This window comes from Dermacentor albipictus, chromosome 1 (assembly GCF_038994185.2).
Source record: "Dermacentor albipictus isolate Rhodes 1998 colony chromosome 1, USDA_Dalb.pri_finalv2, whole genome shotgun sequence".
Lineage (NCBI taxonomy): Eukaryota > Metazoa > Arthropoda > Arachnida > Ixodida > Ixodidae > Dermacentor > Dermacentor albipictus.
The window spans coordinates 248,469,528-248,603,040 of NC_091821.1; the positions used below are offsets into that span (position 1 = coordinate 248,469,528).

At 43.6% G+C, this 133,513-nt stretch overlaps 5 protein-coding genes across 9 annotated transcripts in view; 2 read left to right on the forward strand and 3 right to left on the reverse strand.

Moving 5' to 3' along the window:
• Nucleotides 1-9,236: 9,236 nt before the first annotated feature.
• Nucleotides 9,237-70,060, reverse strand: LOC135900522 (U3 small nucleolar RNA-associated protein 4 homolog). Its single transcript, XM_065430008.2, has 17 exons — nucleotides 69,690-70,060; nucleotides 65,179-65,233; nucleotides 64,947-65,066; nucleotides 60,137-60,205; nucleotides 59,009-59,093; nucleotides 57,289-57,457; nucleotides 56,517-56,592; nucleotides 52,583-52,630; nucleotides 43,668-43,824; nucleotides 42,211-42,272; nucleotides 37,683-37,940; nucleotides 35,288-35,465; nucleotides 30,622-30,719; nucleotides 21,345-21,440; nucleotides 11,659-11,838; nucleotides 10,724-10,774; nucleotides 9,237-9,454 (listed from the first exon to the last, which is right to left on the reverse strand). Exons 1-17 carry the CDS (start codon nucleotides 69,839-69,841, stop codon nucleotides 9,344-9,346), a joined length of 1,965 nt encoding a protein of 654 aa, XP_065286080.1. The 5' UTR covers nucleotides 69,842-70,060; the 3' UTR covers nucleotides 9,237-9,343.
• A 9,475-nt stretch (nucleotides 70,061-79,535) lies between these two features.
• Nucleotides 79,536-102,289, reverse strand: Slu7 (Pre-mRNA-splicing factor Slu7). 2 transcript variants are annotated; one of them, XM_065430021.1, is made up of 15 exons: nucleotides 102,156-102,289; nucleotides 101,284-101,486; nucleotides 101,033-101,180; nucleotides 100,847-100,927; nucleotides 98,932-99,096; nucleotides 98,777-98,848; nucleotides 97,915-98,049; nucleotides 97,078-97,175; nucleotides 96,346-96,413; nucleotides 94,978-95,174; nucleotides 94,466-94,570; nucleotides 91,084-91,194; nucleotides 83,823-84,020; nucleotides 83,135-83,290; nucleotides 79,536-80,549 (listed from the first exon to the last, which is right to left on the reverse strand). In XM_065430021.1, the coding sequence occupies exons 2-15, from the start codon at nucleotides 101,436-101,438 to the stop codon at nucleotides 80,388-80,390; spliced, it is 1,851 nt and encodes a 616-aa protein (XP_065286093.1). In that variant the 5' UTR covers nucleotides 101,439-101,486; nucleotides 102,156-102,289; the 3' UTR covers nucleotides 79,536-80,387. The 2 variants fall into 2 exon arrangements, with proteins under 2 accessions (XP_065286093.1, XP_065286087.1); XM_065430015.1 differs by lacking the exon at nucleotides 102,156-102,289 and adding an exon at nucleotides 101,790-101,929.
• LOC135900552 (NADPH-dependent diflavin oxidoreductase 1-like) lies at nucleotides 102,193-111,603 on the forward strand. Of its 2 annotated transcripts, XM_065430024.1 has the most exons (6): nucleotides 102,193-102,329; nucleotides 102,441-102,926; nucleotides 104,431-104,653; nucleotides 107,226-107,537; nucleotides 110,499-110,813; nucleotides 111,291-111,603. In XM_065430024.1, exons 1-6 carry the CDS (start codon nucleotides 102,257-102,259, stop codon nucleotides 111,511-111,513), a joined length of 1,632 nt encoding a protein of 543 aa, XP_065286096.1. In that variant the 5' UTR covers nucleotides 102,193-102,256; the 3' UTR covers nucleotides 111,514-111,603. The 2 variants fall into 2 exon arrangements, with proteins under 2 accessions (XP_065286096.1, XP_065286095.1); XM_065430023.1 differs by having other exon boundaries at nucleotides 102,257-102,926.
• An 8,048-nt stretch (nucleotides 111,604-119,651) lies between these two features.
• Nucleotides 119,652-133,513, forward strand: part of LOC135900578 (leucine zipper putative tumor suppressor 3-like) — a 218,167-nt gene continuing 204,305 nt past the window's right edge. Inside the window, exons 1-2 of one of the 3 annotated variants that reach the window (XM_065430074.1) lie at nucleotides 119,652-120,046; nucleotides 120,241-120,301. The gene's annotated coding sequence lies outside the window, so the exon portion shown is untranslated. Of the gene's footprint in view, nucleotides 120,047-120,240; nucleotides 120,302-124,704; nucleotides 124,724-133,513 lie in introns of those variants that run through there. The other 2 variants (XM_065430055.1, XM_065430045.1) reach the window with 2 other exon arrangements.
• On the reverse strand, nucleotides 124,018-124,479 carry LOC135900276 (sorcin-like). Its single transcript, XM_065429722.1, has one exon. It carries the CDS (start codon nucleotides 124,477-124,479, stop codon nucleotides 124,018-124,020), a length of 462 nt encoding a protein of 153 aa, XP_065285794.1.

Below are 133,513 nucleotides of genomic sequence, written 5' to 3' on the forward strand. Positions count from 1 at the left end.
AAACTGGTTGCCAGAAACTCCGGTACACACAACAATAATCGTCATCTGCCTTGCTTGCGTTTCCTTTCCTGAAAACTCGGCGCCCGCTACTTTCCTGTCGAGAACGCTGCGTCACACTGATAACGCGCATGCCGTTCGTGACTGGGAAGTACCGGGCTCGCAGCGTTAAAGAAAGGAAAAGCGGGCAAGGCAGACGACGATTATTGTTGTGGGACAAGATACGCCCCAAAGGGTGTAAAGTTTTCTAAGCGTGTAGATGTTGCTGTTACTGGAGCTAGAGCGTACTTTACTGGGGCGAAGTGCTGCAAAGCGCAGAGCTGTGTTTGCATGTGCGTGTTGTATCCCTTACACTCTTAGAAAAATTTTCACCCTTTGGGGCGTATCTTGTCCCACAACGATAATCGTCATCCGTGCTGCCCGCGTTTCCTGTCTTTAACGCTGCGAGCCCGGTACTTTCCAGTCACGAACGGCATGCGCCTTATCAGTGTGACGCAGCATTCTCGACAGGAAAGTAGCGAGCGCCGAGTTTTCAGGAAAGGAAACACAAGCAAGGCAGATGACAATTATTGTTGTGGGACAAATATACACCCCAAAGGGTACAACCGTTTTAAGAGTGTAACATGTCGAAATTTCGACACATTGACACACTGCGAATTATACTACAAGCGTTGTGAATTATACTGAATTTGTACGAGGTTTCCGTATGGAAGCCGAAACCTCTGGAACTCAACACCTTTTTGGTCGTGTCCATGTTTACGACAGTAATTATACTTGATCGACTTCTGTAAAATGTGCTAAAACTTAATCCTGGGCATGCCCTTGTTCAAATATCTCACTCGACCCATAAATGAAGGAGCTAATTGAGTTCCACAAAAAGCTTTATGGCAGGATACTTTCCACAGGAAAAAAAAGGTTTAAAAAGTGCACCAGTAAGCAAGGAGAACACGTGCCAGTAAAATTCTCGGTCATGAGAGCTAGCAAAACGGTCAATTTAGACAATGCAAACATCATGAAGATCATTGAGTTACATTTCTACATACTATTTCTTTCCAAACACCATTAATGACTGGAATGACTTGCCTTTGTAAATGTATCAGCATTGTTTACTTTTTGTACCAGCATGCATTACCGTATTGTTGCATCATTTTGTTGTATTAGCATCGTTTTACTTCTTGTGACCTAATATTGTATTTTATTCACCATGCACGGACTTCGTGTCCACAGTATGCATTGATTAAATAAAAATATCATGCAAGCCGCTCGTAACAGGAACCCATGCAGCTATGCTTCACTAATTTAGTGCCACTGACTTCTGCATTAGGTCTCTCAGCCTCTCACCTTTGCACACCATTTAATTTTGTCTGTTTAAAATGAATTCTGAACACATTACTTGTTTATTCAGCACTGTGAAATAAACCAAACCAAAAATTTCGGATTATTCATGGGTGTTTAAGGCATAAAGAAATGTGCACAACATGCCTAGGAGGAGGAGGAGGAGTCGATTTTAATGAAGAGAAAGGAGGAGAGGTCGGCCTGGAGAGCGTGTCTCTAGCCTGCTACTCCTCACTGGGGAATGGGGAAGTGGGAAATACAGGGAAAGGTAGGTGGCGGATGATTATGATATGGTACAATGAGATACTATATACACGTTGTCCAATATGCGGATGCGCACTGGAGACCCACTACACTAAGAGTAATCTTGTCCTTACAAAAAGTAATCTTGCCACAAAAAGTTTTTGCGCAAACACATTTCGCACTGACTACACGTCTCACAGCTTCTAGAGGCGATCGTCTAAACCAGTCTCACTTAAAAAGTTCAAAAGTGCTTTTATGGCACGTTGGGCACAGTCAACACTGCTCCACGCGCCCAAAAGCTTTTCTTCTGAAAAGGGGCGGGAGTCCAAGCTGTCAACAGTAGATTTGAGTTTTCTTCGTTCAGTCGCATATTGAGGGCACACGCAAAGTACGTGAGCTATTGTCTCGAGAGTGTGACAGACGCTACATTCAGGGTCCCGTGCTTGTCCAATCTTGTGAAGGTATCGGTGGGTGTATGCCACACCCAGCCGTAATCGATGAATGAGTGTTTCCTGGCTTCTCCGCAATCGAAGTGGAAGCCGGAATTGTAATCCAGCATCAAGTCTATATATAAGCGCTCTTGTCGATGTTCGGGGTTGTCCCAATGTCGTGCCGTAGAAGTTTTAATGGTGTTATGGAGCAAGGTGTTAATGTCATACCGGGAAAAATGAATTTTTACAATGGTTCCGTCAGTGTGCGCCTTTTTTGCTTCCGCGTCAGCCTGTTCATTTCCAGCTATTCCACAATGGCCAGGAATCCACTGCAGCACGATGGTGTGCCCAGAATGAGACGCCTCGGCAAGCAGAGACATGATGTCATAAACGAGAGGACTGTATGCGGTTCTGTCATTCATATAGTTGCTGATGAGTTGCAGTGCTGGTTTTGAATCACAGAACACTGTCCACTTCTCGAGACTCTGTTGCAGTATGCAGCGAACTGCTTCTCGAATTCCGGTCAACTCAGCTGCTGTAGACGACGTCCTGTGTCCTGTCTTGAACCGTTGTGCGATCCCCATTCCTGGCACCGTGTAGGCAGCCGCGGAAGAGGTCTGTGTCACGGAACCATCTGTAAAAACATGTTCATAATGTCCATACATGTAAGCAATGTATGATAGCGCGAAATGCTTGAGACCAGCAAGCGGCATTTTCGACTTCTTCGTTATTCCAGGGATTGAGAGTCTCACCGTTGGCTTTGCCATCGTCCAGGGTGGAACTTTGGGTATGTCATATGGTTCGAAGTCCGACGGCAATAAGTCTTGCTGCGACAACACGGCTTCTGAGTAAGCGGACACAGGCCGTACCCTTGTGATGTTCGCGAGTGGATGATTCCTGTGTCTAGTCAGTAGCTTTAGATGCACTCGCAATGGCTCATGTTGCAGATAAACTCGAGCTGGGCACGCACGTGCCTCTGCAATAGTGCCCCAAGTAGACGCACATCGTGGTAGACCTAGGCAAATTCGCAGTGCGCGAGCCTGAGCACTTTCAAGCGTGCGTATAGCAGTTGTACTAAGCCGAGAAAGTACAGGCGCACTGTAGCGGAAGTAGCCAACAAAAAGTGCCTGGTAGAGCTGCAGAAGAGATGACTTGGATGGCCCCCATGAATTTCCAGACATATGTCGAATGATCTCAGTAAAGCTGTCCAGCTTTCTTCTTAATCCAGAGAGGTGCTTCGACCAAGATAAGTCACGGTCGATAGTGACTCCGAGAAACTTGAAGTGGGTTACTGAAGGTAGAATCTTCCCATTAATCATGACGGGGTAGCAGGCCATTGACTTCCGTGTAAATGCCATGGTTACACTTTTTCCGGTGAGAGCTGCAGTCCGCGACTGTTTAAGTATGTCGACGTTATTGACACCGCGCGCTGCAGCTTCGTTTGCACTTGCAAGCGCGTTAAGCTCGTGGTCCATATACAGATGTCGTCTGCGTACACAGAGACCGAGACTGTGCATGCGTGTTCTTTGACCAGTCCAATGAGAACGATATTAAAGTTGGGCTCAATACACCTCCTTGAGGCACTCCACGATAGACGGGGTGGTTCATTGTTTCACCGTCTGGAGTTGTCATGAATATTGGTCTCCCTTGAAGATAGCTGGCTATCCACTGATGAATACGTCCCCCGACGCCACATTCTTCTAGGGCATTTAACATGCCTAAACCTCTATATATGTGTAAGCACTGTAAAAAAACAATGTATCGTACCCGTAGCACACATAGCCATTTTGGGAAACTTGCACATGCAATGTGCGTGTGCCCCCCCCCCAAAAAAAACAATACCAGCAAACTACCATACAAGTTTCAACAAGCACCCAGACACTTCTTTCTTGCTTGCTAGAAGTATAATAACTAGAGGTGGGTGAATGTCAACTTTCTAAAATATGAATAAAATATGAATAGTAAGTATCAAATATCTAATAAAAATACGGAATAGCGAAACGCAGATGCAGAAATTTACAGCACAAATATTTACTTCCATATAATTAGATGTCATGCTGTATCGACTAGTGAAAAAAGACGGTAACTATCAAGGACAATTAGAATCACTTTGAAACAAGGTTACCAAGTGTCATTAAAAAAGAAACTGCAAGAATAGCCTCTCGACATTCTCAACGCCTGGTTTCAAACGTTTCCCAGAATAATGGCTGGTGTATAACTAGAATTTTAACCCTTTACAGCAACTTGTTGCATTTACGCAACATTCCGATGAACGGCGTTAAAAAGAGAAGTCCATTTGGAGCTGCCTGTACACACTGTTGCATTTCCGCAACATTCGTCTAAGAAATGCCGCTTTTGCTGCCATCTGTGCTCATCCTTCACATCTTCTAGCAAAACAAACATGGCAGAGGCTGCACACGCCCGCAAGCAGTGATACAGGTAAGTTTTGCCAATTGTAGATGTATTCCGCCATAAGACAAAGCGCAAAAAAAAAATATTCTTACGCTAAGCTCCACATCCTCCCGACTCAGTAGATTAAAAAAAACTTTGTTATCTCGGAATAGTTCATTCCTGGCGACTGAATGTTGCTATGTTGCGCAAATGCAACAATGTGTACATGGTTTACTTTCTTCGGAAAAGTGAAATGGCTCCCAAAGACTTTTACGGCCGAGCAACTCCTCCCAACAGAGAAGGCAGCAACCTTTCCCGGAGTGATGCCAGCCAAGAGTGTAAGTCCATTTCGATTCAATATGTACGCAAGATGTTTTTTGGTCGAATTTCCTTTTTTTTTCTTTCAAAAGGATGCGGTGCATCCGCACACTGCCGTGTCCTGCCGTCACGGGCACAATCTTATGTCTGTGCTTCTATGTTCTAAATTTTGACAACGTGAAAACACTGCATTGTTTCCTGACTGCACGGGCATCTGCATGACGTACTGCACGAAGTGTGGGAACCACCTGTGCTGCAGAAACAAAAGCAATTGCTTCTTATTGTTCCACACTAAAACATGAGTGCACCAATGATGGTCACGTGCAAATAAACATCTGAGTATGAATCGCACTAAGTCCTACCTTTCCTCTTCAACTTCTTTATTTGCATGTTGTTGCAAATATGCAACATACCCTTTTTCTGCAAATTAAAACTACAGAAATTCGCTAAAGTTAGTTTCCATGGGAGTGCAGCTACTTTTATGCTTCCCTACAACTCCATGAATAATATTTTGAGGCAACAAAAAATTGTGCAGTAAAGGGTTAAAAACACTTAACAAAAAGTTAAAAAAAAGGAAAAGTAAAAGCTGCTGAAGGACTTGCGTGCTGTAGATGCATGAATTACAGCTTGTTGCAAGGAAAACACAACTGGTTGTAGTGTAAAAAAACTGCCATACGAACATAAACACTAATGACAGAATACAAGCAAGATTCACATCATGTATACACTTCAGACTCAAAACAAAAAGAAAGTTTGCATTATAGCCATTTTCTTTCTGCATAGCTTCAAAAGCTTTTGTAGTTATCTTACTTATAGTAATTAGCATACTTTTTTAGCAGACAGAGAACAGTAACCAGACAAACTGTTGGCTTTTGCAAGATATTTAGTTAGTCTCGAGATTCGAAAAAACCAAATCGTTTATTTTCAAATATAAATGCAACACATTTAGTGCAACCTTAAATTCATATTCAAATCTTTGAATATTGACCCACCCCTAATAATAACCAAATTTGCAGCAAATGTCTAATAGAGACCTGCCAGTCTTAAAACTCAAAATAAACTTAGATACTACTGTTGGAGCCAAGAAATACTAAAATTCAATAAAATTTCTAAAAATTCTTGTATCACTCAAGATGTTGGCTTTACTAAAAATTTTGCAGACTCTGTTCTGTAGGCTGTGGGTGTCTGGTATTTCACAGGGTGCACCTGAACTCCACGAGGCGCACTCTGAATGGGCACTCATCTCTGCAATCACAGCAGAAATGTTCCATGCCATCGAACGATTGCTGCATTTCGCCGGGTATTCTCGTGTGACACTCAGCTAATCGAATTCACCCATGATATCGCATCATCAATAAATAACGGACACCAGGTTGGCTGCGTATTTCTGGATTTTCAGGAAGCTTTTAAATGTTGCACATAACCTTCTACTCACAAAACTGTCTGCCATCAAAATTCCAGCATCACTGATGAAATGGCTTGAGGCGTATCTTACTGGTAGAAAGCAGCGGGTTGTCCTTGAAGGACTGACCTCATCAGAGACTGAAGTCTTATCGGGCGTTCCACAGGGGTCCGTCTTGGGCCCGCTGTTATTTCTGATATTCATAAATGACATAAGAACGCATCTTTCCAGTCACATACGCCTGTATGCTGATGATTGCTGCATATATCGTGCCATTACGTCCCCTGCCGATTCAAGTATTTTACAAAATGACCTTCTAACAGTGTCCACGTGGTGCGACAGCTGGAGCATGAAATTAAACTCTGCCAAGTGCAATGTCATTCGCTTCACTAACAAGAAGGTACCGCTTGTTAAAAATTACTTTCTAAACACTGAACCATTAATCGAGGTAAGTAGTTACAAGTACTAAGGCGTTGTCTTTAAAAATAATCTTTCTTGGAATGACCATATACAGAGTGTGGCGTCTAAGGCTAGTCGTATGTTAAATTTTCTAAAACGTAATTTCTGGAGAGCGCCCCATAAGGTAAAGGAAACGCTTTATTTAACAAACGTTCGTTTGATGTTAGAGTATGGCAGCTCTGCCTGGGACCCAGAGACAAACACAGCCATTAATCAACTGGAACGAATACAAAAACGCGCCGCCCGGTTCGTTACCGCCAACTACGATTTCACTCGGAGCTCATCACAAATACGTGTTAACTCGGGATGACGACTTCTCGAGAACCGACGGAAATATTTGCGACTTAAACTTTTCTTCAATATTTACACAGGCAAGACTGGTTTGTACAGGGACACATGCATAAAGAACCCAAGCTACACATCACCTAGAACAGATCATCCGCTAAAGGTACAAGAGTACAAATGCCGTGTCAATCTATATAAGCATTCCTTCTTTCCAAAAACCGTACGATTGGAATAAACTGCCGCTCAAAATTGTCACAGCAACGCCATCTGTGTTCGAAACTTTGTTGTCGAAACATTTATATCTTTAGTTCTAAAATGTGTCTTGCTTCCGACAGAATGGGAGATTAACCTTTCCTGTCCGCAGTTTTTTGCCTTACTCGCTGTTTTTTTTCATTACTTTATTATAATTATTATAATAATTAGTATTAATAATATAATTGCGTTGTACTATGTACTAAAGTGTACTTATATTGTATTTCATAATATCCTTAGGTGTAATGCTGTGTTAAGTATTGTGTTTTCAATATCAATATTTTGTTGTATTGTGTATTAGATGTATCCTTTTGTAATATCAATCATCTGTATTTCCATCATTTGTATATTCCTTCCCTCTACTCTAATGCCCAACATTGGGCGCTGTAGGTATGCAAGTAAATAAATAAAATAAATAAAAACAGAAATGTTAATGAAGTTTTGTCTAGTACCAGTAACATCAGCGAAACGTTTTGTTGCCATTAAACATTAGCCATAGTGCTTCCTACAATACAGAATTATTGCACGAAACTCTATAACACGAGCTCTATAAGCAAGTGGTGCTGCTTTGTGTAGGTCGTCCAAATAATCAAGCACATCAGAACTATAAAGCTCTGAAAATAATCCTGCAACTGCATTTGTATTCTTTAGAAATGAGCTTTGCCGTAAGCTGGACACAAATGAAAATTGAAATGATTGTTATAATTGTAAAGAAGCTCTAAAAAATACATTAAATTCTGTGGTTTCTTGTGTGAAAACCAGGATATGATTATGAGCTATATCATAGTAGAATATCCTGCATTAATTTCGACCACCTGGTTTACCATAACATACACCCAATGCATGGTTTAGGGTTGTTTTGTCATTCGCCCCCATCGAAATACGCCCGCAGCGGCTGTATTTCGATCCCACACCTTCGGGCTTAGCAGTGCAACACCAAAGCCACTACAGTGGGTATGGCATTTTATGGTAAAAACAAAATCTAGAAGGTACGTTAATTAGAAGTGTGTTAAGAAGCACACTTTATTAAGCACAGATTCTTTCTTTACTGTTTGAGGTTTCCTGGTGTAATGTTTGCATGTACACTTGCGAGCGAAAATATAATCAATTTATTTGAAACTCGGGCACACAAGCAAACTGATGAGTGCATTGGAAAGTTCTCATGCAAAGTTTGGAGTGCAGTTCTCAGTTTCAAGTTACAATCATAAAAATTGGCCTCGTCGCAGAATCCCTGGCATATATATATACTTTCACTCAAGGGAGTACATTAGTATCCATCAAAGAGGATACAGAAATTGACTTACCTAGTAATCACAATGTAAAAAAGCACTAACGGCAACACACAAGCATAATGCCACAAATCTAATTTTTCATTGGTTTCAATGACTGCTGGCTCCTTCGGTAGTTACTCCACTCATTTCCTCTTTCTTTGTGAGCTTTTAGAGAGAATCTCGACTCTCTTCAAGAATTAATGCGTAATTAAACCAACAGTAAGTTAGTAACAATTCATATCAGCAAACTGTGCTAAGTGATAACTAAAATCAGCGATTTGGTCATCTCACACAACCTTAATGTCTTCCTATATATTTGTTTCCCATAGTTTGAGCCTAACTTTAAAAATAGGTGGTACATATTAGAAAAATGCGGCGAACAGCATACCATACGGTTTGTAGTCATCTCGAGTTAGTTTTTCTAAGTGCCATTGTTTTGTTAATTAGTTCACTTATATTATATATTCGTTTTAGAGCATAAGCTGTAAACATTAGGTTCTAGAGCATGCTAAAAAACAACCAATGAAGTTGCTCAATGACAATATCTCTTGCATGGTTCTTTCAGCCTTTAAAGAAGCCCATTAAAAAGTATTTAAAAAATAAAAAGCATTCACTGCACGTCTGTGTATCTCTTATCATGTAGGGGACCAAGGCAGATTTTCATCTTCATCACAAGTTCACAACTATGATGCTGACATGGCTGTCTGCTTTACGCTAGACACTGTGGCCAATGGCTTTTTTGGAAACCATACTGCAATCCAAATGTGTGCGTGTATGCACACACATGCACACATTATGTTGCTGGCTTGCAATGCACACATTTACTAATCAAGAGCAATCACACAACACATCTTTCAATGAAGGTCCATTTGCAAGCTGAAGCTGCAAGCCACAAATTATCTTGCCATGCTTCTTTATTTACATAAACAATGTTCCAACAAATAATCTTCACATGCTGCTCAAGTGCCGTATTTCTTCTTCCAGAGCGGTGGTGGCAAGCCTTCAAGCTGTTCTGGAGGCACTTCTACAACCAGCATCTCATCTTGTACTTGATCAAACAGTGTCAGCCACTGAAAAAAATATTTTAATCATAAACAATGCAAGTAATAGACAATTATCAAAGCACAGACCACAAATCTTGGAGGTAAAAGACTTTTTAACCAGAGGTTAATGACACTACAGTCAACGAGCAATTTTTCAGACATGCCCAATAATTCGGACGCCTTCGCAGCACCACCACGCACTTCATAGAGCCAATGCATTAGGACGTCTGAAACTTTGAACAAACTCTTTGCCGTCTGATTTTCGGGGCCTTTCGCTGTGTCCACAAGCCTGAAATGGCAATAATCGCAGCCACCATTGCTGCCATTTTGATTATCTCACAGCATCACAGCATCACGCATCTCATGCTGCACGCCGATCGGCTAGCATCCATAGCTGCCACGGCAACACTATGCCTAGCTGCTCCAACGTTCCTGCTGTTCTGCTGTTCAGTGCTTTTTTTTTTCATTGAAAGAATTTGCCATTGTCAGCAAAGGCAGCGAATTCGCCTTTGTCGTCCTCACCAATGGCTTCGAAGTGCGGAATGTATGGCAAGGGTCAAGCATTGCAAAATGCCGGTTCCCAAAAGTCAGCTTTGCCGCAATACAGCGGTGTTAAGCGGTCAAGCATACACACTGTATTGCGGTGAAACATACCAAGAGCAGACAAATTTCATCATGGGGTTTTACGTGCCAAAACCACTTTCTGATTATGAGGCACGCCCTAGTGGAGGACTCCGGAAATTTCGACCACCTGGAGTTCTTTAACGTGCACCTAAATCTAAGCACACCGGTGTTTTCGCGTTTCGCCCCCATCGAAATGTGGCCGCCGTGGCCGGGATTCGTTCCCACGACCTCATGCTCAGCAGCCCAACACCATAGCCACTGAGCAACCAGGGCGGGTATACACCAAGAGCAGAAAGGGGTCGCTGTCGTGGGACACAGTATAAATTAGACATGCGTGCACCTGCCATCTTCTGTCACAGTACGAGCACTGATAGGCCTAATGAATGTGCAGGAGGGCTTCAGAGCTATGTCGGAGGTACCTACGGCAATTTCAGTCCTTGGGGGCAGTAAAAGGCATGCATTAATTCTTTCGGACGTTGATTGTATATGTGAAAGTGACACATAAATAGTGCTGTTACACCAGTAAATTAAGAGAAGGGTGGCTAATGTTTCCTTTCACTGGGCCTTTAAGTTTATTTTGCTATAATGAACTACATACTCATAAAATAGAGAAACAGGCAATATTAGTTTTTCAAGGTTCAAGAAAGCAAATTTTTTGCAAGCTTCACATACCTGGAACTTTTTCTTTCGCACAGCATTACTTCTGATGCCTTTTCTGAGAGCCTGTGGTTTATAAAAATAAAAATAAAGCTTTAATACATAACAGGACAGACCAGCCAATCTAGTATGTACCTTAACGCAACTGCTTAGAAACACGAGTCAGAAGAACAAAGAACTGTTACTTCTAGTCTACAGACTACTCATACTAATTTGGCAGTGTTAATTGCAACTCATAATTTTACAATCAATTATGCAAATTTCATTTTAATAAAATGATAAAAGTTCATCATTTTATCTTTAGATTTCAAATGTCACGTTGAACAAGAGAAGATTGGTGTCAGGTGAACATTAGCTATGCCAAATAAGGAAACAAAATTGCTACTGAAGTTTATGAAGCAAGAGAGCAAGGCATCTTCTGCACCAAGTATTGCCACTGTTGCATAAATCTGTGCACAGAATTACCAATCCATCTCTTAAAATAAAATGAGTTTTCACCCTGTGGTGCAATTCCCTGGCTGTTAATGCTAAAAAACAGTGGTGTTGAAAATTGGTAGCAGTGTCCATCCCCACTTTGCACAAGAGTAACTGTTACACTCCCTATCTCCCAGACTTCCAAAGCCCTGCTAAGGCAACATTTGGTCTATGGAATTTTCTAGGTGTTTCGTGCAGAACCTATTTATACCAGTGAAAGTTAATGCAACAATGACAAACTAGCTTGATGAAATTTCAAAGGCACCTTTTAATTTGATCTTGAAGTTAAACTAGTTCTGCATAACCCAAGCCCGGACCATCTGAGGTCCTGCCAAGGTTAAGCGAGATAAACTACACTTTCTTCCGTCACACGCACAAAGGCAGGTATAATGGTTATACAGACTTCAGAAATGAAGGCTCCTCAGTTTCGGCACACAGAATGAAAAGTTGTAATCTCAATGCTGGTGGTACCTTACCTTTGCCTTATCAACAATAAGCAGCTCCTGGTCACTGTAGGCAAAGAAAATGTCTGCATTCCTGGAGTCGAATGCAATGCCTGTCAATGGTTTTGTTGTTTCCAATGTAAGCCCACCGTGTTGATACGCAGCTTGACACCACTGGTTTGATGATTCGCTGTTAACATCATATTCTACAACCTAAAATATAATAAAATGAAGTGGAAAAGTTTCAGCCCAGTGCTAAAAGTATAATGAAAACATTTTGAGAGCAGAAGAATCGGACATAAACCCCAACGAACACAAACAGCATAATTCACCTTATACTCAGTTATCAGGCATTTCTCAAACACTGAACAGGCAATTATTACAATGAGCAGGCAATACAATGGCTCTTAAAGACTGGGATACATAGCGCAAAAAATGACACAGGGACAAGCAGAACACAGGACAAGCGCTCGTCCTGTGTTCTGCTTGTCTCTGTGTCATTTTTTGCGCTATGTATCCCAGTCTGAATGTATCCCACCAACACGCCCAAACTTCTTCCCTGCTAAAGGCTCTTAAAGGACATAAAAAGCAGACATTCAAGTGTAGGCATACTAATACAAAAACATGAAAAGTATGAAATCCCTAATTCCACAATAACATGGCAGGCAAATATATTGTGATCTGCTTGTGTAATGTTATCACGAATAATAATGCACAGCTTATACAGTTGAACCCACTTATAATGATACCGGTTTTCACAATATATCGGAAATAACAATGAGCAGCCAATGCACTGTAGACTTTTGTAAGTGTCCTTTGGTAAAATAGAACTGCTTACTTCAATGCTCTCATGCTGCGTTACTGGTTATAGCAATGAGATCTGGACACTGCGCATGTGTGCTTAAAGGAAAAGAAATCTGAAATCATTAGGAAAAAAAGAAGGAAAAGAAAAATGCGAGCCACTTCAGCACATCTCCCTTTATGCCACACACCCCGCACGGCACACCTGTTTGTCCCCTATGCTTTCTTTGTGCAACTCAGTTATAACAACCATCGTTTATAACAATGGGATTTTCTAAGCACTTAAATATTGTTATAAGTTGGTTTGACTATAGTACTTATAGCGTACAGCATTATGTCAACATTCAAGATCACCCCATTATGGAGTTTAACATCCCAAAACTACACAGTGGTTCATATGGGACACCATAGTGGGGGTGCTTAAGTTTAACCTCTTAACTGTTTTGGATCAGCCCTGCTTGTCCAAGCCCTCACATCCCAAGCGTTTAGGATAAGTGTGGCTCGTCCTTGTGGTATTTGTTCTCCCCTTGAACGTTCTGGATGAGAGGCACTCATCGATGGTATAACTGATGTTTCGGTCGGCAGATGACAGCAAATTCCCGCTGATTTCTTTCTTCTTCTACAGCTTGTCAGGATTGGGGGCTCAATCCTATCGCTCGTGATCCGTTGTCAAGATTGGATTCGGGCATGAATTAGAAGGTAGCTGGCCCATGCTGTCGTCCAACTTATCCGCGCTGAGGACGTTGATGAAGGGAAGGACAGCTTCTCATCGAGAACGAGGAATATGGGTTTATTTACAGTATTTATATCAGTCTAACATGACTGTTTGAGAATATACATCAGTCTAACATGACTGCTTGAGAGAGAGTGTCCTGAGCAGCCGCACAACAGCAGTTTTTAAACACTCGGTCCTCTCCCGATACAAGGTGATGCGAACGTTCGTTTTGTCATCGCAAACTAGCCGCCTCCCCGCAGGATGGTCTACACTCACAAATGCACACACGTGTGAAGGTCCGGAGCCGACGTCAGAGGGGCCCCGTAGAACTCGGAGCCGTTCCGGGTAGCGCGTTGGGGAGTTTGGGAACAATAGTTGGCCCGCTGAACTCATTCCGTCACAACGGCGATGAGGCTAGAGGTTGGTGGCGGTTTCAGCACAAAGCCTGCTTCATCGAACGCATCCTAGCTGAAGCGACGGAGAGTGGGGGATGCCCGTATTGTTCCCCGACACAAAGTCGATTTAGTCACGCTGTGGCTAGAAGTTGGCGGCGACGTTCCCGGAATGTTGTCGCCATAGTTGCAACTGGGTGGCAAACTTGCACTGCAGCTGGCCGTTCTTAGCAGCACCGGAATGTTGCCGCCATAGTTGTAACTGGGTGGCAAACTTGCACTGCAGCTGGCCATTCTTAACAAGCTGAAGCATGTATTTCGCGTGGCAATCGACATTTTCACAAGGGCGTTTGACGGAGGCTATGTGTGTATCACTAGCTCGAAGCAAAGACAAATGTGATTATGACTGATGTCAGCAGTTCTTCGGACTAAGAAGACAAGAAGGAAATCTCACAGGACGACATTGCAAGTGCCCGTCTTGAGGACTAAAATTTCCGCCGAAGCCTCCAGTGTTTTTTTTTTTTTGTACCCTGTAACAATTTTACTATAAGCTCGCTAACTGAATTGTTTGAATATATTGAGTGTTTTCTACAGCATGAGCTGGTTTTGAAGATAGTCGATGAAGCAAATCAGAAAGTGACTCAGCATAACCTCATTTTCAAGTGTACAAACCGCTGCCAAAGCTCCCTTAGCCAAATGCTAATGCACTGTTAGCATGTACAGCTAACACAACAAATAAAGATTTATACATATATTTCATCCATAATTATTGTTGATGACTAGCAGGTGGCTGGTGCATATACAAGGTGTTTCAGCAAACACTTTCAAAAATCTTTAAAGGTTGCCCTGGGGCAGATGGCTCAATTCTAGTTCATGAGGTGGTCTACTCGAAGCGGAGGACACTACTTGCACAAAAAACTGAAATGCAAAATTGACTAATTAACTTTTTAACTAATTACGTTATGGACAATATTGCAGTTTACAAATTGAGTTCGCAAGGCGGATCCACTTGGAACAAATTCTCAGGATGACAGCAGTTTTGAGATATTAATTCCCTAACCTTGTGAAGAAATGCATTGGCATCCCAGTTAATTTGTTAACAAAATGTCGTTTTAAGAACTGAAGCACACAAGTAACTGGAATGCCAATGCATTTCTCCGCAAAGCTTGGGAATTCATATGTTAATACAGGTGTCGTACTGAGAATTCATTCCAAGTGGATCAGCCTTGTGAACTCCACGGCTATAATTTCTAAATTGCAATACGTATAGGCTATAAGGTAATAAGTTTTAAACTTAAGTAGTCAATTTTTGTTAATTAGTCGATTTTGCATTTCAATATTTTGTGCAAGTAGTGTCCGCCACTTCAAGTAGACCACATCATGAACTAGAATTGAGCTATGTGCCACAGGCAACCTATAAAAAATTTTGAAAGTGCTTGCTGAAACACCCTGTATACTATGGCATGCAATAAATTTCAGTAACCTACGTTTATTCGCTTTGGGTCAGTCAGGCACGTACCCAAGGGGACCGCCCCCCCCCCCCTCCCCTCCTTGCCCACGCCGCCGCTTCTCACACGTTCCTAAAGTGTGCTCTTTCTCTCCCCCTACTTTCATTCCCTACCCCCTGTGCAGCGCGGTTGAGGTGTCCTCTGCTGAGAGACAGTTACTGCGCTGCACTTTACCCCAACCTTTCCTTCCCATCTTCAAGAATCTCATTCTCTCTCTAAAGCGCCGCCAAATCAATGTTGAGACTTGACAGCTATTTAGCTGTCAACATTTTGCTGCATTTTTCACTCCTTTTGGATGGTGGTGGTTATTGGCCTCTCTTGGGGTGTGAATGCAAGTTATCTCATGGATTCGGTGCCCGCGCGATTAAATCAAAATGCATTTAGTTGTTACCATCTATTCAACGGTCACACGCATCGCTGTTGCATCCTCAGTTCAACCTTCTCTGTTTAGACTGATTCAGGGACCAGGAAAGGAATTCAGTTCTTAGTAAGCGGGTCTGTATGCTCGTGGAACGAGTTGCAGCGGGAGAAAACACCAATTGGGTTTAACTTTTCCTTTTGCTCCATTATTTCCTCGAGTGACGGCTCGCCGCGACACTGGCAGATCTCCGGAACCATATACCCGCGATATGGGTTAGATGAGGTGGAAAATAAAATAATATGGAACAGTGTCCATCATCAAACCCTGCAATAACCCTTAAACCCATAAGCAATATGACTGTCACCCGTTACGTCGTCTGGTTTTTCCCTAATTGTACAGCACTCCTCATGCAAAATTGGCAACTGGAAACAAGAGTCGCAAGGAGTTGAGAAATTAAGTGATCTACTAAGGGAGAGGCGTTGAGCCAAAAAAGAGCCAAGGCAACCAACCAAACAACCAAACAATCAAACAGAAAGGAACAACCAAACCAAACCAAACAACCAAACAACCAAACAGAAAGGAAAAGCAAAAATTAACCAATTTACCCATTGTTTATGAGAAAATTTAGGGATCAACATCTTTTTATTTAAAAAGGAAGTAGAGAAAACGCCCCCAGAAGTAAGAACAATTTCATGTGTTTTGAATGACGCTTCTACAGTTATCAGTGGAACCGCCTGATGTAGCCACTTCTCTGCTGTGCGTATGTGGGTGTTTTTCTAACCTCTTGGCGGTGGGCGGAGTACGTCTAGAACCGCAACGTCCTGAACTCTGCGCAGTCGTATGGGACTGGCGGCCATGCATCGTTGCGCAACTTCTCAAATAACAATACGAGTCGGTTCTGGCACTTGGTAGAGCAGTAAATGAGGGATCCAGAACTGTGATTGTTCCGCAAATTTATATTTCTCTATAATTATTCCAGAGCTAATTTAAAAAATGCTACTATAGTCGGATATAACTTAAGTCTGCAGTGAAGCCTCGCCCACACCCTGATAATGCCAGCCACTGTTCTGCCGCGAGGCTGCAAACGATTCGTAATTCAAACTTTTCCTGTTTCCCAAGTAAGGTGGTAACCACAAAAATAAAATTATTAGCGCGTAATTTTATACGTTTTCCCATGCCTATTATAGTGGAATGGAGAAAGCCTAATTCTTTATTGAACTGAACTAAAATGCTTGTTTTGCTGCAACTATTTATTGTCAAGCTTCACTTCAGTTGGCACTGAAGTTTCATGAGTAAAACGGGCTCAGCAGTGAAATGAACTGTACTGCAGAATTTTGAAGAGTGAAATGCACAGACTCGATACACTTTGTCCATGTCTGTTGCACACATTGCTTCTGCCGATAAAAAGACTCTTCAAGAACAGCAGACGCTCCGGAGCAATCAAGTATGACGCCATTTTGAAAAGGCCACATGACAATGATTTTGTTTGCTTCTGTGATTGGCTGGCGGAGTAACACAACCCCGCGCGGTCCGTGTGCTTTGGTTGCTAACTGCTGTTCTTTTTTTTTTAATTCTACTATAGAAATCTTTATTTTACACTTTCGCTTGTTTATTTATTCTTGGCAAAGTTCTTCCTGTGCTTCTTTCCTGCGCGAGTCCATTTGATGTGGTTATTTGTTCACCAAGTAAAGGCGAGGTGTATCTCTCAGGCCTACTCGTGAGATATACCTTATTACATTTCTCTTTTGTGGGTTTACGTGTCTTTATGGCGAATGGTGGGCGTTACTCATATTTGTATTAGTAAAGGTACCCCACCCCTCATTTGCATAGAAAAGTTACCTTGGGTCATCCCCCCCCCCATCCCCCCTGAAAAAAATCTTGAGTACGTACCTGGAGTCAGTTATTGTTTTCTGCCTCAAGAACTTGCTTTTTATAACAAGGATATTTATAATCAGCAATCAATAATAAAAGATAATAAGCACTCTGGGTACCAAATTTCTTCGAGAAAACAAAATGGCTAAGGGGTTCATTTTGACTACCTCGGCTACTATCTATATTGTAGTGATGCCTTTCTCAATGCTAATGTCTTTTCATTCTTTTGATGTAGAGACACCCTTGGCCGGTATAACATAAAACTATTCCCCTGTTTTTATTCCAAATCTGCCATTAGCCCTCTGTGACAGGTCAGAATGGTTCAGGGTCCAGCCCATATGGGAGGAAGCCACGGCCATATGGGCAGAGCCAGAATCCTTTGACCTATCACGGAGGGCTAATGGCAGATTTGGAATAAAAATAGATTAACATAGCTTTACATTATACTGGCCTAGGTGTACTATCGTGGTCAAATGAAATGCGAACAGCGGAGAGTTTAACTGAAGGCATAGTGCGTGCCGTACAATCATCGCTGTTGACAGGCGCATGTCCGGTTTGACCGCATGCGTGATTATGCTTCCCCTTTTCGTTTCTGTTCTGGTTCTCTTTTATTTAAAAGCAAGAAAAGGAAAACCAAAAAAAATAACACAGCATAGGGCGAGTATTATCGCCCAGTGCGGCGAAACTGTATGTGCTATTGGCATGAAATCAAACACAAATAGCAGTGTGCGTGGTACAGTTTGCGCCATAATCTTGCTTGCAAATAAGCGAGAACCAGAACAGAAATGAAAATACAGTCAAATCTCATTAATTCGAACTTGCGCCGTGGTCCCGTCAAAGTTATGGGTATTCCAATGGGCGAAAACACCCAGTAATTCAAAAAAGCAAGCATTTGCGATGGTTAGTTCGAACATACTGCACTCCGACAATTTCTGCAGCGCACCACATCACCTGGTAGCGCCTCTGAGCAGCATTACACTGACCCCGCCATAGAGGAAAGGCTTAGGAGAAAGCCCTCAATGCCGCGCGTGAAAAAAAGAAGCAATGGTGGAAACTTCACCTTCTCCCAAATGGCAAGGTCATCGTTTCTGCGTCGTGCCATAATGCCTCAGCCACACTAGCAGCAAAATGAACACTGCAGGAGGCATCAGTCCTGGGACAATTTTAATGCTATAGCGTTAAGAGCTCCATGTCGCAGAAAATCCAGGATCGGTGTCCGACATTGTCATTTCGGCAAAAAAATTCTTTAACCACCCATACCCAGGCGCTCCATGTGGCGGAAGGAAGTTACTGGACTAACTGAATTTCTCAAGCTAAAATACGTAGAAAAATTGTTAAGTACGGCTTACACACAACCTACAGACATGATAGCTTTGGATTGTAATTTGAATACAGTATATGAGAAAACATAATTCTTTTACGCGAAAACTCAAACAAACCCCTTTTCCAGTGTTTCTACAATGAATAAACTGGCCACGGTGTCCGCCATTTATGCACACCGGCGCGTGAATATCTCAGAGGCCACGGAGCGGCGCACCCATTTTCTTGAAACACTTCTAGATGGCACATGCCTCGGCTGCATCGCGGCCCACGCACGAGGCTGTGTTTCTACCAGAAAGCCCACCTTCGGGCATAACTTTCACCGTGAGCATTTCACAGTAAACATTACGGTTACATCAGCTGCAGTTGCTGGGAAGCGTGAGAAGCAGTCAGGGATCTTTGAATGCTATTGCGTTCCACTCTTATAGGTGAAGCTTAGGCCCACTCAAAATTTCTTCGTGGCTCGTCACGGTGGCAAGAAAGCTGCGAGCAGAGGAGACCAATAACAGTGGCCCCTACAGTGACCTACGCACAGGAAACTGGTATCATGCGGACCTGCCCGACCGCTCTATTTGTACTCATGTCTGGTTCAGCCAGACCACTTCTTTTACACTATCGCGTGCTCGCATCAGCTCTCATTTGCACTTGTTTTGGTTGGCTTGGTCGGTCTCGTTTGCGCCTGTTTTTTTACAATGACGTGTCTAAACCGAAACATCTCGATAAAAAGGTTGTCGGAGACAGTGCGCCATATCCAATTCTGTACAAGACAGACTGAATACAAGGATGCGAAGGCGACACCCGGTCCCGCATTCTCCTTGTCTTTTGAAAGCAGCAACGCCGCAACAGAAGGCAGCACACCAACATGATTATGATCAGTGCAACGACTTCGCCAAGATGAGGAAGGTAAACACAGCACCGATCTCTCAGCAGAAGAAGGAAAAAAACACACGAGTGTGCAGAGGGAAGTAGCAGCGGAGGCCCAGTCCGGTTTCGGCAACTCCACAGCTTCAGTGGCAGTAGGTGGCAGAGGTAAGTAGCGCTATCCAGCAAGCTGGTGGGAAAGCAAATTCGCTTCCCTCCCACCCTTCCTCCCAATTACGCTCCCCTCATCCTCCCTCTCAACTGCCTTGTAACTCCCTCATCTTCGACAGTCTCCACGCGCCCACCTTTGAACTGGAGCCGTTGGCCCTGCCAGCCCGGCAGGGATAGATCTGAAATTTTAAACCGAACGCTATTTGCCCTTCTCTTCGTGGACACCGTGCTCCAAGCCGGAGGGCGACATACACGTGCTAGTGTGTCATTTTTTTTTTTACTGTGACGTCACTTGTGGTGACACGCGACGTCGAGAATTATTCAAGGCAACATCTGTCAGTGGTGTAATATGTTGCTTGAACAGACAAATTAAAGCTTAGAGAACTAATAAAACACACAAACTGAATGTCTGCGTGTATTTGTTTTACTTTGCACCGCAACGAAGATGTACTTTTGTTTCGTCTGCTTGTTTCCACGCCGTGCAGACACCAAAACTATGTCATTTTCTAGAGTGCTTCAGCACCCAATCATGCTCTGCGATTCACTTGAGTCTGCCTCAGTATTCGTGTAGCACTCACTTATGCCACTAGTCAGGTGTCCTCATCCACAGCACACAAAACTGTGCGCTGGACGAAACGAGACGATCACAACAGCTCACGTGCGACACCGTCAGCAGAAGTGCACCGTGCGCACCACAAAAAAGTGAGGAGAAAAAAGAATGAAGGCAAGGCCTGTGACGTATGCGTCACACAATCCTCGAGGTCTGGTATGGGAGAACACAGGGAAGGAATTTCACTTGCGGAGGCCAGACGAGGCAAGTGGAGAGAGTGTCTATGCTTGCAGTAAAGCTTGCCTCCTGAAATCATTGGTTCATGGCACTGAAATATTTCAATTGTGACTATTAATGAGCCAATCTGAAAAATTTTTGCGGCAGAACGCTCACTAGAGGACACGTAACAGCTTCCAGCACATAACTGAAGTTTGCTGTGTGGCCTGGAGAGGGGCCCTTTAAGTAAATCAGCGCTTTTGCATTCCATGCCTCGGAATGCAGCCGCTGCAGTTGGAAATGCAGCCTCAAGATTTGTTCCTAGTGGATATGCCTTGCCAACTAACCGGCTACAATTAGTAAATTGCAATATGTACTGAAAAGTAATTAAGAAGTTAATAAGTGAAGTTACGTCAATTTGTTGACTATGTGTTTCAATTTTTCATACAAGTAATGTCTGCCTCTTTGAATATTCTAGCTCAAAGAATGAAATTATGCTATCTGGCACAAGCAATTTTTTAAAATTCTATATAACTTTAAAATGATCACCCCATATGAATTCTGGTCCACAAATACCATAAGTTATCTGCACTCTATCAGAACACACTCCTTTGCAGTCAACAATCCTTTCAGCTACTCTAAAGAAAAGCATTACAAAAAACTACATGCATGTTTTTTAGGCAACCTATGAAACTACTGCAGTTACCATTGCCTAGAAAACATGATCCTGTAATAATATATCTGTAAATGAGAGTCTTCTCAAGGATAACTTGTTTCCTTAACCTTTACACATTGCACTACATTCCAAGCAAAGCCTTCCATCTGCTTGGAGCACAAGCAACAATACTTTACCAACAGAAAAGTTTGTCTGTCAAGTGAATTTGGAAGCTCAGGATTAAGGCTCTCAAAAGCATGGCAAACGATCACATTCAAAAGGAAAACATCTACACACCTGGTTGTTGCTGTAAATGACCAATAGGTCGCCAGACTTTGGGTTGAACCTCATAGCTGTAGGCAGGCATGGAGCTTCAGGAAGATTGCAAAGAACCTAAAGAGACAAGTGGGGCACCATATGAATGAAAGTACATGTTTTTACGAAGTCTTCAACCAGACAGCTCAAAAGCAGTGCAAACTCTCAGTTTTAAAGGTTGTACATCTCTCTCACTCTGTCTACGTGAAGCATCTATAAATTAATTATAATGAATTTAAGATTCTGAACCCTTCATTCAGGATTTCTGTCAAATCACAGTGATGACACTAAACACTGAAATTAACATTAGCTGTTTATTTAAGTGCGATGAGATACGAAACATGGAATTATGTAAACAATTTCAAACAACCTTCCTATTTTGTCTATGTTTTCTTTCAGACTTTCTTCCTTGAGGGACCTTTATGGCTGCACACTCAGCAGGCCACTGTTGTCAATGCCTCTCCAAAAAAAGTGCACCAATTTGAATCAAAAGATTACCAAATTCAACCACTGGTTTACTGTGGCACTGGTAGCATTGCATGGCACTTAAAGGGCCAAGGTGTTCTTTTCTTTTTGGAAGTAGCCACATGACACTCAATGTTAGCCTAGAAAACACTGCTTGTAGCGACTTTGGCAATGATGCAGCAACTTTTTCATGGCAGTGAATGTAGAATTAATTTGCCCCACCACAGTTAAGCAAGTAAGCAAGCAATTGTAGGTAGTCAAGTAACAAGCTCTGTGGCAGCAAATGATGGCACAATGACCTAGGAGCCAGCTTCCTCCTTGTATGTAATTCAAACCTCATGTTTTGAGGGAATGAAACAAATCACTGTTTAACTCGGTTACCACTGCTGCTGTGATTGCTGTGGATGCACCGTAACAACTCAATGCTTGAATAGAGAGATGCAGCTGCTGTGACTGCTGCAGACCTCAGCACCAAATGCACTGTCATCTGGATTTCTCACTACGTCAATGCTTTCAGCAGGTAGTCACAACTGTGACTTTTCATTCCACAACAGATTCTTGAAAAAACTTGTCTATCATGCATCTTTCAGTACTATGGAAAATATGAGCTCATCTATTCCCAGGTCAGTGAAATGTAGAAAATAACGAGGAATAGAAAAATGAAAGTGGACAAAACGATAACATGTCGCTGGTGGGCCGCCTTGATTTCATGATCTGGCTGCCTAAATTCCAGATGCCAGGTAGCATTGGAGGCTTATCAGCCACGTACCTGCCCTCCTAAGTTTATGTGTTACGTAACACTATCAGGCAAAAAAGGTTCGTATACATCCCCCCCACCATGACCCTTAGGGATGCTGGCTAACACTCTGAGGGCTTTCATTTTTCATTTTCCTTGTTATTTTCTACATTTAAATTTCAGCTACTATGCTTTCCTTGGCTTCAATGCCTGTTGGCTTTATATGGTCGTGGCTAACAAAAATTGAGCCCCTCCGTTTTCCTTCTTCTCATTCAAGGTTTCTTTCTGGATTTCTCATATTGTTTGGGTACCAACGGTTTCTGAAGAAATTTTTTTCTTTGTTTGTTTGTTTAACCAAAAGCCAAATTTTTGTTCAAATTGCAATTCTTCCCCCTTTATCATGACCCGAAAATTTCCCTTCATATTTCTGTTTATATTACATGCAGAATTTTACAGTATCAACAGCAAATGGGAAAAACTGAGCAGGTTGAAGCAAGATGATAACGCGCTGGGAAGCCTGAGTTCTTTGAAATAAAGAAATGAAAGGGACCCACAGGCAAAACTCCTCAATGATTCAGTTCTAAATTTAACAAAAGGGAGGGAACAGGAAAATCACAGAAATCACAGACATTACTAATGAGCACTTTCATGCCTATTAAGATATTCAGGAAAAAGATAGAAAAAAAAAAGCATGTGAGAAGTGAAGGCCAGGTCTTACTGCCTGACTGAACAGGGCTATTGCACATTGGGGTGATGAGTGCAGAAGTCAGGATAATTTTGGATCCAGCCAGATTGCTGACGCAGATCACATAATCCAAAAAGCATAAGCTTATATATATGTCCTCTTTAATTAGTTATAGCTTGCCAAAGCTGGGGTTTCAAGCCCAGTTAAGGCATATGGCTGCATATGTAGTACAGTCCACGGCCGTTACAACTGATCCGCACACAACATACTTTCACATATAACAGACTATTTTTCTCAGTTTGGTCTGCCTATATTAACAGCGTAAAAAATTCCGCTTTTAATGGACCCGACTATAACAGACTATCAGCTACAACAGGCAAATCTTCGAGCAAATATTATGTAGATGGTGAAAATACATTGTATTTTGCTGCAGTGAAGAATGCGTGCAGGAGTGTGCTGCACGCAACTACAGTCGGATACAACTTTTAAAAAAAGGGGTGTTTACTCCTCCAAGGCGGATGCAGACGAGCCTCTACCAATGGGCGCATACTCTAGACTGACGACATACCACAACCCTTGATTTGGATAATACAGACTTCAGATATAACGGACCTTTTAACTGGATTATCATGGTTCACTGCAATGAGCACTGACTGCACATGATAGCTCTCAGCAGGTCACACTGTGACATGCTAGCATGGACAAGGTGCAGGCATGACTTCGTAAATGTACACTCTTAACACCAAGTATGTTACGATGAGCAAATTGCTCTTCATCCTCAACATTAATTATGTTGGAGCCCACTTATGTACTGCATGTTATACAGGCAAGGCAGGTCATTCATGCTCCAGTACAAGGCTATATGTGCATGTTAATAATACTGTAACAAAGGCAACAAAAGCATTTGTTGCTTTTGTTGTACAGTAAGGACACAAGATGAGGGCTAACGTCATCAAATGATTAATTAGAAAGATGCACACATGTACTATATACAAGAAGACAAGGTTCAAAGCAAGGGTGAATGTGTCCAGCTTGCATCTGGCATCCTTGCTTTGAGCATCATCTTCCTGTATATATATATAACATGTATACCTGTTTACAGTTAGCTTTCTTTCTTTCTTTCTTTCTTTCTTTCTTTCTTTCTTTCTTTCTTTCTTTCTACCCTCTCTCTCTTTTGTTGAAGGAAGTGCTCATCTTCCGTCCTCCCCCTGTATGTCTCTGTGATATGATAGCATGCTAAAGTGAAATACAATTATATAAAACCCAGTTTAATAGAATTCTTTCTTATACAGCCAACTTCCGATTATTCAACTTTGACGGGATCAATGAAATTAATTTAATTATCAGAAGGGTCAAATTAAACAATATGCAGAAAAACTGCCAGAACCCACTGACGATTAATTTGGCAGTTTGCCAGATTCTAACATGCCCCTGAATCAAATGCATGCCCCCTTTCTATGTGCCCAAAGTAGCAAACTAACGTAGAAATGACATTGAAGCTCCTAAACAAAATAGAGACCTAACCCAAACCTGGTTCTTTTAGCAAGAAAAATAGGCAAGGGTCTAATGCGTGTTGCACAATGGGGCTGCCGGTTTCAGAAATCAAATTAACTTCTTGGGTTTTACATACCAAAATTACCATCTGATTATGAGGTATTCCATAGTTTATGAGGTATGCCATCATGAGGCATGCCATAGTGGACTCCGGATTAGTTACGACCACGTGGGGTTCTTGCACACAATGCACAGTACATGGGTGTTCTTGCATTCCGTATCACCATCATCAAAATGCGACTGGGATTTGATCCCATGACCTCGTGCAACTAAGCAACCAAGCGGCCGGTTTTCTGGTCATCTTCGTCGCATTTTTTTTCTTTTCTTTCTTTTTATTATTATTACTATCTTTTTTTTTAAAGTTAGGTTCGCTGCAATATATCTATGTTATATGGTAAAGCATGCAAACCCCGCGATGGCGATATTGGTTTCGTGTCCGATTGCACTGCGCAGGCAATTTCCAATCTATTTTCTCGAAGAAGAAGAAGAAAAAAAAGAAAAAGCCGTGCACTAAGGTCGTGTAAATACCGTAATTAGACATTGTTAGCTGCGGTTCTTGCTTGAAAATCTTCCTAGGACAGGCCAAAAATAGGAGTTTTCGACGGGGGATGACATCTGTTCAATACATTCACTGTTCCCTAAGCTCTGCTGAGAGAGACGCTGCCACTATAGGGTGGCTACTGGGGTCACCATAGGGGTCAAGCGCTTGCGTGCTGATTTGTCAAGTCACATTTTCTGGTGAAAGCCAATATTAAGATCGAAATAACTCAAGTTTGCGCTCACAGAAATGCATGGGCGCTCACTGGGCCCTTTGGTTGGGATTAAATTAACCAAAAGCAAATTAACTCAAATCGACTGTACAGAACAATTTCTGAATATACTGTGATCCTGCAGCGAGAGTACATAGCAAACTGTACAGTTACATTGAACAAAATTATATCCACATAAGTCAACTTCTGCAAAGAACAAAACGACTCAAGACAACATGCCATGCCAATAGCACCTTGAAAAGGCGAAGGAGGGCAGTACATGTATCTATTGACCAGCAATGAGCACTGGTCAGTTAAAATGCAATTTCATGATGCCTGGAATGTCAAAAACTGCCAATTAGTATCTCTACTGGTAAAGCATTCAAAGACGATACTTAAAAATAATTTAGTCAACATGCGTTACTAGCAGCCAAATTTAATAGAACCTTTACTACAAATTAAATTATATAGAGCCAAATTAATAAAACATTTACTACACATCAAATTACACACTATGCCAATCTAGTGGGTGCATGGTTGCAAATTCAATGTACCATATTTACTTGCATAATGAGAACAGTTTTTTTTTTTTTTCAAAATACCGAAGCAAAGTTGGGGTGTGTGTTTAATATGCTGGGTAAAGTTTTCCGAAACTTTTCGAAAGTGTGAAAATTGGAAAGAAAGACGATAATGACTAAAAAAATACATCTGATAACTTGGCTTGTAGTACAGTGAACTCTTATTAAGACGAACTCGGTTAAGCTGAATTCTCGCATATAACGAAGAACATGGGAACATTTGTTTGGTTTCCCACAGACTCAATGCAAAAAAATCTGCTTAAGATGAATCGCCTCAGACGTGCTCTTCGGTTAAGACGAACATTCAGAGCGACTGCCACCGGTACTGATCTTGAAGGCTATAGGGTGCCTCAATGTTATGCACCCAAGAGCATGCGCATCGATGCACCCTACTAGAGGACTGCGGCGCACATCACGCCTGGGCAGAGGCGAAAACAAGGGGAGGAAACAAAAAGAGACAGTGACGTTTCACTTCATGAATGCGGGTGATGCTCAAATGTATGGGTGCTATAGCGCATACGAAGCCATCAGCTCTCGATGCGCCTAGAGTGTTCGCATCGCAGATTGTATTCAAGACAAGGCTCACGCGGCCGAGCCATATGCAGCAGCTGCCGGAGTAGAACGCCTCCTTGTAAACATTCACTTACTAGCTAAATTAACAAGGATGGTGTCAATGCGCACAGGCAAACATGACCACATCACATTCGACAAGTGCAGACGCTCGCTGTCAAAACACTTGGTGAGGAATCACGGCAGCAGTGAGCGAAGTGACCTTCGCATTGTCTATCACTTCAACGCAAACTTAGGTGAGAACACAGTGCATGCAAAGCTACGAGCAATCAGCCCACCTAGACTGTGTGCCCCCAAAGCACACCACTTTCAAGATAAAGCCCATGCAACCTCACACTGCCAAAGTACAACACCCTCCTCCTTTCTCTCCGCAGTGCCATGCACGAAACAGAAGGCAGCGTGCGTTCCCCCTCCTGCCTTTCCTCCTTTGCACACGCAAGGTTGAGCCGCCATTGTCGGCTCACCATCGCACGCTTTCACTTGCCCAAACAATGTACGGCGCGCGAGGACGATGTTATCACGAGATGAACCCAGTACATCCGTATCGCAAATGAAACCTGTAGCAAATGCCAGAGGAGGTCAACCCAGCGTGCCTCTGCCTACCTCCCTCCTCCGCAATGCTTCACTTCGTTTCTCCTTCCCCACTTCACTCAACGTCACCTAGACTTTCCTCTAGGTTGTGTTGCTTTGCCGCCCGCTCAGCGCGCTGCTTCGTACTTTCGGTAGCCCAGAGCCTGCACCGATGACCTATGAGACAGCAGACGCCTACTTTAACTCCCTAGTGAACTTTTTCCAGCAACACGAAGGCACAGGAGGATTTTTAAGGTCATTAGGTGAGATGAAATTGTTTGTGACTGCTCGTTGATTTGCACAGAAGCGCCAAACATCCATCATGGTCTGGATGTAACCAAGCAAGAGTACCACTTGAAAACAGTTTTCTTTTAAGTTCAGCTAAATAAATGCTTTGGGACATTTAAATAACTTTTTTTATTCTATGTGTTGTTAATAATAAATATGCTAATATTTTGTTTTTCTTGCAGAAACTTATTAATATTTTATTTACTCTTTGAATCCGTTTTATTTTCAATTGTTATGATAATCTTAAAATGAGGAAGACAGCCTGAATGAATTCACGCTGGATTTTATATGTTAGTATAAAATCCAGCGTGAATGCGTTCAACGAATTCGTACAGCGAATTGTTTCGTGCAATTTTTGGTTCTAAAGGGTTTTACCCATTAGACCAAACATTTAACGGGTTCTAACAATTTGGTTTTAACTAGTAATACCTCGTTAAACCGTACTCGCTTAAACAGTATTTTCGTTTTAAATGTAGTAAAGTCAAATCCCTGACTCAGCAGCCATTGAACATATGTTTTGTATCCGCATAAACCGTACCAGCTTATTGCGTACGTATCGGTTAACGCGTAGTGTTTCCAATTTTCGTCGCGCAAACACGGCTGTGCGTCGTCTCCATCGGGCGGCCCGGCAGAACAATAAGCCTGAGAGATCAGCTCATTGGCCTCCAAGCGCCCTCTGCGTTTGTGCGTGAAGCCACATCAACATCCCTTCGGCGCCGTGGCAGAGAGCGTTGTGGCGTTGTGCAAGCGGGAGCTCACATCATTCCGAAACTCGGATAAAAAAGACACCAGGTGCGTAGCATAGAAGAAAAATTAGACTTTTTTCGTGCTATCGAACGTGGCGCAAAAAGTCGGCGCTGGCACGTGACGTGGGTCTACTGTTGACTATGGTGTGTGGCATTTGAAATGCAACGAAGTTGCTCAGCAGCGCTGCAGCGACCGCAAAGAGATGTCAGCTACGAGGTCAGACTTTTCGCCATCATTGCCTCTGTTATTGCTCAGTGTTGCCTAGCGACAGTGATAGGGACGACACGGAAAGCGATAGCACGGACGATTCAGGCCCGACAGTGGCAGAAGCTGCGCGTTACGTTAGCCTCATGAATGCAATCGTCGCTACGAGAACAGCACCCCGCAATGAAAAGGTGCTCCGTGACTTCCGCAACGCTACCGCGCCTGGGCACGGAGATTATGCAACACTAACGAGGAATCTGCCATGCGAGTGTTTGCCGAGAAGAGGGGGCTGGCTGAAAAGCTGGCTTACAGCTTCAGCAGGTTTAAGGCCGCTGTCATCGCTGCTAGGCCACCGCGGCACCAAATGAAAATAACATATTTGTCGAAATTAACGAAAATAATGAAATAACACGTTTAGTATGTACTTTTTACGAGCTTCGGCCAACTACGGTTTAACGAGGTTTCCCTGTACTTAATTTACTGTTTTGAAGTAAGATATTTGGATGCACCTGATCATGTTGCCAATTGTTCTTCTGATAAGACAAACAAATTTTCATGGTCCCTTCGAGTTCGTCTTAAAGGGAGTCTACTGCAAATGTATACCGTATAGACTTGTATAAGGACCGCACTTTTTTCCCCCAATTTCGACGAAGTGTGGCCTCTACACGGAACTGAACCATTTGGTTTGGTCCCGTGTTAGCCACTACTGGTCCTGTGTAAGCAACTTCTAGACAGCTCCCGGCCTCCAGCAGTGGCATGCGGAAATATACAGCGTGGGAAAATGCGGCAATGCGCACACATGGCGTTGGGACACCAAATACGGTTGCTTCTCCACTGGAAATTTTCTACCCAAATTTTGAGCTGCCAAGTTGGGGGTGCGGCCTTTACACGGGGACAGCCCTTACACTATCTATATGGTATGTCCATTATTTGAAAACAGTGGCAGCTTTTTTTTTATGCACTTTACTCTACATCAAAGTTACCAGGCCTATTGCCCAGGTCACTGGCCACTTTTTCATCGTGGTCCCACAACAGCTCATCCTTGCTGCCATCCAGCACATTTGTGATGCCAGTCTTTTGAAGCTTTTTGCAATCACATCAGCTGGTAGCAAGTGCCATGCATCCAAAATCCAGTAACACTTCAGCTAAACGGACAGCCTTTTAACCTTGCCAGCTGGGGTCAGGGCATGCCCACTTTAGGCAGTCTTTGTACAAGTGTTGCATCCCCTTGAACAGTTTGTTCACAGACACATCCAGTGGCAGCAGCACCGTATTAAACCCACCCGAAATGATGGCATTGTCAGTGCACTAGTCCGGCAGTAGTGCACGTGGACTTCATCACCACCGAAATGCCTTATGGCAGTACAATTCCCATGCTCTACTGCATACTCTATGGTTATTTGACTCAAAACTAACCATATAACTGAAACTATGGTCCATCACCCATAGCTAGTCACAAGATAAGCAGAAAAGTGAGCAACAAACAATGCCGTCATGAAATAATTGCCTTCGAAATAGGGGAAGAAATAATAATAATAAGGGGGGGGGGGGTTGACTGCACAACACGTGGTTCACTCGCTTCAAGCTATGCAACTGTGCATGCATTTTGATTGGCTGTCACACTGGCACCAGGGCAGAAAGCATTATTTTTTCCACCGAGAGTTGGCTCTCAGTCACATGCATCCAAAATCTCAGCCAGAACAAGTGAACCCGGAAATTCCAGCACAGCCATTCGTTTGTGGGAATGCACAGGGTTAAAGCTGGGGCACAATTATTACGAGGGGGAAAAAATTCCAATTCTGAAAAGCAAAGATGGAAGTGCATTTTTTATGCGAGTGCGTCCATCGTGTGAGTAAATATGGTAAACAGGTTCGACTGTATATGTAAAACCTATGAAAGTGTCAAGCTAACACTGCCAAACCTCCACCTTTATCAAGGTTGGTAAGTGGGTTGGGATAACTATTATTGTTATGTGTAGTAGTGTGAATACTCTGGCCATGCAGCCTGCATGTTTGTAAAGTCACTACCACAGAAAATAAAATGTGAGCAAGTTCGTGCACGTTTACGTGGTTGCATGCAATATACAAGGTACAAGCAAAAATTGCTCACACACCTCAGAAGTCTTCAGGTCATAGATGTGTATACCTTCATTGTCAGCAACAGCAAGATGTTTAGGTGACACACAAACCATGTGAGGGTACATTGTGCCACCTGCAAAGAAAATTAACACACTTTAAGCATGTCAACATCAATTTTGACTTAGTAGATCCTGCATATAGTAACTCTAAGGTGATCTCAAAATCGTTCAATATATCAAACATTTGAAGTATAAGAAAAATATGCCTATCTGAAGCTTTTCTGAAAACTCAGAATGAGTCCGACAGTTTCCCGAGATCATTGCAAATGGGAACTTGCTCATTTGTTACCCCAAGGCCGTGTCGGATTTACAGAAGTTTACTTATTTATTTATTATTATTTTCTTTTCTTTTTTTACTTACAAATTTTACAAGTAACTCATGCTGCGAGATGGTCTTCGACACACTACGGTTGAACCCAGTTATAACGATACCAGATTTAACAATACATCGGTTCTAACAATGAAAAGCTGCTGCACCGTCAACTTTTGTATGTTTTCTATGAGGAAATAACCCACTTATTACAACGTCCCCATGCCACATTATCAGTTATAACAATGAAGTCTGGCTGCTGGGTGTCCGTGTCAAAAGGTGTAAAAGGTTCAAGGATTTTGCATGGAATGCAAAATCCTTGAAAAGAAAAAAGAAAAAGTGAAATGCGATCCCCTGCACAATCGCCCAACACCCCAACTTCCACCGCACTTCCTTCCATGAGAGATGCCTCGCACGCATCTCTCCAGTGGCATTTTAACCCTCCAAAACACGAATGAACCACGCCAACTGCGCTGACAATGCTGCTGGTGCTGCTCCGAGATTGCTCGCTTGGCACTCACAGTTGGTTCTTTATTCTATGGCCCTCATGCTGCGCAATTCTACTAATGAATTAAGTCGCTCGTGCTTGTCTTTGTTCGTTGCGTTGAAGTCGTTCTTGGCCACATTGTTTCTTAGCCTCGTTTGAGTTGCCGCCGAAACGGAAGATGGCTGATCCGCCCGCTGATCATCAGCAATGCACGACGTTGTCGATGAAAAGAAAGCGCACTGCTATATATTTGTAAACAAAGTGCTTCTGCTTCTAACCGATGAGGCGAAAGTTGCAAACGTGCTTGCATTAGGTAGCGACAGTGGTGGCCACGACGGCAGCGCTGATGCGGTAGAGCAGGCTGCCTCAACATTGTCACCACAGGGCGTCCTGTAGATGATTCAGTCCCTCACGGGCTTGTTTTCCCAAGGGACCTTCCACTTCAGTACGTGGAGCACCTGGATGCCTTGGAGAAGGATGTCAGCAAGCTTCATGTAAAGCAAGCAAGGCTAACGGACATGCAGTTTTTTCATGCAAGCAAGCCACTGGGAAGTACATGTGGCGAGATGCTTGTGGCGATCTCGCTCAAGCTTTTCTTCTGGATTTCTCAAGCTGAGATGCTGCCACGGCAACCTTCCCACATCTTTTAATCCCACATCTTTTAAGACGCCCTTTGGGGCCACTAACGTGATGCTTCGGAGGAGTTCGCATGTCACTTGCCGCCCGTGACCCTTCTTTGCAGTTGTTATAGCAGCGCCATTCTTGAACGCTGACAGCCACAGCTTGTTAAGAACATGCGATCAGAGCGCAGACGAACCAGAATTCAACAGTTAAACGAGTCAACACAATCAGAAGCCATGGGGAAGAAAACTGGCCTCCCCACCATTATATGTATCTTGGAACAGCTATGCTAACCCCCAGTTTGATTTTTTTTTTCGTGCAACCTAGTTATAACAATGGAATTTTCGTGGCACTTGAATATTGTTATAAGGGGGTTATGCTGTAATTGTAACGCTAACCCTAAAAACCTGCGCCACCTGGCTACATGGGACCGTGGTGCACTTTGCATGTTTCTAAGTGCTTGTTGAGTGCTTTTCGTTGAGGATAAGGTAGAATCGGACACAGTGAGGAAGCAAACTAGCCTGTATGGCTGGCACCATGCCACCATCAGTGCAGCTGTACTGCAAATAGCACACGAATGTGCCCCGTGTTACCATTACAATACGCCTTGGGACACAGACGAAGACTGGAAGCAGACAGGACGAGCCCTATTTCTCCACTAAATCTTTACAAAAACGACCATATTTTAACTTACTTTGTTCTTATATTTTATTAATGCAACAAAGTTTGCTTTTAACGGATGGTGCTACAACAAACTATCGGCTACAGGGGACGAAATTAGCGGCAATTTTTTTCAAAATCAGCCGTATAAAACACTTTTGCCATGTCGACACGGGCTGACAACTGACTTGCGAGGGTCAGCCGGCGATCGCAGTTCAATATCGCGAGCACGAGGGTGGAAAGCAGGCCAGAAACATGCTGTCTTCTTTCGCGCACAAGGCACAGGGATGCGGGGGAGGCGAGAGAGAGAGGGTTCTACTACGGCCCCTGCTGCTTATGGCGCGGCCGCCATATCTTGAAAGCGATCTGCGATGTGAAGTGCTCGCCCACGTGGGTGCCATATATCTAAAGCGATCTGCAATGTGGACAAAGTGCGCGTACACGCGAGTGAGCGATCTGCAATGTGGACAAAGTGCGCATACACGCGAGTGCTGTATCTTGAAAGTGATCTGCGATGTAAACAAAGTGCGCACCCGCATGGGCCTCATCTTCAAAGTGACCTGCGATGTGGAAAAAGTGGGCCAGTGCGGATAGCTTCGCATGTGCTGTGCTTTCGACATTTAGTTCATGTTGAAGTGAGACAGCACAAAGGTAAATTCACTCGTTGCTGCTACCATGCTTATCTTGCTTAATTTGCTATTGCAATCAATGCTTTGCCTTTCGGGCAAAACTGCGCCTTCTTTTGGTTTTTTATTTTTTATTTTGGATGTTCGTCACTCACTCTATGCAATAAACTTGTTAGAAATCGCGACGAAAGTTTAGGAAGTGAGGCGTTTCGGATATTACTGACTTCGGATAAAACGGACGTTTTTTGTCGTATTATCAGGGTCTGTTGCAACGAGAGTCGACTGTATACAGTTAAATGTTGATACAGTGAAACGCACTTATAACAATATTCAAGTGCCATGAAAATTCCATTGTTATAACCGATAATTGTTATAACCGGGTTGCATTAAAATATCAAAATAGGAGGATGGCAGAACTGTTGTGAGAAAACTATAATGGCTGTGAGGCCAGTGCCCCTCCCCACCACCTTCCTCCATCTGACTGATGGTTGTGTTTGCTCGTTTAACTCCTTCCTGGGCACTCCAATCGTGTGTAACGAGCCATGGCTGCTGGTGTTAAAGAATCGCACTGCTATAACAACTGCAAAGAGGGGTCAGGGTGGCAAGTGATATGCGAGCTTTGCCAAGGGAAGGCTCTGGTGGCCCCAAAAGGGGCCTTTTAAAAAATGTGAGAAGGTTGTCACGGCAGCCTGTCAGCTTGAGAAATCCAGAAGAAATTGAGGCGAGATCGCCACAAGCATCTCGCCACATACTTCTCACCGGCTTGCACAAAAAAAACCCTATGTGCGTCAGCCTTGCATGCTTTACGTGAAGCTTGCTGAAATCCTTCTCCAAGGCATCCAGGTGCTCCAAGTAGTGCAGTGGAAGGTTCCTCGCGAAAACAAAGTACCTGAGGGACTGAATCATCCGCCGGGCCTCCTATGAGGACAACATTCAGGCAGCCTGCCCTACCGTGTCATCACCGCCGTCGCCATTGCTATCCGATGCAAGCACGTTCGCGACGATCGCCTCATCGGTTAGAAGCACTTAGTTTCCAAATCAATAGCCGTGCGCTTTCTTTTCACCAGCAACGCCATGCATTGCCGATGATCAGCGGGCAGACCAGCCATCTTCCATTTCAGCGACGAGTCAAATGAGGCTGAGAAACTACGTGGCCAGGGATTTTGACGCAACCAACAAAGATGAACACGAGCGATTAAGCTGTTTGTAGAACTACGCTGAATGAGGAGCCAGCAAGCAATCTGGGAGCAGTGCAGTTGGCGCAGTCCATTCGTGTTTCAGAGGGTGGTGCGGCGAAGAGCTATGGCCACAGCCCATTCGTGTTCGGAGGAGTGTGCGGAGAAGGCGCGGAGAAGGCTGGAAAATGAGAGCGCAGCAGCTGTTGTAGCAGCAGGTTATCGTTCAGCGGCTCGAATTTCTTACTTTCTTTTTTTCTTTTCAAGGATTTCACATGTCACTACCTTTTGGCACGGACACCCAGCAGCCAGACCTCATCATTACAAACCGATAATGCAGCATCGGGGCAGTGTAGTGGGTGGGTTCTTTCACCATGAAAAACATTCAAAAGTTTACGTTGCAGCAGCTTCTCGTTGTTATAGCTGATATATGTATTGTTAAAACCAATATCGTTATAAGTGGGTTCGACGGTACTACACACTTTTTTCTCTCTCTCCCCTCCTCCCCTTCCCCCACAGGTGTAAGCATGAAATTTGGCATGTCCACTTTGTGTCTATACCTCTTCCCTTAGGACATACTTTGTAAGACTGCATTACACAGACTACTTTAGTTTGTTGGAGGGAATTACAATTCATTCATAACATAAAAAAGTTTATAAAATTGGCTTATATTGTATGTAAAGTTGTAAGAATAAAAGTCATACACCTTTTGGGAGTTCAAGCTCCAAGAAAAAGCAAAACAAACTAACAGAAGTGTGCCTACCTGTTCTGGATGGAAGAGTGTAGAGAAGTCTGGGTGGCAAGCTGAACACATGGACACTTCCGTGAGAACTCAATGCCACCAAATATGAGCCATCAGGACTGAACATCAGTTTCTTGGCAGGGCCCATCTGTTCATTAAAGGTGGACACCTTGTTGCAGTCGAGACTAGACCCATTAACCTGCAATGGCAAAACATCATCGCATCATCAGGCAGTATAGCAAAATCAGACATTTTTGGACCACACAGCACATCTTTTTGCTTATTCTAGAGAAAGTGATGTCAGCAGCATATGTTTTAAGCATACCATAGTGCTGTGCTATCTAGCATCATTCAACAGCTGTCACTAGTCATGATTTACTCGGGCGTGACCTTATTTCTTCTAGACATACTTGTTCACTTGCTTCCGTTTGACAATGACTCCCCTTCGTCCCACCTCCCAGCCCATAATATGCTTGAAGTGCTGCTTTAAAGATCACTAACCGATGCACTTGAGTGGGAAGTTCAAGAGACATAAGATCCCAAATCAAATAATATGCCTCCATCTTTGGCCTGCGATTAAGTCACACAGCCGGGCAGAGCTCACAAAGCAACATTTTACGCCTATATCAGGCAACAGGAGCACACATCATAAGGCAAGTGAACAGCTGCTCATGAGAAAGAATGTACAGACACAACCGAAAAAAAAAAAAAAGAAAAAAGACGGAGCACAGTATGTGGAAAATTTTTTTATTTCTTCTAGCCCAGCTCTACAACGTGGAATTGCTTCACTACATTGCATTGGTCAAACAAGTGCATGTAGCCTGTACCACTTGACTTCAGCCAACATTCTCAGGCTCTGAAAAAATAATTGCAGCACCACTAGCCTCCAAGCTTTTGCTTGCGTGAGTACTTGAATAAAGTGTCGGTCTCAACAGTGAGAGTGCAATGGTAGATGCCATGACGATGCAGTTCAGCCCTTGCTGGCATGCCTACGTAGCTTGCACCTCCAACCGTATAGATTTCGTTGAAATTATATATTCACAGGCTTAAGGTAATGGGAAATCAGTTCTGTGGAATTCCGCAAGGTGGAGGAAGGTTCACGAAAGGAAAAATTTACACCCACTTGCATGTAGCATCAAGCTACAAAGGGAACCCACACAGGTTTTTCATATACAAAGCTTCGTAACTGAAAAAGAATTTGTCCTAATCCGGAATTCAAAGCCGGGACCAGCACCTTTTAGGGGCCTGTTTCCTAAAGCCAACTTCACCGCAACACATCTGTCTTATGCTGCAAAGCATGTGAACGTTGCGAAACTGGTTTCGGTTTCATGTCCAGATAGCACTGCGCAGACAATTTCCGGCCCCAATTTTTAATTTTTTTTTAAAATAAAAGGCGCGCATTAGAACCAGGTAAATATCGTAATCAAACATTGTAACCTAACATTATAGCTTGAAAATCGTCCTAGGGCGGGGCATAATAGGCACTTTCAACGAGAGCTGACGTGTGTTCAACACCTTCACTATCCTCTAAGCTCTGCCAAGACAGACGCTGCCACTAAAGGGGTCGCTATCAGGGTCACCATAGGGGTCAGGTGTGTGCGTGTTGACTGGTTAAGTTTGCAATATCCAGCAAAGGCCAATTTTAGCATCAAAATAACGAAAGTTTGGGCACATAGAAACGCATGGGCACCGCCTGGGATCGAATTAACAGAAAAATCAAACTAACTGGAGTTGAATTAACGGAAGTCTACTGTATTTGAAGTGAAAAAATACAAACAAATGCCAAAGACTCAAAGTCAATTACATCCGGAAGGGGAGCAAGAACATGGACACATGTTTGTTACGAGGGCAACTCTGAGGTGGCCAAGCATTGCTGCCAAGACATGGCATGCCATGGTTGGCCCACATATGGTAATGCAGAGAGGGCATGGCCAAAAGCTTGATGGAGAAATAGGCAACCAAACAGTAAACAACAACACAACAGACACGACAGAAAGACAAATCACAACAGGCAGCAATATACAAGCTGCATTGAGTGAGGTTCGCAACTTCCTTGAGGCCCTCAGCCACCTGGAGCAGGCAACCAAGGTACTTTGCTGGGACCCACTCAGTTCATGTGAGGTCCACAGTCACCCGGAATCATACAGGCTTGCAGTAGTGATAACCTACTGCAGTTGCCTGAGACTCGCCAAGTTTGTGAGACATCCGTGAATACCAGGCATGAGTTCAATATAGCTGCCTTAGACAGCCACCTGACCTGGGACGTCCAGAGCAGTGCCATCACTGTTCTAAGCCATCACAGAGCCTTGACAATTAGTGTTACAGGGTACTTTTTGGTAAAACATGTCATGTATACACCTCTGCAACACACCTCCACCTTTATCAAATTGCAATATGTGAGAACCTGCACACTAACCTCACTAATTTGATAGAGCCGAGCTTTGCCTGCATCTGAGCAAGCCAACCAGCAGTGGTCATGCGACACGGCTGCTGTGTGGTAGGTAGCCCCATTCCGTGCGTTCACTCGAATGAGCAGCTCAGGTTTTGAACAGGGCGTCGAGGTCTTGCAGGGTCCTTCTTTATTTGTGGTGCAGTCGAGACGCCACAGCTCCAAGTGCTCACCATAGTTGAGTAGAATACAGCCACTTGATGCTGCCACTTGTACTGATGAGAACTGCGAGAACATGCACAGATGTTATTCTGTGGCATTAAGAAACACACCTTATGAGTCACTTGTGTGTCAGACAAAATTATAGTATAAAACCTCGATATAACAAAGTTGTACTAGCAGCAAAAAACATAGTTCAATCATGAATTTCATTTATTCAAGGTTTTAAAGTTTCAGCTGTAAAAACAACTGCATGAATTCCCAGAGTATTCCTGGTGGTTAGTATCGATCTTGTCAGTAAGCACTTATAAACAAATCACAAGAAGGTCGGGCCATAATAGAGTGGTTAGAAGAACCAGCGCATGCAATGCCGATCACGCCGAGAGCAATGCAATGGCGCGGCTCACAGATTTTCAAATTCGCGTGTTTAGTGCCTGCAGCCGTCATCAGATGGTGACCACAAATTAAAAACAAATGTGTAAAAAACTATGGATATTTGTCCAGAAAAAAAAGGCACAGTTTTGCCAGAAAGGTGGAGCACTGATAATGATAGTGTGATGTAGATAAAGATTAGGCAAAATTATATTTACAAGATATATACAGAAAAGTCATAGCCAAGATGGCAGAATGACCACAAACCACGAACGAGCTCTTTCAATCGTCCTCTTCGTCGTCTTGCTGGGCACGTTTTTCAGAATGCAGAAATGGCGTGTAACATAACCCCCGGCGATCGGAGCACCGTCTTGGTGCTTAGACAAGGGAAAGACTGTAGGCTGAAACGTACGACTTGAGACAGGACACATGCACGACATCGGTGTGGGGCACTGATGACGAGCGACCATCCGACGAGGTTATCTCACATGTCACCTCGGTGGGCTGGCGTAAAACCTTGTAGGGCCCGGAGTAGCGGGAAAGAAGTTTCGAAGACAGGCTGACATGGCGGCAAGGGGTTCAAAGAAGGAACAAGGAGCTTGGCTCGAAGTCAACGGTTCTGCGGTGGCTATTGTAACAGGCCTTTTGAGCCAACTGCGAGACAGGGAGATGGTCTCGTGCGATGTTACAAGCGATTTGAGCACAAGCAATAGCGTCACGAGTATATTTTGTAAGAGCATGCGGAGCTGATGGAAGTATTCTCTCAAAGGGCAATGTGGGGTGACGGCCAAACACGATAAAAGGGGGAAAAGCCGGCAGTGTCGTGGTGGGATGAGTTGTATGCGAATTTCACATAAGGCAAACTTTTGTCCCAATCACGGTGATCTGCTGAGACGTACATGGATAGCATCGTGATGGGGGTGCAGTTGAGGCGTTCCGTAAGTCCATTAGTCTGCGGGTGGTAAGCGGTGGTTAGCTTGTGACATGAGCGAAGGATATCGTCGGCAACGTATGAAAGAAAAGACTGCCTGCCATCTGTCAGCAGCTGCTGTAGAGTCCCGCGGCGAAGGAATGACGTCGTGAAGCAGGAAGTCAGCAACATCCGTAGCACAACCGGACGGCACTGCCTGTGTGATGGCGTATCGTGTCACATAGTCAGTAGCTACGGTGATTCACTTGTTCCCCAAAAGAGAAGTCGGAAATGGCTCAACAAGATCAAGGCCAATGTGGTAGAACGGACTAGTTGGAATGTCTATAGGCTGAAGTGGGCCGGCAGGCTGCAAGGGCGATCGCTTGCAACATTGGCAGGACTCGCAACCAGAAACATATTGGCGTACAGAACGGTAAAGGCCTGGCCAAAAGAATCGACGTCGCACACGGTCATATGTATGGGATACTCTGAGGTGGCTGGCTGTTGGGGCATTGTGGAGCTGATGGAGAAGAGTAGAACGGAGGGTCGTAGGTACTACGAGCAGAAGCTAGGGACTGTCGGAGTTGGTGTTGTGAGGGTAGAAAATATTGTCCCGATGCACGAACAGGTGGAGCGACGGGTCGGAGGGATTATGGCTCATTCACACCAGCGACTTGAGGAGGTTGCGCGACTATTTGCGACTCGCGATCAAAAAGTGACCGAAGGGGAATGATGTTCACACCGGCAAGCCCGGCTGAGCGCGACCCGCAAATCGCAATCCCGGAGATTATCGCTCTCAGTGAGAACTCTCGGAATCTACGCAGAATTTGCCGCGATGCGGGAGGAGGCCGGATGTAGACACATGCAAGATCACTTCCGGTGCGCCGCTGATTGCTTTATCAGTTTTGCGACCACGGTCGCGCGACTGAAAAATCGCGCAGAGAGCGACTGGCCCAAAATGGTCGCTTTTCGAGAAAAGCGACCGTTTGCAACCAACTTGGTCGCGCAACCACTGTCAGTCGCCGGTGTGAATGAGCCCTTAGAGTGTGGATGATCGATGATGAGCCACAAACTTGCATTACTGAGCTGTTGATTGCGTATATCAGTCAAGTCGGAGATGGCGAGGACGCAGGTGTCGGAATCATGGGCAGTGGAATCAGGAGGGTCCACGGGATGACACGACCGGCAATCGGCGTCCTGGTGCATGACCCCAGACTTGTAAAGGACATCAAAGCTGTATTTTTTAAACTTTAGCACCCAGTGACCAAGGGTCTAATCAGGTCTAACCAGGCGAGTATCTTGTTGACCTCACGCAGAATCACTTGCCGCTCAGCATGGGACACACGATATGAACATCGTCGGATGGGGCTGGCATCTCCAGTATGAATCCGATGAGTTACGATGGATGTCTGGCCCAAACGGGCAGTCATCAAAGTCAAAGATGTCGCGACAGGACATCAACAGGTGCCGCAGATTGGCACCATGTGCTGGGACAAGGTCAGGTGTCATCATTTTGTTAGAACTGACATCGGTAAAATGGACGAGAAGGTGGCCGTAGCGGAAGACAACAAATCCTCTGCAGCAAATGGAGAAATGGCATGCTCATCGACGAGAGAAACGTTGGCCAGAGCCATGCCTACCGGGAGAATTTGCGTCAACCAGCTAAACTTCAAGATGGGCTGTGACATTGCATTATTAGTGATGGTAACGAGGGTGTGAGGAATGGTAAGATATTTAGGGCCAATAGAACATTCGATATTGGAGTCAACAAGCAATCACCATCGGAAATAGAAAGTAGGGAAGTCAAGTTCACGTACATAACAGCTTGAGGTGGCAGTTGAACGTGATCGACAGTGCACAAACTTGGATGACGTGTGGAGCATCAGAATGAAGAGGCAGGTCAAGCTGGAGCACACCACTTCCACAATCAAACAGGGCGGAATGAGCTGGCATAAAGTCCACGCCAAGGAGGAGCACATGGGAGCGCTGCTTGAGCACAGCAACCATAGTAAAACCTTGGTAAACTGTACCCTCTTAAACAGTAGTTTCATTTTAAAAGTACTAAAGTCAAATCCCGGCTCAGCGGCCATTGAACATAATGCGTTTTGTATCCGCATAAACTGTACCAGCTTATTGCGTACATATCAGTTAACACGTGGTGTTTTCACTTTTTGTCACACAATCACGGCGGTGCGTCGTCCCCACCAGGCGGCGCGGCAGAACAAGCCTCAGAGATGAGAACAATGGCCTCCAAGTGCCCTGTGCATTTGTGTGTGAAGCCACATCAATATCAACATCATTTCAGTGCCGTGCCAGAGAGCATTGTGGCGTTATGCACGACAATGCGGGAATGGTGTGTAACAATAGCAAAGCGAGAATTACACAAAAAAAAGTTCCTAGTTTTTTCCAGGTCACATGCGCTCAGGAAACCGTGAACAGATCTCACTCGATGACCACAAACACTTGCTGTCACAATGTGACCGAGCGCTTCACACCGTGTCTCGCAAACCTGAGATTATGCAACCGCTAACACTAGATGCGCAGGAACACAATGCGCATCAAGGTGCCAACCATTTGGGTTCCACCTTTGCACCTGCCGCAGATCACCTCCATGTAGCATGTGCGGGTTTATTGACTAGTTGCCTTCACCCAGAAAGATCCCGTACTCGTGACGCCAGCGGCAGAAAGGATGTTCCACATCCACGGCGAAGGTTTGCGAGTGGTGGTGCTGGCTAACGCTCCCAGGGTTAGTTGTAGCAGTAAAACATAAATACCCAAGGAAGTGGATGGAGAAACGGCGCCACGGTCGCTCAATTGGTTAGAGCATCGCACGTGTAATGTGAAGACGTGGGATCGTTCACCACCTGTGGCAAGTTGCTTTTTCATCCACTTTCATTTCCATTAATTTATCATTTCTTTAATTCAATTAGTAAGTACAAGTAATTTCCCCCATGTTGTCCTTGGCGTCTTTGTTTGTTGGCTTCTCATGCACTAAAGAAACCACATAAGGCATGGTGAGTGTCCCACTAAGGACATGACAAATGCTGGACATACCTGGAATGGACAATGTGTCACAAGTGATGTCTCTGTTGACACAGCCAAGGAAGTGTCACACCCTAAGCCATAGAAGAGAAAAAAATACCAGTCATGAAACTTAATTTAAATGCACAATCTACTTATATATACAGTAATGTTCAAGCTTTACATTAATGATGAAATTAGATGTTGCAATACAAAGTAGTGAGGAGCTGAACTACACTCTCCGCAGCAGAGGATATTTCTCACTGTGCTGGCAACTATGTCACTAAGTTCAAACAGATTATACACATTTAACCCTTTCTTCCAAGCCATGGCTGAGCTGGGTTTGTTTTTGTGTTTCTGGTAAAAACAGCAAAGGACGAGTGCAGCTAATCGACGATACTTTTTATTTCCTTGTAATGCCACCAACAAGTTGATTTTATCTGAGTGTTTTCTGTACTTCCAACTAGATAGCACCACACTTTACATGAGGCAGCGCATGCAGGAGTTGATTATGGTAAGTAGAAAGTGAAAAAGTGTGTTGGCAAGAGGGGGCAAGAGGGGAAGAAGGCACTGCCAGCAGCTGCAGCTAGCTTTGTTCACTCCATCAAATAAAAGCCAACTTAGCAATGAATTCTTAGTATTGCTTCAAAAATGACATGTTCAGCTGTTCAAACAAATAGGACCCTTGGAATTTCCATGCATTCAGCTTGTTGTCAAATCGTGAAAAATAAAGACGAGAACAGCACTTCTGAAGACCCCCATGCATATAGTGGTAAAAACAAAAGGTACAGAAAGACACTCAAGGACATGCCCAGCTCGCTTCCCATTCTGGCGTCTTGATGTGAAGGACCCAAGTGAGCTATTGTTTTATACCGATTGCATGGTATACGGTATAGCGCTGTTAAGTTTAGCTTTTGCAAATAAATTGTGGAGATTTTATACAATCAAAGGCTTAAAATATTGTGTACATTGTTTTTCTTAAATGATTCCACAGCAAAAAAAATGTAATGTTTCTGGCCAGAATTCAGGATACTAGCATGGCGCAAAAACAGTTAAGATAAACACTGTGGCCACTCTTGCAAATAGCTGCTTGTGCCCGAGTGAAGGCACCACAGCATCAGTTTTATCCTTGAATATGTGAGACGTTTTCTCCTGACAGATAGGCTTTAGTTATGTTGCCCACCTTGTAGAGAACCAAGCACTTAGAACAATTAGGATTTCAACCGAAATTTATTAACTGAAATTATTCCAAATATTCAGATAATATTTATCCATGCATCTAATTTCCCGCAAATAAAAACAATTTCCAAACAAGTCTATTTTTGCCAAGGCTAGGTAGGTAATACCACAAAAGTGACTGGCTATATCAAATAATATCACTGGGATACTGACATTCGATTAGTCACATAAGCATGAAACACAAACCAAGGGCAAGGTAACAGTAGCAACAAATGAAGCTCGACAAATCCTTACAAAGCAAAGTTGCTTACCTCCAGACAGGAGTTGTCCTTTGGCCAAAGCAAGTGCTTTAACATCTAGCTTGTGACATGTTTTCTGCATTGACTTGGCCCACTTCTGTGTGTGACCTATCCTAGTAAACTTCACAAGTAGTGGGTCCACACCAGCTACAAAAACATCCTTTTCGCCCTGGAAAATAAACGGAAGTCAGATTATGGCCAGGTTAAGTAACTAACCACAGTGCACACGGTAGCAAGCAAAAATATCTTTGTCCGTATGGCCACATGTAGACTAATGCAGATGTAGGAAAATTTTTCCCACATGCAGATGTAGGAAAAAGTCAATAGACCATCTGCTATGCTGCAGTACTCCTTACCAAAGTTTCAAGATACTGCTTGGTAGTATTACCTGTCCTCTACCGCACGATTGTGCGAAAGAGTTTAGGTTGTTTTTCAACGGTTTCAAAAAAAGATGCATGTTTTAGGTAACATTTACCGAAGCATCACATTTCTTACTTTGCTTGTTGTGGCACACATAAAGAAATTCAAATTTGTACTTGGCGGTTAGCGTATACTGCTGTTCAGCACATAGTTATGCCATGTTCCTGCCAGCCAGGTTTCACTGTATGTGGCAGCCTAGGTCACTTGGAAAAATTTCTGTTGAGCTTTTGGGTGCATGAAAGATTTCTTCATACTTCACTGTAAGCACACACAAAATCAAGTGCACCAAGTCTTAACCAGTTGCAAGCAGATTGTCAAGGTGTTCCTCATAAGCTGCTTCCACAGCCAAACTCATACACATTGTTTCTGATGAGTGCTGATCAGAAGTACCGGATATACGGCGCAGTGTCAACTGGTGGAAGCAGTTTTTTTGAGGCAGGGGAAAAAGAGCAGAAAGTTCTACTCCCTTAAAGCTGTGCCATGTATCTGCTTGCTAACATTTAATTAGTTTAGCCACAGATGTGCAAGGCAACACTACTTTGTTTATTTAAGACAATATTACAAAATTCCCTCAGCGGGGCACACTATTGTGCGAGTACGGCTACATACAGCTAAGCTATATTCATTGCTTTATTCACTAGAAGGTAGCATTGCAACCCTAAAAAGAAACAATGCAGCTTTTGGTAAACACTAAACATAATTAAGTACATAAAAAACTTCATTCCAGAATTGTAGGTTCAGTTATTACTATCATGCATGTACTATACACATCAGTGTAATAGCCACACTGTTCTTTTCCAGCATTTTGTGCAAAATGTAGAGGTGATTAAAAATAAAAACATGAACACTTTTAACTGAGGTTTCTTCACAGAAATTAACCTGCTAATCAGCACAAACTGAAACCACTGTATAGACTTGCACAGGCTAAAATGTTTTTAATTAAGTTAAACGGTTTAGCATATGAAGTCAAAGTCTAGCTCTAAGAGAAAATCGAACCCATCAACTCACACCCAGCAGCAGCAGAATGCCACAGTCACTGAGCAACTCCAGCAAATTTACAGGTTGAGATCAACAAAGCACACCGATGTGCAACTACAGCTATGGCTTTGCACAACTATGCTAGATTCATTGCTTTTTCACTAAAAGACATATCTTCCCCCTCAAAATGTAGCAACAAAGTGGCTTATAGGTGAACTCTCAACATAACTTTTATTAAAATTTCATTGAGTTGTAGGTGCAGTTATTGAATAACTGCACCTACAACCATGAATGAAATTTTTAATAAAGATTATATACAACAGCATCTAGAACCTGCACAGCTGGCTGCAGTTATTAAGTGCACCGAGCTTTGTACCCAGCTACAGATGACTCTACACGGCATTTGTCTGGTTTACTGTTAACATACAAGCACTACCATTAGAAGTGACCCGTGCAAAGCGTGTACGCAGTCAACAACCGATTTTTTGGACACGCCCAATAATTCGGACACCTTTGCGAAACCGCAGAAGTCTCAGGTGCTGCCAGCGTGGCCCCATTTAACCCTTTCAGGGTCAATGACGTAAATATACGGCGCCGTGAACAAGTCCAAAATTGTCGATGCCGCATATTTACGGCACCGTCTGTACATTTAAAAAGCACACCAATTTCCTAACGTTCTTTTTCAGTCATGTGCTGCCACTACGTGGGAATACAGGGAATTTCTTTCGCGTGCGTCCCTCTCTCGGTTTTGGTTGCATGGTTTGTTTTAGAGCTAGTTTGCTCCCGCGTGTCTATATACTACCACTCGCGCATTGGCGCGCAGGCGCCAGTTTCGGCTTCTTGCGCTTGCAAAACTGATGGCTATCATGTTACTAATCGCTGAAAGGGCGACCGCTTGTTTCTCGCTCGTTTAGTGCTCAGAGGGGTACGCATAGGAAGGATGCCCCCGCGCATGCGTTCCCGTTGCTTTTTTTTTTTTTTTAAGACTCGCGAAAACTAATTGCCTCTGGTTAGCGATAAGATAAAGATTAGTGGAAGTTTGTCCCACGTTTTGCTTTTTTGACAGGCACACAACCACAAAGTTTTTTTTAGTGCACGAACCTAAGCAGTTCGGTTACACTATGGATGTACATATTAGTGTGAGAGCAGGAACAGTTGAGTCTTGCAAAATAGTCTCCTGTGCGCATTTTCAATGCGTTGAACTATGTGTATAACAATGCATCAAATCTTTCATTCTAATAAGTTTATTACCTTTTTTTATTGTTGTTATTTATGAATGCAGAGTACATATATACCAACGCAAAATATTCTCTTCTCACTTTACAGTCACCTCAGAAAAATTACGGTAAATTGTTTTCAAAATAAGTCCCCAAGAAGAATTGGAATCTGCAATAGGAAAAAATCGACCTTGGGCGGTCGCATATGGCGAAAAAAATCGACCCTCAAAAGGGTTAACTGTGCACCCCCTCTTTTCAATTTGACTGCGCTTGCGTCCGTTTCCCCACTGGCCCAACTCTCAGTGTTCCTTTCTGTAGCAAGGTAGACAAAGCAGTTCTCGTGCCAGAAAGCTACAAAGATAGAGGATAAAATAACCTGCACTAACAGACCTTTCAAAATGATAATAGCACACTAACAAGATTAGGCACGAATAAAGATTACCTTCTGCTTGGAAGTACAGGTTTGATACATATTCCCCCCCCCCCCCCCAGCGATAATAAAACGAACGGCAGAGGCAAATGCTAAGGAAGACATATGCAGAAGACGCACCCTCGCCCGCGTCTGCACATCAGCCAGCTTTGCAAACCATCGTTTCCTCAAGTCGGGTTACACCCGCACTGACCCATCGGCATGCAGTGTCAACAGTGGCTCTCTTTCCCATGTGCTAACTGATTGGCAAGAATTTCCGTGTAAATTGCAGGCAAGCACTGAGAAACAGTGGGGGGGACCACAAGCCTAGCAGTGTGACCATCGAGGAGCTAAGTAGACTGGATTTGGCCTGGTGTCGGGGATGAACTTGAGACCACTGCTAGAGAGCCAATCTGTAAGAAGGCCTGACTGTGCGGACACTGAAACCCTTCGCCGTCCTATTTTCTTGACATTTTACGTTACTGCAGGTCCGAAACCACATTAAACGAAGTCGCCAGGGCCACTATTTTGATTATCTCGCAGCCTCGAACCAGCACCCTTACACACTAATCCACCGACAGCCGTAGTCACCACCGCAGCAACGTTAGGCCTAGGTGCTTCAATGTTCGCGACTAAACTTAAGGCTGTTCGGTGCAGCGTTTCTTTTTTATTGAAAGTGTGGGAGGTGGCACAAAGATATAGCCACTGTAGCCACAGTTTATTTAGGCCAGCCAGCCATGGTGCAGCAGCATCTCGGGAGCAGCCAGCCGACACCACGGCCGCTCGAGCGCGCTAGCATGTTCTATTCCCACGCTACCTGCATGTGAGCCCCCTTCTTCGCCGGCTTTGGAGGCGATAAGTTGCACTGCTACATGGCCCCCCTCCTAGTGCGAAACGCGATTGAAATAAAATCCAATGGTAAAGTCCAGGTAAAGGAGTTCAGGTAAAGTGTGCAGATGGTGTTGTCGTACCTGCTGTGGTTGTTTTGTGGCAGTGGTATTGGGCTGCTAAGCACAAGGTCACGGGATCAAATCCCGGCCACAGCGACCGCATTTCGATGGGGGCGAAAACAGCCATGCACTTAGATTTAGGTGCACGTTAAAGAACCCCAGATGGTCCAAATTTCCGGAGTCCCCCACTACGGCGTGCCTCACAATCAGATTGTGATTTGGGCACATAAAAAAATAACTTTTTTTTTTGTCGTTATGTCGTATGTCGTTTTTGTCGTTATGTCGTTTGTGTAGTGTTGTGTTCATGCAGTCTGGGAGAGATGTACCAGGCAGCACCGGTAGCGTAGGTTGTGAGCGATGCGCAGCCAGTGATGCCATAGTGCAAAAAGCATGACCTGCTGCAGCTCCTTGTAGATACTCGGGGCTGTAGAAGTCAGAGTTCCAAAAGCAGACCGTCTGGTAGTGCGGGACTTGCGTGGAGATAGCGTAAGTGTCAGTCACTCACAATGTAGACGCAGAAGTGATGCTCCAGCTGAAGAAACCTGATGGCAGAGCTCCTCCTGCAAAACTTCGGTAGGCCATGCAGCCGCCAAAAGTGTGAGCACAGAACATCGGAAGGCTTGCCTGCTGGTGCTTGTGGTGAAATCACGAATGCCAATAGCATCAGGGTTGCGGTGGTCGCTGAAGGCATCGCGACGGTTGTGCTTGTGATGTCGCCATGCATGCGAGTGTGAAATTTGCACCTAGTTGAGACGGTGGGAGAGCCTCTGAATCGGTGATGAGTGAGGTGCCCCCGAACAGAAAGCAGACAGCTTGCGAAAACGTCCAAGGAAGAAGAGCGATGGACCGTAGAGTAGCTGAAAGCTCTGGTGTTTGGCCCAGTGAATTCCTTAGAAAGAGTCATCATGCAGCTGCCTTTGAGCTGGAGAGGAGGCTCACGAACCAAGTAGAGGTTAAATGCTGAGACCAGCACGTGCTGACGATCGGCACAGGTGGAAGCAGGCGATGGGGTACGGCAAGATGCAAAATAATGCGATGGTTCAGATGGCGAGAACTGTTGTGATGGAGCGCCAGCTGGAGACTGAGCGCTCGAGGTGACTTAGTGAGCAAGGACGGCTGCCCGCAAGTCCACGTAAACGTCAGGGCCGGGGGATGACAGCCCAAGCCTGGAACGCAGCTGGAGCCTGGAACATTGTTGAGAAGGAAATGGCTGTCCAGCTGGGTGAACCAGATGTCCGGCATGTCGATGTGGAATTACCGGACACCCTACAACCGCGGAACATCTGCCAGACTGCGTGAAGCCATGTCACTCGCCTTGGGTCAGTTCGTGTGTCAATGCTGGCATGGCTAGGCTCAGTCGTCCGAGTCACCAATTTGTGGGAGGCAGCAGGAAGAGGTAGCCACCATAGCCATGGTTTATTTAGGCCAGGTGCCGTGGGATCTCGGGAGCGACCAACACCGTGGCTGCTCAGGTCAAGCACGCTAACATGTTTTATTTTCGCGCTACCTGCACGCAAGCCACCATCTTCATTGGCTTTGGAGGTGATAGTCGCACAGCTACAAAAGAATTCACTATCATCAATGGCGCCGACTGCACCTTCGTCATGCTCGCTGATGGCTTCTTAGTGTGGAAAACACAGCAAGGGTCAAGTGTTGCATAATACCAGTTCCCAAAAGTCAGCTTTGCCCCTCTACATCGGTGTTACACAGTGAAGCATACGTGATGTACAGTCAACGTCCGATTTTTAAACTCCCTATAGGGGCCGCGAGAACGTCCGAAAAAAGGAATGCATGTCTTTTACTGCCCCCAAGGGCTCATATCGCCACAGGCACATCCAAAATAGCTCTAAAGGCCTGCTAGTGCACTTATTAGGCATATCGGTGCTCGTACTCTGATAGGAGATGCCGGGTGTCCGTAAGTATAATTAAAGAATAACATACTGTGTCCCGTGGCAATTGCCCCTTCAAATCATGGTATGCTTCACTGCAATACTTTGTGTAAGCTTCACTGCTACAGGGCCTGTTTCACGTGCAAGCAACTCTGCGGTGAGCGGCACCGCGGTGGGCTGATGCGGCTTCGTTTCACATGCACCCTCTTCATGCAATGCCCGCCGCTAGCGACGAGTGCCGCTTGCAGAGAGCACCAGTAAGCAATGGGTTTCCGCGGTCACCAGAGAAGGTGCTCAAGCTTCAATTATCCCTGTTTTAACAAGTGCAAGATCCAGCTAGATTTTTCGGTTCTCCAAGAGCAACATCAGTTCTTGACTTGTTCGTGTCAAAATACACTGTCATTATTACCCATGTTAACTTTGGTTTCAGCTGCTGTTCAACAGCCTTCCCCAGCTACAGGCATCCAGAACAATAGCCGGAAAGAATATGTAGTATCAAAATGTTGCATGAAACGAGTACAAAACAGGTCTGTCAGTGGCTCTCGTTCTCAAATGCCGCCAGGCATTCCGGTTGCCGTCCGGGTCACTAACATGTAAACAGCCTTGTGACTAGGTTAAAACACGTTGGCGGGCTAGTTGGTTAGAATCCATGGTAGAGTGTATAAGCGCGACTGAATGAGGACGTAGAAAGAAACAGATACACAGACACAGCGCTTCACTTTCAACTATAGATTTTATTTTCGCACGCATCGATAAATATATACCGTGCGAGCGGAAACAAACGTAACAGCAAAAAAGAACATTCAGGGGTGCATTTCGATGAACCGTACACATGTGCAAGGCATGGGGAAAACATGTGTTGCAGTGGTCACAAAGATAAACCGAGGAATCGTATCTCCTTTTTCGATGGTGACACCAAAGGCTTGCCTGCGCACTTTTGCTCTAATTTTGCAATCTCATAGGTCTCCACAATCTCCCTCGTCATCCTGCTACGAGCCTTATACAGAATGGAAGTGCTTTCAAACATGGGCTTGCAGGAACAATCTCGGCAGTGAATACCCAAATGACCTGAGATTACCCTTGTGACGTTATATCGATGCTCTTTTAATCTCTCGATGCATCTGCCGGTTTGACCAATATACGTTCTTCCGCATGAAAGTGGGATGGCACAGACAACATTATGAGTACAGGTTACAAAATGTTCGCGATGTTGGGTAGAACATGCATGCCTTTTGTTATTCTCTGTGTTAATACATAGCTTCTGTAGACGCTCAGGGGCACAGAAAACCACGTCCACCCCTGATTTCGCCGCTATTCTTCTGAGATTATGTGAAATGCAATGAATGTATGGTACCACAGCAACTTTCTTTGCTCTAGCATTAGCATCCTTGTAACCAAGCGAACGAGCACAGCGAAGGATGAAAGAGCGGACAGGGAGACCAGATGAGAGGCGCTGATAGCGAAGAGAGCGCAAGGACAAAAGCAGAGGAGGAAGGTATGGCAAAAGCATGAGAAGAAAAGTGTAGAGCCTCGCAAGACGGGCTTTGCGGCGATGATGGCTACAAGATGGCACCAGAGTAGCATGCGTCGTCTGTTCACCAATGATGTCACCGATACCATATATGGAAATAAAGTGCTGCATGAGCAAAGGTCTGTCTGCGAAACCTGCTGTGAATTGCACCTATGTGTCACCCACACGAACTCCCAACTAGTGAGGCAGTCGTGCCACTCTTCGCTCCGTTTGCAACATGCCGCATGAGACAGATAGTTCGAGCCAGCCAATATAGTATCAAGAAATGATAACGTGTATACAACTGATCTTAAATTTCGCATTAGAGAGCATCATACTCGTCGGTTAACCTTTAAAACAATTTTGACGAGGTGCATCCCTTACACGGGATCGAACCTTTTAGTGAAAATGGGGCTGGCACAGCCGGCGACTACAGCATGCCCCGGATCCCCTAATGAACCATTGCATCAGAGATCAACGCGCAGCTCTCACAATCTAGTAAAGGGGCACGCAGACATGCACAGTGCGTGAAAATTCCCCAACGCACGAGCGTGGCACCAAATGCAATTGCTTCTCCGATGGAAATTTTTTTTCCTCCAAATTTTGGGCTGCCACGTTGGGGGTGCAGCCCTTACACGGGTGTGGCCATTATGAGAGTCTATACAGTACGTGTGCACCTGCTATCTCCTTTCACAGTAGAACCATCGATATGCCTAATAAGTGTACTGGCAGGCCTACAGAGCTGTTTTGGATGTGCCTACGGTGATTTGAGCCCTTGGGAGCAATAAAATGCATGCATTCATTTTTTTAGACTGACCGATTTTTCGAACGTTTTCGCAGCACTCCACTAAAGACAAACACCACACTCCACTAAAGACAAACACCTGCACTGCCACTGCAACACGTACAAGAGAAGGGCATTGCATGTGCCAAGACCTCAAGTGGTGTGCACACAAATTCAGACGTTGGCACGACACAATCACTACACAGTAATAAACTTGACCTGAGTGTGAAATTGAAACCACATTTGAAGTGGCCAGAAATATGAGCCTACAGATTTTGCGTAGTGCAAAACCTCCATTCACGCTACCATTTCCCTTATGCTCATGCAAGGAAAGCTTTAAAGTTTCTCTTCTGAAACCGGGCACACAAACACCAAAGTACTCAGTAGTTTACAGGTGCATACTAGCCCCTAGATTATTGCCTCCTGGTGGCAAATTAATTGATTTGTTCAACAAGATTCTTGGTCATTACATTACAAACCTTCTTTATGCATGTTTTTGGTTCTGCAAATATCAACACACAGTCCTCCTAAACAACTGAACCGAGATCAGTGAAAGCCTCTGTAGACAGAGTAAAATTCATTTAGATCAGTACATAATATGGCTGTCACACAGCGCGCTTTCTATCACAATCAAGCCCGATCCGGATCGAATTTCTCTGTTGCGTTTGGTTCCTTTGCGTAAGCCAATTGCGACCAAGAACTTCGATCCAGATAGGGCATGACTGCGACTGGAAGTGGTCGTGTGACATCGGTATAAGACATTAACTTACCTCACTCAAACAAAGTGCCAGAACATCAGCATTGTGTGCTCTAAAGCTCTGCAAGAGTGGAAATAAAGAAGAATTAACAGTTGCACACTGCTAACTCAAGTTCATAACATGCAAACAAATATTAATGAAAAAAAAAAACATGCATTTGTACTCACTGCTAGTATGTAAGTCAAGACGAAGGCAGAAATATAGTGAAATTACTAGAAAAGCAAGAAGGTCTGTATATCTACATTTGATTTTCTATAGCTGGTTTAGTAAAGATTTTTAAACAGCCTAACAAGCCCATTACTGCATTGATTACTGCATCACTATTTGGCATAGCTTGGTACCACAAATGATGTTCACCTGTACCTTACAATGCCACCACCTCACCCTCACTTTCTTTGACTGTAAAACCACATAAATACTGCACCAATAAAAAAATTATAGCACAGGCTGAAGCACATTGCCTTAACTGAAGATGTTTGCTAACTCGGAATCTTCTTTTGCAGTGACCCTCACACCTTGCAGCTTTTTGGAAATTACAGATGTGAAATTTGGTTATCTGCACCCCCAAATATGTGCCCAAAACTGTCATTCACAAGATATTCAATGTGACAATTATGACAAACATTTCTCCTGTTTTCTATAATGAATTCCCATTTGATTGAATGAAAGAAAGCTTAAAGAGACCCTGAAACAATTTTGATGATTTTGTACAAATGTACTGAGTCGTTAGACTAGGTCCTTCTGGTCATTAATTGACACACCTATGTACTCTGCGCAAAGCATGTAGTTTATTAGAAGGCTTTAAATATGTATATTGCTACCGATTGCAGCACACCACTCGACTGAGTTTTCAGCCGGCCCCGACCAGGTGACATGAGATGACCATATGACACCTGTAGGGCAAGCTATCCGATTGGCTGCCCAGGACATGTCATCGATAATTTTTCCTTTATAGCGAACAAAACTTGTTTGTCATAGTTGGAATGTTAGTTCATTTGTTTCTATAAAAAAGAAAGTAACAGAAAGAGAATGCACAAGGACAATTCATCACTACACTCAAGACTTCTGGCACACAGCAACTGTCGTCTGCTTGTGTTACAACATGCTCCATGTTGACGAGAGCTCCGCAGTCAGTGTTGATCTCGATCTTTCTTTATGTGAGCACCATGGTTCACCCTTGTTACGCTGTGGGCTGCTAACGTAGCAGCTGGCAATATGTCAAGCTGTGACATTGTATCCCTCTGCAAGGCAGCCAACGACCGAAGTGGCTGCAGCGCATCGAACTGTCATTATCCGATCGGCGTCAGGATATGCGCAGCATTTGCAGCTGTGACTTTACGCCGGAGGATTACTACCACAATAGTGTTTCGCGTGTCTAGTATTCAGGTAAACGCAAGTGGACTGGGCCTGGCCATTTCACCATGCTGTTACGCGGGACGAGCAAAGGCACAAACGTGAACGGTCTGCATGGTGCAGCCGCCTGGTGGCACAGAGTTCAACCAAACACAGAGCTAATATAGCAGTAACTACATGTAAGTGTACCCTGCTTTGCTGCTGGTGTAAATTTCGGGCAGGAGCATAATTGTGAACACACTGTGTTTTTTTATGTTTAAAAAGTTTTGCACTTGGTTACAGAAATATTAGCTCTGTGCTTAGCTCTGTATTAGCTCAGAGCCAGTGAAGGTGGAGTTTAGCCCTGAGCAAATGGCAAACAAGTTGAGGAGAAAATGTATGGCTATGGAGGAGGGTAACTTGTAATCGTCCACAGCTCTCTTAAGGGAGTATAGTAGGGCAAATCAACCAAAAAACTGATTTTTTGATTTCATCAATAAAAAATAATACACACTGCGGGGAGCAAAACAGTGCAGCGGCGAGCGCGTAGGAGCGCTCTAAGCCATTTAAAAATGGCGCCAAAAAGCGCGCCGCCTGGTATTTAAACGTGACAGACGCGAGGGTTTGTTTACATGTTGTATTCCGTTATTTTTTCAGTGTTTACGTAATTATGTTTACTTCATGTTTACGTTTACGTAAACATGAAGAAAGGCTTTGGGGAAGACGCCAAAAAAGCCAGAAAGTTTCTGTACTCTGCTGGTGCATGTTGAACGGTTGTAGTGAAGGTGCAAACATAAAAATGCGTTTTTCTCAAAATCACTTTTTTTCAAAATTCTCGGAACTTGATGTACCTTTTCTGGAAAACTATACAGCCCATTACGCTGAAATTTTCCCAGAATATACTCACATCCCTTGCAAGTAATCTGAACCTGAATGTGTGAAAAAATCACTCGGGTATAACTAAAAAAAAAAAGAAAAGATTATTAGAAAGACCCTCCACGGTACGAGACGTGTGACGGCAATATTTTTTCTTGTGACGTAAATGTAGCAAAGCATTTTTTAAAGGTTCCAGTTAAACCCACTATTATACAGAATTATTGTGCGAAATCTCACGGTCATGCTGTTTTTTGTTTCTGAGGAAAGGTACATTTTATTTTACATCATAGCTTAAAGTTTGGTTCTCAAATACACAAAAAATAAAAAAGGCCTGCAGTAAAAAATTACACCAATTAAGGCCAACACTATTGATATTGAGCGTGCAGAATTTCACGCTAATATATAGAACAGTTGTTGAGATATAAAGCTGAAACCAAGATAGTTCATGCACCCTACCATACCCCCTTAATATGTGACACTTACACAAATTGTGGTGCTAATTATTTAGTGTAGCTATACTCTATGCGTCTACAAAATTTGTCCAAACCGTTTCAGGGACCTTTTAATGCCTTGAATTTCTTTGAAAGAACCTGCACCTACTGAGCTAAAAAACTCTTGTCACATCACAGTTGGAGCAGGCACATATTTGATATCATATATCTATCTTTAAACCTATCACCTGAAAGCACCTCACTACTTGACAAGTAATATGAACGGGTTTTCAAGACATCAGTGCTCCAGCAAGCACTGGATACTCATTGCCACGAATAGTAACTCCTATTGCCAAGGCACACCCTAAAAACACACAATAAACTCAAGGGTGCTACAGATGCACATCTAAAATATGTGCTTCCCAGGCCCTACAACACTCGGTAAACAAATTTGCCTGGTCACTACACAATAAACACCTCGGACAAAAATTCTAGTGTGCTCGTGGCAGGAAGCCAATAGTTTTGATCGAAACACTGCTTGCTCCTTTTTTCAACTTCATGAAGCACTTATATACATGACCGGATTTCTTTAAATGATGTGACTAAGCAGTGCCTCTGGGAGAAGCAAGAAACTGTGGCAAAAATGGCACCATATGGTGGCAGCGAATACCGCTGCACCGACACTGTGAGCCTCCAAGGACAGGTCACACAACCTAAACTTTGCCATGCCCATGCCAAAACTTAGCACAATATTGGACAGAGCATGGCAGGCATTTCACATGAGTACGGCAGCAAAGCTTCAAGTGCAGTGGGATTTACGAAAAGCAGGCCATAGTCACAAGGGTATGACAGATGCAGCATCTGATGGCCAATGACTCCACCCAATCAAGCTAAACTTTACAATTGTTTCATTAGAAAACTTGCCAGAAGCTTATTTTACATTGGGCATCCTGTCTCACCACATCTATGCAAATGCAAGATCGGGTGCTGATCACCTGCTTTTTTTAGTTAATTTGTCGCATGTCAAGTATCACCAGAAATGACACAATGTGAAAACATGTTACAATAGACTTTCATTAATTCGACTCCGGTTAATTCAATTTTTCGTTTAATTCGATCCCGGCTGAAGGTCTTTGCCAGCTACTATGTTGCTGAGCAAAATTATTATATCCACTGGTCATATTTATTATATATATACGTTTCAAGTTGGAAGAAGTTACATTTCCAATGCTTTAAAAGAAAGCAATATGTGTCAATAATATAAAATACCATTTCACTTGATTGCCAACTTAAACCATGCCACTTACAGATATTAATGTTGCAGTTTGTCCATCCCAGAATGAAGTCCTTCCACATGAGTCTCCCGTGATGATTGTGAAGTCACTAAATATAGAAAAGTAAAGCTATAGGCCAATGCATTTTAGAAAATACAAAATCCCACTTACACATATTTACATTATTTAATATCACTACAGCTTTAGCTCAATATATTTAGGTTATGACCCACATGCAACCTAAGTTCTTGAATATTACTAGAGCATGCTTAAATAAGTGTAGCTGAAATTTTGTCCAAAGCACTCGTCTATGGCCTGCTAAGCACCCCAATAACCACTAAGCATGCTGAAACACTCCTGAAAATCCGCATGAGTCTACATGAGGAGTAAAGACATTACATAATTCAACATAGCAGAGCTCTAGGACCTCCTCTTTAAAGGCGAAAATATGGCCACTTTACATACTAAGTGTGATGTCGACATGCCTTTCACTCTCTCTTGCATCTTGAATGCTCTTCATATTTTGGAAAAAATTATGCTACTGTGAAGCAAAATCATGCCTAGGAGGAAACCATTTTAATGCCAGATTCACAGTAGCTCGCTTAATGTAGAAAGCTAGCTCCTGTTCCAAACTTGCTATTCTGCCTCTCAGAACACCCGTGAGGTTGCGACACAGCAAAATGAAAAATGTCAACTTTTTTCAGCTCACCATAGTTGTACTTGCCAGTCACAAAGTTCATACTGTTTTGCTTTTTCACTATCTAAAATATTTTTGACCCAAAAGGAGACTCAAAGCAGTACTGACCTTGTAACCGCCAGGCACAACACCAGTACTTCCTGGTTTTTCTCAATCCTTCCAACCGAAATTCGATCCACTGCTCGGCCCGTGTTGACATCCCAGATGACAATAGCACCCGGTGACCCAGAAACTATGATGTTCCCATCTTTGCTCCAAGCTAAACACATTATACGGCCTGAAATGTTGAATAGTAAATCACAAATTTTTAAAAAATCACAAGTTTTAGGACCTGCTAAATGCTAAAAGCAGCAATTATACTTACAGTTCAGCATCTTCTGCTAAACTAAGCAATGTTGATAAAAGTAGATTGAATTTATTTCCAAAAATATGGTTTTAAGCAAGAAAGGTTGGTACAGCTTGATACAGAAAAAAGAAGAGGAGGTGGAGAATTATACTTTGGGAATTTCATAGTCACATTATTATGCCAAATTTAAGAAGGGCAAATTTCACATCAAATTCGTCTTCATTCATATAGGTAAAGGATAAAAAACATTTGCACTCATTACTATTATGAATTGGTAGCAGTCAAGATAAATTTGGTAAATTATTCGTTTCTTACAATCATGGCACAGTGTGACTAGCCTGAACATTTTATAACACTAAACAAACATCTAATGTAAGAGTGAGGCATACTTGGTGATGCTTGTTTTAACCTTCACGGAGTCAAATGGCCAGTTCGTATAGTTTCATACGAGGTGCTTAACTCAAACCAAGCTTCTTCAGAATGCGGTACAGAGGTACATCGCAGATACATGACCAATGGCAGTGTTCGTAGTCATATCAAGATACTTTTTTTTTCCCTTGAACTGAGCCAGTAAATTAGGGTGACATAGACACCATTTTAAATATTTTGAGGCCAAAGTTATACTTCACAAAGTTGTACAGTATGTCCTGTAAAAGCTCGCATAGTTGTTTCCATTAGGTTATCTTTTGTGCCATTTTTTCTTCTTTATGGGATAAAGCTCCCAAGAAAACCTGCCATATAGGAATAAAATGATACAATCAACACAGGTAAATCTGATATCCATTATCAGCATATATAGTATGTATGTATTCACAATATTATGGCAGACAAACTAGGCTAGACTCCCAGTGGATGCAGGAGTCATATTTCGTGTGGCAAAATGGCCCTTTCAATATAAAGAAAGTGCTGCACATGTTTCCCAAATAAGTGGTGTTTTCCTATACTATTCAGCATATTTAAAAGTTACATTTGAAGTGAATTACCAAAATGTTAATTTGCTGGTTACGCGCTTACATGTCTCACACAAGTGATGTCCACTCTGTTCGAGTAATCCAGCTCAAAGACTAGAATTAAGCTATCTGTCACAGGTAATTTAATTTCCACGTGCATGCAAGCACGCATGCACACAACGCACGCATACACACAACACCAAGTATACCCCCCTGCCCTCTTTGAGACAGCCTGCAGTTTTCAATTGAGAGTGCTAATTTGGTGCAATTTAGAACTCACTGTTTAATAAGTAGGATAATTCAAAGTGATTTTGAGCATTGCAAATTTTAAGTGCCAAAACCTTAATATAATTATGAGGCATGCCTTAGTGGGGGGACCCAGGATTAATTTTGACCACCTGGGGTTCTTTAACGAGCACCCAATACACAGTATATGGGCATTTTTGTGGTCGAACTTACAGAAGTCAAGCCTGTTACTATAAATATTGCCACACACATTTAACAAAGTAAATTATTTATATTTTATACTTACTTTCTTGCTTGTTTAACATTTTGTGGAAGTTAAGGCCATCTTCTGTCACCTCATAAATACACACACGGCCGTCTTCTGTACCAGCCTACAATAACAATAAAAAAAAAATTAAGGTATTATTAAAATTACTAAAGGCTTGGGCAAAACCACACGAATTTTGTGAACCTATATATAAGCACAGGGGTTATCAAACAAGTCATGCTTTGAACCACTTTAATGGCACACGGATACCTATAGGCTTAAATCTTATGCAGTAAGGGGTAATGCTTTTGACATTGCCTTAGTTATAATAGGATGCACATAACAATTTAGCAGGAGTAAACAAAGATACAGTAAAAGAACCAAGATGATCATGTGTGAACACAGAGCCAATGACTTTCAAGCAAATTACACTACAACGCTGAGCTATAAGGTAGGTAGATCAGAATGCTTTGCAAGCATGGCAAATGCCACTACGTATGTCATTGAACGAGAAAAATGGGGTTAATCGAGGGGCCCGATATTTATTAGTCATATCATAAGAAGCCAATAAACACTGACTCGAAGGAAAACATAAGGGAAATTATTTGTGCTTAATAATTGAAATAAAGAAACGATAAATTAACGGAAATGAAAGCGGATGAAAATCAACTTGCCACATGTGGTGAACAATCCCACAACCTTCACATTTCGCGTGCGATGCTCTACCAATTGAGCTACCAGGGCGTCGTTTCCCCATCCCCTTTCTTGGGTATTTACATTTCCTAGTAGAACCCTGGGAGTGTTAGCCAGCGTCACCACTCACAAACCTTGACGGCGGATGTGGAACATCCTTTCTGCCACAGGCGTCCCGAGAACATGATCTTGCGAAGGTTGTGGGATTGTTCCCTACCTGTGGCAAGTTGTTTTTCATCCATTTTCATTTCCGATAATTTATCGTTTCTTTATTTTCCTTATTAAGCACAAGTAATTTCTGCTATGTTGCCCTTGGTGTCAGTGTTCATTGGCTACATATGTGGTTGTGGTACAATACCGAAATACAGTACAAAAATGAACCCTGCACTATAAAAGTTGGCCCCTTATGGGTACCATTCCCTGTCAACATTCATAAGCACAGCTGAGATCGAAAATAACTAGCAATGAACTCACGGCAAGTCTTGTTTTCTGACGATCCTCAGCTAAGCACCAGGCTGCCCCTGATGTTACTGCAACGGAGTACTGTGAAAAAAGGTTCGACTAGTATTAATTAAATACAACATGTGATCGTGCATATGAGCCAAAGGTTTCGGTAACAGTACAAAATTTAGATTGAGGGGGAGGAGGGGATCAGAAATAACTTTTTTGTTTCTTGGCAGAACTGGCTGAAATTTGGCCCACACACTACAAATTGTGATAAAGAGACAAATCTAAAATTTCATCAAGATATCTTTATTAGTTTTTGTTTTATAAGAATTTACAAGTTCCTTGCATGTAGAACCTTCAACGGTTCTGGTTCGCGCGGCCATATGCCGCAGCAGGGGAGCCTCCGTCGAAGCATCTACCATGGACTGCGTTATCGGTGTCGATGGCACAAGGCAATTGTCAGCTTCACTGCTGGAGTCACACAATGAAAGATAGCATGGCACGTAATCCGCATATTTAGTCGTGTGCTCCACTTCTCCAGCCAATCGTCATCTCTTTCTCACCATAGGAGGCTTGCACTTCCGTTTTTCGAAGGCGTGCTTCTTCCAAAATTTCTTCTCGAACAAGTGGCAATCTATCACTAACCTGGGTTCTCCCAGAAATTCAAGTTCTGCGTGTCAAATGAAGACGCCGGCATGGTTTCCAAAGCAAGCAGATAACTGCAGCTGCCAGCTTTCCCTCTGCTGCAGCAGCAAACAGTGGGGAGGTGCCTTTCAACACAGCAGCCAATCGGAGGGCCATTTTCATCGGAGGGCAAGTGTGACCACCTCCAGCAGATCTGTGCTTTTGTGTTTGTGCATCTGTTACAAGATGGCGACGACAAATGAATTCAGAAGTGGAACGGCGAAACTTTGAGCTTTCAAATAACACCAAGATACTCGCTCGATGGAGGAAAAGATGAGATATGGCTCCGCGAACTGCAGTGATCATGTGCAATTTAAAGCTGTTGTCGCACCCTGTCCACTGACAAATTAATTTTTTTCAGGCACTCTTAGTGCGCTTTCAGCTAAACCATTCTGATACAACGTAGATTAGGCATTGCAAATGCCGAAACATGTGGGATCCCAAAATTTTTTTTGCACTCTGATCCCTGCATCCCCCTTAAGTACATCAGAAAAGCACAAGTTAGAAATAAAACTAAACTAAATGGGAAAACTGGACAACCATATTCTATTTCTATTACCTTAAGTTGTACAAATCTATATTATAAAGTATAAGGTAATGTTTCTCATTACTTTAGTTGCTGAACTAGTCTTCACCAAAAATCTCAAGTTCTTTCAGTGAACACTACTTCAGGAGTAATGTTTAGATCATTTCACCAAAGTGGAGAAAATCTCTTGTGAAAGATAAAACATATTTTACCATGCAAAATTGATGCTAGAGCCACAGCGCCTGGAAAAATGTCATTTTTTCTAATAGCTTGGCTATATGAAAGGATAAGATATCAAAGCAAGAGCACTTATGTATTTTTGCTTTAGTCTACAGATTATTTGTAGGTAAAGCCCACACATAATTTTCATGTGCCATAGTGAGTTTTTCAAACTTGAACCAAACACAGAAAGTAAAGGGGAGCATCATCGATGAGTGAGACCAATAGCACTGTGTGGCAGCTGTCATGAGCAAATCATAAAATTTTCATAACAACCTTGGTTTGTAAATTGGTTCAGGTCAATTGTGTGTTGTCTACATTTACAAGAAATTAAGCAACACAGCAAATTGCATAACCAAACTCAGGTAATATAATGTAGGCTGGCAATGAAAGATAAAGCTTAACTTTTTGTTTTAATGGACATGTTTTTTTTTACATAAAATAATACAGGCTATCGCAATCCAGGAGCAAAATCTTCTAGCACAATGCTTTTTCCCAAAAAATTTTTTCAGGCCTTGTTCCAAAAAGAAAAATCATCATCATCAGTCTTTTTTATGTCCAACGCAGGACGAAGGCCTCTCACAGCGATCTCCAATTAACCACCTTGCGCTGTTTCCAACTTGCACCTGCAAATTTCCTAACTTCATCACACCACTTCTTTGTCGTTTTCACCTGCACTTCGCTTCCCTTGGCAACCATTCTGTATCTCTAATGGTCCACCGGTTAAATGCCCTACACATTACTGGCCTGCTGAGCTCCATTTTTTCTAATGTCAACTAGAATATCAGCTACATACTCTACTTTTCTCTCTGATCCACAACGCTCTCTCCCTGTCTCTTAACGTTAGACTTAGCATTTTTTTGTTCCACTCCTCTTTACGCGGTCCTCAACTTGTTCTCTAGCTTCTTTGTTAACCTCCAAGTTTGTGCTCCATGTTAGCACCGGTAGAATGCAATGGTTGTGCACTTTTCTTCTCAACGACAGTGGTAAGCTCCAAGTCCAGATTTGGTAAAGTCTGTCATATGCCCTCCAACCCATTTTTATTCTTCTGTAACTTTCCTTCTCATGATCAGGATCCCCTGTAAGTAATTTACCTAGATAAAAGTACTCCTGCACAGATTCTAGAGGCTGACTGGTGATCATAAGTTCTTGTTCTCTTGCCAGGCTACTGAACAATAATAATAATATTTGGGGTTTTACGTGCCAAAACCACTTTCTGATCATGAGGCACGCCGTAGTGGAGGACTCTGGAAATTTTGACCACCTGGGGTTCTTTAACGTGCACCTAAATCTAAGCACACGGGTGTTTTCGCATTTCGCCCCCATCGAAATGCAGCCGCCGTGGCCGGGATTCGATCCCGCGACCTCGTGCTCAGCAGCCCAACACCATAGCCACTGAGCAACCATGGCGGGTGCCAGGCTACTGAACATTATCTTTGTCTTCTGTATATTAATCTTTTACCCCACTCTTGCACCTTCTTGGTTAAGGTCCTCAACAGAAATAGACAGCTACTTAAATATTACTGAATAAAATTTGTCAACACATTTCCTACACACAAGTGGGAAACAAGTAATTTACTGTTCCCTAACACTGTTCACTATTTCAACCATCCTTCAGAAACATTACAGTATAAGTAGTGATCACTGCATGCCTCATGCGCAAAGCTGCACATACTTTACTCTTGCCATGCACCTGTACTAAAATCCACATCACCATAGCAACCCGTGCTTCATGCTTGATTGCCATAAGCACATCGAACACTGGCCCACCTACTTAATCACTTTGTAGTGGCCAGATAGCTGCTTGTTTGGTTCCCAGTAGTGGTGTTACACAAAAGTTAAGCTGTGTAAAAATCTACTGCATCTTGAACATAGAGAGAATAGACAAGATAAATCTGATGCCTTGTACCGACAGCATGATGATGCCAGCATATACTCATTAGCATGTGTGACTGCAACCTTAAAGGGCCCCTCACCAAACCCCATTGTAAATTTTGGTCATACACCGAAAACTGTAAGCTGCCGTCTAGGAAGTGTATATTGGAGGAACTATTAAGAAATTGACCTTCTTGTTACCATTCTGCCAAGAGGAGAGTGTCAGTATAAACCGAGACTCTCTCTCCTTTTGCCTCGCTTCATATCCGCAAGCGCAATTCCTTCCCTGCCTTCTCCCATGCCGAAGCCAAGGGAGAGCATCGAGGTCACATGACGAACCCCACCTCCCCCTTTTTTTTTCTTATTTTCTTTTTTTACTGCATGGTGCCTTTTACATTGGACGATTAATTGAAGACATGTGCCACGGTCAATGATGCTGCAAGCAGTGTGTCTTGCATAGAGGCATCACTGCGTGTGACCACAACTCTCTCATTTGAAGCGCGGCTCCCTGAAGAGGAAGGACGTACGGCCTTCTATGAAAAATTTTGACCATTTTCACCCCACACAGCTGTTTCATACTTCGCAGACACGATCACCATCACGTGATCTATGAGTCATGCTTGTTTGTTGGCAGTGCCTAAAACTGGTGATGGGCTCTTTAAAATCATGCTTCCTCAGATACAATCCCTGCCTATTGGTTTACTGAGGTAAATGTGACACCATACAGAACAGACCACAAACAGAGAAACAGCTGAGCCCATGCTCATAAAATCCCAAAAATATTGCCACATGCTCAAAAATATGCAAAATAGTGGCTGTATCAAAAAACAGCGGTGCAGTAGGAATTTAATAGCAATGTGTCCCTCACATCTCCAAATTTTTATTCAGTATATCTTTCGATGCAGCTTGCTGCATAATATTCATTGAGTGTTCCCAAAGGTCGTCTACATTATGGGCAAGAGCTGCATCCTTACATGGATATTCAAGAGTCAATAAAGTTTACTATTATTGTCACAAAAGTAATACATGTAAATATATACAGGCAGATCCACACAACTAATGCAGGAGTTGTGGCAGGACCTGTATTATAGTATCAGTAATAAATATGCACTGAGCAAATTCACAGAAGCAAAGAAGTTATTAAAGAAGAAACATTTGCATGCACAGTGAGTGAACATGAGTACATGGCATTCAAACATTTGACAAGTCTTTCTATAATCAATGCAACTCCTGATTTACTTATCTTTGTGCATTCAAAGAAATACCCTAAATTGCCAACTGTTAGCATTATCCCACTGGTCTCATTTGTCTACCAACAAACAGGTCCCTTTGTTCATTTCATTTAAAATACATGAAACACCTTGAATAAAGATTTGCTCAAAATTTAAGCAGGCATACTAGGAAAAAAGTAAAACAGTCATCCAACTATCAAAGTGTCACAGTGATACCATTTCCTAAACAGTTATATGAAAAATACAGACCATGTTATTACAACAGATATTAGTAAGTCAGAAAGAAAGGAGGATCTCCCACCTTTTGCTCAAAAGAGACAAGATCATATTCTACAATACGACCATGCAGGCCTGTAGTGAATAACCGCCCATTGTGCCAAGCAGCTGCTTCCACAGAATTGTTTGGGTTGCCAAGTATAACCTGAAAAAGCAATAAAAGAGGAGCATAAAATGTTTTTCTTTAGTGTTATTATTATTAAACAGAGAAAAATTAATGTAATAGTTCAGCAGAAATAACCATGCAAGAACCTTACCCCTTCTACACATGGAGTGAACTTGAAGTTCCAAATCTCTATAGAAAAGTCAGACCTGGAAACATGAAACCATTTCAAGCATTTGAAAACAATGTCATACAAAGAGTAATATATACATCGTAAATGGTCATGTGCTTGGAAACAGGCACACTGCTGGGTAGTGCTCTTTAAAAAAAAAATTCACCGATGATTACGATATTTACTAATGCGAAATTTGAGCGCAGCTCTATGTGTGTTTTCATTTTGCAATATATAGGCTGGCACGGACAATCTTCTCAATCATGCGGCATGTTGCAAACGAAGTGAAGTCGATGGGGAGATCGCGAGAGGCAGCAAGAGGCAGGCTTACGCGTGGGCGCAATTCACAGCAGCCGCCGCAGACAGGCCTCCACTCATGCAGCGGTTTAGTGAACAGACGGCGCATAGAGTGCCTCAATGCACATGCACCGGCGAACAGAGCAGAGGCGAACGAGCGCATTAAGGCACCCTAACAACACACACTACTCTGACGCCACCTTGTAGCCACTGTCACTATAGTTCTCTTGCGCGGCACTGTGCTTTTCTTCTCATGCTTTTGTCACACCCTCCTCGCTCTCGCCAAGTTTCATCGCCTGCTGCGCTCCGCATTCACTCTCATCTTTCACTGTGCTCGTTCACTCGGTTACGAGGTAAGACGCCGGCGCTCGCAGCAGGAACAGGTGCCTAAGAGCTGCGCTCTAAAACATCTGCCTGACTGGCTTGTCATTGTGGCTTACTTAATCCTTTCTGCCAATTCAACACAGAACTGACGTAAAACAATGAATAATTAAGTGATTGTGTACTGCACACTAAGCCATGCCTTAGCTGCGAGAGCAATTACAACACTTAAGACTCTGGAATTGTCTTTGATCATTTGGAGTCATTTAATGAGACGAAACCTCAGTATAAGGTACTTTTGCATTCAAACCCCATAGGAATGTTGCTATCACAGCCAAGGACTCTACTATTAAGGTTAAGCTTAGGAGCATAATAATGTACAACTAGCACAGCTGTTAGGCTACGTTCACACTTGGGAAGCGGCAAGTGGGCGGAAAGGATAAAGAGGGCAGAAAATCTTTTCCACGCGTGTCCAAGATGTTCACATTTGTTTCGCCACTGCAGCGGAAACCACTGCCGCTCACCATCACACCATTTCATAGCATCATCACACCATTTCATGGCAGGGCAGTGATGTTTGTGGCGGACGGACATGTTTTTCCAGGGCTCCGTGGTGGCAACGAAAACATGTTTTTTGTGCATGCTTTGAGCTTGCTTCCGTTTTTATTTGTCGATTTTCAGCCTTTAAATAGTAATTGGCTAGCTTTTTTTCTTTCTTTTTTTTCATGTGCACGGATGTGTTTTGTATATATTTGGTTTTGCAGGATAGTCAAAGCGCCCTTCCGCGAAGCATGTTTCAACACATGCAACCATGTGGGACATTAAGTTTTATAGCCTTTAAATAGCAGTTTGGAAGTCGTAAAACTATTAGCTACTAGTGGTTGTAGTGTGTGTGCATTGGTATCGGTCATACTGCTTTGGTAGGACAGTGAGAGCTTGGCAATGTATTTGAACATGTGCGATATCTTGAAGTCTGTGCGGTATTTATTGCTTCTAAATAATTGGTGATAATTGCACAATTTTAAGGATTTGGATTCTGTGCGTATCGGCCTTTGCTAGAAGGCACGTGCTCTAAATGTTTCGGCGTTTGTATTAGAAAAAGCCAAGTGCAACACATGGCAAGAAAGACGGTAAAGCGTGTCATATGCGGGGGGGAGGGGTTCCCCAAGGTAGACAAGGGGACGTATGAAAATAGAGAAAATAGAGAGGAGATCGAGTCAATCGCCAGACACTGTGATGTTGATGCTGGGCTGAAGAAAATTGAGGCTTTCCAGAATGAGCTTGTCAAACAGGTCAAAGAGCTCAAAAATGAGCTAAATATGGAGTGTGACACACAAAAGGTGGTGGAAAAAAGACTTCAAGCAGCCGAGAAAAAGCTCAACAGGGCTGCCATCATGAACAAGAATGGTCGTGACAGTGGAAAACAGTCTGCCGACGTGACAGGAGAGTGAGAGTGTCAACAAAGTACAAGGAATGTGCGCAACGTGGGGAAAGAGTAGTGGGAAAGACTTGTACCTACCTTGATGCGGCGATGTAGGAAAAGCAGGAACACAGGAGTCAATGCCCCTTGCCAACTTCGAATCACACAGAAAAGGATGACAAAGGGAAGTAGGGAGAGGCCTCGGCAGTAGGAGAGATTGAAAAGGCGATTATCACCGGCGAGTCAAACCTGGTTAGGTGCTCAGAGGCAATTGTGGAAAGGGTGAAAGGTGACAAAAGAGTGGTGGTAGGTACATTTCCAGGATGGACATTGGGTGCTGTCATGGAGTGAGCAAAAGCAAAGCTCTCAGAAAATGCCCACGGACGCAACCTTGTCGTAGTAGCAGGTGGGCTAAATGACGTCCTAAACAAAAAAGGGACAGGACTAGCCCAGCGCTTGGCGAAGGGGGTAGACGACTTGCGCGAGCTGTCCCCTCAGGTGCAGATCGTGGTGTACACGGTGCCGGAGGTGTCTGTACGTGACAGTAACGTACAAAGAGCCGTAGTGGCTGCTAATGAGGCTATATGGACAATGAGCCAAGAGAAAGGTTTCGAGGTTATAGAGTAAACAGGGAAGTGAGGTGGGGTGGTTTCCAACGAGACGGGATCCACTTCAATTACAGGCTTGGACGAGAAGTGGGCTGGCGACTTGCTGGTCACGCGGTTGCTTTGTTGGGGGGCCCACGAGCAATCAGGAGGCCAGAGCAGGTAGTAATGAAGAAGGTCCCTTAGGGAAACCTCAGAATAGCATCGCCTTCAATAAGAGAAAAAGGAGGAAAACAAGAAAGAGAGCTCACCATGCAATAGGCTACATAAACATGCAGGGCAGCAGAAGAAAGGATAAGTGGGTAGATTGAGGAGCCGTTAAATAGAGAATAGGGGTGTATGCGGTTAGAGAAACGCACCTTAGAGATTCGGAAGAGCCGCCAGTGATTGAGAACTATGTTTGCGAAGGGTACAACAGAACTAAATCGGAAAGAAAGGGCGGGGCAGTCGGAATGCAGATCCATCAGGGAGCCAAATGGAAAACAGTAAATTCAAAATGTCATGAGCATCTTTGGTTATCATGTACAATAAGTGGAAAGAAATCTTGGCTGGGCATTACGTATCTGTGGGCCGGAAATAATTGCACAGAGAAGAATCAAGAGTTAGTGGAATGTCTAAGTGCCGATATTAAGGGTTTCGGGAATGGTGCCAAAATTATCCTATTAGGTGACATGAATGGTGACATTCCTATTATCCTATTAGGTGACAAAGCTTAAGCGTCCTCCCAGTTTTTCAGTGACGACATGTAGCAGTCAACGTAGGTGCTGACGACGATGCCACTTGGTGGTGCATCGCCGTGGTTTTTTTAATATAATAAACAGAAAGGGAAATGTAACACATTGGAAGCTAATACACATGACGCTAAGTGAACTAAATAGGACCAGTGTTTCAGCCTGGAAAGTGCAACAGTAACGTATCAACAGCGATGGGCCGTCCAGCAGACCCACGCAGCGGCCGCCAGGTACCATAGAGGCCGCCCTGTCGGTCCCTCTATGGGAGACGCCCGCTGCGTGCTGACGCACATCCTGCAGGACTTTTAATAAATGTTAATCCAATCCAATGCATGGTAAATACATTAAAATGTTGCACTTCAGAAATGTATGTACCTGATTTTTGGTCTATCCTCTGCGGTGGATGTGAGCCTTTACTACAAGTTAAACACTGACAGTGAGGTGTTTTACAATAGCCGCAACAGCGGTGCAACTATTCCGGCAAAGGCAGTTCTGTTATGTGAAGAGCACTTTAAGGGTGTGCAGGAAGTAAAATTTCGATCTTCGATAACTTTATAGAACAGTGTCTTCGATCGCTTGAGACTGCAGGCTTTCAAGTGCCCAGAGAGACAGGCCGCAGACTGAGAAGCAGAAAGAGTTCAATGCACCGCGGTGACCACAATTGAGGTCAGCGTTGTTCAGTCAACGAAAAAGAAAGGGGGGAAGGGCGACAAGAGAAATCAAGGAAATAAGGTCTACAATCAATTAAAGTGAAAGCTGCGCGAGCATGCTGTTCATTTTTAAGCTTCAAAGCTCTAAAAACAGCCACCGCAGATGCTAGTGGCAAGCACAGCGACCAAACATTCTGCACGATGATCACGCATTATAGACGCCCGCTTGTGGACATCTTAAAATACTCAGCATCTTCTGGACCAATTATGACATCTATGTACACGCATCTGAGAGCTAGCAGGAATAAACACGGACATAACGCAAATGCGCCGGCAACATGATCCACTGGGAGCATTCAACTTCAGAATTTTTATACGGCATGCATACTGAATCCACCTGTTCAAGCACTAGCGACGGTTGCTATACTAAACACATATTATAGAAAGGTAGAAGAATCCCCATACGTACCTCACCACAGCTAGCTTTTCAACCACATGGTCATAGGCCATAACAGTGATAGCCTTCGGTGCTGGCTTGAAAAACTTCACTTTGTGAATTAAATACCTTAACTTCGCACATGGTTCTTCACTTGAACTGCTTACTCGCACCCTTTTGCCCATTACCACAATGTTTTACGAGCACGTGCGACGCATGTAACTTTGCCGGTGACGTCTACGCACGGCGATCGTGCGTCCAGTAGATGAGCATGTGCTAAACAGCGAGAAGCAAACACTTCATATTGGCCTGGCCTGGCTTGGCTTGGCTGCACTTAACATCATGGATGGAGGGATGGGTGGATATATGGCTGGCGGCTACACCCTTTGTAACGGGCGGCGGCTGGCGCTACTTCGCCTTTTGCTCCCCCTCCTATTTTTTTGTCTTTATATCCCCTTCTCATTAAACTAGTTTTCACTCCCCTCATTCCCCCCAAATAAATATCTAAAATAGCATAGAAAACATTAGCTCCCCGATTTATGATATTATCTCTCCCTCGACTTCCTCCACCAATCCTTTAGCCTCCCCTTCGTTACTGCTACTCTTTTCTCGTCTATTTGCCCTCGTTCCCCGGGAAATCCTAATGCCCCTTCCATATCTATTACTGTTCCCTCAGCCAGAGTCGGGCGAAAGTTGGTCTCAATTACGGCTCCGCAAGCTGTGCATAAAAGGTCCACGCTTCCTCCGTGGGTCCACGTCTTCAGAAATGTCATAATGGCGATGGCGATAGCGGCCATGTATCCGTCGTTACAGTGTACTAGATTCTTCTAGTACACTGTACCGTCGTCCCATAGAATAAAGAACCCGACCCATCAGCGGCTCCATCGCCGATGATCTCACGCGGTGGAGGCATACGTAGAGGTTATCAACATGTAACTTCGTCGGCATTGCCCTGCTCCAGTGCCCTCAAAGTTAGTTCTTTATTCTATGGTGCGATCGCTAGTGTTTAGTAGACGACACGACAACGCCAGTGGCAGTTGCTTTCCTTTCACAGGTTTTTCTGCTCAAAAAACAAAACGGTGCCGCTTGAAGCGATCGGCGAAGTAGGAGATGAGGCGTTCCAGAACAGTGTAGGCGGTTTACTTTAAGCCATCTTGCGGAAAAGCAATGGTTGAGGGTACAAACTCGGGCCATGAATTTGTGCCCACGCACTCCCATGTCCGTAGCACCACACACTCGTGCCGGAGAAAGCACTTATTCACCGAAATGAGAATGGGTCTAAGAAAAAAGCTAAAAGAAACACAAAGGCATGTGGTCGCTGATCAAAGTCTCGATCACAATGCAGTAGAGGAAGTCGCGTGCGCAGCACGTGACAACGATCGCGAATAGATATAGCATTACACTGGGGCGTGATGCCATCCGCCCGGTTCATGGTAACGGACCATGAAGTCTACAAATGCAATAACTTGAATTACACAAAATATTTACAGCAGGACCCCAAACATCTAGAGGTTCCAGATTAACTTACTGAAGAGTACTTGACGCAGAATGGTCGCTTGCTGGGCTAGTTGGTTCATTGCAACCATTTCTTCCTTCCTTTATGATTGCAACTTATGTAACAGCGCAAAAAATAAGGAAGGGGCGACAGCAGAGATCGAGTGAAAACAGCGACCTTTTCATAGATTAACTTATTGAAGAGTACTTGACGCAGAATGGTTGCTTATTAATTGCTGGACTAGTTGGTTCATTGCAACCATCTTTTCCTTCCTTTATGATTGCAACTTATGTAACAGCGCAAAAAAAAAATAAGGAAGGGGCGACAGCAGAGACCGAGTGAAAACAGCTACCTTTTCACTCGGTCTCTATCGTTGTCTCTTCCTTGTTTTTTTGCACTGTTACATAAGTATTAAATGGTTAGTTGAGTCAAATGCTCGCAATAGATTGGCTCTATCACTGAGAGTTCAGTGCAATATTGCAGACGGAATACGAACTCGTCCCAAGTTCAAAGATTAAATTTCAGTATAAACTGTTCATTAGGCTGTCAACAATGACTTTTACAGTGTGGGAAAAATAGTAAAATTCTGGTGGTATAGTTAGCCAAGACATTACATGCACTTTAATAAATTTACTTTAATAAAATAGTACCAGTATGCTATACTGTTTCAATCTTATGGAAAATTGTGATGTAATAAAATGTTTAAAGCTGGGTGTTAACACCCAGCTTTAAACACTTAAGTAACGTGAATGAACTCGCGCTCGGCTGAAAAAGTTGAGAACTTTGTGCGCTGCTAGTGTAATTAATAACCCACTTTATTGACTGCAGCGCAACCGGGCCCGCACTGTGAGGGAGTCGGAAAGCTCCGACTGCAACTTCGATTCATTGTGCACGATTAGCGAGCTGAAGGGAGCCCAAGAAAAAGCGCAGATATGGAAGGCGAGGGCCATGGAATTCAAGGAAGAGAGAGATTTCCTTGGAGAACGAGTCGTTTCGTTAAGAGAAATGCACATCACATTTCTCTGGTGTTAACACCCAGCTTTAAAACTTTATTACATCACATTTCTTCGGTGATTAACTGAGCTTTCGACAGCTGTATTAAGTCTAAGCTTGGGCCAGTTTTTTAAAGAAGTTAACTGGGTTGACAAAATTCTTCAGATGATGTCAGTCACAGACAAAGAAAATGAGGACAATGGAGAGGTGAATTGCAGTTGCAGGCCACGACAGATTGTTTTTGCAAAAGAACGAGTTAAATACATTTGCAACACCAAAAGGCACAGTTATAAAGTGTGAATACTGCCAATAATTGCAGAAGGTGTGGGCTTATGGTGATCTATACTTAATTCCTTAGCTGCCAATTCTAAATATTCATGCCATTTTAAATGATTTAATTTAGTAGTTTTGCCTAGCTCTGCTTTATAACAAATTAAATATGCAAATAGATACTAAACTGGTTGTTATTGGGAAGATTAAATGCTTGACTTCTTAGTTTCTCATAGAGGTAGGCAAATAATAATAAGTGTTGAATACGAATTGAACTGTCAAAGGCAAATGCACATGTTTACAGCTGGAATATTTATTTCAGTATAATAGGTACCACACTTGTACTAATGCAAAAAATAAAGCTATCAGGGGCAAAGGCTCAGATTTAAACATATGATCACTAATTGTTATGAAGAAACAATTATGAAGAACCAACCCTGGTTGCTATTTGCCTTTAGCATGCTTGGAGAGATGGTGATTTATGACACTACTGTGACACTCCCCTTACCACTGTGTGGTGCTGCACAGACCAGTACCACCGGTAGCGTACCATCGTGCAGTTTTTACAGCTGTGTTAGACTGCACTATCTATGGGATCAGCCCATGAAATTAGTTAGACACGAAAAATCCCTGTGAGCTTACAAAGAAAGCTCAATGCATTAAAAAACTCTAGGAACAGTTCATGAAGTCCATGTAACCTTGTATTGTTTAATGGCCAGAGCAACTGGTAACCAAAATACGGCGTAGCAGGCCACCTCGGGTGCCAATTTATAGATGTAGTATCAAACCAGCTTATGCCGCCTTGGTTCTCAGCTCCAATTCATGGACCTGTAAGTGTTCTGCTCCAGAGTTAAACAGTGTTCTCAAATGTTTCACACAGTTTGTCACACATTTCACTGACCTGGAGTCTCAATTCAGTTGCCTGTAGTAGCTTGCTTACTCCACATAAGATGACCTTGCGCTTTTCCTGTTTAAAACATTGGATCAATAACTGGAGGATGCTTAAGCTTCGCCTTTAAGAGTGCAACACGATAATATTAAAAGATCCCCGAGTGCTTCTTATGCTTCCCGGCAACTGCAGCTTATGTAACCGTAATGTTTACTGGGAAACGCTGGTGGCGAACGTTATCCACAAAGGCGGGCTTTCTGGTAAAAACACACCCTCTTGCATAGGCCAATCCGGGAGGTAGTGCACAGCCGCGCCAAGAAATTACATCATTTTCAGGTTTCTGTTATTGTTTCGCACTTTTAATATTTAAGTCTCAGTAGATTTAACATAAAAGGCATGTTCTGTTGGTGTTTTGTTTGATGACATTTGTCTGTGGGCTTTCTTTCTCCGAATTCCGAGGAATAACCTTGTTAAGAATGTAAGACAATGTATGAGCAACTTTAGTGATATAATTGTGTGGCAATATAACCGGCATATACCACGTCATATACTAGCAAGGCGTGGCGTGTACATATACCTAAATACCTATATATGGAAGTTTTCGCTCAGAGACAACTCTGCCGACACCAATGCCGGATTTTCTGCTACACGATTCTGCTATTGCATTAAAACACATACCAGTTCCATGAATGCAAGATACTTCGAGCTTATGCTGCAAATTCAAATTCTTTATTTATCCATGAATCCATGAAATCTGCCAAGATGGTGAAATTGTCTAAGATTGCTATTTTCTGAGTAACCACTTGTTCTCCATCCATATGTCTGTTGCATAGTAAAACCGAGTTCGTGTTCCCTAAGACGCTGAGTAACCTGTGGTGAAAAGCTGCATTTTTTGTTTGCTGTATAATAAAAATTTTACCAGAATTATTTATTTTTGTGTAGTAGTTCTGTTTTGGAGAAAATGTGTCCAAACTGCACTGAATGGGCTTCCAGCTCCCACTAGAACAAAAAACAATGGAAGGCAAATGTAGGAGGATCTGAAAACTTTGGTTTAGCATGCTCATGTGGTAGTGCATGTCATGAAGCATTGCGCAGGTTTTCTGCTTTCATAAAGCACTTTCCAACTTCGTAACACTTTGTTGCAGGACTTAACGTGTTGAAATTGTGGCACGTTGTTGCCTCCATATCACAGCATGCAACATAATCTCAGAGGCCTTAGTTTTGGCATACTGCTGACATTATTGCTGTCAGAAAATTGGGACATCCTGTTTTAAAGCTTGATTGTATCATAAAAGCAGAATTTGTCCCATTCAATAAAGCTTTAGGCATAAAAGTTGTGGCTGAATGCATGCAAACCTCATAACACCTTTTCATATTTGCACATGAAAGTAAGAATATGATCTTATAAATAAGTGCCAGAAACAGTCGAGAAGCCATGGTGACATCATGCATGGACACCACCAATTTCTTAGAAGACACTGAAGTGCAACAGCTTAGTGTAGGGAAGTATTCTTTTGAGCTTCTATTTTCATTTACTTTGAAAAAAAGAAAGATCACACAGACTCACAAGCCAGGGGTCAATGACTATTGCCACTCCACTACCCTGCCCTCCTTCGCATAGCTTACCGACCTCAGCAATACAATCGAGTGAATGTTTACAGACGCAATGCTCAAAATTGGTTCTTTGTTTGAATGCCACTGCATAGTGCTCAATAACTTGTCACTACGTGCTTCTGCAAGTGGGCTAGTTTGTTCGTCAAGTGGTAGTCCAGGTACGGTAACATGGAGAAATTCAAAGCTCTCCAGTGAATCATACGCATGAGTCAGGAACGACTCCTCCAAAGATGTACACCTAAACAAAGCGACATACAGCAGGGATGGCAATGACCTTGGCTCGTCTGGTAACTACAGCTTGATTGGAGGTACCAGCGTGTGTACAGTAGACTTGAGCTATGCGGGAGGTTGCACATCGAGGGCCCCTACAGCATCTCACTGTAAATCTCCAAGGCCATGTAATATACTTTTCTGCAAGCTCCACTTGACAGTACACATATATCCCAGTTCAGCGCACTGTGCTTCATAATGCTTGTAAACCATAAGTGCCATCATCATCAATATTTACGTCCACTGGCAGGACAAAGGCCTCCCCCGGCAATCTCCAAGTATGCCATTCTTGTGCTAGCCAATTCCATCTTGCACTGCAAATTTCCTCATTTCATCACCCCACCTAATTTTCTGCCATCTTCAACTGCACTTCTTTCCTTGGCACCCATTCTGCAATTCCTATGGTCCACCGGCATCTGCCCTGTGCATTACATGGCCTGCCCAGCTCCATTTTTATCTCTTAATGTCAATTAGAATATCGGCTATCCCCGTTTGCTCTCCGTTCCACACAGCTCTCTTCCTGTCTCTTAACATTACGCCTAACATTCTTCGTTCCATCGCTCTTTGCCCGATCCTTAACTTGTTCTCGAGCTTCTTTGTTGACCTCCAAATTTCTGCCCCATATGTTAGCCATGAGCGTAACACACTTTTTTTTCTTTCTTTACTTTTTTTTTAAACAGTACTTTTGAGGTGTAATTTCAATCACACGAACACACAAAAAAAGGGGAATTCAATTTTTTCTGATGCTACCCCTTATGTGACAAGTTAAAACCATTGTGTGAACTTGAGAGTAAGGCTATAATTAAACTTTTTTTTCTTCTGCAGGCAAGACGCACCTACGATGTGGTTGTGTAGTAGCTATAGAACGTCCATATCAGAGTTGTGGGGCTCTTGGTTTGAATCCAACTAATGACAAAAACATCGCCCTGTCTTTTCTTCACCTGTGCCGTTCTTGTTTTTGTGCTGTGCAGTTGAACCAATTGATTTGTAGCACAAACCATGAGAGAGAAAATCACGACCACCATGTAGCACTCTTGCATGAAGCGTTTTAGCATACTCTCGTTTGGTTCGCCAGATAACATTTTCCAACTTGGCAATGCAAGCGCATCAGCATGGCATGCATATTTTCATGAGAAGTTTAATGATTGCCTGAAATTTGCACCATGAAATTCCAGTTGTCTTACAATGCTGGTGCATGAAGCATACTTCTTTTTATTTTAACATTTTACTTCATGGCTGCCCAATTAATCAGTAAACCGTTATTTCCCAATATGCATCATAAAAGAGATATTTCGCTGGAGGACACCGCCACATACAGCTTATCACAAGAAAATAAAGGCCAGTCAGCTCTTGTTGACAATTAGTGGCTGGCCTTTATTTTTTCTTTTCCAATATGATGTACAGTTCTACATCTCCATACTAATTTCATCCTATGTTCTTCTTTAGGTCAACGTACAGAAATTCATTTTTCAGACAACTTATTTTCTGTTCTTTGATTCTGCCCATTTCTGTCACTGTTAATTAAGCACGTGTTAACACAGTCACCTGCATTTTGGTGCCACAGCTTTTGAAATTATCTTGAGGCGCCACTGGCTTATTAATGCTCAAATTGTACACGGAGCAAAATCACATTTTCAGCATCAGTACTTACTTGTTTTGTTTGGCAGAAATGATAGATAAGTCACTCATGACCATGGCACGCAAGAAAGCTACATTAACAGGATATGCTAAGTGTACCGACATTATCACCCGCTGTTGGGGAGGCCCTGCAACTGCATTTATGTCACCCAAGTTATTTCTATTGCCACTGACAAGTAACACAAAGATAGGTGGCAGAGGGCCTTGACAGACTAGACAGAATAGATCCCAAAATTCCAACTCCATGAAAGATTTAAACCCCCCCAGGCGCCAGTTATCAGAATATAAATGTGCAGGGAACTGTACATCACACACAGCTGAAAGTAGTTAGGCAAACTGCACTATTATTTAATGTAAATTCTGAATGCTCAAAAGCAGTTTTCTTAGGGGTGATTATCACGATTACACGAAAGCAACATTTGCAAAGACAATCAGCATGATAAGAAGCATAAGCATACTAAGTGTACAAGAGCATGTAAATGCTTTCTATAATAGGTTTCAAAGGAAGCTGTACTTCAAGCCAATTCTCTTTATATCTTTATTTTTTCAAATTGCATTGTGTAGTGATATGAACTGCTTGTACAGATATGCAATTCATTATGCAAAAAAGAGGTGAGGCGTGCAGACAGGACACAAGAGTAGAGAAGTGGACAACACGAACGCCGCACTTCTCTACTCTTGTGTCCTGTCTGCATGCCTCCTCTTTTTTGCATAATGAATCCTTACCAACTAGCTCAGCTTTCTGTCGTTCTGAGCAGATATGCAAGCTGAACTTGTTGAAATACCAGAAAATGCGTTGTCAATTCCTGGGAAACTGCAGTCTGATAACATGTGTTGTGAGCGGCACAGCCACTTTAAATACTTAAAAACTTTCAATCAATACTTCCATAAGCCATTACTACGAGTACGTCCTATGCTCACAAAAAAGTAGTCACATTAGTCAGAAGTAGGAATAGTCAGTCTTAGTTTATGACGGTTTTACTGGTTTTATCAACCATGAAAAATGTCACTACGGAATTTTGGCTAGGGATTCCTTCAAAGGTATGGATTCCCAGCTCAATGCACATAGTAATGGATTGTAACAAAAACTGTAGTGAATCCTTTCAGCCTACTTAGCATCTGGCCACTGTCAATAAATCAATAAAAAAAACAACAATATACTTGCATTTAACCTTAGAGTGTTTGCAGCTGCGACATGTTTGTTACCTGACATGACATAGGAGTGAGAAGACTACAGGGAAACGCAACACAAAGGGCAACCAAAATATTAATACAACCAAGCCAGTAACATAGCAGAAAAATACAAACAATTCTTCACATAGTGCATAACACTGCATTTGCTTATTCCTGTTCTGAAGTAGAAATTAGTCTCAAGATATGTGCCAAAGTGGCACATATTTTGAGTGTAGCCCCTGTGGTTTCAATCAAAAGTACACCTGCACCTGCACCTGCATAGACTGCTAAATAAGTTTGCTGCTGCCCTCTCTGTTAAGTGTTCATTCTTTATGCACCAAATGGTACAACTGGTCCTACTAGTAGGCTATATTAATAAAACAGTCACTTTTGCCCCTGTATTCAGAAATGCGTCTTAACTTGAAGACCCCACTTGACTTGATCTAAATGACGCCTGGCATGAATGTGCCGAGGACGCAACTTGAATCCCACGCCCGACTTGATCTAAATGACGCCTTTGTGAACACAGCATAGAAACACATCGAGTGTCCTTGGCATGTTAGAGCTGTAAGCAGGCTGGAATCACGAGTCCAAGCCTAACCAAAGCCTGATGGCTTGTGCACTGGGGCCAGCCAAGTGATGACCCTGTGTAAAGCTGCGGGCTAAGCAACGGACCTTTCTAGTATGCCACTTAGGGGCAACCTTTTGTGCTGCTTATAGAAGGGCTAACACAATCTATATGTGCAAGTTCAAACCCAAAAGAATAAGCTGATCACAGTATCAAGCTGGATGCCAATTTGTTTTCACATTATATAATAAACATTGCAAATACTGGCCTGCTTGAGCCAAGAGTAAGTTTACATGTAACTTTTGCAAATGACTTCAGAAAAGTATTGCAGCGAAGAAATTTGGTATGTGGCAGAAGCCACTTCAATGATCTGTGTAGCATAGTGCTCTATACACTACTCTGTTACCGAACACATTTTCACACACTGCACTGTGCCTCACGAGTGCATTGGAGCACCTTCAAGTAATTCTGCTCATTGCAAATTTATGTCCTTTGTTTTGCATGCAAGAAACATGTGAGCAATTTTTGCATCATTCTCGGGCTACATTATGTTCCTGGACAGGATTGCATAACAGAATAGCATGTTAGTCTGGGTCAAGTCAGAGACAGTAGTGCATTGAATGACCTGAGCCAAGCTCCCCAGGTCCGGTTGTGTATGGACTTTCAGGCCAGCCAAGTTTAAGCAAGCACACAAGAAAAAATAAACTGATGCAATGTTTCCATAATTATTTTTACCATCCAAATGTATATACACAAGACAGTTCACAAAAAAAAGAATATGTTCATTTTTTTTGCTTTCTTGAAGCAACTTTGCTAGGAATCTTTCGACAATAAGCTTTTCATTGCTTAGCAAGAAAAGTATCCATATGACTTATTCAGGGTTCCAAAAAGACATACTTAGCATGAAGTGCATTGCAATATACACATTTTTACATAATTTCACTCACACTTCAAAAAGATGCAAGCCAGTTTCTTTCGTCAGTGTTTATTTAACACATATATATGTGGAGACATTTTTGCATCTCTCATTTGGTACACAAACAATAATGAAAAGCTGGATGAGCTGAGCTTTGTTACTATTTAGAATTGCCTTAGACTATGTACATACACATAACAGATGTAGAATAAATCAGATGCCAAATGCAGAAAGCACTTCCAAAGTTATGGTTCATTCACTCTCTGCTCTTACAGTTCTGGCATGTGATCACAGCTTTTGTATTTAATAAGCATCTCGAAAGTATACACATCCAACTTATTAAAAAAATGGAAACAGCAAATCTGATGTGAGCAACGGAAAGAACAATTACAAACGACTAATATTTGCATAAGCAGCATGTACACTCGTAAGCAAAAGTATATGGACCACAGGGTTGCCAAAAAAACAGAATTTAATCGTAATCAACACGCATAAAGAGAAACTGACAAGTACACTAGACAGTTCGTAATGCCAAGTCTAGACTGCAGTCTTTAACTTCAAGTTGCATTTGCAGACAGAGGAGAAATTGAGTTTTGTCGTGCAATCCGTGGTCCGCATACTTTTGCTTCACGGGTGTACACATACTACAGCATGTGATGTTCTGCTAAAGTTAAGACTACTTTTTGGCTTTGCCAATTTATGCCCATGCCATATCGTAGAAAAAAATATGCATTTACACATATAAAGAGTGCAGAGTTTTTGCTTTTCAAGTTGACTTAATTCAATAATAGACTATAAAGTGGGTACCACATATTGACATATGTAACATTTATGCACTGGGATAGAGATGTAACAATATGTACATGTCATAAGATGACACAGAAAGCGAGTGCAATAAAAAATGATCATGACATAAATGATGCCATTGGGTCATCATCTCTCTTGCGTTTCATGTAGTAGGCCTCCATTTCTTCTTCAGTTGGTGCTTTCACATCGTACATGCTGTTGTACTTCCGCTTGCGCTCATCAGTCTCTTGAGTGTTGTCTTTGTCAATTTGCTCCATGGCCTGTGTAAGAGAGAATCAAGCATAGAGAAATGTGTAATGAGGTTAACTGCAACCTTGTTAAACTTTTAATGCAATTAGGATTCTACTTCCCCTCCTCTGTGGTTCGTATCGTGCTTCTAGCCTCTTTACTCCAGCATTCTTTCTAATAAAGAAAAAAGACTTGAAACACTTTGGTACTGGTTGGTATTGAACCTGGGTCCCCCAGCAGGGCCGCCTGATGATGTATCCACGTTTGGTCATGACTACAGGCTGGGCAACAAGGGATCAATTCACAGCATTGGCACACACTGCCACATGCGAGCTACTAGATGGCACAGTGTGTCCAGAGCGAAGCGTGAGAGCAGGGGCCCAGCTGCAGTACATTGCTCATACATATTTCAGTGCTCACCACTTGAGTGACAATTGAATTAATCATGATAAACATTCCTAAAGAATTGGTTCTGTCTGAATTTTTATTCTTTAGAGCGCAGCTTTTAGGTGGCCATTCCTGCGGCGAGCGTTGGCGTCGTCCTTCGGCATCTTCGAAACTGAGTGAACGTGCCCAGCAAAAGGATGAAAGAGCGAATGTGGAGCATGGATGAAAGAGGGTGATAGCAAAGAGAGTGCAAGGAGGAAAGTTGAGGAGGAGGATATGGTGAAAGAGAGAGAGATAATATTTAATGGCAGAATGGTGGAGAGGGAAGGGGTCTTGAGCTGGGGAAGGGGTTTTGAGGAGATAGGATGTGAAGAGGAAGGAGGGTGGTGATATGGTGAATATGATGAGGACAGCACAACATACTGTTTCTCTGCAATGTGTACGTGTACGCTTCACAGCACAGCACAGTCGTCTTCACAGGCAGAGGTGAACGTTACTGCTGTTAGCTAGGAGACTGTCTATAGCTTTCATAATTTTTGCCGTTGTTAGCACCACTGGCGTATTTAAACCAGACAGTAGCAGCTGCAGGGCATCGATTATTTGTCGCAGCATAGCTTTGATGACAGAGTCCGATGGTGATATCCGAGTGCACAGTCCTTGCTCGCGCTGACAGTCTAAGGCCTGTGCGCGCGGCGGCAAGCATGGCCATGCATTCGATTCCAGGTTTGCGCGGCTGGTTTGATGCAATGGTTTGGAGATATCTATTGATTCCAATTCAACTTTCTTCTGCTGGACCTGCGGAATTGGATCCAGGGAGCTCTCGTTTGGACCTACAGCTTGCACGTAAGACGAAAAGCACAATGCCGCGCAATATGGGCTTTGTGGCGACGACGGTTAAGAGGTGGCACCAGAGTAGCGCATGTCATCTGTATGGAAACAAAGCAATGCACGAGCGAAGGTCTGCCTGCAGCGGCTGCTGTGAATCATGCCCACGTGTCACGATTAGCGAGGCAGTTGAGCCACACTTTGCTCCGTTTGCAATGTGCCGCACGAGACTTAGTGTCCGCGCCATCTAATATATTGTGAAATGAAGATATGTATACAGCTGCGCCCAAAGTTTGCTTTAGGGAGTATCGTAATCGGTGAATTTTTCTTCCTCTCTTTTTTCCACACAATAACCACTTCTTGCATGTGTAAATAGCTTCAAGCCAAAACAAAAGCATCCATTTTTAGGCATATTACATGACAGAAAAAGAAAAGACTAAATATCTAGCAACAAAGAAGTGTTTCTCTCCAAAGATTGAGGGAATATTATCCATAATTAACCTAACATTGCCCAATGGATAGTTTATGATGCGCGAAAGCGAAGCTTCAGTTATGGATATCTCGGCAAATAAATTAATAAATATTTAATGATTATACTTACTATTTTAAACTCAAATAACATTTTATTGTTGTTTTTTATTTGGTACGAATGTATTCTGCACGGTCAGAAATATTTGGTGAAAAAGCTGTTTCAGTTATTTGGCGTGGCACGGTGTTTGGGCCTTCTGGGGTTATGCAACAATACAATAACGTACCTGCAAGCATTTACAAAGTTATAGCAAAATACTAGTTCTTTAAAGCCTGTTTACAATCATCATATCAGCACCAATAACCTTAAAATTTTTCATCTGAGACTAGTTCAAGGCAAAACTGATTTTTAAGAATACAAACACTGTCGCTGGCCAATTTTTCAGAGCTCAATTTTCCAGATATACTCACAGCAGTGACATCAAACCTACAGAACCAATGTATAATGGCCATTGAAATTTCAGCCACCTTTTAGGAATAAAGACTTCATGAATAAACTTTTTTTCATGAATATATGTTTATTGTGTATGTGGTGCAGACCATTCTTGCTGCAACTATGGAGAAGAGTGCCTGTCACGGCATCCCTACAAAGTCTGTAACCCTTTAATAAACAGGCAACATCTTCAGTTTTTAAACAATAATTCACCAAATTTTAGGTTGTTTTTTTTTTCTACTGTAGCATATTTCAAATTGTAAGGTTGGCTGGTCTGCAATAATTAATGGTGAAAATTTATTTGAAATGGCACAATCTCTAATTGATGTGCATGTGATATTGTTCAATATCTAATTTAACTCACTTAGCACAACTTAGAAAGAGAACACACACACGCAAAAGAGTTCAATCTTTCATGACAAATAAAAATGCCAATTGTCTCACCTTCTTAATCTTTTCTTTCTTTTCTTTCTCTGCCTTGGCGTCAGAGTCGTCACTGTCTGAGCTGCTGCTGCTGCTTTTCACTCGTTTTTGTTTCTTGGCCTTCTTGGATTTCTTCTTCTTTTTCTTCGACTTTACCTTTTCTGGGGACTTAGTACCCTGAAGATTATGAGGAAAGACAGGATGTGCACTCACATATTCTTTCTTGCCTGAGCAAAGGGCGATAGGTTAATTTACTGTAACTAAATCAAAACATTTACCCGCATCTATATAGACATCGTTTGGAATAGTACACAGACCTGCAGAATGTTTTTGAAAACGCAGTGCTATCCTGTCTCAGGTGGACAGCTGTACAGTCAACACTCAATAGTATAGGTTCTCTAACAACTTATGCAAAGCTTGCAGCAACACGGTGCAAACCTTACTTTATATTATAGAGGGGGGGTAAATGGTGCTCCAACCAACAGGTGTCGTAGCTCAAAATTTATTTCCGTTTTTACAGCTTTGAGTTAATGGGGGGGCTAATTGCATCTTTCTGCCACTCGTGGACATCTTTCTCAGTAAATAGAACTCCTCTTTATCGAAACACATTTATCCGATCACTTTCTCCCATTCCAGTCAAATAGCCATCCCTAATCATGCTATTGTTGCAATCACACAAAAAGGCTCAGTGAATACACAAGGAACTTACAGTTACAGGCAGTACAGGCGGTGGTTCATTCCGCTGCTCTTCTGATGCGGGCTGCATGCTTTTCTCCTCTGGTGGCTTGATCTTCTCGTCGGCCTTCTCCTCGTCCACCTTCTCATCAACATTCTCATCATGGACAACATCAGTGCTGACAGTAGGAGCTCCCATTATTTTGGCTGGTAAAAGCATTGCACCTCCCGCCTGCAGACAATGATAGAAAGGCAAGGTTTGTAGTGCAACCAACTTTGTAGTGTCACAGGCTACACATTCATCACAAATGGGAAGCCATTGCTCCAAGAACACATGAACCTTGTTGAAAAAAACTGAGCTCATGTTCTATATAAAGTAAGTTGGCAGTTAGGTTAGAGGATAAGAATGATACATTTCATACAGCCTCATAGGTTCTGTTACATTTATCATATGAGATGCCATTTTTTCCTCCTTTCTTCTCTCTTTTACTCAAAATGCAGTTTTGTTTTGAGTGGTTCATAACATGTTCCATAACAAGCAGATGAAATAAATGATAGCCTGTTACCATGCATTATGCAGCTAACAAGGCTAACTTATGAAGGTTGGTAAAGGTTTTTACAAATGCATGTAGCACGTCCTTGTTCAAAGTATAATTAATACAAAGCCTAGGTTTTAGCAAAGTCTCTCAATTTTCATGAGCCCACTGAAAATCACCAGAATCAAGCTACAACAAATCTGCTGATGGTTATTCTGTTTCCTGAATATAAGATGCATGACACTCATAGTATCAGTAAAAATATATATTAAGTTATAGCCAACGAATGGATTAGTTCACCACTGTAAAGGGATACTACCAAAGATCCTACAGTAGTTAGAAACCTGCAAGCCACCCTTTAAATGTAAAGAACATTTGTGTCACAAATACTACATGTTTGTTAAAGGCTTAAAATTCAGTCATGACAGGGGCCACGAGCTACAATATGCTCAAGCAATGAATTTGAGCTATCACTCACTCGTAAACCACATGCTGAATGCAAATGATCACTGCGACTGCACAATGCCGTTTCAGTGAGATGACTTAGGCCTTTGTTGTGCAGACAATTCTAAATACAGTGCACAAATACGTCACATCATAGGAACAATCACTTGCCTTTCCAAAAATGTTGGCGCATCGTCAGCCAGTATTGCTCTGAACGCAATAACTGTAAATGTGTCACCAGGACAAGGCAACGAAGCAATGAGCTACATAAATAGTTGTGCAAAAACCAAAAAAAAATCTCAAAACCTGCATCCGTGTTGCTAAAGCAGAGGGCATGTGGTGCAATATGATATCCTACTTACTGTGGTCTGCAACACTTTTTGAACATGGTAAGAAGATGTCTGCGATCTGTAGACAATGCTGCCTTGGACATATGAGCCACAAATTATTTCGGTGCAGGTAACAGGGAGCCCACAATGTCGCATAAATGATCTCTCCCTCTCCTGCAGCTTTCGAGGGTCCTCTATTATGCTCTGCCTATGACGTCATAGATTTGTGTGACAATTCATAGACACCAGCCATTGGGCGATTGTTCATGTAAAAGCTTGTGCATAGGTGCACACGCCCCTCCAATCTTCTAGCAGATGGGGAAGTGGTGGTTTTTAATGCGTCCCATCCACTCTATCACCACTTCTTTGTCACTCTCCGGCACCTTTGTCGATTGCCAATCTTGAAGGGTTACCATAAGTGGACCATGGAAAGAGTATTCGCAATAAAACATCACATTCACTTCAGTGTGGTCTCAGTTTTGGAGAAAAGGCATTGCACTACAGGTGATCTGGCAATGAGCCATCATAGTTGCTTTGAAAAAACTGCATTTGGGTATGATCAAACTGAGCACATGTGGCCCAAATATGACATCCTACTTTTGACACAATGGCAGTTCTCAGTCACATTATGACATGTCACACCATGACAAGTCGCACCATGACATGTCCATGAAGACAATATCATCCTTCCCAGCAAATGTTAGGCACTGCACGGATGACAAAAAACTAAGCCAGAGCTTAGCATCAAGTACGTGACAGCATACTTAGAATGTGATTACTGTGATGTCTCAACAGCTGTGCACATCACGGGCAACTTCGCACACTCCCATTTATCATGGTGATCTTTCTATATCTCACATCTCTTCAAAATTTGCGATTTCGAGCAAATCGTGATGCCCTCATGTAAGCTCCACACACCTTCCAAGTAGGTGAAGTCGGCCCATAATGCCATAAAGAAATGCGTGACTAATGGTGGGATCAAACGTCTTCCAGCACAGCAGCCCAATGCACTAACCACAATTGCATGTATTCTCTCGTGCCAAAGTCACTCTTTGAAATGCCTGGCACGAGTGTCATGTGCCAGTTTCTCACATTCTTCCCTCACAACCGCGAGCACTTTGAGACGCTTTGCGAGACTGCACTGCCTTTGGGATTGGCTGATACTTTTTGTCAGATGGATACCTACAAAGTAGGTGAGGTTCACCTATAATGCTATTGCATTAAAAGAAAGACCAGATAACTTCAACCCAATTGAACTCAAGATGTTGAGGCTATAATCAGAACCTAACACTTTCTATTACCTCAGGAGAGTACATGTGAACGCTAATTAAAACAAACTACTCTGCAAAGAACTTAAAGGGGAAAGTGAAGAATGGCAGTGTTGAATTAAGGACATATGCACGAAGTGACTTTTTATTAGGGGTGAGTGAATATTTGAAATTATTGTAAGGAACCGCTTTATTCCAGCCGAGCTCGTGCTACTACCACGAGGATAAAGCTGTGCTGCTGGTGATGACATATACAGATGAAGATGTACAATGGATGATGATATGCGGAGATAATGAAGTTGAAAGTCAGGCATGTGTTGCGCTCACACTAACTTCCCTGCAGTGTGGAAGTGACCGCCCGGCCGCGCGGAAGTATTATGAAATGCGTCAAATATATTGTTTTAAGCGAGAGACTCCCACGGCAGCGGTGATCGGACGGCATACTAAGGGGCGAGACGCGGTAACTGACAGGTGACGGCTGCTCAATGACCGTGTAAGGCCCAATAAAATGCTTGAGAAATTTTTTGCATAAGCCGGGAACGTGCACAGTAGTCCAAAAAACTTCGTCGCCAGGAGAAAAAGTCACAGCACGGTGGGTCGAGTCGTAACAAAACTTGCGAGATATAAGGTGACGGCAGTCCGCGAGGCGAGACAGGAACTGTTCCAAGAAAGAAGTTGCTGGGGGTACAGGAGTCAAAAGGAACGATACTTCAAGAACGAATCTTGGTGAACGGCCATAGAAAAGGAAAAAAGGTGAAAAGCCAGTGGTACGTTGCATAGCCGTGTTATAGGCGAATGTCGCGAACGGCAGGATTGCATCCCAGTTCGTGTGGCCGGGGCGGATGCACATTGCAATCATGTCGGAGAGGGTACAATGAAAACGCTCCGTCGAGCCGTTGGTCTGCGGATGGTAACTGGAAGTCATCTTGTGAATTGTGTTGGAGGCGCGCAGAACTTCGGTAAGGATAGAAGAAAGGAAGACTCTGCCACGGTTGCTGAGGAGAACGCATGGAGCGCCATGGTGTAAGAAAATGTTGTGTAGAAAGAAATCGGCGACTTCAGCAGCAGTCCCCAATGGTAGAGAGGCTGTCTCCGTGTAGTGTGTTAGATGGTCTACGGCCGTTACAAACCAAAAATTGCCATGGGAGGTCATAGGAAGAGGACCGTACAAGTCTATTCCAACTACTTCGAAAGGCGAAGCGGGACAAGGCAGAGGTTGTAAAGAGCCAGAAGGAGCTGTTGTCGGACGTTTGCAGCTTTGACAATGAACGCAGGATGCAATGTACTTCGCAACGGCTGAAGACAGGCCAGGCCAAGAGCAGCGACTTCGTATTCGGTCGTAAGTCTTGTGGTAGGTAGAGAGAGTGCCGCAACATTGGCATATGTTGGTACCTGATGAATGCAGAGGCCATCGGAGCACAGTAGATGCGAAGCAGACGTGACCTCTTGCCGAATGATGTTGCGCAAGCCGGTCAGTGGAGAAGGGACGGTACTTTCCAGAGCACAGGAACAGCACTGTCTGCGAAGCTCTTCACGGACGATGTCACGGATAAGCGTGCGCAAGTCCACAGTCGAAGGGACTGGAGCTGTTCAAGTCGCTGGCAAATAGTTACCACATCCTGGATGGTAGCAGGATTTTGCGTAGCTAGGGCATTAAAGCCGACGGTGTTTAATGTGGCATACTGGGTTGCTCTTGGACATGGTGTCGTTCACACGCTTGCACAATGCAAGCACATCCTCAATGTATGAGGTGTACGATTCTCCAGCGAATTGGATGCGCTCACCGAGCTCCTTCTTCGTGGCCCCAGCGCGAACAGCTGGGGCACCGAAAATCTGCCGAAGCTGTTGCATGAACATTGCCAAGCCAGGACGATCTGGCTCATGGTTCTAAAACCAGGTTTTCACGACATCGGGCAGGTAGAAAGGGACATTCCGTAATTTCTGTGAACCGTCCCACTTGTTGAAGTCGCTTACGAGGTCGCAGTTCTCGAGCCAGTCCTCTACATCATTCCCGCATAGACAGTGAAGACTCGGGGGTCGCGCTGGCGGCTACTGATGGTCATGACGGAAGGCGAAGGCGGCAGTGGAGCAGTGGCCTCGGACGTGCCTGGATTCACTAAAGCGAGCATGGCAGGTGGTATTATGCGGCGACCTGAGCGGAGCTTCAGTGAGAACATGCGAAAGGTCTTGGGGAATGAAAAGCACCGTGCACCACTTGTAAGGAACCACTTTATTCCAGCCAAGCTAGTGCTACTACCACGAGGGTCAAGCTGTGCTGCTGGTGACGATATATACAGATGAGGAAGATGTACAATGGATGATGATATGTGGGGATGATGAAGTTGAAAGTCAGGCATGTGATGTGCTCACAATATCGAATATTATATTTTTAATTTTCATATTCAAATAGAAAAGTAGGTTTTCGAAAAGTTTTGTAGACTCGGTTAGACACGAATATTCAATACAAATCGAATATATTGCTTGCTGGGCGGAAGCGAACACGGTTCTTAGCATTTACTTCGATATAATCTAGGAATATGTGCCACATTTCGTGATAATATTGTACTGCTGGCGAAATTTTGCTTGTAAAGCACACTTAGCCACTGAACGGCTGAGCTTTGCAGAAAAGCCAACCTCTCGTTAGCAAGCGTGATGGATTTGCAGACGGCAAGGGTACACTCTTTTGCAGCACCACCCCCAATCCAGTAAATACAGTACAGCAAATCTAGTAAATCCACTAAATAAAATACAGTAAAACTGATGAGTGATGGCTGGCACAAGGTCAAATGCCTCCGAGTTTATGGGTATTAGGTGTATGATAAGTCACAGGTTGGCGAGAACAGACAGCTAGTATGAATTACTCAACTTTCCAAGTTAGCATGAGACAAATACACAATCTTTTAATATAATGGCTTGCTAGTCGAATCTTTTACCACTGACAATGTAATTGGGATGTGCCAATATGTTAAAATAAACCAACTTGCTAATAAATGCCTGTGCATATCATTATTCGATATTCAAAGCTAAGTATTCATATTAGAAAATTTTGATATTCACACAGCCCTACTTTTGATTTAAATGTGTGTATTAGAAAATAAGAACCGAGAGTATTACTGGTGGCATTACAGAAAGGCTCCATGTGGTCTAGGCACAACCAGTGATCTCGCTTATATCAAAACTCTAATTATCTTGAAAATTTGTCTAGTTTCTACAGCTTTGAGTAAACAGAGTTTTACTCTACATACAACAGCGACCAAGTGTTGGCAGGGCTCATTGTGCTGCCCCCTACATATTTGCTACCGATGATACTGCCAACTGTGGAAACATTTGTACAATACGCTTCCAAAAATGAAAATCACTTGTACAATATTTAAGAAAATCTGAGCTTAACATTCTAAAGCAACACATAGGCTACGATGGACACCATAGTGGGGGCTACGGATGAATTGCAACCATCTGGGGTTATTTAATGTGTACCTAAATTTAAGTACACGAGCATTTGGTTCGTGCTCCATCAGAATACAGTTGCTGTGGCCAGGAATCAAACACACGACGTCATGCTTATCCGCACCGCGCTAAGGCCACTACAGTAGGTATCACTTTAGCACCAAACTGATGCAAAAGGCCAATTTGGAGCACAGATTACAGCACTTGGAAAAAATTTGGAGGACGCTTAAGCTTCGCTTTTAAGAGTGGAACGCAATAGCATTCAAAAACCCCTGACTACGTTTCATGCTAACCTGGCAACTGCAGCTTATGTAACCATAACATTTACCGGGAAACGCTAGCAGCGAATGCTATGCGCGAAGGCAAGCTTTCTGGTAGAAATGCAGCCTCTTGCATGGGTCACTCGCCTGTTATCGTTTCACACTACTAATATTTCAGTCTGAGAAGAGCTAACATAAAGGATGTGTGCTGTCAATGTTTTTTTTTTTTCATTGCATTTGTTTGTGGGCTGCAGTTCTCAAAATTCTGAGGAATAACTTTGTAAAGAACGAAAGACAAGGTATGGACAACTTTGGTGGTAAAAGAGTGGTTGGGTTTGCGTGGTTTGGAATTTGGTTCAAAATTCCCTATGCTGAAGCAACGTCAGACACTGACGCCAGATTTTCTGCAACATAGGGCCCTTAATGCTATCGCATGAAAATATCTTCAAGATGCCTATAATGGCATGTTAAGTGCACTGTTTTGATGACCCCATGGTTCACCATAATGAGGCAGAAAATAAGATGGCTATTTATTTTCTATTAGATTTCAACACAGGTTTTGGTCTGCTCAGTCTCTTCATACATGTTAAGCCAACAGATTCTGTTGCTTGGTATTGATTGTCCAACTTTGTATAAGCAACATCTAAACATAGTCAAATGCAACAGCTGAGAAATGCAAGCATGAATGTGTGAACAAGTCTTGCTGCCATATTGCACTATTACAAAAAAAATTCTGCCGTTTTATGTACCGAAATCACTATCTGATTATAAGGCATGCCCATAGCGGGGGATTCTGGATAAATTCTGACCCCCTGGATTCTTTATGTGCACCGAATGTACGATACATGAGTGTTCTTGCATTCTGCCCCCATTGGAATGCGGCTGCCACAGCCAGTATCGAGCCCGTGACCTCGAACTCAGCAGCGGATGCATACTGTACTGTAACCAGACATAACAAATTATTTTGCAAATGAAAAATATTTCTTCTCATTGTTCAAAAATAAGACTTACCATAGCTTGCACTTCCTTGCCACTGGCGCCAGTGCAGTACGAGTTCTTTATTAATGAGTGACAGCACTTGTATCCCCACTGGAAGTCCTTCCAGTAGGATCCCCAGACAGACTGCAAATGGGCAGATTGCATTGGGTTTTCAAAATTACAGCATTACACAACCAATGCCACACAAAGGAAGTCTCTCAAGAAAGCAAACAAGAGTTCTACAAACTAATGCGCCAATAGAAAGAGAAGCTACACAGTCAAACCTTGGAATATGAAACTCTAAAAAGTGAGGGTAAAGTTTAATACCTTCAAATACATAAACTTCAAACATAAAAGCAGGCTGGTTTACAAAAACCCTTTCATTTTAAAATACCCCTTTATTTTACAGCCTCTTCCATAAAATTCACGATTTGAAGATTTAGCAAAAATGAAGGTCACACAAAAAATATATGTAAGAACTTTTGAAAAATTATGCTAAAGATTCATTTTCTCACTTAGTTATGGAGGCTGTAGATGTTTAACATTTGAGTACACAAGCAATTTGTCAATGCAAACAACAATGTTTCAAGACATCTTTCCTTTCTGCTCCATGTGTTGCACTGCTTCTACATAATGCACAACAGCCTCGCTGACCAGTCTAAGTAAATCTATTTTGCAGATCACACTTCTGCCACGCTGCTCCTTTTAAACATGTTACACAAGAACTGACAAGACACATAACTTTTCTATGCACAAGAAGCCAATATTGTTGATATATTGTCAATATGCAAATAGCGGCCATCGAGTCCATTCTCATGGACTAAGTGTGTGCACTATGTACAGGGTGTTTCACCTAACTTGAACCAAGGATTTAAAGAAAGTGGTAAGTCGCAGCTCAATGAAAGCAATGGCATATGGTTTGCCATCATGTGGCACTACTTAGAGCATTTATTATATTCTGCTTAATTAGTTAGGTGAGATGAATTATGCAAAATTTTTAATATTCCCTTTAGGGCCAAGTGCACTTCGTTGCATTGTAGAGGGGATTCAGAAATGACCGATCCAATTTTTTGTGGCAACATACATCCTGCGTGTAATTTTTTTCGGTGTTAATAGAAAGCCCGCGAAATATGAAATAAAACTGTATGCTGCGCTCGTGCGCTATCATATTGCAGTGCTATAAACCATGCGTTGAGCCTATTGCTTATCAGGGGGCAACGGTGCTTCCTTTCCGTCTGCCACCTCCAAAGATGCTAATGCACTGCGAAGCCGATGCCTACAGCTGCGGCTGCTCACTTCGCCATGGTCCGCATGCATGGTTCTTTCACCTTAAGCATGGTTGAGAGCACTGCAATACAGTATGCTACAATTGCTACAATTGGCAAGCCGTGGTTTCTCGCCTTAGGTGCACAACTTGAAAAACTCCACATTATGCAATAGCTGGATGGTTTTGCATTTGTACCAAAGTTGAGCACTATTAAACACACTGTCTCTACAGGGGACTTTCACAAGTTGCAAAGCACAATAAGGTCTGGATAGCGCTACTAAGCTTAGATATTTAGAAGGATATACCTAAGCTTGCTTCCCAAAGGCTTGCCAGACACTTAGACTGGTACACAGGCATTTTATGAGACAATTTACTAGCGATTCTATTGAGGAGGAGCCCCTTGTTTGAGGAGCCCTGCGCACTGTACCAGCTGCTGTGGCTGACTCCCCAGTGATCTGTGCCATCAGCTGAAATAGACGTAAACCACAACCGAAAAAAACTGTTGGCGCGACAGTCTCTTTCAGACACCTTATCTCTTCTTCCCCTGTGCTCCAGATAGACTTGAGGATAAAGTTGACAAAACCCAGGCTATTTACCTAGCTGCCACTTTCCTGTGCCTGAACACGAACTCTTGTGGTCGCGCACAGTGCTCTGGAGCATCTCGGGCACAATTCAAGGCATTTTTACTGTTTTGGTGCTACTTGGCACAGCTGTGACACCCCTGATCATACATCAGTAATGAGTCGACTAGCCAGCCACTGTTAAATTTGAAAGCTGCTTTCAGCTTGCAGAACACCCGAGTACATTCCCACTCATGCGCAACCCCACGAGCATGAATGAAACATGCTCAGCGTGGACTGTGAGACCACGAATCGCACATTAACGAGTGTTGCACGGCACTGCCTGATGGTCTTTCTGCAAAGGCTACTGAATTGCACATGTGGCATGTGATGGTTTACATAAAACCCTAATATGCCATTTGTGGAAACCCCTGATCTACAAGACGAAAGCACAGCAACAGACATTTGCACTTCGGCATCCCATGGCCGGAGCCACTTATTGAAAGGATAGTGTCATCACTTTCTTGTGGAACATGCATATCGGGCTAGGAGGCCTTTTGCATTCTTGAAATAGTGTGGTGATCTGTTCTAGCCGATAATGAACAGCCACAGTTTGCACGAGCTATCTATACTTGCAGGGAGCAATACTGAGACGCACAGCTTAGCAATGTTTCTTCCACGGCATGGAATACCCTTCAGATTCAATGTCTTGTGTGACAGCAACTGCCAAAACAGTGCCGTTTCATGGGTGTTAAATATTTCCAACGACGCAAGAAGTGATCATATCCCCATTAGGCGAAGTGCACTTGCATGGGCACAACCTTCAATATACATCAAATGTGGCAGTGAATAGGAGTTGAATACAGGCATAGTACATTGCCATACTTTTGCGTGGGATATCCAAGGGGATGTTGCAACTGATCGATATAGACAACAATTTAAGATATCCAGGTTTGATATCTGGGATCAACTGTACTGCCCAAGGGACTTGAAGCCCATTAACAGCCATATGACAGATATGGTAGGACAATTTCTCACCTTTCCAACCATCATTGCGTTTCAAACTGAATTTATGCAAACTGTAACTTTTGATGACAAACTTGCAGTCTGCAGTAAGTAAGGTTGAAAAGTTTAGACTGTCATGTTCAAACTTTGTAAGCCAGAAACTTTCTGAGGGAGATCACACTAGTTGCCACCATGAGACCCTGTTGGTGCTATCCACCACCTGCCAACTATTAAGCAAGGGATTACATGTATGTACTCAACTGACAACAACATATCAGGTCTGCCAGGCTAGTCTGCAGCCAAGCGGATGCTCATCCCTGCAAGTTTGCTTGTGTTCTTAGTAGGGACAAAGAAGAATGCTGACATGTTCCCACAAAACGTATAACGAGGCAGAGAAGACAACTATTGCTCATGGTAATCTCAACCGATGCACCAATGTAGCATCAACTTTTTGAATTGTTTCATATAACCATTCACTCACTCCTGTCTGCACTACTTAGGGCTTGTGCAAAAGACTGAAGACACAAGAATATCCAAAAACAATAATTAAGAGAACTAACAAAACTAAAGAAAAGCGACTTACCGCATGGTTGTTAATAAGGACATGTTCCTCATACTTGGACCGAATGACAGGCTTCTCAGCACCACGAATCACTTCACCATGCCTCGAATACTCAACATAGTCCTCCTGCAGCATTGTGAAACTGTTAACTACAGCCAGGAAGACAAAGTTCAGTTAACATTTTCTTAAAAGCTAGAAACCATATTCACGTCCACTTGGTAAACATCACGAACCTGAATTTATCATAAAGAAGTAGCAAACGCTGAAGATGATTACAGCATGCATTTCCTATGTGTTAATTCCCCCTAAACAGCCCCCCCCCCCCCTAACCTAAAAAAAACAAAGTGGGAGAAAGACTGTGACATAGCAATCAATTTTGGTTTACGAGAGCAGCCCTAACAAGAACATCAATGCAGAAGAACCAGCGGTGAGCTAATTTCACTCCTTAGGTCATCATCACTGCACCACACTGTCAGTTGTGTTAGTTACCAATATTCACTTCAACAACTGCAATTCATAAAACAACTGCTTACCGTCTGGGCAAATATGAGCTCCTTTGGAGGCACCTGTAAGTGCTCTGCTCCACCATACTTTTCTAGGATGCTGTCCTTCATGGAGTGACGGAACTCCTCCTCCTTTGAAAGGAATTCCTTATTCAACAGTTCAGCCTTGGTGGGTTCTGCTTGCAAGTGAACATCCACACCTTTTTCGTAGGCCTGCCAGGCAAACACTGAGAAACATAAAATTAATGTTACAAAGCAATGCCAAATCACTTACCACTGCTCAGCACTCTCATATAGCTAAAACACACATTAAAAGGAACACTAAGAAAATAGGTTAAAATATATTCCTACACTGTTGCTTTTCCAGGCCAACAGCCGAGACTTTTAACCTTAACAAAGGTCAAAAGCGAGACTGATAGTGACATTACAATGAAATTCCTGCAATAGCTCTCAAAACCATCTGAGCAATGTTAGTTGGTAAGCTCTAGAGGGGAGTGAGAGGGTATGGCCAACACTCTGAATATTTCTTCCTGCCCCCAATTTCAACACACCTAATGAAAGTGCAGAATCATGCTCTGGGGTTTTATGTGCCAAAACCACAATCTGTTTATGAGGCACCATACTACCAACAAATTTATGCTCAATTTGAAGTTTGAAGCTCATCACATGGCAGCATGTAACAACTCACATTGCTGTAGCGCGACACACGGAGCTGTGAATAAACAATACTTTCTCACAGCTAACACAAGCATCCTGCAACTGAAAGGAGCAGTCTGCTCCTTATGTGCAGCCACTAATGTGAACCTCCTAAAGGCCAATCCGAATTAAATTTCGACCACGTAAAAAGTTTAGTTTCAGATATTGCAGATGTAGAGCAGGCTCTATGCAAAATTTTACGTTCGAAATGCAAGTGGATGCGTCATGAAAAGCTAGCAAAAAATAGACACTTCTGATGCTGTCAAAAAAAAAAAAATCGTATCTACTGCTCATCGATAGCGATGCATGACCTCCATGATTAGGCATCATCTATGTTTGCTCACAGCACGATAAAAAATATCAGAGGCGATGTGCTGGGATTTACGTCATGTCCGCTAATCACAAGGTGTGCATGTAATCTGCTTAGGTGCAGTTTAAAGGCTGCCAAAAAAAAAATTATACAATTAGCAGCCCTGTAGCTTTGTCAAGATTGCTACAATAGTATATACTAGTAATCTATTTAAGCCAAAGTGCAATTTCGTTGTAGCTAGTCAGGCTGTGCAGCCGGCCCACAAGTGCTGAACTTCTGTGCAGCAGAAATTTTGCAGCTGGGTTCACAAACGATGCAGTGAAGCCTATGGTGTTAAAGCCCCTTCAAGAACTTCAAGAAAGATTTTACAGTAATTATGCAGCCATGCTTACACTGAGCTTCTGCAATCTTCTGAGTGTCCCCACTGTACCGAACGAAGTTATCACCAGCAAAATGCAGCCTGGAAAAAAACAAAGAGAGACTGCCTATCATTAAGGAATCATGTACATGCACACACAAGAGAGCAGATAACAGCAGAATACAATAGGTGGCTGTTGCTTTCTTATTACGAACTCATATTATATTTTAGCAGCAAGTACGGCACAAGGAACTAAAGAAGAAATAATCTACAAGCACATTTTCTTGCTGGATATTTCAGGTCACTGCCAAAGATCACACGGCAGGATGCTTGAATGTACTATTCTGGCAAATAACATCAGTGAAAACAATCTATGCATTCAGGGCAGATGTTGGCGGAACAATAACATGCTCCCATAAAGCATCTTGTACGATCAAAATGAGCGAAAACCCAAGCTATCTCAAGAGGCGATTCATTGTAGGCCATTGTCCTGTGTTCAGGGCCAAATTCCGAAATTTATTGCAATCACCAACTCTCCCTGGCTTTTATGCTACTCTGAATATAAGAATCCATCACAGTGTAGTGCTACATTCCAGTTCAAGGTTAGTTCACACAGCTACTACAGGAAAAGGACACTGACATGACAGGTACCAATAAATTCATTGTTAAAGTCGGTATGCATGCACATGCATGTGTGTGTGAGCGAAAGACAGACAGACACATACATATGGTTTGCCTTTGAATGGCTTCATTCTTGTCAACTTACTCTTCTGGAGTCTTGTTCGAATTCTTGTACGGATTATCCCTCATGGACCGTGTCTTAGGGTCATAATAGGCAGAGTTTGGGTCCAGATTTCTCAGGTACTAAAAGGAAAGGATAAATTTACTTAGAAAATGATACACATTACAATTGTAACACAATTTATTCAGGTCTCTAACGGTGCTTTACATCATTGTTGGCTGAGTCTTGGTCTGAAAACAAAGCACAGTAAAAGGACTTTGGTAGATTAACATTTTCATTAAATCTATCCAGTGAAGATGAGTCCTGCTTGTTATGGCGAGTTATGCTGATACAGCCAATGACAAATGCTGCTCTTTCTGGGTAGGATAAATTCCACAGCTGAGAAGCTAGATTTAAAATTTTAGTTTCAGCTACACTTCTTTGCATCAAATGGAAACAAGTGAACCGAAGGTGTAACTTTGCATACTTGCTTTACATTGTACTTTTCCAGCCAAAATAACAGCAGTGCATTAAAAAAATGGTGACTATAAAGTAAAACTACGATTTTCTTGCAGCAGGAAGAAGGTTAAGAAATACGAACGGACAGATGTCGGCCACTGCCTTATAAGCGAGTTACTGAAAAAATATTCCAGTCTTATTTTAGGTTTGCATTAAGTGACCACCAGTTGTTTCCCAGAAACGTTTAGAGGTCACTAAGAACAGAACTACAAAGAGCAACATAGGCCTTCTTCCTACTCAATTGTCCAGCTATATGTTCCCTGTTAACATCTGCTTCCTCTGAGGAAGGGGAGCCAGCACATACTTTTAAACTCACTCCATGGCCTGGATGGCAAAGAAAATAATGTGCAAAGAGGTACACACCTTTGCAACATCTTCACGTATACGAAGGTTTCGCACAGTGATGCGCTGCTTGCTGTCCACTTTTGTACCAGGCATGTCTGCATTATCTGCATACTTGTCTTCATCACCATCTACTTCCTCATCACTGTCATCTCTCTGCAGGAGTACAACACAGTAGCATTACACTAAATATTTCAAAGACATAACAGGACTAACTGAAACAAACTCGGGAAGTGTAAAAACGACAATATACCAGAAGTTAAATTAGACACAAACTACAGAAAAAATAATGTCGGTGCCACAACAAAATGTCCAAATGAGCTAGATTTCTCAAGTTAACAAGCATTTTAAGCATAGAAATTGAGTACTGGAGGTTAAAAAAAGGCATGTGTTTACTAACTTCTATTTTTCAATGTTAGAGAAAGCTAAGAACTGTATGTAAAGTCTTTTCAGTGGTTAACCTGTACTAAATTAGCCCATTAGGAAGGTGAGCACCATTATTAATAATAACTTAAATACATTTACGAGGGTGCATGCAATGGAACCTTCAAATGTTCACTTTGCCTCATAACAGGTGTTTTGACTTGAAAAGCTCTTATGGAGGCTTGCAAAACCATTTATACTACAGAATTTAACATTGTTACTTTGTGCACGTGAATGGTTGCAATTGCATGGTTTTCTTCACTGTGTTCACTCTCATTGGAAAATCCTCGTGTAGAGCTTCATTTCCAAGATGAGCAATGGTGATGTACTACTATTTTGTTGCCGGAAAACATCACGAAACACGTCAATTTAGGCATTAATATTGCTACGCTGCAAAATTGAACATTCAGCTTGAAGTGTTTAACAACAAAGTAAAATGCAGCATGTTGGCCAAAATTACCTCTCGTGTACTGACACCTTCCAAGTTCAAGATGTCATGCTTCAGCTTGTCTTCCTTCAGCTGCCGTTTTGCCTGCAAGCAAAGACATACGAGTAAACTGTGTACCCTGTGCGAGGAAGACGTGTGATTAAATAATAGAGCGACCACAACATTACCTCTTCTACTTTCCTGTATTCTTCTATAACAGCCTGATAGCAGGCAGGGTCGAAACCATTCCATCTATCCCGCTTCCCATCATAGTCCAAATTCAAACCTGGCAGGTCTTTTTCATCAGGTGCAATGTCATCATTTGTAAACTTAGCACCAACTTTTCGAGGCCTCTGAACAAGCAAAGAGAATGTCCATGTATACAATTAGATACATTCAGAACAAGATCAGCACTCTTTTAAAGGGTCCCTGAAACGGTTTTGACAAATTTTGTTGACGAGTAGGGTGCCGCTACAGTAAAACATTTGCACCACAATTTAACTGTCTCACATTAAGAAAACAATGGACGACTACAAGTTACCCTCCTCCCTAGCCATGCTTTTTCTCCTCAACTCTTTCGTGATTGGGGCCAGGCTCCGCCTTCACTAGCTCTGCGTCATGATGTGATGTCGCGTCGTCTACTTCTGGTGTCTTGGAGCCAGCATGCGAAGCCTCTCTAACCTCTCCGCTAGCCGCCTGGCCATCGATCCCCAGCGAGAGCTGTCCAAGCAGTGTATTGTGCGAGCGTTCCGTCACAATGACGCGCATGTCCGTTACTCCAGTAACTGCAGAAGTGCTGGGTCTTTCGATTGATGGGTGGAGGCGTAAACTAAAATACCTTCATACTACTACCACTGTGAGGAAGGGGTTTTAGCGTAAACGTGAGCAGCCTGAACAGTGCAGCTACCTGGTGGTACAGAGCTTAACCAGCCAAAAACCAAGCTAACATTCCTTTAACTGAGTGTAAAACATTTTTAAGCACTTAAAAAGATAGTGTGTTCATGATTACACTGCTGTTTAAAGTGTACACCAGCAGCAAAGTAGAATACACTTGGTTACTGCTATATTAGCTCTGTGTTTGTCTGGTTCAGCTCTGTACCACCAGGTGGCTGTACCCTGCAGGCTGCTCACGTTTGCGCCTCTAGCCATACGGCAAAATGGCCAGTCTACCTGCGTTTACCGGAATACCAGACGCGCTAAAACCCTCTATCGTAGTAGTAATACTGTGATGTGAACTGACGGCCTCAAACGCACACATCCTGGTGCCGATCAGATATGAAAGTCCGATACACTGCAGCCATTCCACTCGCCTGTTGCCTTGCAAAGGGACAAGATGTCACAGCTTGAATTGTCACCAATCGCTAGGTTTGCAGACCACAACACAACAAGGGTGATGCATGGTCCTTGCAGAGAGATCTCGAGATCGACACTGACTGCACAGCTTGCATCAACACGGAGCATGTTGTAACACAAGCAGACAACACTTGCTGTGTGCCTGCAGTGTTTGAGTGCTTACTGTCGTTATGTAATCTCTTTCTGCTACTTTTTTCTTTTATACAAACACATAACTAACATTCCAACAATTACAAACATTTGTTCACCATAAAGTTGGAAAAATTATCGATGACACAATGTGGGCAGTCAATGAGATCGCTCACCCGACTGACGTCATGCATGCCCACTACGTAGGTGGTAACAGGGCAAGTGAAAATTCAGGGAAGTGGCACAGCTGCGATCGGTAGCGATGCAAATTTTTTAAAAACTTGTAATAAACACTTTACGCAGAGTGCTTAAATGTGTCAATCATTAATGATCAGAAGGGCCTACCCTAATGACTCAGTACACTTGTACAAAATTATCAAAAACATCTCAGGGTCCCTTTAAGATAGAAAGAACATAATACAAAAAGCAGCCCTTGCAGAGAACAGCCTTCACGAACGTACATAATCACTTAGGATATGTCGGAATGTGATGCAGAAGGCACTTTTCTATAATGAATTACTTTATTGGCAGCCTTTTCTAGAAACTCCACTCATATGTTCGAATATGCAGCTCCCCCGTGCCTTCCACGAGTTAAAACTTGCAGTAGCATGTGCAAGTTACCTCTAAGCAATCCTTCCGCTTGTGGGTCAGGGCACCGCAGTTTTCGCAGGCACCTTTTCTATACTTGGTTGCTCTAGCATCCTGGAAGAAACAAATATATATATATATATATTGCAAAGTGAGGGTCTTTCTGGCCCACCAGAACTCTTTCTGGCTCAAGATTTCATTCAGAAACGTGTTGCTTACGAATTCTCCCCGAGAATAGTAGTCGCTTATTCGACTGAATTCCCTCTGCTTCTCGGGCTGCGGGCGCTGGTGCTTCAAAGTGGGTCCTTTTGCCCCAAAGTACCATGGTGCCGAAGATATATACTGAGGAATATGCGGGTTGATGTCTCTGCACAAAACGCGAGTAGGCAGAGTCAATCAATATCGCCAAGTCTGAGCTAGCATTCACAGTCCGTTCGGTGTGCACATGAAAATCCCACTCGGAAACTTACTTTCCCTCCTCATCGACAGCGGCTGGTGCTGTGCCAGCCTTCCTGGCCTCTTCAAGCTCTTTTGCCTTCCTCCAGTCCTCTCGTGACTGTTTCTTAGGCTCGTCAACCTCCTTGCTCTTTATGATCTCCGAAACGGGGAGATTCGTCTGATTCATTTTCTTTGAGCAGTGCTCGTCGTCAGTCTGCCGACATTCAAATACTTGCTGGAATACAAATAATCGGCTAAGTCCACAGCAATGCAAGTGGCAATGAAGAAAGTACGCGTTATGACTTGAAAATGTAACCATCTGAGCCCGTAATAGATGTAAATCAAAGGCGACATGCAGGTAAAAAGCAGCGTCAACAGGGCTTCGCTGGCGGTCATGAAAAGCAAGCTTGAATTCAAAGCGCCATGACGGCACTGTTGAAAGCAAACCAGCATTAGTATCCTCTACGTACTAACTCAAGGTCATTTCTGACGTAAACAAAAGCATTTTAATCTAATAACCTATCAAACATATACTTACAGTGTTTACTACGACGATTGCTATCCAACAATCGCGAGACAACTGCGCACGTATTAAATCCTACCGGACCCAAACAAAGCTTTTTGCTGTCCTTTTTACATCTTAAAGAACCCAAGCTTTAAATTATATACAATTGTTACCAGTTACTATGTGATTATCTAACTTGATAATTATTAAATACTAAAATTACCTTTTGCGAGACCACTTACATCACTAGACATGCTCCATACATTCGAGACTGCGGCTTATTAATACGCGATAGAGTAGTGACGCAAACGCGCGTGGTAGGAAGTACTAGAAATAATATAAATGGAAGTCTGAAAACTGGGATGAATGAGATTTGTTGGCATGCGAAACTTGACTAACTTGACTCTGTGGATGCTTTGGGCTTCTTGTAGCGCTGGTGGTAGCGCATATGAGCTGAAAGTTTCGGCAACGTCTGCGTGCGAGAAAGAACTGTCGCAGATATGATGGATCGGCGTTTTCTGATCTTATACGGCAGTCAGACAGGAACTGCTCAGGATGTTGCCGAAAGAATCGGTAGGCAAGCGAGGCGGTATAGATTTTGCGTCACTGTATCGGCTATGGACGATTATCCTGTAGCGGAACTGATCAAGGAAAAATGTGTTTTGTTTGTCTGTGCTACGACAGGACAGGGCGAAGAGCCCGACAACATGAAACGTTTCTGGTCGTTTCTCCTACGGAAAAGCTTGCCCTTGAATTCGCTGAAGACGATGAACCAGTCCGTGATCGGCCTCGGTGATTCTTCTTACTTGAAGTTCAATTTCACTGCGAAGCGCCTGCAAAGACGTCTGGCCCAACTGGGTGCCAATTGCTTGCTCGACCCTTTGTACGCCGATGAGCAGCATGAACTGGGCACCGACGGGATGCTAGATCCGTGGCTGGGGGAATTCTGGAAAATCCTCTTGAACTTGCACCCGCTTCCCGTCGGGTGCTTGCCAATCAGTGAAGAACTATTGCCGGCGCCGAAATACGGAGTCATCTGCGAGACGGCATGCGCGGACGGTCCTGGAATCATATACGAGAAGTTATTTGAAGCCACTGTAATCTCCAATCAGCGTGTCACTAGCCTCGACCATTTTCAGGACGTACGACTTCTTAAGTTAGATATTCAAGGTTCGTGTTTTTTCCCCCCCTATCTTTATCTTTCTTATGAGCACTATGCGAAGAAGAAAGACGAACAATAGGGTAAAAATGTCGTACTTCTCATGTAATTATGAACATTAAATATATGCAATATATTTAGACCCAGAATATTGAAGACACAAAAGGACGATTCATTATGGTTGAATACAGAGAAATAAAGTATACATGACACAAAACTTGTGCAGTTTCGAAAACAAAAAGAGGTAAAAATAAGAACGTAACACACATACAGAAAAGTCTGCATGAATATAATCATAAAATATATAATCGTTGTATTCATCTGTTGTTAGGAGTGTGGTTCATGTCTTCAGACATCTTTCTTTAACATTCCACCACACATTTCGCTGCTGAGCACAAGGTTGCAAGTTCAATGGGAGCACAATGCAAAAACATTTGTGTGCATGTTGAAGAACCTCGGGCGGTCGAAATTAATTTGAAGCCCTCCAGTGCGGCACTAATGCACTGTGCACTTTCAGGGTGTTAAACCCAGCAAATTTTAAGATTGTCATGCATCGCATTTCTTTATAAAGTTAGGCAAGAGAGTGAACCATCTGGGAAAAATATGTTGACAGCTAAACAGGAGAACATGCTGGCTAGAGGCATGTATGAACATGGTAATAAGCATGGACATTGCGCGTTGTTAGGGATGTCTGTGAGAACTTTCACTGTTATTGAATTAAGAGTAGGGCTGGATCTATTAACCTCTCAATTAATTAATTAATGCTATAAGTGTGATTAACTTTTACCTTAGTTATTTAACATAGCATGAGCGAAATTGGCCAGGTGTCAGTGCCGATGTCCCCACTTCGCTATTTCAACAGCAAGGGAGAAGACCACAGACTGAGTGTTCCGGCTAAGACTGCACCTGCCCATTCATGTCTCTCAGAAGTCAGGACAAAAGCCATCCATGCGTCCTGCACTTCAAGTTGGCAGGACTATTGGTGCAGTGAATAGCTCAAGTCCTATGAATTTGTCTTAAGTGAGTTGACATGCTTGATATATGGACACTCTAGCAAGGTGTCGCTGATGTGATATTAAATTGTCTGTTTATGTACAAACAGCATGTTTGAATTTTTTTATCTGATGTACAAAAATCTGCAAATCTGATTCATCATTTAGTAAATTAAATAAAAGGCTCTGATTAATAAGCTTAATATTTTTAGTCAATGCCCAGCCCTTGTTATGGGTAATGCCTTTACAATTCATGTCATTCTTGCTTAGTGCAATTTTTTGTTAACTCTTTTCCAGACACCAAACACAATAACGGGCCTCGTCACAGCCCAGGCATAGACCACACCAGCCTCATGGAAGACATTCTTAAGTGAGGCTAGTGTAGTCTGCATGAAAAAAAAAAGAAAGGAATGACTTGTTATGAGTTGATGTGCAACAAGAGCATTAACCCCTTATAATACTGTCATGATAGGTAGTAGAACTGAATCAGTTTCTGCTTTTTATTTTCCTTTCCTGCCAACAGATTCTCAAATCACTTTTGAGCCAGGCGATGTGGTGGTGGTCTACCCAGAGAACTGCGAAGAGGACATCGAGGAGTTTTTCAGGCTCTTCAGCTTCAAGGCTGACATGTACTTAAAGGTCACACCAACAGAAGAAGGCACACCACTTCCAAACTTTTTATCAGCACAGGTGTCAATTAGAGAATGTGCCCAAAAATATTTTGACCTTACATACATTCCTAAGAGGTAAGCTCTTCCACAAATTTATGCGATTTGTGATGTGGTGGTGGTGAAATTGCAGTTGTGTGAGGAAAGCAAAGGCAAAAACCATTTATTCTGAATATGTGCCAAAGTGTCCCTTGCCTGCTGATGTAACCATGGCATTATGCAGCTAAGCATGAAGTCGCTCAGTAGTGCCATGCCAGTGTTTCATTTCCAGGCATGGCAGCTGCACTTTGACGTGTACAAAATGCAGAAAAGACATATGTGCCGAGATTTAGGATGGAATTAAGAGGCGAGATGCATATGTGCCTGATGTCTTTAAGTTTTAAAGCTGTAGCTTCGCTCCTTTAAGGCTTTACTAATAATGCATATTGTAGTAACTGGATTAGCTTGCTTCCTAGCTTACATCATCTGAAGACAGCACTGAGCAAAAGTACAGCAGTTTTTTGTTGATAATGTATAAAACCACTGATTGTTATGAAGAAGCTGATTTAACCATGATTGGTGTGGACTGCTCAGAAGCTCTGATTGCTGGTCAAAGTATATGCTTAAATTTAGCTTGTTTGTTGTGGATTTGTAGACTCTCTGATTAAAGGGGCCCTGAACCACTTCTGTTCAAAGTTTACAAATGCATTTGTAGTTAAATTAGACTACTTCAGAAATACTTTGCCACAAGAAAATTCTTCAATGCGTTCAGCAGAAGTGGAGTTATTGGCAAACATACCGCTTGCAGTGCTTAAGCTCCTTCTTCAATGATTTGCACTGTGAAGGCTACGGCAGAGGCAGTGTGCCCACAATGCTCCACCTACTGAACGTCAACGTGACTCACAGTTGAAATTTGATTATGGATGTTCACGTAGACACCACTATTTCCGATTTTGGCACCTACGACGCGCCAAACGTGCCAAACACGGTTGTCCTCAGCGAGCCACAGTGCACTCATCCAGTGGACTTATCGCGGCACCCCACGGCGGCCGCAGTATCTACCACAGTGTGCAGCTGCAGTGTTACAGACCGCAGCTACTTGCAACTGCAGCGTTTGGTTTGTGCACGACAGGGCTAGAGCGTGCACTCACACTTATAGTCTGACTGTGCTAAGTGGTGCAAACTGGCTTTGTCCTGCACCAGCTTGACCGACAGATAGTAGCCACATCCAACTTGCACATTTTGAAGCACTATCAATAGCTCAATACGAAGCAAAGCCTGCCAAGGTGTGTAACCAGGAGTGGCCAGGAGTGAGCGCGCGCTGTGCATGGGTGCATGTGTGCACATGCGTGCATGTGGTCTGACCTTAAGTTTTGCATGGTTCGAGGCTTGTTGAGTGTTCAAAACTAGTCGAAATTAGTGAGTCTCAACAGCTGCGACACCAATAAGCAGGGTGGCCAAAGTTTAGTTACTACGCGGGTGGTCGCGGCCGAGCATGAGCAGACAGTTGTCGGCTTCTTCTAGAAGTATGTCGAAATATGAAAGCTGATTTTCACTTACTTCAGCCTGTTTATTAAACTGCATCAGTAAATACACACAGCAACAGTAGGAAGAAGTGTATTGATGCAAACACCTTTCTTGATTGATGTTAGCTATTAGCTATTGGCCAATAGCAGCCGCGTATGGTAACCTGTTATATTATGAAATAATGTGTCGAGAAAAGAGTGAGGAGCAAGTTTCTGTTGAAAAGAGGGTGTTTGAGAAATAGGTGACTTAGCGCTCCGTATGCGAGATCTACGCACCGCGCACGATTGCAAAATTTGGCTGAGATGTTAACAATAACGTATGCTATCCGCAGACTGTTTTTTGACCTAGCTGGAGGGATGGTTCAGGGCCACTTTAATGTGAACACTGCTGCCAGTTCTACAACTCAGCTTAATACACTGCATTCTTTTTTTAATGTGGAAACTTTCAATAAGTGAACGGCAGGCACAGCAGCTGTGAAGAACACGCAAGAAAAGTTCAGACTGCACAAGGTTGTTTACTTTGAATTCTATAACTGAAAACAATTAAAGAAGTAGCAAACTCTTGCATAATCTGTAACATATTATTAAGAATATGAAACCAGAATAAAAAAAAAAGAAAAGGACAGAGGCAATGAAGCAGACAGAATGAATGCTGCACTTAAAACTGTTAGTTTATTTGAGGAAAACCACAAGCTAACGTTTTATGCATGCGCCAGACCATTGCAACCACATCTAACTCTATTCAAACTTCAAGTGTTGCTCTAGATACTTGCGTTCTTTAACAGTGAGTATAACAGACAGGTCACTGACACATACTCCAGAGCTGTATTTTTTAATGAGGTACGCTTCCAGAATCTTGCGTTCCAGAGTTGTCCTTCCCCTCCCGATCACACACACATAATTAAAAATGTAATTTATCTTTGTTCTGCTGCAGCACCAAGCTGGAGGTTAAAGTTGACTCATAATTATGTTTGATGGGGCCTGTAGTTTGACCCAAAGCACTCTTCTTTGCATCATGAGGCCTTTCGAAAAATACAATCCACCACACAGCAGCATTTCATGGCTATGTTCAATTAACATCTGTCTCGGAACTCCAGAAAGGCAGCATTTTAACACGGCGGTTATAACATCTCCTTTCCTTCTAGGTCATTCTTTGAGATTTTCTGGCACTTTGGTAACAATGACCTTGAGAAGGAGCGCCTTCGCGAGTTCAGCACTACTGCTGGCCAGGAGGACCTTGTGGATTATGCCATCCGGCCACGACGGACTGTGCTGGAAGTGTTTGCTGACTTCCCCCACACTACAGCCAATGTGCCACTAGCGTACCTTTTTGATTTGATTCCACCCATACGTCCACGTTCATTTTCTATTGCAAACTCACTGTTCTGCCATCCAGGACAGATACACATCTTGGCAGCCATTGTAAACTTCTGCACCAAGCTCAAGAAACCTCGCAGGTATAGTGAATAGGTTGAGTCAGAATGGTCTTGTGATGCCTGATTTCATAGCTGCTGAGATATTGCAAATCAAGGCAGGGAAATGAACAGTCATTTGTGCAGTCACATAAAACTTTTGGATACCTTTATAAACTATTTTGTGGAAGCGTAGGAGTGCCACTGTTATGGGCTATCAACACTGGTGTTTTCTAATTGTACCAGCCAATTCACAATGCTGTGGTCAATTAGCATGGATGAAAATGGTTTCACAGATGCATTCAGTGTTAACAACCCCATTAACGTGGCCTCACTGCTCAAAAAATTGAAAAAATTGCTCCCATAACATTCAAAAATTGCAGCAAACTGAAAACAACATCTTATGTAAGTTCAAAGTGCAGTTTTGTAGCTGATGCAGTGGTAGCTGGGCCGATGGACGAGGCGTGTTGTGACAATACATCTTGTTGACTGACTGATGTGATGCTTTGTAAAGCATAGTCATCATGCATATGACAATATTGTGGCTGAACGAAAGCCAATATTGCATTTAATTGAAGAACATGCAAGAAAAGTTCAGATTGCACAAGGTTGTTTACTTTGAATTCTTATTGGCAGTTCTTATTTTTATTGACAACCACCTTTTGGTGAAATGTTAAATGGTTCCCTAAAATTACTTTCGTCATAATTGGGAGAATGGCATATACATTCCTCACCTCAGTGAAGTCATCTATACCTTCTACAGAAGTGGAAGAAAACATGCACAGAGGTATGATTTTAATCAGCAGAAATGGTAAATCAATATGATACGTTTGTAGATTACTCAGTTTGCTAGAACGGATCAACAGTGAGTTAACAAGGGAAGTTCCAGCCAAGAGCCAACATTTTATTAAGGACACTTCTTTTCGTTGGCTCTGGACTGTGGCTTCCTTTGTTTGCTCATTGCTGATCAGTTCAAGCCTCCATTTTTCCGTGGCCCCTTTGTACAGGGGACTGTAGACGGTGATAACAAAAGAATGCAGTGGCTAATGCGCTGCTGTCCAACCTGGAGTGTTACCTAGTCTTGCTCACTCAGGCCTCGGCAGAGGTGAGCTTTCATTATATGCGTCTTTTAGGAATTATATATAAGAGTAAGGAGGCACAGTAGAGAGGTGCACTGTGGTTTTGTGGGCAGAGCTTGTAATGAATTCTTAGGTTGTCACTGAGTACAGGAGCACCTTATTAGCCCTTAAAGGCCAATTTTGGACAGCATAAAAAAATTTGTGTCAGCTAGTGCAGGTGTAGAGTAGGCTCCATGCAAAATATTACATTTGAAATATAAATAGATGCTTCACGAAAGGCTTGCAAAAGTAGACATTTTTTTATACCAAAACTGAAGAAAATACTGCCATTACCACTCACAGGGAGTGATGCATGACTCTGAATGCACAGCATCTCATGACATCTAAGATTGGGGGCCACCCGTGGCTGCCCACAGTGCACTGATAAGCCTTTGAGGTAACATGCTGGGACTTACGTCGTATCCGCTAACCGCTGTGTACATGAATAATCTGCTTAAGCGCTATTTATACACTGCTAATAAGGACATTTGACGATTGCTAGCTCCGCAGCTTTGCCAGAGTCATTTCAATAGTATATACTAATCATTCATAACCAATTTAGCCAAAACAAAATTTTGTAGTAGTTGGCCTTTGATGTTCACAAGTTCCTTTACTAAAGCAATGCACTTGTGCAAAACCATCAAATTTTTTTCATGTTTAAGCAAGCCCTTTGTTATCACAGAAAAAAATGTGGTAAAAGCGGCAGCACAAGCTCTTTTGCAAGTTTGTGTTGTAGCAGTGACTTTCTTCTTTATCTATGAACAGTTAACTTGTCTAAAGAAGATTCTAACAAACTGCCATCAACATAGCTCAATTGGTATATGCAATCACACACCTCGTGGGCGAGTTCTGGGTTCGGCTCCCCTCTGGAGGCAAAGAAGCTCTTTTGCAACTAGTTTGAGTAATAGAAGTAGGGACTTTATAATTTAAAAAGTAAGTATTTGCGTTCCAGTTATCAAATGAGCTCAAATGCATACAGCCATAAAGGGACATCAAAGAGCAACACTAGTCAATCTAAAGTTGTAAAGTATTCTTTCTATAAACTGTTGAGCATTTAATTGGTGAGAAAAGTTGATTACAAGTGGCGGAAAACATAGCGAAAGATCCCTTTCTTTAACTTAGTTCCTAAACTGCAGCCTTCATACAACATGCAGTGTGATGTCGCATATTTCAAAGTAATTTTGTGTATTTCAGTCATTTTCATGCAGAAAAATATTCTCAAAACTTGCCAGATTGAGTATTGGTTCCCCTAAAAGTGTAGTGTAATCGTTCTTTATCTATGTACTGTTAACTAGTCTAGAGAAGATGCTCCCATCCTTTTGCTCTATAAAGGTGTTTTCTCTCTCTCTCTCAAACATAGCTCAATTGGTGTAGCATCGCACGCATCATAGGAAAGTTTTGAGTTCGACTCCTTCTAGTGGCAAAGTTGTCTTCTCTTGCCTCTATCTTTTTTTCTCCTTTATTAATAATATGAAGTTTATTGTAAATTTAACTCTCACAATTAACTATTAAAGGTAAAAAGAAAAAAAATTCATTCCACTATGCTTTCCTTAGTTTCATTATCAGTTGGCTGCTTATGGTTGTTACTGCTACTAAAAACTGATCCCGTCAGTTTCCCTTAGTTGTCACACTCAGAGTAAATAGAACGCTTCACATCTGAGAACTCACAAAGCCGTTTTCTGTGATCAGAAAATGAATTTAAATACTCAGAGATAGTGTTCAGGCTCAAGAATATCAAAGCAAAAGGCAGTGTGCAAAAGGACCTATATTACAGGTTTTCCTATAGGAAGTAGGTTCTCCATGACATTAAAGGGTAGTTGTAAAGACTGCTTTGGGCAGAGTGACAATACTGAGATCAAGGAGTCCTGATATACCTGTCTCAATGCAGGGGCCTTTGCACTAGATTTTTGGCCAGCCTTGATCCTTCCAAAGGGACAAGAGTGGCCATCACCACAAAGAAAGGCAGCCTTCGAATGCCCCCTGATGGTGTTCCTGCCATTATGGTGGGACCAGGGACAGGGTGTGCCCCTTTCAGTGGCATGATCCAGGATCGTGCTCAAAGGGGCATTGCTAGGAACCTCCTCTTTTTCGGCGCCCGCAATGCTAAAGGAGATTTCTTCTTTGAGAAGGAATGGACCAAGCTTGTGGCCATGGGACTACTTGACCTGGTGACTGCATTCTCAAGAGACCAGGACCACAAAATGTAAGACATAAATAATGATATAAACATTTCAGCTTGCTAATTTCAGCTTGTATTATGCAGCATTAACGAACTCCAAAATACTGATGTCGAAAGCACAGTAATATGGAACAAGTGCCCATGTGGCCATCATTGTTTTGTATTCTGCTTTTGTTATTATTACTTTTTGTCTGCATGCTTACAGTTATTTGCTCATGCAACAGAAGTTGTGGAGAGACAAAAACTTATTCTGCTCTACAGCTTTTCATTAGACAAATGGGGCTGTAATTAGTAAAAAACAAATGAAACAGTATGGTCACAAAATACAGTACACGTTATGCAATGAGCTCATTGCTTCTGACTGCGTGTGTTGGTAAGTGCTTCAGAAATGTGTTATCATCTGTTGCCAAAAATTCACAGACATTTACTCTTCCAAGCATACATACATTTTGCTAGCATGTAGCTATTAGACACTATAACTGTGACTTCCTGCCTTTTCAGATATGTCCAGCACCGAATCAAAGAGCATGAAGGCAAGATTTGGAAGCTGCTGTGCGATGGTGGAGTCGTGTACATTGCCGGTAATGCAAAGGACATGGTACCTAGTGTGCGGGATGCCCTCAAGACTGTTGTCAAGTCTGGTTCTCTTACAGAAGAAAATGCTGAGGAGCTTCTAAAAAACCTTGAAAAATCTAAAAGACTACAAATAGAAGCCTGGTCTTAGCATATCTGTTATTTAGTGCTTTTAGATATAGGTGTGGCAAGAGACCACAACAAATGTTCCAGAGTTGTTCAAATGAAACATGGACTTTTATTGTGGTAGTGGCTTTCTTCTGCCTGAATGGCACTGAACCATTCAGCTTGAACTCCATTGAGGCGCTTGTCTCAATGCAAGAGGTGTTAAAGGGTTACCCTGCAATATTTTCTCATATTGGTAATAAGTATGCTTAGTCACTAGACAATATTGTCATGTGGGTAATATTTCTGTACATGCAGCAGGCAACCTATAGTTTGATTTGAACTTCCTGAAATCTCTGCCACTTTTTGGGTTTGTTCCTGCATACTCTTAAAAACAGTAGCTTTTGATCAGATATTTAGACTTCATGACTAAGCAATGCCTCCGGCAGAAGAAAAAGTGGAGAAGTTGCATCACTAATAGGGTCGTGGCCTTATTTGGTGGTAGAGGTTGATTTCACTGTGCCAGTGCTATGGCTTTCAAGATAGGTGCCATAGATGCAGAAACAAAGCATTGCACTACATGATTTCAAGGTCATGCCTATACAAAAGCTCAGCTTACTGATGGGCAGAGCAGGGCAGGTATTGTTCTTTGTGGGCACAGTGGCAAAGCTTCGAGTGCAATGATAAAACAATAATAAGAAAAATAAAGGCCATGAAGGAGTGGCAGTGGCTGCATTTCTGATTTCTGATAACTCTATTCATAGAACTGTATTGACATGCATACATTATCTTTTTCTGGTGAACATTTTTCTCAATGATAAACAATGATAAAAAAAGAAAAAGCCTTGAAGGAGTGGCAGTGGCAGCATTTTTTATCTTTAATAACTCCATTTAGGTAACCGTATTGACATGCATACATGTTTATCTTTTTCTGGTGACCATTTTTCTCTTGCTAACCACTGTTACAAAGTTATTGCTTTGAACAAGGCGTGCCATCAGGTATCAGAACTTTCTCGAATGTTGTCATAAATTCTGTAGCGAAAGAATATTGTCTAATTATATTGCATGCACAAAGCAACTAGTGGTGTACATTCTGAAACATACATGAGCACCAGCGATTACGCTGGAATGTATGATAAATGATGTATAAATAGCCGATGCACTTGACCCTTAGATCAAATTTTGATGACCGACAATTGTGCTCACTGCTATCATTGTGATATAGAAACAGACAAATCAAGCATGAGAAAACATAGGCAAAATCAATTGTCATGTGTCATTTAAATGTAGAAATAGTAAGGTAAAGGGGAAGTGAAAGTGGACAAAAAGATAGCTTGCCACAGGTGGCAGCCAAACCCATGTCTTCTGCGTTATGCATGCTGTGATTTACCAATTTAGGTTCCTCTAAAGAAGAAGCTTTAGCTCGGAACATATGGGAACTGAGAAATCATTTTTCTTGATTAGGTTTGTTGAATTTAAGAGAAAAAGTTTAATCTAGTGACTTTTTCAGGAGATCCTTTATTTATGCCATAAGTTTTCGTACAAAAATTATTCAAAATCGTAAAATTTAGAAAGACCAACTATCAAGTTTGCAGCTCAGTAACTATGCAATGAAAAACAATATCACAATTCTGTAGACTGCTCCTAATACTACATCTAAAGCGGGAAAAATTGATGTATTATACACCTCTCTAAAGTATACCACCAGTTTGTGAGTAGGTGTTTTGCAAAACCCTTGTAAACAAAACAAAGCTGTAAATTCATATATCATATGTGTTTACCTTAGATGCTGTAACGGATGCAGTCTACATAACTACGATATGTGTTTTTGGCACTGAGGTATGGATTTGGAAACTTCATGCTTCAGCTTTTTTTAAGCTTTCCATTTTCTGGAAATTTTGTAAAAAATGGCAGGCCTTAAACCAAAATTCTGCTTGCTTGAGCCATAAAAATTTAGCTTTCTATCTCAAATGCAACAAATTTCATTCAGATCGGTCCAGTGGTTGTCTCATAAAAGTGTATTTACATGTATTTGAATAGGAGGAATAGGCGTTGGCCCCAAGCTAAAGCTTGCTCTTAAGGTCGCTAGTTTGCAATAACAAGTCATCAAATCTGGCCTGTGAGAATTGCAATTGAATTTGCAACAATTGCCCTAAAAAAGTAATGTTCTTGTTATTTTATGCTTTTTGTACCTTTACCTCACCAATATCCCAGCAATTTTTTTACTGTTCTCTACCATATATTCATTCACCTTTCACATATTCTACCTTTAAAATTTGAGGTCTTGGGCAGGCTAATTACATCCTCAGTTTATTTATAGATGAATACTGCAACATTGTAATGGAACATGCTCAGTAGTTTCTATGGTAATTACGCATACTACCAGTAACTTCAAATACTACTAAAATAGTTATCAGTAAATTTTTTATGATGGTTTGTGCTCATGCACCCAAATCTGCCTATGAACAGTAGGACACTGTCCTTTGGAATATCATAAAACTTTTCCCTTTTGATTTCATTCTTAAGGTTATATAGCTGGCCATAGTAGTGTTCCCAATTTCCTTATTCCTCATCAACTAGCTTTGTTTTTCTTTCCACCAATCAGTTTGTTTATTTAATTTTTATTACATTGATAAACTCGAGTTAACTGTTTTGCCCAGTCTCTTCATGACTATGTTCTGGCTGACGGATGAGCACACTTTCTAGTTTGTGTATAAACTCCACTGCTGATGATGGCCCAAGCAGCCACAACCCTTCCAGGAGTAGGTTATAATCCAAACAAAGGATTGTAACCTGTGGGGTGGAGCAGAATTATTAAGACTGTCTTGTTGAGAAAATACCAAGCTAAGAGCGCACTGCACCTGCACTAAAATAGAAAGTAATGCAGTTCAGTGATCTTTGAGTGCACACTTTCTTATGTGCCATACTGAGCAGTCTGTAGGGCCCAGGTATAATTGGAATTTCTTAATCGCTGGGTCCCCCGATTAAAACATTGTTGCCCTCTGCCAGCAATGGGCTAATCAATTGCAGTCTCACGTCTGTGTTAGCTGCATGAAGCACTCTGTACACATCTTCTCGCCCGCACTACATTAACAATTTAATCCGAACACCGCTGGGCTAGAGTCCCTGTACTCTAGGGTAAATCGAGCTTTGACCGGGGCGCATTCTGCACGCACCCAGATCGCTGGGCACCTGGCGCATGCGTGTGGCGCACGCTCCTTGGGCCACCGGATGCTGTGGAATGGGGAGGGGATCAACCGCAGTGCGACTTGTCTCCTTCCCCGTCGACCACCTGAAGCCGGCGCATGATGGCGAGGAAAAGGTATTCCGGGCCCGCGAGCGCACCCTAGCGCACCATCTGCCGCTATGCCCGGAGGGTGGGCGAAATTCATGCGAGGGGGTTGCGCGGCCAGCAGCTGACGCGGGGAGGGGCTGTGGTGGCGCGCACCTGGCACGAGCAACGCACGTGGCGCTCCGCAGACGCAAAAACAGCCACAACGCCGGTAGCGCGCCCACGGGTGCCACTTGGGTGCAGCACTTCCATCGAGAGTGGCGCGCGCGCGGAGGAGAAAAATGCGCTGTTTCTCGAAGCGTTTGATTGTATCCGCCGCATGGCTGTACGTGCCTTCTCTGTGGCGTGCCTTCGAAGACAGTGAGCTGACGCGAACAACCCTTCAGTTCACTGCGGATATCTGTACGCGCGCGGCGTAGGACAAAAGCATACCCGCCGCGGTGGCTTAGCGGCTATGGTGTTGCGCTGCGAAGCACGAGGTCGCCGGATCGAATCCCGGCCGCAGCGGCCGCATTTGGATGGGGGCGAAATGCAAAAACGCCCGTGCCCCGTGCATTGGGGGCACGTCAAAGATCCACTGGTGGTCAAAATTAATCCGGAGTCCCCCACCACGGCGTGCCTCATAATGAAATCGTGGTTTTGGCGCGTAAAATCCCAGAATTCAGGACAAAAGTATTCAAGGCCGATGCGAACGGAGGACAAGACTGATCCGTATATTTCAAGAAAATTCGCTCCGCCGTTCAAAAACGGAAGAGGTAGAGTGTGCAGGTAGGCTCGCGCGCTGCCATTGTGTTGACGCAGTGTTACTACGGGCGCTGTCCGCTCTCCCCGAGTGGATTCGACGAGTGCCGAAGCTCGGGCAGCGGCTGCACAGAAGCTCGTCCGAGAGCGAGCATGCGTGACCCGCGTCATGAAGGGGGCCGTGGAGGGAGAAATGACAAGCGTCGAGTACCCAAATTCATTCATCGAAGGCTGCAAAAAAAGAAGAGGAAATGCGCCAGAGGGGTCACGACCGCCATGCGCCCCTGCGAACAAACCTCGTGCGGCCCTGTGCTTTCAGTTTCCAGAATAATCAAGGAGACGTTCGCGCGCTTCGGAGAAGGCGGAAAGGCCTGGCAGGAGATGGCGACTACAGTAATTTGCAGAGAGAGCTATAGAGCAATATAAAGCAGTAGTCACTGGAGTAGCCTACTTTTCGCGTGGATGCATGGTTGTTCAGCACATCCACGTAGTCGGAGCGGTCCTGATGGGCCAACTCCCGCCGCAGTTTTTCGCTGGTAAAATAAATATGGGGGTTGCCTCATTTGTGGCATAAGATTCTTTTATAACCTTTTGTATATATACATATAAATCGCCACGAAGAACTTCACGGACACTACGATAACGTGGATATCTTTGTCGAATAAGAAAAAATCGTCTCGTGAACTATGCGAGCGCTCGAAGACTGACGAGCGTTTCCGGCTGTTTTCACCGACAGGCGCGTGACTTCCAAGGTCTTTGTCCGCTTGTTTATGAACTGTTTTGTTGTTTGTGTTTAGACGTTTTCACCCCATCTCTCCGTGAGATTCATTCTTAATTGAGATACGGAAGAGTTACTTACGAGAGGTTTAAATGTCGCATTCTGCTAGCTGTAACAGTAGCCGAGTATGCCGCAACAATTGTTGGCCACCTGCTGAGAGATGAAACGTGTGGGAAGCAATTCTATACTGAAGTGACAGTGGGAGTGATATATCGCACCCGGTGATTCCGCTTCAGCAGCTGCTCGCAAGTGCGCGTACAAGTTAGACCGCTTTTATTATCGTTTACCCTGTCTCTTGACTTTCATTTCCGCGCGACCCTTTCTTTTTTCTCCACTTTTTTTTCTCATCATAGAGTTCTCGTCTGCACAAATGTTTTATGCGGTATAGCTGGCGTTAATATCCGCGGGAGCTGATATGTCCAGCCAATTAATTTTCGCACAGCTTTCTCTCAAGAATGATAACAAATTACAGCAGCAGAGAAAAGGGGCTGCGCTTAGCCTCAGCCTGTCTCTTAACACGTCACTTTTTTTCTCTTGGACGAAAATAAAAGCAAAATAATATATATATACGCAGGAGGGAAGAAACTGACTACACACTGGAGAGTGCCAACGACTCTCGTCAGGCAATCAAGACTCGCTAATTGAACCATCTTGAGTGGTTATAGGAAGTAGAGAGATAGAGATAAAAAAAAGGAACGCGAAAGGGCGCCCATGATCGAAAAACAAAAGCAGCAGTGCAGCAACCTAAGGGAAATGAAAGGGGAGGCGGCTGAGCACGTGGGAGTTGGGAGTGAAGGACGTTGACAACGAGGGAGAGTTAGGGAGGGCAGAGAGCATGCGCAGAGAGTCAACTTAATTAAGGCGCTGCGACGACGCGGGTTGAAGGGGAAAAAAATGTTCGCGCCATAAATTACCCGCGCGGGCCGGAGCAGGCGGCCGGTTTGGACGAACGCGCGCCCGCATGTTTGCCCGCGCTCGCAACTGGGTCGCTTCAGCGAATGAGTATTACAATGGGATCTTGACCTGCGTCGACCCAATGTCGGTCTAATTGCGACCCATTCACCGGAGAGAGCCGTCGCTGCGCAAAGGCGTGCGCGTCGAAGGCACCGAGAAAGAGGAAGAGATGAGGACAGAGGGCCGTGCCGCCTGGCTGCGTCGAATATGTTTTCACGAAGTGAGCTCACATGTGCACGGTTGTCGGCGCCGCGGGCGAAACGCCGTGCGGTACATACGCCTCCGCGAACTATAGAGGCTGTACGAGCGACTGGTCTGTGGACAACGGAGGCTGCTGAGGCCTTGGGACAGTTTTCTCGCATTCTCCGCGCACCTTGTGGTCATTGCACGCCGGACAGGCTACACCCGCCACCTCCTCAACCCACCGCACGCATGCGGAGTTAAAGTTCATCCCGTTAAGTGCCACCTGGGGTGGCGCGAATCGCGTGCAGTAGGTGAGAAGCCCGCGAAGCGGTATAACAAGCGCTTTTTTGGAGGCACGTGTATCAAACGCACACGCGACGACGCGGTGGAATTTTGCGCGTACACGCCCGTGTCTGAAAAATAGTGAATGAATCCGTTCATCATCAATTCACGTTAACAGCCACAAGTACTCCTTTTCTCCGTCGACCATCACTCGCTGGATCTACCAAACAGTCGTATGTGTTGTGATACCATTGTAAACGGAATCCGATATATTCAGTTCTCATCATTGAAGCTTTGCATTGTTAATGAAAACAAATTGTGTTATCCTCGTAAAGTCAGCTTCGCCCGACAGGCGAAGCATTGATTGCGACAGCAAATAATTAGATAGCTATACGAAGTAGGGTTAGCCCTTGTATCAGCTGCATAAACTGCTGTAACCATTCGCTTACTATCTAACTTAACGAGCACGCTGTCCCGCGCGCACAGGCAAACACGAACACACATCACTCGATGGACACTCGCTGTCAGAATGTTGGCGTGATGTAGAGCGTCATCAGCAGCGAGCCAATCACCCTTCGTGCTGCCTCTCGCTTGAACGCGAACCAGGCACGCGAGAATACAGCGCACACGAAGCCATCGGCTATCTCCGCTTGGCTAGCCTTCGAACCCAGCGCACATTGGCTCAAAGATACGACGCGCGCGGCCGCCGGAGCTGCACAGGAGATGCGCACTAACCTCCTCACGTGCTCCTTCCATTGCGCGCGTGAGTAGGCGGCGCGCACCCTCCCGGCCTTCCTCTCTTGCGAGCGCGAGAAGACACTGCCGCGTCATCATCCCTCTCGGCTCACCCCCCGCAAGCTTTCGTTCGCACCAAAAACACACGGCCGCGATGCGATGTTGTCACTCTTGGATGCTATGCGCAACACCACGGCGGAAATTCGCCTGAGGTGTCCATATAATTGCTATCGCAATAGGAAGGTGTGCATGTACCCACCTGCACGGGCCGTGATGGGCCAGCAGCACGTTAAAAAAAACCATCAGCTGCTAAACTCTGCTAGACCATGGGGCCCACATAGGTAGTCTCTGCAGCATATAGTTGTCAAGCATTGACCTGCCACGCACCTGTTGCACCGGTTAAATGCAACACTGCGACCCTTCCTATGGGTTTGTCCCGGACTAGAAGCCATCCGCCGACATGCATGTGCATTCATCGTGCATCCACAGGCATGCATGAGGAATGCATACACCTTTCACTGGCCCAGGACGTCCAGTGCCTTGTGCTGTCCTCCGGGAATCTTGCATGCCCGGCGGATCTTTAGGGATGCTGCTAAGAGTTATTTTCCTACGTAAGCCCAGAAGGCCAAGTTCTTTTTTTATCAATAAACGTTTTCATGGTAATAACAGACCGACTGCCCCGTGCAAGGTATAGTGACGGTCCCAGGCAATGCCACATGCCCACAACGGAGGATCGTTGTTGTTGCCTACACGTGTGTGGCTCCTACCCACGATGGGGCATTGGCCAGGAAATGGGTGGATTATTCCAAATTAACATGGGGCATAAATTTCCGAATATCTATGGAATTAACACTGAATAGAGTCGACGTTAAAATCTGTTAAAATGAAATCAGGAAAGTCGCATCGAATCAGTAATAATTAATTTAAAAGAGGCCACGCGCGGCTGGGGCTGTGCTGCGCGGCATCTTCGTCTTCGAGGACATGTGCCACTACCACAGAAGATTCTACAAATCTAATTTCTTTTTTGTTTTTTTTACTTTGCAATTAATGATTCTCAATTATTATTATTTTTTTCATTTCAGTATGCGATTTCGCTTTTCTACAGCATTTACTTTACAGCAGCACTAAACATTTATTTCTGGTTATGACTTGGAATAATCCACCCATTTCTTGGCCAATCCTACATAGTGGGTGAGCAACATTTTCGCTGGACATCATCTACAGCCTCGTCTCGGTGGGAGGAATAGTTTTTTTGAAGTTCGGACAAAAAAAAAAACGCATAGAATTAGCGCCCAGTTCGAAAAAGTCAGTTCGCTGAAAAGGGAACGTAAGGGAGGGCCGCTTGCAGCATTTTGTAGTTCCAGGGAGCCTGTACTGAAATAGCTGGAATCTACCCCAGCGGTGTTCAAGTGCCCGTGTGCTTTGTGCGACGATTTCGCCCATCTGACGCGGAAAGCAGCGTGTCACGCAAAGTGCTCTGCATGCTCGGACTGTGACGCGGCAAAAATTGGCGCAGCAGCAAGGCGTAGAAAAGCACCGAAGGACGAAAAGGAACGTCACCAATGCGAGAACAATGCGGTGACCTTGGCGAAGAAACAGCGGCGCGGGTCAAAGGTAGGTTCTAGAACTCTGGTTCGTCGTCTTTTATCAGGCATCACTCCGCGGTATGCAGTACACTAACGAAGTAAGCAGCGAAGATGCCACTAATATATAGGCGGCGAAGCGGCTCTTGGTTCTTGCGAATGTTTGCGCTAAGCCAGAACAATATCTCCTCGAAACCTCAATTAGATTTCATTCTTTTGCTGCAGGGCCTGACCTTGCAGTGTGCCATGATAATCAAGTTTTTGGAGAAGCGCAGTGAATAAGCGGGTAAATAATAAACCACAGATCTTATTTTTTAAAAGAAGAAGTGAATGACAAATACATGTATCCCAGTCCGTCAGAATGGGCAGGCTTGTGACGAAAAGCAACGAGAGCCCCCAAGCTGTGTGTGTGTGTGTGTGTGTGTGTGTGTGTGTGTGTGTGTGTGTGTATATATATATATATATATATATATATATATATATATATATATATATATATATATATATATATGTATATATATATGAACGCTTTTTACAATTTTATCGCACCGTGTTTTTTTAATCTTTTTTTTTTCGTTGAACAGCTTGGCTAACTTTAAGTGGGACCCACGGTATGTAAAGGGGGGGGGGGGGGAAACGCTACAAATGGCAGTGCAGCCGCAATGTTCCGACATCCGCATGTTCCAAGAGCAACAAATAGAATAAGAAGCAGTCACTTTTGCGCACTGAAACATGGCGCCATGACATAATCACAGTTTTTCCCATGTCCCCAGCGATTTCTAGCTGCTTGCCACCGCTGTGAATTTTAAAAATTAAGGAATCGTGTGGAGGCACATACAAGTTTTGTGAGTACCATACTTTTTTTTTGTCTCCGCACAATGGTAAGCGACTTGAACTGGGAAACTATCGAGAGTTCTGGAAAATAAACTGAATTGAAGAATTTGCTCTGTTGCCATATAGCATGCAAATCTTACTGCACACGTTTTTTTTTTTTTTTTACATCTAAGAGCTGCGTGCCGGCCGTGAACTGCGCTAAAGTATTCTCATAGCAAGGAATTAAATGTTTGTAAACTAAAGCAAGCGAAGAATAAGTAACCGCGGTCCTATAAATGAGGAGGAAAACGTAAAATGACAAACATTGTCACAGTGCAACAATTTTCTGGACACGAAGGTGGTAACGCGACTTGCAGTAAGCCGCGGCAGCTTGTTGAATAAAAAAAAAATCACAATGCTTTTTGTTTTGAGGTCATTTTCTTTTTATAACGGCCGTAAATAACGCTCTCGCAAAGCTTGAACACGACTGGTAGGACCGATTACAAAACACTGTACGTCAAAACAGTGGCCAGTGTTATTCAGTACTTACCCTGCACCATACTCGAATACTGCTAAGCACGAAGTGCGTACTACTTTTGACGACGATTTTATACCACATATATCACTATCACAATGCGCAACTTGATAAGTACAGTGCATTGAGAAGCAATGAAACCGGTGAAACCATAGAATAAGGAAGCAGCTGTTGTAACGCCGAAACCGATGAAACCAGAGAACAGTCAGAGAAACGCACCACGCCGCTGGTATAGAATAATGTCGCTAGCTAGAGCAGCATGGTTGTGGATGTTCTCCGGTAGCACTAGCACCGCGCTTCAATGTAACACGGTTTCACTCGTCTATTTCGAAGCAAAGGGTGTTCTACACCCTGGTGTTGCATTCTTATTCTCTGGAAACAGAGAATGATATTTATTTATAAAAATGGCGTCAAAGCAACAATCACAGATATATTTTTTCACAGTTTTGTAGCATAATCCTAAATGTGTTTTTCTTGCATATATAGTTGAAAAAAAGAAGATATCACAATGCTGGCAAGCCATGTTGTGTTGTTATTAAGAGTTTCCTTAACCCATTGCCGAGCCGGTTTGAACGCAAACCACGGCAACCCGAAAACAGAGGGCATGACCACCATCACCAAAAACATCTAGTATCTCTAGTATCGTTGAAAACATATTAAGCGACCGTGTCCTTGTGTGCATGCTTCGCTGCAAATAACGTCTAAGCACGTAAAGCGCAGAATGCTGACAATTCACTATACGACACAGACTGCAGTTGCGGCCTCATCTTTTTATTATTGCCACAACGTATTTATTGCACGCTGCACACTCTTTCGATCGAAAACATGTGGACTACAACATTCTCGACTAGGCAGACACAGCGTCGAAACGTGACTAATGTGAGTTGTCTTGCACCATAGTCGGTGACATCCTAAACGTTACACACAAGCTCTGCCCACGAAAACGCAGCGTGTACCTATCCTTGACCTCTGAAAGAGAGCCGAGCCTATGCAGTAGGAGTACACCAATTATACACACATTATATACAACCCACACGGTTCGCTTATTTGGCTGACGCCAAGCGGTATTGTGTGTTTAAAAAAGCTGTTTTTATCGTAGAGACCTGTCTTTGTGCCTTTCAGGATGAAGCATGAAAGTCTAGGGCAGATTTTATGGTGACCTTGACATTAAGGCTAGATCAGCCAAAGATCAGCCATTAAGGCTAGATCAGCCAAAGCACGGTGAGAAACTGCTTCTGTTGGCGTATCGCGCGGTGGCTCTGCCGATTCCGCCATTGCTCTAGCACAGACGCCAGCAGCGTCACCGCCGCGTCTCTATGACATTGGCACAGGCGCCAGCAGCGTCATCACCGCGTCTCTATGACATTGGCACAGACGCCAGCAGCGTCATCACCGCGTCTCTATGACATTGGCACAGACGCCAGCAGCGTCATCACCGCGTCTCTATGACATTGGCACAGACGCCAGCAGCGTCATCACCGCGTCTCTATGACATTGGCACAGACGCCAGCAGCGTCATCACCGCGTCTCTATGACATTGGCACAGGCGCCAGCAGCGTCATCACCGCGTCTCTATGACATTGGCACAGACGCCAGCAGCGTCACCGCCGCGTCTCTATGACGTTGGCACAGACGCCAGCAGCGTCACCGCCGCGTCTCTATGACATCGGCACAGACGCCAGCAGCGTCACCGCCGCGTCTCTATGACATTGATGCGAGCTACCCGTGGCAGTGTATACACGGTGAGAAGCTGCGTTCGTCACGTCAGGTGTATACTATGCAGTGGCGTAGCTAGGTCGTCTGGCACCCGGGGCCAATAGGTCTTCAGTCACCCCCCCCCCCCCCCCCGGGTGTAGCCGGCGGAAAGAGGGGTGTCTTCAGACGTATATGACACCCCTCCCCCACATCGGCCCCTTGCACCCGGGGCCCACGGCCCCCCCGGCTCCCCCTGTTGCTACGCCACTGATACTATGTACAACGTTAACCTTCTCATGTTCTTATTTCTTACTGACAAACATTGCTCTAGTATATATAGTCACCTATCTGGCAAAGAACTGGCGTTTAACTTTGTTGTTTTACTGAAAGAAAGTACGTTTCGATTCATCATTTCCGTGCTTATAATGTGACCCGTGTGCGTATGTATGTGCGTGCATGTGTATGTGTGTGTGGAAATAGTGCGCAACTTCACTGATGTTAATGTGTTGCTTAGATCGTCAAGTTGTTACGTGCGATGACTTTATGCGCTACTTGCTCTCTCTAGCATAACTATACAGTCATGCCGTGGTACCTTAGCGTACACCGCTAAGATACCACGGCAGCGCCAGCTACGAGGCTGATTTACCTCTCAACGCTACATAAGCCATAGATTATGAGGGATGCCACGCGTATCTTGGTGGACGAAGAAGCTAAGCCTCTTCCGCATTTCGTCCTGTAAACTCCATCCGTTGCGTACCGCGCAGTGTGCATGCGCGAAGAGTAAGGAAAACTCGAGGAACCTTCTTGGCAGTTTTTGATTGCTTTTATTGAATTACACGCATTTAGGCTGGCTTAGCCCTCCAAAATCAATTATAGGTTACGTAAAATAATGTTGCGGACGACCCAACACATTGGACGATCCGGGACTTCAGATGCCCAAGTCTTTGGATGACCCAAGATTAACGGCGGACAAGGCGGGCGAGAATGCCCATAGCACAGAGTTGAAGGTAGTGGTCAAGGCTGATCCATCCTCTGGTGCTGTCGTAGCTCAGCACCTCGTTCAGTTGGTAATCCGTGAACTGGAGGCGGTTGCACGCCATTGCAGCTCGGAGGTCGACGTGCTTAATCCATCCAGAGTTGTTTGGGTCGTACTGTCGGAAGGATTTCCATAAGACGAAGACAATTCGATACAGCAAGAAGAACTGCTGCATGTTTATGGTGCCCGTGCGCTCTCGGTCGACCACGGTCATCAGCATCCTCGCGGTCTTCAGAGATATGACGCGGTACCGTAGATAAGTTATGCTGGACAACAGTGCCAGGTGTAGCTGGTTCACGTTGATGAGGCCCGTGTCGCCTTCATCAATTCCTACAAAGATAGACACCAAGTACCGCTCATAGACGCTTCCAGGAAAACTTGACATGATTCAGTGATGACTCCTAAGTCGTCCAGGTAGTATCTTCTCTGATGGCTGTTTGATTTATGCCAGGATGAAGATGGGCCGAAGTATTTGCTGCGACATGCGTCGACGCAGGTGGCGATGACGATGGTTGCTCAAGACAGGCGCCACTTGCTGACCAGGACACCAGGAGATATGCTGCGACAATGACTCTGCAGAGGTCATTCTCACCAAACGCAGCCAGATAAATTTTTGGCCCATCTGTACGGTGAGAATATGCACTCTTACAACGTGTCATTAATAGTAGAGTTTTCTACGAAAATTTACGTGATAATTCAGATTTTTAATCAGTCGCAGACATCATCGTACGACGTGGCGCCACACGTAAGATGGAATTAATTTTTTTTTTTTCAAGAACGAATGGCTGCGTGGAATGCGTCGTTCAGTTCTGTGATAGTTATTTATTTGCACTGGTCAGCATTTACCCTGCCAACTATGCTGTAGCAGTTTTCCTCTAAGAAAGCAAAAAATAAAAAATAAAACGGATATTTAGTCAGCCATTGTTTCCGGTGCCTGCTGTATCGTATTGTTGTAGAGCCATCGCCTCCACTATTTTTGTCAATGCCAGCGCAATCGCTCGCTCCCCAATGGCATAGAGTTTGCTACAATGTATTAGAGGGCTTAGAGTTTCCTACGATAAGAGGGAACTCTGGCGCTGCAATAGTTCAGCCACCATGGGAATTATGGGAAGTACATGGATTTGTCTGACCTTCGTGCTTGTGGATTCAGACGTTCTTATGGCTTTATTTATTACGCTTTATATGTCTTCATTGTCGCACATTTGAGAGCAATCTATACTCATCGAAGTGCAGAGGACGCTGCGAACACACACGATCGCTACTAATCGCAACGACTGAGCTTGCTGAGGCGGCCAAATCGAAACGCATCATGCGTCTCAAGGCACTGGCGAGCCCGCGATAAATTCATAAGGGCGCTTCACATCACTTGTCGATGTATGCGTCCGTGGCGTAATGGTCTCAATGTCCGTCGTCTGTGCTAGAAGTCCTGTGTTCGAATCCTGCCGTCAGACAATTTTTACTAATTTAATTATTTATTACGCAGTACAGAGTTGAAAATGACGTGTTAACAAAGTCACGAAGCCGTGTGAAGCCGAAAGGACGAAGCCTAGGAAAACCCATTTACATAATTCCCATGCTGGGTCAACCGCTCCCGTTGCAGCTCCCGTAGACACTAACGCCAGTCTCATACAGTAATTACTAGAGGGAACCTCTAGTAATTACTGTATGAGACCCCATGCCCAATGGGAGCCGTTAGTGCGCCTTAGATTTAAGTGAGTTGCTGTGATGCGATGCTATACCCAGATGGCACGACTGCTTGCGTTACGCTTGCGTCTGAGCGCGTGCCGCAGCCGTTGCAGTGAAGAGGTCTGTCAGGTTGTCACGCGTCTCTCAGTTTTCCTCCGAATTCCGTCGTGAGGCGCCACCCAGATGACACTCTCCCACAAGACCGCAAAGCAGGCGCGAACGCTAGACGACGGGGAGAGTAGGAAAGGACGATAGGAGAGGGTGGTGAATGACTGAATCGCCCCGATCGGGTCGCATCTAAAAAGAGGAGACGATGGTCCAGCTAAGACAGCGCCATTACCGACGGCTGTTGTGGAGCGCGCACCTTACCATTCACGCCCTCAATGCTCTTAAAGGGAAGCTGAAGAGGCTGTCGAATTCAATAAGACGCTCATCCGGATGCGGGAACCTTATAAACCATGTAGGTAAAATCTTGGGGGGCGGGGATTTTTCACTTAAGAGCGACGTAATCGTCGGTTAAAATTGAGCTGTAGCTCCGCCCCCCGTCGAGCGCCGCGCGCTGCTGCTGACGATGCGAGCGGAGACCGGAAACCGCGGCGTAGTGACGTCAGCACTGAGTGTTCCGTTCCTTCGCAGTCTCCGAGACCGTGCCTGACCGTGCTTATTTCTGCGTGCGTGCAGTCCTAATCTGCTTCGCTCGACCCTACATTCCTTTGTTTGTGTGTATATAGAGCGGTAGTTGACGTGCGCAGCATCAGTTGAACTTGAAGGCCGATCATGCCGGCGCTCTGTGCAGCCTACGGTTGCACGAACACCAGCGGCCGCGACGATGTTCCGATGTTCCATTAGTTCCCGCAAGACAAGAAGCTTTCAGCTAAGTGGGAGGCTGCTGTGAAGCGAAACAACTTCAAGCGCTCAAGAAAACAGTGCTGTGCTCTAACCACTTCCGTGACGATAATTACTACCAGAGTTTATCAATAATGCGTGCTTTGGATTCTCCTTCGTGTTAGCAAGCTGAACAAAAGGTGCATGTTTAGCTCCCACCTTTGACGCAGGTTTCATCGCCAAGCGCCGCAAATTTTCTATTCGCACGCGTGTTGTGAAACAGCCTGCGGACGTATTCTGAAACGTTCGCCGCGGCGAAGTTTCGCACTGGACACGCCTCTGCCGTTGCGGCGCGCGCTGAATGGCTGCTTTGACAAAACCGGAAATTCAGGTGGCGCAAGTGAATTTCCGGTTTTGTCAAAGCAGCCATTCAGCGCGCGCCGCAACGGCGGAGGCGTGTCCAGTGCGAAACTTCGCCGCGGCGAACGTTTCAGAATGCGTCCCCTGCATGCAGCTACCATAACGCAGTGCAAGTGTAAAGTTGGCATGTGTTGGAAAGCCGGCTCACGCCAGGACGCTGCGCTCCCCCTTCTCTCGCGCACATAGAGAAACCGGCCATGTCACGTAGCCGACGGAATTCGCCGGTTGCGAGTAGAGAATTCGGTTACGGGAATTCTACACAACGAGCTCGGCTTGTTCCGTGCATGTCAACTCATGCGCAGTGCGTGCCGCATGTCCGGAGACAAGCGGCAGCATCGCAATACCACGGGAAGAACAGCTACCAAGATATTCTGGTGCAATAGAAAACGCAGCCACCTCGAAGGCAGCGCAATACTGACTTGCCGCGAAGTTATGAATTTAAGACAGCACTCAATATAATTAGAATGCTTGAACGTCACCTCCTGACCTCTTTTATTATAGCGAGGAAGCCGCGGCGGAACACAGCCGCTCCTAGATTTATTTTCCTTCAATTCGATGTTACGTACCATCAATTTCCGTTACCTTGACAGAGTCGTTCCGAGGAAGCAATGTGGGCACCCCGCAATGCTCCGCGGTGCATTTGGCGGTCTGCGCGGGGTTCCCCGGAGCGAAATCCCATAAACTGTAACCACATAACGGTCACTGCAAGGCCCCTGTATACAACTCAATGCGAAACGAAAGGGCCTCATGTATGTCCAGAGACGCATCAGATTTTGTGTCGTTAGCTTGTCTTTTTGAGGCGGTTTCTGTGGGGTGTATATACAGCGCAGAGCAGTGCATGTACAGCTATACAATGCATGCAAAGGAGCAAACTCTGTTGTCGGCAGATGCACGGAGATTGCGAATAAATAAGAGCAAGTGATGCTGTGCAGGAAATCTTTGGGTGACCGCCGCCAGTGGACATAAGCATTAGTTCTAAATCTGCCCTCCTTCACTTATTACAAGGAAATAAAACATGCAACACAGTTGACGCCTGAACAGTGCATATTAAACGAAACAACAACAGTTTTACCACGCTTATTGCGCAATACAAATTAATAAAACCGGTTCGCAGTTGGCATTTTGCCGTTCACAAAAGTAATGAACTCCGCAATGCAATTTCCCAGCTGCATACATAACCGCGATGACAAAATGAGGCTGTATTGTATGCATTATTCATGCTTTCGTAGGGCGAAAATTCTTGCCTGCGAGTTTTTTCTCTCCTTTTCTTTTCTTGTTTGTGGGTTCGCGTGTGAGTGTGTGAGAGAGAGACGATCAACATGCTTTCAGTTTGTAACTTAAGCTCAAGTAGAACGCCCGCCCTTTTTTCTTGGCGTTAAGTAAACACACTACCGCTAGTGGCTGACAAGCGTAGATGAAGAAAAATGATCCGAACAGCTTTCGCGCACAGATGTAGTTAAACTACATTGGCGCAAGCAGTCGTGCAAACGAAACGTACCCAGACCACAACAAAAAATCTTCTAGTACAGTCTCCGACGAAACGCACAGACAATGAAAATGTCAAACCTGTACATTCCTGCTTCCAGTACTCACCAAGTTAAAAAATCCAAAAAAGGTCTTCGGTATCCCTGCCGCGCTAAATGCGCCCTACTTCGAACTTCAAACGAACTGCGCTATTGACGGAATCACTGCACACGCAGTTTTGCGCTATATTTCACATCACGGAGTCACACCGACTATTCCAGCTAGCCCAGCTCTCAGACACGATGCGCTGTCGAAGCGGCACATAAATTTGCCACGAAAAACAAAAACTTGTGCGGCTTCCCGAAGTCCATGATGAGCAGCCAGAAGGCGAGAAGACAAAAAACAAACACTTATCTTGCTGGCTGCTTTTTTTCACCTTGCCACATTTCTTGTGTGCTAAATATTTCAGAAGTAATGGTTCGAAGTATGCACTTTTTTTTTCTCTCTCTCTTCCACCGGCACATCTCATCTGTTCAAATGGTTTGAAACTGCAACGGCCACGGCTGGTCACGCTGGCTCAAAAGCTGTCACGAAGCGCAAGCGTTGAATGTCGTTGAAATCACTTTTGTCATACTACAGCGAAAAGAAGAAAAGAAATGCACGAAAATAAAGCGGCGCTTTTCTGTTGCCCATCAGCTGACGCTCGTTGCAAAATCATCCCTACTAGATATAAAGAGAGGAATGCGAACGCAATCGTGAATGAACTAGTTAACTTTGTTATCGCTGCTCATCGCGTTGGCGCTGTCGTCGCTGGCGTTGTTCTAACCGCAGCTTCTGACGGCGGCAGTACTAAGTTTACAGACCATTGAAGTCGCAAAAAAGCGCAGCTCTGTCCAAGTGCAACTGTCACTATACTTTTCAAAAACCACGCTTATATTCAGCCATTTTCGGACTCACGCGAGCTAAAAGACAACGGAAAAATATTTCAAAAGCCAGGGGAATTCACACTTGTCAACGTCTTTGCACGAAGGGAACGCATGACACACGTGGAAAGACAGAACAGGCGGATCATTGCAAGGACTCGCGTTTGATTTGAATAATGTGAAAACGTTGGCACGAAAGCAGCGATGGTGCGCTAGAAAATTGGCGGAATCATGGTTTATCCATCGTGATCAGTCGCCCTGCAATTCTAACCATGGCCCCCTGCAGGATGTTTACGGCTGCTTCGTAGACAAATAGGACGCATTCTGCTCTATTGGACCATTTGTGTAGTGATGATGCCACCCGCATAGGAGGTGAAACGACTATGTTTTTGTTTTTTGTTGTTAAGCAAAACCAGTGCAAAGACGCTGACAAAAATATAGTTAGTACGATGCGCATTTTAAGTGCGTAAACGCTTACTTGTCTACCCTCTGTGTGTTCTGCCGAGTTTGCCTACAACACTTGGAGGAATGATCTAACACCGAGTGTGTTGAAACAACTTACGCCTAGCACCGCTATAATGAAACTGTCGAATATCATGTGGTCTGTGCCATCGCAGCAACAACCATTTTCAATTACCTCCACCACTTGACAACAATGTTCAAACTGAAGCCATTCAGTTCATCAACACATTGGGTGTCTATCTTCGAAAATTGACTCGGGACTATTATGGAACAGATATATATAGAACGCACCGTATTTTTTAAATAGTTCTTTTTTGTCTTTTAGCAGACTGCCTAACGTTAGCTGGGACTCACGTTATATACAACCATCACCGTGACTTGTCACCACAGGATAGCGCGAGTCTAACATCACCAATTTGAGCGCAAACGTGAATTGAATATTGCACTTAGTATCTCAATTCCTCAGTCTACATGGTTACAGCCTTGCTTTTTTAATCTGGCAAGGTCCATTAAATTATTATAACATAATAATAGATATAAATAAATAAATAAATTAATTATATTGCTACGGGATAGTATTTCCAATGACGATGAGCCGAGCAGTAAGACGACGACGACGACGATTAGAAGCTAGCGCGGGCTGTTGCCTCTTGGCCAAGCGCAGCATATTTTCTTGTAAATATACTTGTACATAGCTTTAGGTCTGCGTCTTCCTACGTAACATATCTGGTGGAGGTGCGGGGTATCGATCCCCGTACCTCCGTATCTACGTAACAATATAATGAGAAAAAAAATCGATTTATAAGACATGGTGGTAGATACAATTTTAAAATCTACTGTATTCGTTTGTCACAGATTTGACAACTGAACACCGTAGGCCTTATGGTTGTATCTTGCACCGTGTTTATTTTTAATCTTTTCTTTAATTGCGATAGCAATTATATGGACACTCCAGGCGGATTTGTGCCGTCGCCGTCGCCGTGAGGTTCCGTATGAGTGAAAGCGCGCGACGGTGAGTCGGCCAACGCCGTTCGATCTCGCGTGCGCAAACAAGGAACGCGGACCGGATGCGTGCCCTCTCCTGTGGCGCGCGAGGCAGGGGAGTGAGGCGATCGAGGGCGGAGGGGCGTTCTTCTCTGGCGGCTGCTATGGTGCCTCGATGCCCTCCCCGCCCGCCGCTCCGTACAGAGTTGACACAACCGCGGCGACTACTACGGCGTTGGCCATGCGAATCGCGGACGCCGTAGTAGACGCCTTTGGAGGAGGCCGTAGGGACGCGTTGCCGGCGATCTTGTGTCCTGAAAGCGGTCTGCGACGTGGCTGAAGTGCGCGCGCGCGGGGGGCCTCATCTTCAAAGCGATCTGCGATGTTTGCAGAGTGCGCGTAGTTCCGGTAGCTTCGTGTGCGCTGTGCTTTCGTCGTTTCGTACGCGTTCAAGCGACATATGCGTGGAGGTCACTTGGCTCGCGGCTCCTGCCGCGATTCCTAACTCCAGCGTTTTCACAAACAGTTTCCGCTGTCATCGAGCGATGTGTGTTCATGCTTACCTGTGCGCGCGTGACACCGTGCTGGTCAATTTAGTTAAAACATGTTGACGGGCTAGCTGGTTTGGATGCATGATAGAATGCGCAAGCGCGACTGAACAAGGACGTAGAAAGAAGCAGACACACAAAGACAGCGCCGTCTCCCTGTGTCTGTTTCTTACTACGTCCTCGTTTAGTCACGCTTACACATTCTATCATTGTTAAGTTACTTAGTAAGCGAATGTTTACAAGTTTATACGGCCGATAAAACTACTATCCTTACTTCGTGTTGTTCATAGTACATAGCTGTACTTCGTACAGCTATGTACTATGATTTGCTATCGCAATCGTTGCTTCGCCTTTCCGGCGGAACAGCGAATTTTTTCTCGTTTAGCAGCTTGGATAACGTTAGATGGGGCATCCCATGTAACTAATTCAAGCAATAATATTTTTCTATGCGCTTCTTTGGCTGTTCGCCTGTTTTACCGAAGGCGCTTGCAAAAACCATTTTCCACGCGAGCAAAGGGCTCGCGTGGTAACTCAAAACCCGAGCAGGATCCTTGTGGTTGCTTTTATCAATGCACGTGGTCAAATTTAAGGAGCCTGACACAGATTCTGAGACATTATTTGGATATCCAGCGGACGGAATGCTTTCTATCACTTGGGAGTAAAACAGCAACCATATGGAACGAATTTGTGATGGCTATACGAATATTAGATATTTCAGATAGAAGTCGAATAATTAGTATTCTATTCGATCATATGACGTGGAATATGACGTTGAATATGGAATATGACGTTACAATCGTAACCAATTCTACTCAATATCAAAAACGAAACTGTTTCTTACAAAAAAAATAAGAAGAAAGAAGAAAGCTCAATGCAAGGTAGCTAGCCCAAGGAGATTACATACTTTATATAACCTCCTCGAGAAGAAAGCGACTCTTGGAGACATCGCAAGCTGGCGCCATTGGTACGTGGAATGTAGTGCAATGCCCTCACGCAGATGATATATAGCCGCGCGAGCCTCCAGAAGTGTGACATTTCTAATGCAATAAATGGAACTGAAGAGGACTTCCTGTGGTCGGTAGACAGCGAAAAGGAAGTGTCGTCGGACTCCGACACCGACTAGCCGCTAAGATTCAGCTGCGCGTGTTTATGTGCCTCTGGATGTTCCATAAGATCGTTTCAACATGGTACGCGTCGACTCGGGTTTCGTTGCTTTATGTGCGCGGTAGAATAGGCAACAAGTTATTTTAAGGGGATATCTTGGCGGTAATATAACAGCGCGTTAGAATTGGTGACGCGGTAGAATCGCGCAAAAACAGTAATTTGACTTGTACGAATAGCGGGCCTATAGAGTATACGTGGTCATGCACCATACGTAGCTGGCGGATCCAGAGGGGGTAGGCCAAACAATTGAACGTTAATCAACTCGCCCCCCAGTATTCTATTCTGAGACCCCCTGGGAGACAAGCTGCCACTTCTACGATGACAAGAAATTGAACGTGCAGGGAGCCCCCCTCACTCCCCCCCCCCCCCCCCCCGCTCCCCCTTCTCCCTCACGGCCTCCGCATCCATGCTATGTTTTGATGAGGGCTTCGATCCCCTGGACATTAGGTTTGTTTAAGAGAAAACGAATCCGAGCTTTTGCCTCCGTATGAAATAGACAAGGCTATCTGTAAACACACGCAAGATGACCTATCAACAAAAGACCACACGACACACTTACAGTTTAAAGCGTCACACTAACTACGATTTACATTAAATGTATAAACAAACATACACAAGATGCAAGACTCATAAAAAGCTAGGGAAATTAGGACTGAACAAAGCTGTAACGTTATCACAACAGAAATTAACAAAATGGACAAGCAAACAGTTCACCGGTTAACTACGAAGATGGTCTTTGCGGAGTCCAATCCAGGAAAGCACCTGCAGATTGAAGCGGGGGGCCGGAGATCAGTAGCCAGTTAGTTCCATGAGGCTGACACGAAGATCGGCTCGACTGTCGTCTTGGCATCGAGGAGCGGTCACAGCCCGATATTCCCAGGCTCTCCAGAAGTCACGCAGCGATGAAGTCTCGGTGTTCAAGTCCAGGCACCTGGCACCCCGC

Bases quoted from the DNA above. Each gene is read 5' to 3' on its own strand.
- LOC135900522 (XM_065430008.2), bottom strand. From the start codon at position 69,841: ATGGGCAAAAGGGTGCGAGTAAGCAGTTCAAGTGAAGAACCATGTGCG. The intron at 42,273-43,667 runs GTAAGCAACTTT...TCTATGGCTTAG, and splicing joins AGGACAACTCCTGTCTGGAG to GGTGTGACACTTCCTTGGCT. The intron at 30,720-35,287 runs GTAGGCACACTT...TTTTCTTTGCAG, and splicing joins CACTCTTCCATCCAGAACAG to GTGGCACAATGTACCCTCAC.
- LOC135900276 (XM_065429722.1), bottom strand. From the start codon at position 124,479: ATGTCAAGTTTTCCTGGAAGCGTCTATGAGCGGTACTTGGTGTCTATC.
- LOC135900552 (XM_065430023.1), top strand. From the start codon at position 102,257: ATGATGGATCGGCGTTTTCTGATCTTATACGGCAGTCAGACAGGAACT. The intron at 102,927-104,430 runs GTTCGTGTTTTT...TCCTGCCAACAG, and splicing joins TCTTAAGTTAGATATTCAAG to ATTCTCAAATCACTTTTGAG. The intron at 104,654-107,225 runs GTAAGCTCTTCC...CTTTCCTTCTAG, and splicing joins CTTACATACATTCCTAAGAG to GTCATTCTTTGAGATTTTCT.
- Slu7 (XM_065430021.1), bottom strand. From the start codon at position 101,438: ATGAATCAGACGAATCTCCCCGTTTCGGAGATCATAAAGAGCAAGGAG. The intron at 101,181-101,283 runs GTAAGTTTCCGA...CGTTTTGTGCAG, and splicing joins GCTGTCGATGAGGAGGGAAA to AGACATCAACCCGCATATTC. The intron at 95,175-96,345 runs GTAAGCATGGCT...TATGTTTCTCAG, and splicing joins GAAGATTGCAGAAGCTCAGT to TGTTTGCCTGGCAGGCCTAC.